Genomic DNA, 144,179 nt, shown 5'->3' with positions numbered 1-144,179 from the left:
AGTCCTGCCTTCCAGGGACCAAGTCTTAGCTTAAACTACTCAACCATGAACCTTCGGAAACTGCAAGCAAAACTCTTCTTTAAGGTAAAGGCTACGTGGAAAACCACCTCAGTGGCCAGCAAGTAGAGATGACACCAACAATGCAACAGGTGGCCACAACACAGACTCACAATCCAACCTCCAAAAGTAAGTCATAGCACATGGAATTATATTTTAAAAAATTGTTCTCAACATGAGTTGCAAGGGGAAAAATCACAGATTATAAAATGATATGCAGAAAATAATCTGATTTTAATAAAAAGGTAATATTTGCAAATGACTGGAGAAATGTCCCTAGTAATGGTTTCTCAGCAGCAGAATTATGAGTCACTTTTTAAAAAATACTTTCTACAAAGGAACAGCTACTTCTTTTTGTGAGAGTAAAGCATTGGGTGAAAAATTGTTCGGCAATAGCATTGGTCCTTATCCTACCTGCAAACACGTTTGAGGCTAATTCTCATAGATCTGAAATTTCTAGCTGCTTCACTCATCAGTGAAGTGAAAATAAAACCTTTGCAATGCCAAGTAGGTTTCCTTCATCCGTGACCTTAGCCAATGCTTCCAGCCTGAGTCCGCAACTCACGTCATCCTCCCACCTCCCAGTCTGCACTTCACTCTCACCTGGTACCTTTGGCACAACCAATGCAAAACCAGGCCCAGATGCCTTGTCCTCCCCACCCAAGGGCTCCCAGGGCCTTTGGGGCCTCTCAGCGCTGACAATACCATCTTGCTTTAGTACAGCCTTCTCTTACAGGAAGTTGGGGTGAGGGATAAGATGGCCGAATGAAGTGAAAATCACTCCCACACACCGAAATTTCCTTAAGCCCAAGACATGGTTCCTTGCAGACCAGGCCCCTTATCTTGGTGACGCTGAGCTTGTGGCTGAAATTCAGGTGTGCCTGACCCAAGCCATAGTATGTCCCGTCGCCTCATCTGCATATGAAAGTTGGGCATTGAATAAAGAAACACCAAAGAGGAATCGATGCATCTGAATTGAGGTGCTGGGGAAGAATATGGAAAATAACATGGACTGCTAAAAAGATAAACAAATCTGTCTTGGCAGAAGTACATCCAGAGAGCGCCTTAGAAGCGAAGATGGCCAGACTGCATCCTCCACACTTGGGATGTGTTGTAAGGAGAGACCAGATCCTTTTAAAAACGTTTGTGGTTCTCAACTTTCCTAATGCCACGGCCCTTTCTTACAGTTCCTCATGTGGTGGTGACCCCCAACCATAAAATTATTTTTATTGCTACTTCATCACTGTCATTTTGCTACTGTTATGAATCGGGCAACCCGTGTGAAAGGGTCATTTGGCCCCCAAAGGGTTCACCATCACAGGTTGAGAACCCCCGTGTTAGACCTTCCTCTCAGAGGCCATGCTCGGTGACAGGGTTGGTGTGAGAGGGCATGTGGCTGAGGGATGGAATGGTTGAGCAGGAAATCAATGGCGACTCTGTGGTCAGTGGGCTATAAATCCAGTGTCTGAGAACGCATCTGTCTCCCTACTGTACTCCTAGCACCGAACACAGTGCCTGCTACCAACTATAAAAGCAGCCAATGGCACGACTAGCATTGTTGTTAGTTTGCTAGTTGCCACCGAGTCAGCGCCAACCACCAGCGGCCCCACGTGTGCACAGGAGAACGGCGGCAGAAGGGTGCCAGCGCCCTGACCTTCCGGAGGCGGACGGCAGGGTTGATGGAGGGTTGATGGCAGGCACCTCTGAGCCAGTTCAAGCCGCAGGCCTTGCAGCTAGCAGTCAAGCAGTTGGCCATCTGGACCCCTCGGGTCCCTTTGATATTGTGATAACAATCGATTATTAGTATACACTTGGTATACTAATAACTACAGATTAGTGACTACATATCTAGTATCTATTAGAATCTAGTAACTACATATCACTACTGAATAGTTATTGATAATTATTAATGAATGAATAAAGAAGTTCAGGTTAAGACCAGTCAAATCAGTGGTGACATAGGCGTTTAGCCCTGATTCCTAACCCCCTTCTGCTTTGTACTTAATATTTGTTTTATTTTAGAAGATGATCTACTTTGATATACACTAAACTTGAAAGGAGGACTATTTTTCTTTCTTTCCCCTTTCCCACCTCCTGTGTGCTCTTCCTTGGCTTCTTACTGGTCTTGAGCTGTTTGTTCAAAACAAACTTTTACTCAATATTCACACAGCTCAACAGTGTCACTCAAGACCCGGGTTGCCTGAGTCCGGGCGGGACTTGACTCATCGGCAGGAGGAGGCTGGGGAGCTTTCCTGAGCGGGGCTTCCCCCTAGTCCCACGAGGCATAAGGGGAGCCCCTCTGCCGGATGAGTCTCCAAGCGCTTTTCTCTATTAGTGAGGTGTACCTCCCCCCACCTCACCCCAACCCCAAAGACAGTTTTCTACAGTTAAATGGGAACAGTCAACCCTGGGTACAGAGGAACTCCTGGAGCTGGAGAAAGGGGGCTCCAGGATCCAAATCCAGGACTCAGGAGAATCAGCTCCAGCTGTTAACACTTCGGAGCAGAATTTCAGCGAAAGGTTTGAGTGTGTCTGTGCCAGCCAACAGACTAATTTGAAAACGTCCCCATGCTCACTAACCTTTTGGAGGTGAGCTGAAATTTCAGGCTGAGAGCTATCTCCCACTCTCTGAGGGAAGAGCTTCAAGAGGGGGCCCTCAGCTCCACAGCCAAAAATAGCCTCACTGTCTTGAGACTATCATAAATCTGAAGCGTTTCATTCTGCTCCTTAAAAAAAAAAAAAAATCAGCCATGGTTGGTTTCCTCTGAAGTACAAACCCCATTTCAGTGTGTTTGATCCGCCCATCCGCGGGGTTCTGGGGGGCCAGGGTTGTCAATAGAAGTCAACAGAGCTCACAGGGTGTTGGGGGGGGTGATGAGTTCACGGGAGGTAACCGTGCAAACACGTCTCCAAAGAGCCGGAGGCCTGGTGGCCATGCGTTGGTCAGCAGCTGTAAGCCACCAGCCACTCTAGGGGGAAAGATGAGGCTTCCTAACGCCCCCGACTCTGCCCCGTGGCAGCGAGCGCTTCCATCACGGTCAGCGTATGGCTGCCACCGCTCCCAGGCCCGATGATGCCCCGACCGCCGCAGAGGTGCAAAGGCCACTGCACAGGCGGCTCCTGAGGAGCAGAGGGGAGCCCTGCCCAGCACATCACTCTCATCTGACACGCGGGGACCCAGGCCAGCAGGCCAGCCTGGCGGCTTGTGTCAACTTGGAAACAGGAAGATGTGGTCTGCGGCACCCACGCGCGGGAGCAAGGAGACCCTAGCGAGAACTGTGGGAACTTGAGCCCCAAAGGAGGAGGGTTGAAATCGCAGGGCCCCATCAGCAAGCAGCAATGAGCTCTTGGCAAGGGTGCGAAGTGTGGGCATGTGCAGACGGCAGCACCCCGTGTTCCTCAGGCCCATGACCCCATTAACCACACGCTTCGACATACCACGAGGGTCTTGAGAAAGGCTTGGTGTGCTTGCGTGTCTTGAAGGAAACGGTGCATCGTGGGCTGATGCAGGTGAAACCAAGAGCACTCAAGAGGCACGCAGGCCAGCCAAGGGGTTCCGACCCTGGGCGGGGCGGGCTGAGGATCCCTGGGGTCCCTGCTGTTTGATGTGAAACTGGGCCCACAAAGGAGACAGAGAGGCCGCAGCTGGTGGCCACCTTCACGTACCTTAAGCGAATACTTCATTGCGTTGTGTCCTTTGAAAGGGCCTGAGGGGAGGCAGAGACGATGGTCTGATCCCTGGGTAATACAAACTGTTAATGCACTCAGCTGCTAGCCAAGGTTGGAGGTTCAAGCCCACACAGGTACCTCGTTAGAAAAGCCTGATGGTCGATTTCCCAGAATCAGCCACTGCAACCCGCCATGGAGGACCGTGCTGCTGACCTCCCTGCCCGCCTCCTCCCCCTCAGGTCATCACGAGTCCCGGAGGATGTGGGTGCACATGGCCCTTTCAGGCAGACCCCGGGGCTCTCAAGATGAGTGATGACCATTGAGTAGCCCACAGGTTCAAAGAAAGGTTGGTAGGTATTGGATTGCCTGGTCTGGCTGACCGCCTTCCCTCCGCTGTGTGTGTGAGAGAGAGAGAGAGAGAGAGAGAGAGAGAGAGAGAGAGAGAGAGAGAGAGAGAGAGAGAGAGAGAGAGAGAGAGAGAGAGAGACACTGTGTGTATCTGTGCATTACTGTGGGGGGAGGTGTATCTGTGTATGGCTTGTGGGGGGTGTATGTGGGAGTGTGTATGTATGTGTGTATCTGTATGAGCATGTGTGTGTGTGTGTAAGAAGGAGTTGAGCAGAGGTTAACAGTCAGACCTTGCCTGAAGGGAATTGGTTGGAGAGGGTCAATTCTGTCTGTGGCGTGGGGTTGACACTGAACCATGTGGCAGCTGGGGACAAGGCTTAGGAAAATGGCTAGGTAGGACTTGTAGGAGTGGCAAGCAGGTTCCACAGGGCACAGAGCTCAGGGGATACTAGGGGGAGCCTGTCGCCAGACCCACAGATGCTGCCCAAGGAACACCACATCTGGATGGACCTTCTCAGGCAGATACCACAAGGAATTTCTCTTTAGAAGAAACTTGGCGAGTTGGTTGTACTTCCTAGAGATGGATGCTTGCCTCCCCCAGTTTATGGGAAGGTGTCTAGCCCGGATGTCATGTTCCTGTGAATACGGAAAGGGGTATGAATAGCAAACGCTCAAAGGGAATTGCTAAAAGAACGAGTGTGCAAGCTCTGCGTGACGCTCACTGGCGAAGGACAGGGTTTCTGGCATGTCCACTTCTTCGGCCTTGATCAAGAAACATCTTTGCTCTGGATCAGCTTCTTCCTTGAAGAAACCCATGCTCAGCATTCCTTACACTGGAAAGAGTCAGCCTGTGTTGCTATATTGAAAGATTCCATGGGCAAAATGCGGGGTGGGACTGGAAGCATCCAAAGAAGAAACGAATTCCAAAAATTGTTGGTCCACATTCCGCCGTCTCAGGGGGACTTGCAGGGTCAATCCCTATTATTTTATGATGACTCAGAGGAAAGAGAGTCATAGTTTGTTGAAACATAACTAGAAATCATCTGTAACTGTGCCTCTAAGCTGAGCCCTCTACCTGGTCTCACAGAACACCCTGCGATGGTATTCAAGGACACTAACTAGCAAAGGCAAAGACTGCATTCTTATCGAGGTGTTATGAATCCTCCCCAGGTTAAGCTAGCCCCTGCTCAGGTGGCCTGTCTCCTCCCTAATGAGATACTCTAACCATGATCTGTGTTCAAACAAAACTTTGGTTTCCTAGTTTATGCCAGTCCTAGTTTCACCCAGCCTGTGTCTATGTCCTGTGAGAACAAAGAGCCACAGGGGTGGAGATTGGAGTCCCTATTCTTCTTTCCCATGTGCATGAAAATAAAACTCAGAAGCTTTAAAATCCACCCGGTTTCTACCATCTGGCAATGGTGACCGGGCCATATGGGCTCTCTTTGAACTGCCCGCCCTGCAACAGTAGCCGATGAACAAGAGCCAATGGTGCTGAAGGGAGACATAAAGGCTGCACTGAAAGCAGCTGCACGGAACGCATCCGCCAAATACAAGCCTCCAGGAATTGATGGAATGCTCATTGAAATGTCTCCACAAGCTGAGAAAGTACAAGAAGCACTTAACTCATCTCTGCCAGGAAATTTGGCCAACTGCCTGGAAGAGATCCATATTTGCACCCATTCCAAACAAAGGTGACCCAACAGAACGCTCAGATGGTACAACAATATCACTCATATCACATGCAAGTAAACTTTTTCTGAACATCATCCAACAACGATTATAGCAGAAGAGGACGTGGACCAGGGATAGCACTGCTAATGTCAGGATCGTGGCTGAACACACAGAATACTAGAAAGATGTCTACTGTGTTTTGTGGATGATGCAAAGGCACTCAACTGTGAGTCCTAACAGATGATGGATAGCCTCAAGAAGAATGGGAATTCTTCCAGAACACTTGCTTGTGCTCATGCGGAACTTGTACATGGATCGAGTGGAAGTTGTGCAAACTGAACAAGGGATGGCTTGAAATCAGGGCAGGTGTACATCATGGTTGTAATTTCTCACCATACATATTCAAGCTGTATGCTGAACAAACAACCAGAGACGCTGGATTATATGAAAAGAATGTGACATCCGGACTGGAGGAAGGCTTAATAGGTTATCTGTAATATGCAGATGACAAAAACTTGCTTGAGGACTTGAAGCACTTGCTGATGAAGATCAAGGATGCCCGCCTTAAATATGGATTATGACGCAAACTAAAGACCCAAATCCCCACAACTAGACCAATGGGTAACGTCTAAATGGAGAACATATTGTAATTGTCAAGGATTTTGTCTTGCTTGGGTCCACAATCAATGCCCAAGGTAGCAACAGCTAAGAGATCAAACAAGGCATTGCACTTGGAAAACCGGCTGCAAAGTTGGACATTGAACAAAAAAGACCAGGGACTGAAGAAAACTCAGTGCATTTGAATTATGGCAGAGATTCTTGAAAGTACCCAAGACTGCCAAAAAGAACAAAAATCCGTCTTGGAGGAAATGCAGTCAGCATCCAGGCCTTGAGGACGATGTTCCTGCTCAGAGCAGCCAGTCCACAGAGAAGACTATATGGTCGGCCCCACTAAGAGACATGATGCCCCTTACTGATCCATAGCCCTACAGGGGACAACACCAGAGACACAGTGTGAGAATTACACCCAATCTGATCCCACCACACTGAGGCAAAACACTAAAGGGGTGCAACAGAACAGCAAGGGAGTGGAGTGGCGAGGTTCCCCAGGGAATGCTGAAGGTGGACTTTGGGGCCAGGGCATGGTGCCCCAACAGACTGTACTGGAAAATACTCCTAAAGGCCAACAAACAATCCTTGAACTAATTATAAGCTTTTCTTTCTTGTTGTGTTGGCTTTTTTGTCATTGGTTTGTTGTTGTTTTGTTGTATATTGTTGCTTGGTTTTGCTCTGCCTTGTTTTTGTGCATATTATTATTTCCGCAGGTCTGTCTAAATAAGATAGGCTGGATGAGCAATCTGGAGGAGAAAACGGGACCGACAGTTCCAGGGGGACTTGGGAGAAGGGGAGTGGGGGGGAAAGAAGTGGTGTTAACAAACCCAGGGACAAGGGAACAACAAGTGATCCAAATTGGTGATGAGGAGGGTGTGGGAAGCCTGGTAGAGCATGATCAAGGGTAATGTAACCAAGAGGAATTGCTGAAACCCAGGTGGGGACTGAGCATGATAGTGAGATAGGAGGAAGGTCAAGGGAAATAGAGGAAATAGCTGGGAGGCAAAGAGCATTTATAGAGGTCTAGATAAAGACATGTACATATTCAAATACATTTATGTATGAAGATGGAGAAGTAGATCTATGTGCATATATTTATAGGTTTACTGTTAAGGTAGCAGAAGGACATTGGGCCTCCACTCAAGTACTCCCTCGATTCAAGAATACTTTCTTTTATTAAATTGGCATTCTATGATGCTCACCTTCCCGACACAACCACTGAAGACAAAGCAGGTGAATAAGCAAATGTGGTGAAGAAAGATGATGGTGCCCGGCTATCAAAAGATATAGCGTCTGGAGTCTTAAAGGATTGAAAGTAAACGCGGCCATCTAGCTCAGAAGCAACAAAGCCCACATGAAAGAAGCACACCAGCCTGTGTAATCACGAGATGTCAAAGGGATCAGGGATCAGGCATCATCAGAACAAAAAAATTTACCATAGTGAATGAGCAGGGGAGTGCAGAGTAGAGACCCAAAGCCCATTTGTAGGCCACTGGAGATCCCCTGGCAGAGGGGTCTCGGGGAGGAGACGAGCCAGTCAGGGTGCGATGTAGGAATGATGAAAAATACAACTTTCCTCTAGTTCCTAAATGCTTCCTTCCCCCACTAGCATGATCCGAATTCTTCCTTGCAAGTCTGGCTAGAACTGAGGATGTACACTGGTACAGATAGGAAATGGAAACACAGGGAATCCAGGGCAGATGATCCCTTCAGGACCAGTGGTGTGAGTGGCTATACTGGGATCATAGAGGAATGGTGGATTGGAAAGGGGGAACCGATTATACGGATCTACATGTGACCTCCTCCCTGGGGGACGGACAACAGAAAAGTGGGTGAAGGGAGACGTCGGACAGGGCAAGATATGACAAAATAATAATTTATAAATTATCAAGGGTTCATGAGGGAGGGGGGAGCAGGGAGGGAGGGGGAAAAATGAGGAGCTGATGCCAGGGGTTTAAGTGGTGAGCAAATGTTTTGAGAATGGTGAGGGCAATGAATGTGCAAATGTGCTTTACACAATTGATAAGAGTTGTATAAACCCCTAATAAAAGGATTAAAAAATGCATTGCAGAAAAAAAAGCAGTGTTGATAAGGATCACAGATTATTCCCGGGGAGAACTCAAAGAAATTAAGGTCAAGCCAGCCCAGAGATGACCAAGGTTGGGCTTCCATCTTAACTCTAGATTCTGCCCTTCTTGTACGTATGTACCTTCCTGTCACGTGTACACCTCCCCGTTTTATTGTGGATACACCCCTAACTCACCCCCTTCTGTTACATGTATGCCTCTCATACAACTCCTTCCTGTTCTGTATGTACTCACGATGGCTTGCACGCCCGAGATTCTATAAGATGGTGGGAGTCTGCATCAGAGCCTCATTCTGGTTCCATGGAAGAGGTGAGCCCTGGTGGACCTCATCTCGTGTCTCTTTAATGTGCCCCTCCCTCAATCCCACAACCGCCCCTCGGACCCATCCAACCGCAGCTCATTGAAATTAGGTTTGAGGACCCAAACCAAATCTTTGCTAAAGCCACTGTGGGTCGTTGCCCTGACTACCAAGGGGGCTTTGCTAGAGGCTGGAGACCCTCCCAGCGGGGCCGGCAGCGGTAGGAGATTGGGTGTGCGGTGAGCTTGTTTTCCCACTCAGGATTTAGCAGCTCCTGGACAGGCGATGGGGCTCTGGGGATTACGGAAGAATTGCCTGCACTGTGGTTTCTTCTCAACAAATCAGTGGAGGAACAGAACTTTCCTCTCAGGCTGGCAGAATTCCCTGGTGCTAATTAGAATGTTAAAAGGGTGATGATGGGTGACAGCCGTGTGAATTTGAGGCTCTTCCGTGACTATTAGAAAGGAGTAGGTAAAGGTTTAATTTCTAATCTTCCGATTTCAGTGGTCTGTGGTAGAACGTGGGCTGCCTTAGATTTTTATTGTCCAAGTAAAGGGGGATCGGTGTGAGGAGGCAAGGTTTGGTGAGGCCCCAATTATCTGAACAAACACTACACCGTGTGATTAAAGTTTTTCCTCAAACTCCTCCAAATGCCTGGCCATTGGTTTCCTTTTTTTTAATTAAAAGATCATTTTATTGGGGGCTATTATAGCTCTTATAACAAAATCCATACATCAATTGTATCGGGCATGTTTGTACACATGTTGCCATCATTCTTTTCCAGACACTTTCTATTGAGCCCTTGGCATCCGCTCCTCTTTTTCCCATCCCTCCCTCCAGACCCCTTGATAAAGTATAAATTATTATTTTCATATCTTACAATGACCTTTCCCCATGGTTTCTGTTGTTGGTCCTCTGGAGGGGGGTGGTGGTGGTTATGTGTCAATCATTGTGATCAGTTCCCCCTTCCTTACTGGACCATCCCCCACTCCCCCTTGACCTCGTCGTGCATGTGTGTTGAGCAAATCTGTAGAGCTGACTCCACTCAAGGCCCAGTTCCCCACGCAGTTGAGAGAAGACAAGTGAGTGGGCCTCTGCCTGGGGAAGGGAAGGAACTCTCATGGCATGAGCATCGCACTGCAGGAAGGCTCCCTGAGAGGAGGGCAACGCTTTCACAGAAGCTCGACTGGCCTCCCAAGTCGACCTAGCCCGTGACCTCTCTCAGGAAGCCATCTCCTGAGGTCTGGGAGCTCCCTAACCAAGACTGCACCCTGATGGCCGTGCTCTATTGACTGATGGAGCTGCTCAGCGGGCTTGTCTGTCAGCCCCTATGAACGCCTCTCCTCTCATCAAGGTTCCCTGGGCCTTCTTCCCCCAGGACCCAGGCAGGGAGGAAGCAGGAGGAAGCATCTGGGTGGGTGTCTGCGTCCATCCTGTGCGATGGGATTCCACCGTGGCGTGAGGGAAATGTGTTCACTGAAGGCCAAGCCGTGTTATTAGGAACGTGAGAAGGGATTCAGTCCTTTTTAATGGATTCAGTCCCCTGACCCCAAACCTAAATGCAATGAACACATAGGTATGTGTGTGCACAGCATGGGATGAACCACAGAACCCCAACCCACTGCCGTCCAGTTGATGTTGACTCACAGAGAGCCCACATGCTGCGCACTAGAAATGTCCCGTAGGCTGGGGCAGGGTGGTGGCTACCACCTTCGAGAGAAGCAGGTCACCAGGTGCTTCCTCCAGGATGCTGCTGAGTGGTTTGAACCCCCAACTCTCAGGTTCATAATAACACTAATAATAAACACCAAACTCACTGCCACCGAGTCAATACTGACTCATTAACAACCCCCTATGGGGTTTCCAAGAATGAATTGTTTCCAGGAGTAGAAAGCCCAGTCTTCCTCCCAACGAGCTGCTGGTGGTTTCGAACTTCTGGCCATATGGATCACTGGCAAACTCATAACCACTGCATCGCCAGGCATAAACCCTCTAAGGCATGCAGGGTCCCTAGCCTATGACCCAAACCCACTGCCATCAAGTGGAATCCCACTCACCACAACCCTATACATGGTCTTGAGGACTAAATCTTTATGCTCTCCTACAGAGCAGATGGTGGGTTTGAATCACCTACCTTGAGGTTAGCAGCTCAAAAGCTAACACATACAGCCACTGGCGCTCCTTAACGAACGGAAGCCTCCTCTTTCCCATGGAGTGGCCAGTGGTTTCACACGCAGACCTTGGGGTTAGCAGTCCAACTTGTAACCACGACACCAGCAGTGCTACCCCGCGTGGCGGCGTGAGTGAAATGGTGAAACGAGGTGCAGCCTTGCTCAGGGTGCTGATGAGGGCACATCATGATTTCCACCCCGGCCCAGCAGCACGGCTGCTGTTCAGCTTGGAGCCCCGTCAGAAAGCAAATTTCCTGCCAAGATGGCAAAGTACAGATCGGCCCGTACAAATAAATTAACATCATACGATGACGCTCCTCCGAAGGAAAGTCCCCGTGGGCATGGAGGGCTGCAGCTTGACTGAACACCGAGATTAAATGGATCAGTTTGTGCCTCCGGTCCTAAATCTGACAGGAGAAAAATTAGTGTCATGTATAGCTTGTACTGGAGTTTAACTGAAGGAGAGAACAGAAAGGCAAGGTTTTTAAAGCATGAACTGTGCTTTGATAGATTCTCCAACGTGGATTTTCAATAGATGTATATACATATATACATATAATATTTAAGACAGAAATAGATTTCTCTCATACTTCACACAGTCTCTTCTTCTTTCCCCCCTTCCCCAATAAAACTTCGCACCTGGCTGGGGTTGCCAGATTAAATACAGGCTCTTCTGTTTAAGCTGAAGCCCAGATAGGCAGCGCATCATCTTTCCAATGGCAGTGTGCCTCCAAGATTGCACGGACACGTAATGTCTTACTTATCTGGAATTCAAACATAAGCATCATGCGTGCGTGCGGGCATGCGCATGCCCGCTTCAGGACTGAATCTGACCACCATCCGTGGGCCCGGCAGCCCCGGGTGACGGCAAACAGTTACTCAAGGGCGGCTGGAAGGTGGGTTCAAGCCCACGCGTAGGGCTGTGGAAGAAAGCCCGGCCAGCTATTTCTGGAAATCAGCTATTGAAAAAGCCCAGGCGTCACCACAACTGGAAATCTACCGAACAATAAATAAACAATAAACTAATCATAAAATATGTTCATGTAATTATGTACCTACTTGTTGTGTTTTTAAGCAATATGTATATAATAATTTATAATATAATTTTAAATTGCTTTTTAAAGAATTTTAACATAGTGATTAAGAAAAGAAGATGCAAATTCAACGATGATCTAAGAAGTGAATTTCCTTTTATTAAAAAACAAAAGTGATTACATGGTAAAATGTGAGAAATGTAATGGTGAATTTTCTATTTCGCATGGCGGGAAGAATGATATTTCAAAGCACTTGAAGACACTGAAACATAAAAGATATTTAAATGCTGCTGCATCTTCCTCCAAAGTACAGGGATTTTTCCGGGAACAACTCATGGAGATGAAAAAAAGACATTAACATTAGCAGAAGGACTGATGTCTTTTCATGCTGTTAATCACAATTATTCCTTCAGATCTATGGACTGTACATCACAAGTTGTCAAAAAGTTATTCAACCAAAAATTTGCCTGTGCTAGAACAAAATCTGAGGCAATTGTGTGTAATGTGCTTTCCCCATATGCATTTTCAGAATTAAACAAAAATCTAGAAAAAATTAATTTTATATCCATGTATTCTGATGCATCTAATCATAAGGATATAAAGTTATTTCCAACCATTATTAGATTTTTTTATTCAGAAACTGGAATAAAAATTAGAATTTTAGATTTCATTTTTGTGCCCGGCAAAACTTCTGAAATAATTTTCAGTTCCATTATTAATATTTTGGAAAAAAACAATTCAAAACATAAAATGATTGCATATTGTGCAGACAACACGAATGCAAATTTTGGAGGAAAAACAAGAAGAGGTTCAAATAATATTTTTTATAAATTAAACAAAAACCTTAATCAAACCATCATTGGTGTTGGTTGTGCAGTGCACATAATACATAACACCATTCAACAGCTGCTGGTTTGTTGCCCGTAGATGTGGAAAATATGGTTATTAAAATAGATTTTTATTTCTATATATACACTGTGCACATTGAAATGCTTAAAGGATTTTGTGAAACTGTGGAAGTTGAATATCAGAAAATACTTGGATACAATAAAACACGCTGGTTAGCTCTTTTGCCAGCTGTCGAAAAAATTTTGAAAATATACCATCCTTTGAAATCCTACTTTCTATCACAGGATAAATGTCCTAGAATTTTAGAAGAGTTTTTTGAAAAAGAATCTTCAAAAATGTGGCTAGAATTTGTACACAATCAAGCAGCTCTTTTTCAATATGCTATAAAACTTACTGAAGGTGACAAAATCTCGGTAATCGAAGTAGCAAATGAAGTTACTAATTTAAAATTTCAGTGTCAAGAGCAGTTAGAAAATAATTTTCTTGCGTTAACTATCCATAATAGTATAAGCCAGCTTGAAGAACAAGGTGCAATAAATCGTGCAGATATCATGAGTCACGTTAAAAAGTTCTATAGTAACTGTATAGATTATTTAGAAGAGTGGACGGTACATTACAATTATATTGAACATTTTCATTGGGTTACATTAAAACAAGAACTTAATTGGAATGACGTGCAAAAATCATTCAATCATATTACTCAAAATTTCCCATATAGTAGTATTTCTGAAAATGATCCTTTTAATGCGGTATCATTATTAAAAAATATATTGATAAGGAAAAGGCATCAGCAAAAATTACAATAGAGAACAAATAGAAATATTTCATCATTTTGAAACTAACCATGTTCCATACAATAATGCACTAAAAATTGTGGAATATGCGCTGTCCTTACCAGGAACTAATGCTGCAACTGAACGCGTTTTTCCTACGGTAAATAAAGTGTGGACATCAGAAAAATCACAATTAAGTGTTGAAACTTTGAAAGCCATTTTATGTGTGAAATATAATTTAACAAATTCTTGTGAAAATTTCATGACTTTTTAAACGACAGCAATGTACTAAAACAAATTCACTCAAATGAGAAATATGCCAAAGAATAAAAGAATACTACATAATTTTAATGTATTATATTTATAAATTGTACTTGTGTCGAAATTTAAAAATATATATTACAACGCTATTTTTGCATTCTATGAAAATTTTTGTTGCTCCATATAGACCCAATTTTTAATCAAGAATTACCCCTCCCCCCACCCCCTTCAATTGTGTCCCGCTTTACCAATGGTAAAATATGGTCACCTTAAGTTAGTGTGGTTGGGGTCACTAGACAGCAGGTGTCCGAGGCCACCCGAGCTCCCCAGGCCAGAGGGGTGGGGCACTGCCGCCGAGCTCCCCCCACGCACGGGGCTGGTCCCAGGGCAGAGGGCTGACTAGCGTGCATCTCCTGCCCTCTGGTGGCCGTGGCAGGACGTGCCGCTCCCGTGCTCTCTACTTTCATCAGGGCACAGAGGTGCACAGCCTGCAAGGAAGGGCAGCAGACTTCCCGGGCACCCGGGTTCCCGGGTTCCCGAGGGAGGGCAGAAGAAAGGGGCCATTTCCACGGCAGACACACTCTCCGGTGTCTTCATAGCTGTGAATCGCCCACAACATCTACCTGGTGGCAGAACTGAGCCCTGGTTGAATGCTCCGCAGGGAATATCCCCACGTGTCCGGAAAACAGCTGTGTCAACGCTCTTCTGCAGACATTAGGTTTCCTACACGACCCTCTCCTTCCAAATAGGACTTTTCAAGCTATAAGAAAGAGAAACGTACGTGAGCATCTTCACTCAGCCATCACCAAAAACTCCTCGCTGCCATCGGGCCAACTCTGACGCATGGCCACCCTACAGGACAGGGTAGAACTGCCCCTGTGGGTTTCCAAGGCTGTAACCCTTTGCAGGAATAGAAAGTCCTCTCTTTCTCCCGTGGAGTGGCTGGTGGTTTCGAACTGCTGACGTTTTGGTTAGCATTCCATCTAGTAACTATTGTGCCACCTCTTCATTCAGTAACCATCACATTCAAAGACTTGGTGGTGATTGAAAAGAAAAAGATCAGCATGTGGGGTCTTGGTTCACACAGTGATCCACACGGGGTTTCATCCTCACGGTTCCATGGGTACCTTCTCTAGACAGGCAGGTGCTCTGAATGAATGGGTGAGTGTGCTCTGGTGTCCCACTTGCCCCTCCCCTGAAAGCTGAGGGCTCCTTGTCCTTAGCTGTCATCCAAGAGACCCCAACCCACGGTGACCCCATGCACTCTGGGACTGGACTGGTTGGCTGATTTCCTTCCCAGTCTGCCTTAGTCTGGAAGCTCCACTGAAACCTGTTGGACAGAATAGCAACACTCAAGCCTCCACGGACCGATTGCCGGTGACCGGGAATCAAACCTTAGTCTCACACGCACGTGGAAGGGAGCATTCTGCCACTGCACGCCACTGCCTCCAAGGTGAGGCTGGTTCCCACTCATCATGACCACAAGTTGAACAGCATTAAACATAGTCCCATCCTACACCACCTCCTCAACTCTCCCTCCGCTTGAAACTATCGTTGCCGCCACCAACGATGGTGTCGACCATCCCACTGGGAGTCCTCCTCGCTCAGCTCACCTCCTCCTTCACTAGGCACAAAGGCCTTCTCCAGAGCCGGGTCTCTCCAAGTGCACGCGAGCAAGTCTCGGCCTCCCAGTCGCTACGCAAAAATCCAGCGGCACTTCTCCAAGACAGACTTGCTCCTTCTTTAGCAGGCCATGGTATATCCCATATTCATCCCCAGGACTCACCGTGATTCAAATGTAGCAACTGCCCAGCGTTGATGGACCCGGGTCTTCAAAGGGACATCTTTGCTCTGTAACACTTTAAAGATTTGCCCGATGCAATATGCGAACTGAATTCTCAAACACTCCTTGGACACTGGTTGTGGATCCCTGTGGAAACAACGCCTTTCACAACCTCAATCTTTGCTCTGCTTACCAACGTGTTGTTTATTGGTCCCAGTTGGGAGGGTTTTTGTTTTCTTACACTGAGCGGCAATCCATACCGAAGTATCAGCTCCAATCTTGGGTCTTCATCAGCAAGTGCTTCAAGTCCTCTTTGCTTTCTGCAAGCAAGGGTGTCTCCTCTGGAGGTTGTTTGATGAGCCTTCCTCTCGTCCTAATGCTGAATTCTTCTTCATGGAGGCCAGCTTCCAGATGAGCTGCTCAGCATAAAGATAGACTAAGTCCGCTGAGAGGAGACAGCCCTGATGCACACTTTTCCTGACTTAAAGTCAGCAGCATCTCCCTGTTCTGTTCAAATGGCTGCCTCTTGGTCTCTGCACAGGCTCCACAGAGCACAATGAAGTGTTCTGGAACTCGCAGTCTTTGCAATGTTAGCCACAGATGTTATGATCCACACAGTCCAACGTTTTTTCATAGTCAATAAAACACAAGTAAACATCTTTCTGTATTCCCTGCTTTTCGTCTAAACCCATCTCACGTCGCCACGAGAATCCACCCTCCTTCCACGCCCTCTGCTTACCCCAGCTTGACTTTCGGTCAGGTCGCCGTGGACTGCTGCAATCACATTTAAAATGTCTTCGGCAAAACTTGACTTTCATGTCATATGAATGATACTGATTGATGATGGGTGCGTTCTGTTGAATCATCTTTCTTGGGAATGTGCACAAATATGGATCTCTTCCAATTGGTTAGTCAGGTAGCTGTTCTCCAAATTGCTTCCCATCGATGAGTGAGTGAGTGCCTCCGGGCTGCATACTTTTGTTGAAACATTTCGATTGGCGTTCCGTCCGTTTCTGGAGCTCTTTTCCTCCGGTGCCTTCCGGGAAGCTTGGACTTTTCCTCGATGCCACTGGGTCTTGGCCAGATGCTACTTCCTGAAACGATGAAAAGTCGACCTATTCTTTCTGCTCAGTGACTCTTCCTTTGGTTTCACTTTCTTTTGGTGCATCTGAATTATTCAATGTGTTGCCCATAAGATGTCAACATTGCAATCCAAGGCATGCATGATTTCTTCCGTGCCGTCAGGTTCAGTCTTCCCTTTGGTTTTCCTGACTCCAGGCCTTTGCACACATCGTTTTAATACCTCCCTTGGTTTGCTCCAGTTGCTCTTTGCAAAGTTCTGCTCAGCTCTCTGCCGTCTTCATCCCTCTCGTCTTCGCTGCAGCAGGTTTCAGAGTCCCTTCGGACATCATTTGGTCTTTTCTGCTTATATTCTTTTGTCAACAACCTTGACATTTGCCGTGATCTATACGCCAAGGTGGATGGAAGCACTCACCTCCACCACAGGCTCCTCTGCAGCCCATGGCCAACCCTTTATCTGCAGAGAGGAGCTGCTCTGGGGGATCCCGTGATTGGCATACAGCAAGCTGGAGAACATCTCCTGATGCCAGCGGGGGCCTGGGCTCCATTGCCTTGACCGCACAGAAAGCAGCAGGCTATCTCGGCCCCTCAGGCAAAGGTCAGGGGCTCGTTGAAGTAGGGCCCTCTTTGCTCCTCCAAGTAAGAGCACTGCCCAGGAAGCTTCTCGCTCTCCAGAGAGGAAGTCCGAGGACCAATTGTGGTGGAGGCCCTGGCCCACCAGTCCCTCACAACAGATGGCGTAGCTGCTCAGGCTGGCGCAATGGAAAAGGCTGGTGGGCAACATCGTGAAGACTCTAACCCTAGAAATATGTATTCTGCTATTTCAAAATACCTGTTCAAATTTCTTTCTTTCTTTTGGTTTTTTGTTTGAAACCAACTTGTGGGCTGGTCCTAATAAGAGCCAAACTTATGGGAGAGCAAATGTTTTGAAAATGATAAGGGCAATGAATGTACAAATGTGCTTTATACAATTGATGTATGTATGGATTGTGATAAGAGTTGTATGAACCCCTTATAAAACGATTTAAAATTTTACCTAGAAAAAAAGACTTGTATGAGCCCCCAATAAAATGATTTTTTTTAAAGTAGAGCCAAACTTATTCCTCCCTGCCTAGAAGTATGTGCTGCAGAGAATAACACTAAACCTACAGGTTGGGGAGAGGGGCCGGCCTGCCATGTCCGTGCAGAAGCAAACCAAGAAGGAACAAGAGAGAGTGAGGGACTAGACCCCTTGCTGACACACCAAGCCCTGAGGATGATGTCCCTGCACGGAGCTGCTAAGACACAGAGAGGACTGTAGGGCCGACGGCAGCTCAAGACATGATGTCCCCTCGCTGGAACATACCTCAACACAGGGCAATACTGGGGACACACAGCAGGAGTATGTCTTGTCTGACCACCCCCCACAGCGGGGCAAACCAAGAACAGAACAGATCAGCAACAAGAGCAAAGCAAAGTCACAAAGCCCCCAAAATAGACTTCAGTATTGGGGGTCAGTTCCAAGAACCCCCAAGACTTAGGAGAGATGGTCATAAAGGTCCACAGACAAAACTGGAATTATGTATGCTTTTGTGGGGTCATGTTTTTTTTTCATTTTTTGCTATTTCCCCCCACTTTTTTGTTTTGTTTTTCATTTTTCATCTTTTTATTCAATCATTTGTTTTCTTTTTGTTTTGTCTCTGTTATTGTTGTTTTGCCTATCAAAATAAGATAAACATGGGAAGCAAGTGTGAGGAGAAGCAATGGGACCAAAGGCTCCAGGTGGACTTGTGGGGAGGAGGCGGCCGGGGAAAGGAGCGGTGAGCAAACAACGCCGCAAATAGGGGAACAACTAGGGAATTAAAAGCAACAACAAGGAAGACGTCAGGATCCCAGTGGCGTTACAGCAACAGCCATCTAGTTAGAGGAATTACTGAGAGGAAGAACATGATGGACGAATGTGACAGTGGGGCAGGAGGAGGTTAAAAGGAAACAGGAAAGATCCAGGAAGCAAAGCTACAGATAGAGGTATAAATATAGGTGTGCACTTATGTAAATATATTAATTCCTAAAAATAGAGGTATCGGCATATATATATGTGTATATATATATATATATATACATATATATATATATATGGCAATACATTGAGGAAGTAGATGGACTTTGGGTCTCTGCTCAAATCCTCCCTCAATGCAAGAACTTTTTGTTCTAATAACCCGGCATTCTGTAATGCTCACCCTCCCGACACAATCACTAAAGACAAATGGGTGCATAAGTAAATGTAAAGAAAGCTGATAGTGCCAGGCTATCAAAAGATAAAGCATCTAGGGTCTTAAAGACTTGAAGTTAAAACAAGCGATCATCTGGCAGAGAAGCAACAAGCTCACATAGAAGAAGCACACGAGCCTGTGTGATCATGAGGTGTCTAAGGAATCAGGTATCAGGCACCAGCAGACCGAAAACAACAACACAAAAACCATTATTGAGAATGAGGGAGGTTGGAGCAGAGACCAAAAGCCCATCTGCAGACAATAGAATATCCCCTCACAGAAGGGTACAAGGAAGGGATGAGTCAACCAGGGTGCAGTATAGCCCCGATGAAACACGCTTCTTCACGCCCCACTATCTTGACCCCTGTCCTGCCTTTTACTTCGGGCTAGACTGGAGCATGTACACTGGTAGAGATAAGAGCTCACAGCACATGGAATTCATGTCAGATAAAACCCTCAGGAGCAGATGGGAGTGGCGATACCAGGAGGGTAGGGAGCAGGTGAGGAGAGGAGGGGAGGAAGGGGGAACCAATTTCAATGATTCATGCATTGCCCTGTATCCTGCCAGGGATGGGGGATGAGCAACAGAAACATAGGTGAAGGGAGACAGTGATCGATGTAAGATATGCAAACAATAATAATTCATAATTTATCAAGGTATCAGGAAGTGGGGAGGGGAGAGAGGGAAAAAGGAGGAGCTGATACCAAGGCTCAAATAGAAAGTAAATGTTTAGAAAATGATGATGGTAACATATGTACAAATATGCTTGATACAATGGATGTGTGCAACCTTGTAAAACCAACTTGTATGTCTCAGAAGAAACAAGCTGGTTTCAGTTTCGCTTCCTCCCTGTATGGCCATTCAGACCAATGTTTAGATCTTATGCGGTGAGGAATTTCAGGGGTTTAAAAATAGCGACCTCTCCCTCCCTCCCTTTAACTTTCATCTTAATTTATAGCATCTGTTTTTAAATTTTCTCCTCTGTTTACAGACTGTACTGCACACGAAGGAAGCATTCTGTTAGTTACACAGGCCGCCTCATCCAGTCAGGGCTGTATCCTACTAGCCCCTATGCATAGTGCTTTTTGTCTTTTTGTTTTCCCACCCTCCCCCACCTTACTGTCCTGTCCCTTTCTCCCGCCATCCCCTCACCTCACTGTAGCCTTTAAAATTGTTTCCTTTGGTGTGAAAATAATTTTGCTTTCCATTATAATCATGGTGTCATAAAATATTTATCTCTGTGACATTGACGACCTTAGCTGAGCATAATGCTCTATCTTCAGGCCGTTAACAGACTTGTCATTGTTTCTTTCAAGGATGTACAATATTCCATTGTATGAATGTACCAGAGGTTTTTTACCCATTCTGCTAGAGACAGAGATTTTATTATTACAGAAATTGTTTCAATAAACATAGTTGTGCATGTGTTCATGTCTTGTTCTTTAATTCTTTAGGGTATCCATCAACTAGAGATTACAGGATCATAGATATTTGTATTTGCATTTATTGAAGGAAGCACCACACTGATTCCCATAGTTGTACAATGCTACAATCCCACTGTCAATATATGAGTGTTCCAACCTCTCCACATCCTCTCCATCATTTATTATCTTGCTTAATTTTATTTTAATTTTGCTAAGAGTGTAGGTATGAGGGGGTATCTCATTGTGTTGATTTGTACTTCCCTTATAAGGAATGAACACAAACATTTCTTCATAAGATTGTTGGCTCCCTGGGTGTCAGCTCTAGATGTCTGTTCATGTCTTGTGTCCATTGTTATTGGCTTGTTTGTATTTTTCTTTTTAAGGTGTTGTAGCTTTCTATAAATTTTTGAAATGCGTCCTTTTGTCTGATATATCATTGCTAAATATCGTCTCCCAAGTTGTGGGTTCTCTTTTCACTCTATTGAAGAAACCCTTTGATGCTCATAGATGCTGTATTTCCCGAAGGTCCCAGCCCTCTACAGTGGGGGTTGCTGCTCTAAGGCAGAGCCGGCTCGCTGGCACCTGAAACATAACGTGGGCATTTTCCACTATGTTCGGTAGTGTATGTGTGCCTGTATGAGATGAGGGGCCTTACATTTTTCCATATTTTTTCACTGATGGTCTTGATGTTTCTGGAGCTTATGTTTAGTCTTTAACTCATCTTGTGTTCCTTTTTGCACACAGGGTGAGGTATGGGTTCTGTTTTTTCTTTTGCACGTGGAGATCCAATTTTTCCAGCAATTTATTAAAGAAACCATTGCCACTCTCCCCCACAATGTGTTTTAGTCCGTTATCAATGGTCAGTTATCTATAGGTACTTGGTTGTCTCTCGGGGTTCTCAATTCTAATCCACTGATCTTCGTGTGTGTCGTTATACCTGTAACCAAGCGTTTTGATGACCAAGGTTTTAAAATCTGGGAGTGAAAAGCCCCTTACCTTATTTTTATTTTTTTTATCCTGGATTTCTTTCATTTCCACATAAAGGTGGTGATCAGTGTTGACCTATTCAAATCTCCATTCGATCAATTTTGTGCAGCAAAGAGCAGGACTTCGGAGCTCCCACTGGTGGGGGCTAGCGGCAACTGCAAGAAATTCAGGCTTCTGAAGCAGTGTCAGGGAGGGCTCATGATCTTATTCATGCTGCCGCTGTCAGGTGGCTGGCTGCAGGAGTGAGTACTGGATGGACACAGGAAAGGGTCAGTAGGAGGAAAACTTTTCTTCTCTTTTTAAAAAATCATCTTATTGGGGGCTCTTACAGCTCTTATCACAATCCAGCCATCCATCCATCCATTGTGTCAAGCACCTTTGTACATGTGTTGCCATCATCATTTTCAAAGAACCTGTGTTAGAGTTCTCTAGAGAAACAAAACCAGGACACTAATAATTTTGTATATATTTATATAGATAGATAGATAACATAAGAAATAAACAGTTAATTAATCTATAAAGCAGTACATATGGCTCAGTGCAACTCACTTCCGTGACAGCTAGTACACTGGCAGTCCTTCAAATCTTGAGGGCCACAGGGTAGTCCTCCATGGAGCAATTCAGGCTATCCGGCCACAAGCAGCAAACAGCAAGCAGGTCACCAATAGTCACCCAGATGACAAGGTCCGACCGTCCCCAGCTCAAGAGATGTACCTTCCAGTAGTGTGGCGGAAGTCCTGAAGAAACCTTAGTTACAGTGGCACATTCCACAGATAGGTGTCCCACACGTAGTGTAGCTTGCAAATAGAGGCACAGAACAAGCAAGGCAGCTGCACACTCGTCAGATGATCAAAGAGCAAGAGTGAGGTGAGACTCACTGAGCCATTTAGCTCTCCGCCCTTCAACCACTCTCACATGTGTTCATTGGCCACAACAAACCTACCTACCACAGAACCCTTAATAGTTTATGAATTATTATTATCTCCCTTCACCCACATTCCTTTTGTTCGTCCCCCTGGGGGTAGGGGTTGGGGTAGGCTATCTGTTGATCGTTGTGATTGGGTCCCCTATCCTCCCACCACCTCCTCCCCACCTTCCTGGTATCTCTATTCTCACTGTTGGGCCTGAGGGGTTTATCTATCCTGGATTCTTTGTTTTGTAAGCTCTTATCTGTACCAGTGTACATCCTCTGGTCTAGCCAGATTTGTAAGGTAGAATTGGGTTCATGATAGAGGAGGGTGAGGAAGCATTGAAGAACTAGAGGGAAGTTGTATGTTTCATCAGTGCTATACTGCACCCTGACTGGCTCATCTCTTCCTCGTGACCCTTCTGTAAGGGGATGTCTAATTGTCTACAGATGGGCTTTGGGTCTCCACTCCACTCTTCCCCTCATTCGCATCGATAAGAGTTTTTGTTCTGGGTCTTTGATGCCTGATACCTGATCCCATCATTACATCATGATCACAAAGGTTGGTGTGCTTCTTCCATATGAGCTTTGTTGATTCCCAGCTAGCTGGCTGCTTGTTGATTTCAACACTTTCAGACCCCAGACGCCTTATCTTTTGATAGCCAAGTACCATCAGCTTTCTTCACATTTGCTTATGCACCCATTTGGTCTTCAGCAATTTTCAGGAAGGTGAGCATCTTGGAATGCCAGGTTAATAGAAAAGAGTGTTCTTGTGTTGAGGAAGTACTTGAGGAGAGGCCCAATGTCCATCTGCTACCTTAATACTTAATATATAAATATATGTACATAGATCTATTTCCCTATCATTATACGTAAATAAATTTACATATGTACATGCCTGTATTTAGACCTCTATAAATGTCTTTTGCCTACTAGTTCTTGAGGAAAGCTTTAGGCTGCTTGAATCCAGGCCTCACAGTAATTTCTAGAACTCTTTTCTGATCCTCACTTCTCCTTCAGCTTGGATCCTTGGCCCTAATGCAGGTCGTATGCATCAGAGAATTTCCCTGAGAAACACACAGACAGGACAGAAGGCTGCTCGGTTGCAGAACAGAAGCCCACACAGGCCCTTGGGAAGCTGTGCTAGCGGGAGTGGGTGCAGCGAGGGCTGCTGGTCCGACATTGAAAAAGGCGGGGCGTGGTCGGGACCGAGGCGCCTCTGCTGCCATCTTGGCCTCCTAAGTCAAAGACTTGACCCCCACAGGTTCAATCTTGGTGGAGGCCAGGGTGGCAGGCAGGTGGGACCACCGGGTTGCTTCCCTCCAGGTGGTCACCTGCAATTGCAAAATGTCTGAGCCTTACACTGGACGGGGTCTGAGACCCTTCCACATGGATTCACCCAGATGCTAAAGCCCCACACACACCCATGAACAAGACTCCATCTCAACCTGGGGCAACAGCCACAAGACAGGGCTCTGAGCAAAGGGGTCTGGCTGGAGTACAGCCACCGGCCCATGGTGCACTCACAGTGGAATGAGGGGCTCTAGAGGACTGAAGGCGGAAGGCACTCAGGCAAGCCTGCTCCAGCTGGCTTCCAGCCTCACAACAGCCTTTGGGTGGGAATGTCTGTGCCAGGGAGAATATGGAGAACTTGCCGGCAGCTTTGCTTGCTGTCTTTTCCTTGACTTCCTGTCCTGGCTGGCACGCTGACGTGGGAAGATAAAGAGGGCTGTGTGATGTGGCCTGGCACACTGCTGCTGACAAGTCACTTGCCTACCCCTTCCCCTCAGGGTCCGTATCCAACCCATCTGTGGGCATGATCTTCCAGGTGCCTCCCAGTCTACTAGGACTCATATCCTCCGGGGGATCAGTGGATCTGCACTCCACAGGCGTTTCAGTGACAGGGCTTCTGAAGGAGGCTTCCAGCTCTGTCTACTGAGGCACCCAAATGGCCAAACTCTGTTAGCGACCAGGCACATTAACCTATGCACCTGGCGTAGTGGGGTGCTAACCACACGGTCAGCAATTTGAAACCACCAGTCACTCTTGGAGACAAAGCTGAGTCTTTTTCCTACAAAGAGTTAGTCTCAGAAACCCAATGGGGCAAGTCTACTCTGTCCAATAGGGGCCTGCTGTGTCTTTATAAGTTGAATTTGAGTCACACCCATGAAGTCACTGTGCGGTCTAAACTTAAAAACCAAACTAACAAGCTCTCTCTCTCTCTCTCTCTCTCTCTCTCTCTCTCTCACACACACACACACACACACACACACACACACACACACACACACACACACACTCTCTCTCTCTCTCTCTCACTCATTTCTGTGGTCTAAACTTAAAAAACCAAACTCTCTCTCTCTCACACTCACTCTCTCACTCACTCACTTCTCACCCCATGGAGGCTAGCCCCAAGACTGAAAATCCCAGGTTTCTGATCCTAAATTCTACTGATTTAGGATTGGGGAGGAACCATGAGACTTAATGTTACCAGATTATAAGGAACCAAGTACAAAGAAAACCGTACAAATTACTGACATGGGTGAAGGAAAAAGCAAACCCAAGCTGGTGGCCCTGGAGTCCCTTGTGCACCATCTCTGTGCGTGTGTGGGACTGTCACTCTTTACCGGAGTGGAGAGCCCTGGCGTTCTCCCCAGGGAAGGCAGGCAGACTTTCTCCCCCTCACCCATAACATTCTCCCTGAAACACGCAGAGCTCAGTTTGAGTAATACCACATCTAACGCCCATGGGAAGACTCCGGAAAGGCCACTCCTGGAGGAATAGCAAGTCATGAAGTCAGCACACTAAGAGTGGGGTTTTCTCAGTGCACCAAGCAAAACCACTGTGGGTCCTAACAATAGTTTCTCCTTCCTCGAAGCACCGTGGTAATCACACTAATCCGCCTCATTTCCATGACAGTGGACCCAGCCAAGAGCAGTGAGCCGGCAAACACCCGTCTTTTGAAAGGGGTGCCTTGATTCCTTTCGACCTGAGGCACCTCTCGCAGCCTTTCTCATTCCTTTCCTCCCCAGAAGAGAAACTGTAGGAATCTGAAAAGTGACAAAAATCACCGTGGGCGATGGAGTCCCAAGACTGTGGCCTAGAACGGAGAGAGAAAAGCTGGAGACGTGGATGCTGCCTCTCGGCCCCTTGCACAGTGGGAGGGCACATTGCCTCATGTGATCCACAGGGCGGGGGAGGGCTGGGGGGGGGTCTCCATTAGTTGATCTTCAGGAGATTGCCAGGCCTTTCTTCCTACCTTGCTTTGTAGAGAAGCTCCGCTGAAACCTGTAAGCCTTTCTAACAGACAGCAGGTCCCCCATACAGAAGTCAAGCCTTCTCTCATCATTAAGAGCCTCTCATTGAATTTTAGTCACGTTATGTTTTTGTTTTTTAATCAAAATACCAGCAAAACAATCAGCAAACTCAACCACCCTCCCTACAGACCTGCGAGGAGCCCTGATGGCATAGTGATTACACGTTGGGCTGCTAACCTCAAGTCAGCAGTTCGAAATCACCAGCCACTCTAAGAGAAAGACAAGGTTTTCTACGGCAGTAAAGAATTGCAGGACAGCTCGCCCCACCCTGCCCTGTAGGGCCACTGTGAGTCAGAATGGGTCAACAGCAGCGAGTGTGAGTCTGCATCATCTCTACAGGGCTATTCATAGTAGAAAACAATCTTTCCCAAGGGTGACAGGATACCAACAAGCCTACTCAGAGAAATGTCATTTCAGAGCTTACTCAATTCTATCAACCAAAGAAAGTCCAACGACTCCCTAGTCATGGGCAGAGTCTTGATTTTTGCCAAGAGAAGGCTAAAAAAACAAAACAAACGAAAAACCTCAAACCAGTGAGTTTATTCCAACTCCTAAGTGACCCACTAGGACAGAGTAGAACTGCCCAGTGGGTTTCCAAGACTGTCTCTCTTTACAGGAGTCGAAGCCCTGTCTTTCTCCCACAGCAGGCCCAGGGCTCCTTTTAAAACGTTAGGTTTCCTAAACTCGGGGTTCCTCACCTGTTGTGCAAAACCCATTGTGTCCAACACCCGGATGGGCTGATCCAGGGCTGTCCCCTCGTGGGACGTCAGGGCGCAGATGGGAGCCTGTAGCTCGTGCACCCACTGTGCCTCTAGCCTGGGACGCTCCCGTCTTCTGCCAATATTTAGGCAGCACAACTGGTTAGCATGTGCGGAGAGTCAAATTCAGTGAATTTCAGTTAACACCAACCATTCCCAAAGAAAAAAACCCAATCTAATTGAATAGGAAAAAGCCTTTCTATAGCCTGCCTAACTACCCACCTCTCTGCAGTCATTCTAGTAACATGAATAAATATGACTTCTAGAGTTCGTGGCAAAGGACCTTAATGTTTGCAGCCAGAAAACCCAGGAGCTTCATGTAAGGAAGATAAAGCCTTGAGAGGAATATAAGATTCACGTTCAAGAAGGCAACTTAAGAAGGTAGAGAAATAAATGGCAATGCAGCCCCTGAATCTGGGTTCTTAGTCTCACACAAAAGGACACCCACATGGATAGCTCTCCACGGGTCTTGAAAGCTCTGGTTAGACCAGTCTTTTATGAAGGAAAATGATGGCCCCGTCACTCTGCTGGAGCCAGTCTAGAAACGACAAAGACAAGTCTAAAGAAGCTCTGTAGGTCATCTACTCACACTGCTGCCACCGTCCAGCATAAACTTCAGCTTTGGGTGGTCAGAAAGGTTAGAGGGGTCACCACGCCCTCTTGAGCGTCCCACATGGAGCACAGGGCACTGCTTCCTGTACAGACTCCTCCCCACAGTGCGGGCAGGGACTGCCTGGCTGCAGGGACTACAAGAAGCAGTAACCTGTGCTCTGAGTCCCAGCCAGCTGGGCCCCTCTGCCCTCCCTGGCCACTTCCATGTCAACAGCAGCTTAGCGTTCTCCTGTCATCTTGAAAAGGCCACCACCAAGCCTACTTGGGTCACCTGAAAAAGGACTGCTTTGCCCCTGGGGGATCTGGTCCGGCCATCACTTCCAACCCCAGCCTTGGTGAGCTTGCTGTCACCAATGTTTGCACGCGCAACCCCCATCAGAAAAACATATATAATGCATCAATAAATGTATTTATTTATAAATTATAGAAGTGTACAAGTGTACAGTGTTTTATGTACAATATAAAACACACAAAAATAGAAATTTAAAAGGATGAGATTAAATACAAATAACCGTTTGAACATTTTCCCGATGGATTGGACACCCACCTGTGTACACCTGGGAAAAATACATCCCCACCCCGGCCCACCCGACCTGAAACCACTGTCCGTAAAGTGGTCAATGAGTATTACTGCATTTGGATTTTAGCTCAGATTACAGAAAAATGTACAAGGTTACAGCTTTTTTCATTTTTTCCCTCCTTTCCATTTTGTGTAACGATACTTGATGCCAACTTGGCCTAATCACTATCCAGCTGGTAGGTACCACTGTGGTTCGTGGACAGCTGTTTACACTTTAAGGCAGACTACCTGGGCGATGTCACGGAGTTGAGGCAAAATACTTAGTGGGTGAGGGGGGTGCTTCATAAAGAAACATTTTAAAACAAAAGATGAAGACTGGCCGATTTTTGAAACTTGTAATAATAGAAGCCAACAAATAGCTAGCAGCGCCTCAAAAGAAGGGGGGGGGTGCTTTTGTCACTACAAAGACAAGGGGTAAAGGCATTCTGAACAATGGCCGCGTTTGTGGTTTCAAGTGGATCGCCACATCTTCCTGCCACAGCGAGTAATTGACAACAGGAAGTCTGATTTTTACAGCCCCACCATCCAGAGAGAGAAGCAGGCAAAGGCTCAGCTCAGTGCCCGATGAGCGCTGAACAAGCCCTCAAAAACCATGGGAAGTGCTGAACTACAGAGAATTCCAATACCTGGTTTTGATTAGCTGAAGCAAATAGTCAGAGAGGCTGGCTGCCTTCTTCCAACAGGGCCCCTCTTCTGACCCACATCAGCCATTTGGGACCCAGCTCCTTCTTCCTCCCCAGAGCCTGAGCTTCCCTCCCCAGGGACTCCGTCTCCACCCTTCAGACATAAAGCAGACACCTGGTATTTTCCTATCCCAAGTGCTCAATTTAAAAGGCAATCTAAAGGACCAGAACATCTGAGGTCGAGAAACGCCTTTGGAAAACACTGAGGCCTCAGCCACCAAGTTTTAGAATGTTCAAGTTTGAAACTGCTCTGCTTCCAGCTGTGGTTAAGGAGGTCTCCTTATCGAAGATAGGGAGGAGTTCCCAATAGGGCTGATCAACTGAGAGGTACAGTCTGACACCATGTTGGGAACTTGGCGTCTCACTCTGTGTACCACAACAGTGAGTGCTGTGAATGACATGCTCGCTCGGATGATGACATTTAGTTTCCTGACGAGCCATGAAACTTCCTGTTACCAAGAAGGGTGTCCATCGGACTCAAAGCAAGCCGGGCAAACTGCTAACTCTCACTGCAGAGGAAAGGCAGAAGGGATCTAGGTTCAGTGACTCCCTAGAGAGGAGACCGTCAAGAGGGGACTGGGTCCCTCGTTTTCACAATCTGGGAGGAAGGAAACCGCAGTTTGTCACCTTTGGCTGGGAGTACACACCCACCCACAAAGGGCAAAGGAAAGCAGGACTGGTGGCGGTGGCGGTGGCACTGGCCTCCTGTCTAGGTGAGCCCAGCTCTTAAGCACTGGGCCTGAGTTATAGGTTGTGAGGTCGTCCTTTCCAGAAACCTGAGAGCCCTACAAGCCTCCCCGTGGTTTGAAAGAATGTGCACAGATTCTTTAAAAACAAAACGCCCACTGAGCAAACAAACGCTCTCCTTGAAAAGCGCCTATCAGGAGAATGCCCGAGTGGCTGTCCCTTTGCATCTTGAAGGGGAGCAGTAAAGACCCTTGCTGACCTCATTTCACTTGAAGCATGGCAGCTGGCTTCTCTTTCCACCACGTATGTGACCACTATCTGCCTTGAGTGGAGCTTCACAGCAAAAGCCTGGTTCTCTAATTAAGCCCCCCTACTTGTGAAATCAAGCAAACAGAACACATCCCCAATGGCACAGCCTCCTGTTTGCCTGGGAAGGCTTCACGCCCAGCGTTAGAAAGACCAGGGGTGAGCGCAAGGCTCCAAGGAAATCATTGCTTTGGACCATTAGATAGGAATCATTGCATCCTCAATTCCAAACCCAGAAAACTGTGTGGGTTTTTGGTAATTCTCACGTTTTATGTCCAGCGAGTGCAGAAACAAAATGCTAGGGGTAACGGATCACTTGGACTGGTAGAACACGCGGTCGCAGATTCACAGCCAGCAGCCCTCTGTGGAGACTCGGCGGGGAGAGGATGATCACCATCAGTCCAATCGTGTTACAGCCTTGGGCTGCCTCGGCACTGGGTGACAGAAATAGCCCTGGTCCCTCGGTGCTTCACCGTGGACACAATGCGTCTAAAGAGGGGACTCCCCCCTCACTGGTTCCTCTAGGTGCGCAGCAGCAGCTGCCGCCTGGCAGGAGCGTACAATGTTACCTCTCGTAGTGAAAACTGAAAGAACGGCCTGTCCTACTAATGTCCTTTCTCTGGGAGGAAAAAGACACACGATTACAAACATAACATGAACCAATCATCTACTTTATTGACAGGAGTCCAAAGTGAATACAAAAAGTGCCTCCTTTGCAGGTTCTTGTTTTTCCTTAAAAGGCTTCTGATAGATTGAAAGCTACGACTGCACTTCAGCCTTTAGAGTGAACCTTTCAGAAAAGGTTTAATAACAGAAGTTGCCAGCATCAGAGAGCATATGGTCCCACATCACTAAGACCCTGAACCGATCTGCTAACACAGAGGCTTAAAAAATGTTTTCAGCCATAAACAGCCATTTTTAAAGATCTGTGTGATAACTCTGGGCAGTCAGAGAAGAAAATACCAAAATGTAGCCGTCCATGATGTGGAATGTGAGAACACAAACTTATGGCCACGATGGGTAGCAAGAAAACGTTTTAAGAGCCATGTATGGAGCTGTGAGGCGTGTGCCACAGTAAAATGTCAATAAATGAATAACAGAGCTTCTCCGGAGGCTATTTAAACCTGTTTGTGGTGTTTATCATACTGCAGTTTGCTCAAACTAATGCCGAACAAAGAGGAGTTGCTTGTTTCTAAGTTGGTTTTCAAGTATCTTTACTTTGGGACCATAAGTTGATCAGATAATGCACAGCCCACACTCTGGACAGTTATAACAAAGGGTTTATTATCATTCGCAGATGAAATAAATGCACCATCCCAAACGTGCCAGCTTTTAACAAGCCTTCAGTGTTTTCAGGTTGTACCAAGACACTGTCACTGCCTACTTAAATTATGCAACCATTTCTAGTAAAGAACTAACACTTTCCTCAACATCCTTCGGCACTGCTCCTGGTTTATTATACACTTCCAAAACATTGCAAATACGATGGTCCACTCATAGTACTGTTCAGTTGTCATCTTCCTCTTCCTCTTCTTCTTCCTCAAAGCTATCTTCAAAGCCTTCGCTGTCTTCCTGGTCTTCCTCCCCCTCGACTGCTGTATCCCACTGTGGGTGATTTTCAGGCACAGGCTTAGCTTCATGAACTTCCAACTATAAAGAAGGATTAAAATGTAGACAGACATCAGAAATTTGGGAAGAGGAATGGCATAAATACCTGGCAAGCAAAGGATCTTCCTTGGCCACCATGGCATTTTCATAGCTGTGGCTCCAACTGAACACCATCGTGTGGGATAGCCATTGCATCCCAGAGACCAACAGGTAAAGAAATCCACTAACATATCAATGTAATCACACTTCTAATAGTTTGATGTTTGATTTTATAGAAGTCATGTTACTTAGGAATATATGTTCTGTGGCACAAAAGCATTAATGTTTGTGATTCTGTGAGATGCCTCCTGCCGAGGAAGAAAACTTCAGCAAGTGATGCATTCTCCAATGCACTAGGTGAGACTTTAGAGGCAGTGAGCAGAACCGAACCGTGCCTCCTCCTGGGAACAAAGACGGGCTTCCTTTCCTCTGGGACTCCAGAGCACTCTGCAGCACAACTGAGAAACTCAGACATCGGTGTCCAAATGAAACGGTACACACTGACAGAAGCGACGCAAAAACACTACAGACAGTACATGCAGTAAGACAGCAAAAAGCTACCAGTCCCCCAGAAATTAATCAATATTCCAACAGAATCTGTTTCTCTAAAGCAACCAGAACTCATTTGTTAAGATCCTGTATATCCACAGCATATTAAAATATACTATTTAGGTAATTACTACTTAAGACTCTAAATCATTATCTCTTAAGCTCTCCCTACCGTCCCCATTGCTCTCTATCTCAAAACTAGAGGCAGTTAGTATAGGAAGCTCTTGTTCAAATAGCTGCATTTCTTAAAGAGTTTCTAGTCTTACCTTCAATGGCTTAATCTGATCCAAACCCATGTAGGAGTCTGACCTCAGAAACACTGTATACTGATAATTGCCAGGCTTGCCCGGTGCAGGGAACTTCAATTCTACCTAGAAGATAAAATCAGTATTGGAGTTCTGTATTTGAAGAAAACACAGCTCACTCATAAAACTCTGAACCCAAATTATTTAATAGCTAAGTGCTTACTCAAATAATAGTCTTAACAAATGTTACAAAACCACCCTCCAAAAAAATGTACACAGAGTATATAAAAATAAAAGTAAATGAAATGTTGGAATTAGTAAAACAAAAGATTTCATGAAACAAGATAATTCTTGCTAAACTTTCTTATCTCTTATCCCCAATGCCTTAGAACAGTTGGTTCTCAACCCTCCCAATACTGCAACCCTTTAATATAGTTCCTCATGTTGTGGTGAACCCCAAACCATAATATTTTCATTGCTACTTTATAACTGTAATTTTGCTACTGTTCTGAATTGGGTGACTCCTGTGAAAGGGTTGTCCGACCCCCAAAGGGGTCTTCTTGATACAATCCCATCTGAACAAAGAATAAATTTAGAGAAATGGCAGTTGGATGTGTCACCAATCTACAAATTCAAATTATGAATTATTTATATTAATATGTGACTTTTAAAAAACACTACAAGTCATGAGTTTGGCCTTTCTACCTTATACAAGACCCAGAAGCCATAAAATAAAGGATTACTACAACATATATAAAACAAACAAGCAAATATTTATATTTCTGACTAGCAAAAGCCATCATAAAAATAGTAAAATAAATTGGGGAGAAATACTGATCATCCCAAAGGTCAGAAAGAAGAAACACTTTTGCCACCAATAAACTCCAGTCACGTGGTCAAGCTGAGCACCAGTGACAGGAGACGGACGGACAGCAAGGACCCCTGGTGTGACACGCTCAGAGAGGCAGCAGCTGGTACTATTCTGGCCAAAACGATTTAAGTTAAACACATCATGAGTAACCACTGAGACAAACCCAAAGGATATACTTGGTCTGGACTCTTAAAGATGATGTCAAGGATAAGAATGATTTTTTTAAAAAGAAAGAAAAGGCCAAAAAAGTGTTCTAGAGGAGGACAGCAACCAATTATATCCCTTGAGTGGATCCTAATTTTTTTTTAATGAAAACATCTATGAGTAGAATGTTTCGGGCAATTTGAAACTGGATCATGTACTAGACAATAAATCATATCCTCAGTATAATAATTACCCTGTGAACGACCATGGATACCTGAAGTAGGTAGGAGTGTACTATCTGAGTCAAAACAGATTGGATGGCAGTGAGGCTTTTTAATGTCACAATGTCTACAAGTAGCTCAAATGGTTCAGGAGGTGGGGAGAAGCATGTATTTATGTGTACACATACAGAAGAGAGAAATAAGACCAAACAAGCCCAAATAATAGCAATTGGTAAATCTCCGTAAAGGGTATATGGATTCATGGTACTGAGCGTTCAATCTTCCTATAGGTTTAAACATTTTTAAAGAAAATGATCAGAGAGAAACTTATACTGTGAAATCATTTTTCACCTTTTGATTAAGAATGAGATTCAACTGTCTGGTAACAGCCTGTGAAGCAACAAGCACAGCTAGACATTCACTTCCTCTATGGAGAAATCTCCCACACACGCACCCTCCAGATCTGTTTGCACACAGGTATCAATGGCATGCTCTACTCGCTTCAGCACAAGACCAGAACCACCTGCCAGTCCACTGACCAGGAGAGTGCTCATGAATTAGGAGTACATTCACACAAAAGCCTGTCAGGAAGCTGTCAAGGCAAGCTGGGAAGTGTTTATGCTCTCCCATTGCTGTGGGGTCCGGTCCCTTGACTCCTAACAACCCTGTGCTACCAGGCAGAACTGTCCCACGGGGTGTCCCAGGCTGTCATCTGAATGGAAATGGACAAGCATGTCTTTCTCCCCGAGTGGCTGGTGGGTTCAAACCTCTAGCCTTTTGGTTAGCAGCCAAGAAGTATTTTATCTTCTGTGCCACCAAGGCTTTTAATGTACTAACACGGAACAAATTCTAAGGGACATGACTGAGAGAAAGCGTTGTGGTGCGCGGCTCTGTGTGCGGTGCTTTCTGTGTAATTAGGAAACATACCCAGACGTCGTCTTTGCAATTTGCGTCCCATAGAAAGTGAAGGCTACATGAAAGATATGGTAGTATTCATGCCCTTCAGAAAGGGGGGTGGTGCCAATTGGCAACAGTTCTCAGGGCACACACACTTTAGCACTGACTAAAACTTCAAACAAGGAGAATGCACAAAACGAACTTCAAAGAAATACTCTTCAGTTTGCTTTAGGTATCAAATAAATAAACACCACTAAAATAAACAAACACTACTAAACCGACTCACATGCTTATCAACATCTTTGATTAAAATTAAGTATCACATAACTATTTTGAAATTCAAAAGCCTTGATTCTATCCAGAAAGTCCTAACAGAACCTCTCTTTAGAAAAGGTAAACACATCTTAAAAAGTCAGAAAACAACCAGCAAGGCGTGGGGAGGTTCATCACAATGGCGCAGCAGTGGTGTCCCCACGCCAGGCCAGCAAAAGCCCTGCTGACAACCATCTCAATCACTACTGCTCAGACAGGTTTCCCAGAGAAACAGTGGGATAGCACTAATTCAAGGAAGAAAAAAACCCTGGAATACCGATGGCTTCTACAGCACAGGAGGGAGAGAGGCATCTGTGTTTCTAGGTGCACTCAAATGAAAATTCCCAAAACGTTACTTTTTGTTTTATTTTAAAGCTGATCGGATCAGTTGTCTTTGACAAACCAATCTGTATAAATTTCTAATGCATTTCTTAATGAGAAAAACAATTACAAAATAACCAAATAAATAAAATGCAATCAGCCAACTATGGGGAGAATTTTCTTTAAAAAAGATTCTATAAAGTCACAGGAATGATGAAATGCTGTACATTTTTAAAAACAGGCCTATTCTTGAATAATTACCTCTTCGGTGTCTTTTAGTGTACACACGTGATATGGCATAGATATTAATGTCTGTTCCTTCCTGTCTGCAATATAGAGCCACCACCATTCTTGTTTTTCCTGTGAAGTTAAAAAAAAAAAAGAGTTTGAACCACAAACACTGTCACATGGGCACATAACTGCTACAAAGTTTCAATAAAAGGTGCTCAGTAAGTACTAACAAGAAACAATTCATTCTTATAATAGTTATAGATCTGCTAAGCAAAGAACTTCTTACAAGTTTAAACTCTTACACAAGTTTAAATGTTTCAATAGACCTGAAAGCTTACTGATGGCCTCCATATTAAAAACCTCCGATTCACCTTAATTGATAAATATAGAGGGGTACCCCACAAAAAAGCAAATTCTCCCCCCGCCCCCCGCAAAGCTATGCATTTAAATATTTTGACAAAACAACCGTATCCCCTTCAAAGTCCTCTCTATTACACTGAATACATTTGTCAGATCTGCGATTCTATTCTTGAAACATTTTCAGACTCATCTGTTTGGATGGCTGACAGCACCTCCCTCCTTGTTTTCTTCACCCCTTCTATGTTGTCAAATTGCTGTCCTTTCATGTCCCTCTTCATTCACGGAAACAAAAAGAAGTCGTACAGAGGGAGGTCAAGTGAGTCAGGTGTGGGGCAAAAAAGGCATGCTGTTTTTCACCAAAAACTGGCACACAGAGATGGCTGCCTGAGTAGGTACATTATCGTGATGGTAAAACCAGTGTCCTGTCTGCCACAAATCAGGCCTTTTTTGTCACTCACTGTGACCCAATCTTTTTGGAACCTCTAAATAGAAAGCTTGATGTAACAGTCTGACCTGATGGAACAAACTCCAAATGCACTATCCCTCTCACATTAAAAAAGCAAATGAGCACATCTTGATCTTTGACTTCACTTGAACTTTTCTTAGACAATGGAGTTTTCCACTGGCTTGGTTGATGTTTGCTTTCAGGGCTGTAAGAATAGCATCATGTCTCCTCACCAGTAAAGGCTTTGGAAAAGTCTTAGTTGCTTCAGAACCGTTCTTTCAAAGCACAGTATGTTTTCAATCAAAGCTCTTTTTCCTGGTCAGTCAGAACCCAAAGCACAAATTTCGCAGCGACCTTTCTCATCCCCAAATCTCCCATTAAAATTCCCTGACCCCAGCTCCAAGACAGTCCAGATAACTTCCCTTTCTCTTCAATGGTCCATTGTTGGTCTTTTAGCACAAATTTTGTCAACATTTTTTTCCTTTCGCAAGGTTGACAGACGTCCAGAAGGAGATTTGTCATCAATTGACATTTCATCTTTTTTGAAACAAGAAAAACCACGTGAGTTTTTCCATAGCACTGGCCTTGGAAGCTGTGTTCAACATCACAAAAGCTTCTGTGGCATTTTTCCCAAGCAGGAAACAAAATTTCATAGCTACACACTGTTCTCTTAAATCGCCATCATGAAAAATGAGGTTCGAGTGAAACTGCGTTAGTGAAAAATTTCACTGTGACCAGAGAGAACATTCCCAGGCGACGCCACTGCTGGGTGCTTGCCTAGTAGGAACAATGTGTACTTTATGAAAGTTCCGCCTAGCAGAGTTTTCCCTTTTTGGTTTGTTTTGTCTTGGGGGTGGGGGCTACCCCTCATATTCTACCAAAGAAACTATATAAACAATCAAAATATAATCTACCAAATAATGTTAGAAACACCCCCTACTAATAAGCAGCGTCAGAAAGTGGGCATGACAGGGACTTGAGCAGCCCAATCAGAGAATTAATAATACATTAATCCCTCCACTCGTTGAAGGCATCTTGGAGACCAAGAGGCATAATTTACACCTTCCACTGCGCATCATGTTAACAAGCTTAACATTTCTCATTTTCGTCCACAGAAGGTTAGAAACAGACAAAGAACTGCTTCCAGCACACAGACTAACAACAAAGAAGAATTAAATAACAAAAGACAAAACACTAGAGAAACTGAAAAATAAACTTTTAAAAGTATTTAGAAAGTCAAGCTGTAGGAAAACACCAAACCAAAAATGTGCTCAGTGTCCAGAGACACTATAGCAATGTGAATTGCTCAGTCCCCTGGTTGAGGTCTTCCTTGTAAGAATGAGCTAGGGAAGTTAGCCTTCTAAAACAGCTTACAGAAAACGGTTTGGAGCTAAAAAGGAACTCTGGGATATTCTAAATGATCATTTAACTAAAATAATTCTAGACTATTCTAAATTCTCTATCCAAATCAACATTAATTTTTCTAACGGAAAATCTTTTTATACTGACAATGTGTTTTAAACCACAATCACTGTACTTTCTATTGTAACCATGAGGCTAAACTTTCTTTTATTATCTTCCTAATGATACTATACCAAATATAACCCAAAGCTCTTGTTTAGGCCTATAAATCAGTGCAAAGAACAGCAGGAAAATGTGAGTGTGAATAGTGCCAAACCAGAAAAGGGCATTCTGATTAAATCTGAAACTCGCCCAAGAGTTAAGACTGCCATAGAGGATGTGTCGGTGTAATGTAGATTTATTTCTGCCTCTCTCTCAAAACTCATTCCCATCGTGTCGATTCCACCTCAGAGACCCTATGGAGGACAGGGTAGAATTGCCCCTGGGGATTTCTGAGACTGGACCCCTTTAAGGGAGGAGAAGCCTCATCTTTGTCCCACAGAGCAACTGGTATTTTTGAACTGCTAACTTTAAAGTTAGCAGCCCAACCATGCCACCAGGGCTCTCTACGTGTGCACATTTATAACTGTATAAAAACGTTATAGACTCATAAGTGAGCATTATAGCATTGGTTAGCAAACATCTTCTGTAAAGGGCCAGAGAATAAATATTTTAGCCTTTGCAGGTTATACTGTCTGTACTTCAACTATTCAATTCTGCCACTTTAGCACAAAGGGGAGTGTGGCTGTGCTTCAATAAAACCTTTTTCGCAAAAGCGGGCAGTGCACCAGATTTAGCCGGCGAGCTGTAACCTGTCACGCTTATTTAAGAGCCAGAGACCTGGGTTATTGCATCTCTCTAAGCCTCGATCTCTTTCTTGGTAACTGATGAGTGCCTACACCACAGACTGGGCTACGAAAATGAAAGACAGCTAAATACACCTGAGAGTGCCTAGCACAGGTAAATGCAATAAAAATTGATAGGAGTGTTAGTGAAAGAAGAAACATCATTAAAAGTGATTCACATAAAAAACATCATCACTGAAACATGTATGTCGTATGTCTGTTCTATAGTACAAATTATGCAGGCTATAGCATCCCGTGCCACTTTTTACACTAACCACTGAGGGAAATTTAGCCCGTTGACTTTTCAATTTGACGATTAGTGGTGACAAACCACCTCTGCTATGGGCAAAATAAAATGCCCCTAACAGATGGGCCAGGGCTCGGGCTCTAGACAGAGCAGAAGATGAGGGGGCATTCCGCTGGAATCCTGGCAGATGTCTATCGAAGTCAAAGCAACAGTCAGTGCAAAGCCACTCATTAACTCCAAAAAGTAAATCAGGAAAGCCCAGTTCTTTGGCAATCTGCCATAAGTAGTCAACGGCAACTCTGAATTAACATTCCAGAGTAGACCGCAAACTTACATAGAACCTCTGCCGCACGGGAGTGGTAAGCGGAAGGTCTGTGACACAGCTGTGAGCCAGTCAATGAAGCTGTTTCCCTGAATAAGGGCAACTGGCTCTTCACCTCTGCTCCCAAACACTCATTCTCAAGAATCCCAAACAAGTTGGGAAAACATACAGCAAACCCACAGCCTATCAAGAGGTCAAAAGCTGAACAGGCCGTGACCACTAAGCAAACAAGGACCAGGGAGAAAGTAGTTCTGTAATGATTATGTCCTGAGCCTGGAAATCAGTCATGCTTTTCATGCTTAATGCATGGGCCCACAGCTACAGGTCTGCCCATTCCCACAGACTAGAGCAATTGCCAGGGCCAGGGCAAGTCTAGCTGGCTCCAGGTCTTATACTGACAGGACCCCTTGAGAACACTTATGGAACAAATTTAAGAATATTTCGTGCTATTTTTAAATGGGTCGGGGTGAGAGCCTCACAGTAGTCAAGCAAAGACCAAAGCCACATTTGTCTACTGAAGAGAAGACTGCTGAACTTCTGATGACCAGTTACCATCCTGAAGTGCACCACTCAGCAATCTGGGCTCAAAAGAAAGAAAACAAACCAAAAACCCACAAGAAACACTTAGAAACTAACAGTAATTTTGAAACATCTCACACTCGATACATGTAATTCATGTCATATATTTCTTAAATGTGGCCTAAGTGAGCTAGCTCATCCCAGAGGTGACTAGGAGAAGAAAAGCACCAGAAACTCACCTCGGGGAAGTACAGACTGTAAACAGGGTGCGTTATCTTTGATTTGGTTTCTAGTAACGCTCTCTCCTTTCGCTGTATGCTCTGTTGTAATTCTTGCCATTCCTAGTGAAGAAAAAAAATCAATCATTTCCAGTTCTCATCTTCTTCAACCGAATATTCCCAACAATGTTAACTAACTAGTAAGGGTTAGAACGAGTTAACTCCCACAGATTGGATAATTTCTCTGCTCAAATTGTCCAGTTTTTACAGATTAGTGTACCCCTTTCAGCACGAACTGCTCAGCCATTCGTGTGCTGACCCGGGCCTACTTCTCCAATCTCCTGTCACTGGCTTTCCACCTGTCACCCTTTAGTCTAGCCATTTCAAACCCCTTCACCTTCTCTGAACTCACCAAGCTGTTTCACTCCTGAGCTCTACCTGAACTTGTGTGTCCCTTTCTCAGCCTGGCAAAGAGAATGGGCTACATTCTGAAGTCTGCAGCCAGATGTGAACTCTGCCGTAATGTCCCTCGACCTCTGGCCTCAGGTGATGGTGCTCCCCTTCCTGTGTGCTCTCACTGCCCTGAGAAGTATGTACACACGAGTGTGGATGACACTGCTTCTTTACAAGATTGCCTGCCCCAAGAGCCTGCAAGGGCAGAGACTATTTCATAGAGCTTACGGCATGACAGAAATTAGTAAGTCTGAAGCAATGTGTCCATTAAACCCTATTGGTTACTTCTACGAATCCTAACATACTCCAACAAGACTATGTCAACATGTTCCCACATTTGTACATACATGGTTATGGAAATAATTTCTCCAAAGCTTTTAATGCCTGAGCAATCAATGCTTGAAACATTAAACAAACAAAACATGGGCCTACCACCTTACCCACTGCTAAAAACAAAGCCATACTTCTCTCTTTTTTTCTCCCATTCCCACCTTTTTGCCTCACCATCTGCCTCAAGGGTTAATTAGAGACTCTCTCTCCCCCAAATCGCAAGGGCTCCTTTCAGATCACAAGTTCAGTCAAAAAGAGGAACACCAACAAACACGAAAACTGCTGATCGGATTACAGATCATTTACAATAAGCCTCTGAGAACTACTATTTGCCTATCAAACACATTTTTCTCTATAGTCTTTCCATAGATCATGTGAGACTTCATGCGACTGCACATGGTTCATTTCTTCTCTCTACACTCTGTTGTTACTGTTCGGTGCTGTTGGGTTGGTTTCTACTCATAGCGACCCGATGAACAACAAACAAAAAACCGCCAGTTCTGCGCAATCCTTACAATTTCTAAGTCTGAGCCCACTCTTTGCAGCCACTGCGTCAATCCATCTCACTGAATCTGATCTTCCCCTTTCCACTGACCCTCTTCTCTACCAAGCATGATGTCCTTTTCTTGAGACTAGTCTCTTCTGATAACATGTCTAAAATACATGAGACAAAGTCCCGTCATCCTTACTTCTAAGGAGCTTTCTGGCTGTACTTCTTCCAAGATTCCCGAGTTCTTTTGGCAGTCCATTGTACCTTCAATAGTTCTGCCAATACCACAACTCAAATGTATCAATTCTTTGTGGTCGTCCTTATTTATTGCCCAACTTTCACATGGATAAGAGGCGAACGAAAATACCATGGTTTGACACCTTAGTCCTCAAAGTGCTCTTCACAACACTTTAAAGAGGGCTTGTGCAGCAGATTTGCCCAAAACAGGTTGTTTGCTCCTGCTACTTCCAGGAGCACTGATGATGGATTCAAACAAGGGAAAATCCTTGACAACCTCAATCTCTTTTCCCTCTATCATGATGTTGTCTATTGGTACAATTGTGAGGATCTGGGTCTTCTTTACATTGACTTGTAATTCATACTGAAGGCTAAAGTCCTTGATCTTCATCAGCAAGTGCTTCCATTTCTCCTCACAGCAAATAAAACTGTTTGCATATCACAGGTTACTCATAAGCCGTCCTCCAATCCTGAGGCCCCACACTTCTTCATATCGCCCAGCTTCTCAGATTTAAAAAATAACGTGAAAGGATATAATCTTGACACACACACCTTACCTGATTTTAAACTATGCACTATTTCCCGTTCTGTTTAAACTGCTGCCTCTTGATCCGTGTACAGGTTCTGCATGTGCACAAGGTAAGCTAACCTGCTTCCCGTTTCATAGTCCACCTATTCTTACTCGTATACACACCAGCATCTCCAACTCTGAAAAACCCCTTAAGAGACCAAACTGATTTCACCTGAGACCAGCAGTTCTCAACCTGTGGTTCGACTCCTTTGGGCGTCAAAAAGCCCTTTCACAGGGGTCGCCCGATTCATAACAGTAGCAAAATTACAGTTATGAGTAGCAACAAAAATAATTTTGTGGTTGGGGGGCTCACCATAATACGAGGAACTGTATTAAAGGGCCATGGCCTTAAGAAGGTTGAGAACCACTGCCTTAAACCCAGTTTCTACTCCAGCTGCCTTTATCTTAGAAAATTAAGATTTCCAGCCCTGGTGGCATAGCGAGTTACACGTGGGGCTGAAAACCAACCACAAGATGTGTAGTTTGAAAGCACTAGTTGCTCCCCGAGAGAAAAATTAAGCCGTCTGGTCCCATATAGAGTTAACAGCCTCGGAAACCCAGAGGGGCAGATATACTCTGTCTTATGGGTTCCTATGAGTCAGAATTAACTCAACAGCACTGAGTTTGAGGCTGGTTTTGAAATTTTTAAAATCCTAATTAGAAACCATTTTTATTTATAGCCCTAGTAATCTTCAAAAACTTTCTATAAATAATACTATAATAAGAAGTATTACAAAACAATCCTGGTAGTGTTTGAGACAAGCCAACAAACAAGCCACAAAACCTAACACAATCATCAGACATTTAATTCAATTATTTAAACCATCTTACTGCTTCATCATCTTTGTTTTGCTTTTCATCTTGCTCTCTGTCGGAGTCTCTGTCACTACCATCATCTTTTTCACTTTGAGAATCTCTATTGGTTTCTTCTTCTTCAGAATCACTGCCTTTGTCAGACATTTCTTCTTCATCTTCTTTTACGACAGCTTCCTACAGGGGAAAAAGAAACCATTAGTATGTTAACTAAGGATAGATCCTTTGAGTCCCATAGATAACTTACTGTGATTTTAACTAAACTGACTTAAGGTTACAATTTCATTATCCATACAGATTCTCTTTCATTATGAAAATTCCTATAGGTGACAATTAAGATATGACTAACGAGGTTAATGTTTGCTCTTTGTCTATTAATAGCTATTTTATTTTCTAAATTATATTTATTTCGATTTTCAAAGTGTACTATACCACAATTGTTAAGATAGCTCATCTTTCCAAAGCAGCAGTTATACAGTATATTTGTCTTTAGGAAGTTTTCAGAAAAATACTCCTTCAAGAGATTAGAATCATCTTCTATCACTGACAGAAAAGAATGCAATAAAGAAAGCCAAGGCATCAAGCAAGACCATCCGCTCCATCTCAGGAAGAAAAAGAATACCAACTGAAGTGTAAAGAAAAATGAGGGGAGCATCATCAACAGCAGAAATCAATGACAAAGAAAAATAAAACCAAAAATTGGGGTTTGAAAAGATTAATAAAATCAATAAACCTCTAGGCAAAAGACTGCTCAAGAGATATAAGTAAACACAAATGATCAATGTTTCAAATAAAAAAGACATCAGTATAGACCTAGCAAGCACTTAAAAAAAGAGGATGTTATGAAAAACTTCATGTCAACAAATTTGGTAGATGAACAAATTCTCTGAAAAGGAATATTTACCAAATTAATGCTTAGAAACAGAAAATCTGAATAGTCATATATGTTAAAGAAACAGAATCCATAATCAAAACTCTTTAGAATTTCAGGACCAAATGGTATCCCTAGAGAATTCTTCCAAATAAATTCAATCACATAAGATAAGGAACACTTCCAAAAAAGTCAAAATAAACCTGGTACAAAGCCTGGAGCCTTGTCAAGCGTGTTCACTGCAGCACTCTCCACAAGAGCCAAAAGGTGGAAACCACCATCAAGGGGTGAACGTAGCAACAAAACACTGACAAACATACAGTGGGACACTACTCAGCCAAGAGAGGTATGAAATCTTAATATATGTTATAAGATCAACAGAGCTGGAAGACATGTTGGGGAAAATAAGCTATCACAAAGAAACAAATATTATATTAATATCATTTATAATAATATAAAGAGACAGAGGCAAATGAACTTTAAAAAAAATTGTTAGTTACCAGTGACTGGCTAATGAAGAAAGGGTGATACAGTGATGGAAATACCACATTAATTAAAGAATGCAGAGTCAAATTTTGTAACTGTCAATAAGTTGTACACCTTCAACAACTTGAACTGGCTCGACCTGTGTGGTAGATACATTTACAACAATAGAGTCACTGCTGAGCATGCTTATCCAACAACTTACTGAATTTGGTTCCTTGGTTTGAAGGCTTTGTGTTATGGTTTCACATGGGCCTTCCCAGTTAATTGAGCTAACAACATGTTTAAGGATTCTGCTCTACCTCCTCGTTGGGTGTGTTGTGCTTGAGTCTTAAAGAGTCACAATTGGTATTCATTGACTTGGAGCACTAAAGGAGACTCAGGAAGAGGAGGGTGGCATGGAGTGTGTGACTAAGAGCCTCGATGAACAACTGCCCCTTTACCATAGAATGTTTGAAAAAATATTCCGTCATGATCGTTTCTGGTCTTCTGCCCCATGTGAAACCATAAGCATGCTCAGCATAACTCAAAGAATATAATCAATGTCACTAAAAGGTAAGGTCCATGCAGAAGCTGTTAAAACTGGCGCTAAGTTTTCCTACGTGTATTCTCAACCAAAACTGCAACAAAAAAAGGGGGGGTAATAACTTTAGGGGGGAAAACAGTTGGTGAACTTATACTAACATATTTCAAGACATAACCTAAAGCTACAGTAGTTCTGATAAGGTGTTATTGGTACAAGAACAAATGTATCAATGAAATATTGGCAGACCTGGACAAACTAGTGTATACGCATACACATCATAGTCTCCTGATTTATGAGGAAGATCCTACTTTGATTGTGATAAAATAAAATTACTTATGGTTCTTTCATTAGTCTTTGGGATCAAGGAAAGAGGGTAAGCAACACTAATGGAGGGTGAGTGGGTATGAGAGTAAGGCATCTCAGAAGCTGGAAGAGGAAATCGTAACACCATGAAGAAAAGACAGCACCGGAACAAGAGCTGTCTGAAGAGGCCAAGGCAGCAGAGGTTACCAGGGGCCCTAGCACTAAAACCATGGCACAGAGCAGAGGAGCAGCAGCAAGACACTGAGGGAGAGGGGTTTGTTTCCAAGTGCAAGGAAGGAGGAAAAGGCCACAGGACCGGTGAGGACTAGAGCACTGTGGCTGCTGGCAGAGCCGGGAAAAGGCACTGCTGTAGACAAGGAGTTTATTTTAAGTATTTTCTGATCCTGACTTGTGATAACCCTATCAGTTCCCTAATAAATCCTCTAATCAAGACTACTGTCTGTTGAATTCTGTGTGGCCATTGCAATGAGTTATCAAATCCAGCAGAAAAGTAAACTGTAGAGGGAAGAACAGTTGGTATCAGAATACAATGAAGAAGAATGCAGATTAGATGCCTGTCTGGCCCCTGCCTGTGGCAACTGGCCAGGGAGTGGTCTGAAGTTGGATTCTCCTCCCTACAAAACTGCAGGTGGTCAGGCATGGAACCCTATGACATTTCCTCGAGGATTTTTTTCAGGAACAGTGCTAAAACAAATAGTCCATATCCCTTACCTCATATTATTCACAAAAATTAATGTAATATGAATCATGTAATTCATCAGAAAAAAATAAACCATTAATACTCTAGAGTAGTTCTCAACCAGTGGGTTGCGGCCCCTTTGGGGGGTCGAATGACCCTTTCACAGGGGTCGCCCAATTCATAACAGTAGCAAAATTACAGTTATGAAGTAGCAAAAAAATAATGTTATGGTTAGGGCTCACCACCACATGAGGAACTGTATGAAAGGGTAGCGGCATTAGGAAGGCTGAGAATCACTGCTCTAAAGAAAAAAGTATCATTATGTCCTTAGAGTAAACAGAAATACCTCAAATGACACAAATAGCACTTAATTATAAAAGAAAAGATTGACAGAACTGATTTCATTGAAATTATGAACTATCAAAAGTCACTGGAATAAAAAATAAGGATACATCTCCAGAGTATGTCAAGGATGGCCACAAATCAGTAAGATAATTCATTAATACAGTATAAAAAGAAGATATCCAAACAGTCAATTAGCAAAAGAAAGTGTTTAACAGCATCGGTAATCAAGATTTTTTTTTTAAGCCACAAAGAGCTACCACAACGACAAAGATGAAGATAGTCTGGTAAAACCAAATGTTGGAGAAAATATGGAACAACTGCACTCGTACTGTGCTGGTCTAAGTCCAACTCTGGAACACCAGCTCTTTGAACAAAGTTAAATCTAACTTACAACCAACAATTTAAAACTAGATAAAACTCCCAAATTTGAATACTTACATCTACAAAATAACAGGTACAACAAAAACCCGAGTCCTTTTATTCATAATAGGCAAAAACTAGAGCCCCAAATATCTGTTAAGTGCAAAATAATTAAATTGTGGCAGTCATACAATAGATTGCTATACACACACACACATACACACACACAAAATGAACGACTGCTGCACAAAGTACGTACTGCTCAGCAAATAAGTCCATCTATATGAAGATTATAAAAATAGGCAAAAATTTTTTTGAATAGGCAAAAGTAATCCATAGTTATGAGTTAGAACAGTGGTTGAGCTTGGATGCAGTTGTTGACTGGGCAGGGGCACACTGTAGCTTCCTTGTGTTAGGAGTGTTTTACATACTGACCTGGGTATTGCAAGTGGGTACATTCATATATATGTAGGACTTTAGGGAAACTGTATACATTATGACTTGAGCATTTTAATGTATGTTATACCTCAATACACATAATAATAAACTTACACTCCCGACGACTCCATTCGCCTGCTTTTGTTTCTGTTGCTTTGACTGTGGTAATGGCACAGGTGTAGGTTTTTTTTTCAAAGGTTTCTTTTTTTTGGATTTAGCTGTTTTCTTGGGTCCTTTACTCTTCTGTTGCCATCCTCCTTTTGTCCTGTTCTTGTTAGCATCCCCCTAATGTCAATCACAACCGTCACACAGTTACGTCAAAAGGCTCATTTGGAAGCCATACATAATTTAAAATTGGAAATGGCTAATCTGGATGTTTTCACACACATAATTACTCCCCTAAAAGGACAAAGGTCAATCGGAGAGCCCCACAGAGCACTGCCTTCACTAAGAAAACACTGGACTTACCCCATCTTCTGCTGGCTGTTCCTCTGCTGCACAGATGGACTGCTCCTTTTCAAACACCTCCTATGGGCACAAGAAGAAAACACGGTCAGTCACCCTATGCGCTCACCTTTCAGACAAGCCAAGTGGCCCTGCAAAACAGCAGCAGCTTGTTAAACACTGGATACAGCTGGCAGGAGGAGAAAACAAGACCTTAAGCAATTATTATCAAAGTAGGTATTATCTGACATAATGAGTTCATATCTGTCTTGAGATATTTTGAAAAGCATAGTCTACTTAAATTTACAAATATACTGCAAAGGTTTCTGATGTGTAAATTCTGATTCTAAGGGCAAATATTTCATGGTTTAAATTTTCACTTTCTTCTAATAATAATCAGCTAAATACACGGAATTAAAATATTAATATATTACAACTCTACCAGTTGATTGGGAGTTTCTGTGTGTGTACATATATATAATATAAAAATGCAAACACATATTATGACACCTGAAAAAGATGCCAATGTAGATGACTATATATATATATATATATATATATACACACACACACACACACATACACACACACACATAACTATACCTATAGACGAAGAGCCCTGGTGGCATAGTGGTTATGCCCTAGGCTACGAACTGCAAAGTCAACAGTTTGAAACCACCAGCCTCTAGGGGAGAAAGATGGGGACTTTCTATTCCTGTAACAAACTCGTCTCGAAACTCACAGGGGCAGCTCTATCCTTTCCTATAGGGTCTCAATGACAGTGAGTGAGTGATACATATGGACAACCTAAGAGCATGAGGAGAGTATGGAAGGTTATACAGAAAACTGCACTCTTGTCATCTGGAGCTGATGAGGGGTTCACTAAGGGAGATGGGTGACAGAAAAGGGTCCATGATAAATATATCATGTAACTCTACATATCAATATGATAAAAACATATGCTTGCAAATATCAATTATCTCAGAGTAGTAGGCATTTGTTTTTAATTTCTTCTTACTTTTCAGCATTGCTATTCTTTACTAGACAGTACGAGAATTTTTCATATATTCAGAGAAATATATTGATATTCTTCATTGAATTTTTTTTTCTTTTTTTACATTTTATTAGGGGCTCACACAACTCATCACAATCCATACATATACATACATCAATTGTATAAAGCACATCCGCACATTCCCTGCCCCAATCATTCTCAAAGCATTTGCTCTCCACTTACATTGAATTTTTTAAAATAAAAATTAAAAGGAATAATCCTCTAAAAGATGGAATTCTCAGTAATCAAAAATTAGTCTCTGTATATAACTATATTGTTAAAGAATTAAGCTCACATGTATCTTGTCTTTTTTTTTCAAGGCCACATTATTTTATTTGCACTTCCAAACAGAAGTTATTTTTACATACATATTTTCTCGAATGATATGCTGTGTAGTTCATTTCCCCCAAGACTCAATATGATGGGACATTTTCCCCCTTTCTTCAAATAGTTCTCAATTTGAAAGTCACACAGAGTCCCCATTTTCCTGATAAATTACGTATTTATAGCACATGGGAGTAGCTGGAATGCAGCATATCTCTTTTTTTTCTTTTTTGTATTTTGTAATTTTTATTAAAGAAACTATTACATAAAGGATTAATCTATTCTCCATGGTGTATGTGCTTTATTGCATGCACATATGCATAAACCATGTTTCATAAAAATTTTAAATTCCAAAAGGGCTGGCAAATTTGGCAAACTTGGATTATATTTCTACCACAGTTTTACTTTTAATAAAGTACTACTTAAAATGAGAAAATAAATACAAAAACCTTCACATGTAACTTTTAAAAGCATGAAAATACAAAGGACTACTTACTGCCATTGTTTGCCTTGTTAATTTAACCAACACTGTAACTAGGGATCCTACTGTGATATTGTTGCTATCTTCATCATCCAATACTAAAGTAAGAAAAAAAAGAGTTGAATATAAAAATCAAGTTAAGTTCTAAATCAAAGTAGAAATTTACCCAAATCATTGTGAAACTTACTATTGCAAACATACTATATTGTAAACTTACACAATAAAAAACAATTAGCTGTCTATTCATTAGGCTCTTAGTAAATTTTTTTCCCCTAAACAATATTTTATTTTTTTAAGCATTTTATCGGGGGCTCACACAATTCTTATCACAATCCGCACATCCATCGTGTCAAGCACATTTGTACATTTGTTGCCATCACCATTCTCAAAACATTTGCTTTCTACTTGAACCCTTGATATCAGCTCATTTTTCCCCCCTCCCTCGCTGCTCCCACCTCCCTCATGAACCCTTGATAATTTATAAATTATTTTGTCATGTCTTACACTGTCCGACACCTCCCTTCACCCATTTTTCTGTTGTCCATCCCCCAGGGAGGTTATATGTAGATCCTTGCAATTGGTTCCCCCTTCTACCCCACCTTCCCTCCACCCTCCCAAGTATCGCCTCTCTCACCACTGGTCCTAAAGGGATCATCTGTCCTGGATTCCCTGTGTTTCCAGTTCTTATCTGTACCAGTGTACATCCTCTGGTGTAGCCAGATTTGTAAGGTAGAATTGGGATCATGACAGTGGGTTAGGATGAAGCATTTAAGAACTAGAGGAAAGTTGTATGTTTCATCATTGCTACCCTGCAACCTGACTGGCTCCTCTGCTCCCCAAGACCCTTCTGTAAGGGAGTGTCCAGTTGCCTACAGATGAGCTTTGGGTCTGGGCTTTGAGTCTCCACTCTACACTCCCCCTCATTTACAATGATATGATTTTTTTGTTCTTTGATACCTGGTACCTGATCCCTTCGACACCTCGTGGTCACACGGGCTGGTGTTCTTCTTCCATGTGGGCATTGTTGCTTCTGAGCTAGATGGCCACTTGTTTACCTACAAGCCTTTAAGACCCCAGATGCTATTATCTTTTGATAGCCAGGCACCATCAGCTTTCTTCACATTTGCTTAAGCACACATTTGTCTTCAGTGACCATATCAGGAAGGTGGGCACCCACTAATATGATTTTTTGTTCTTTGATGCCTGATACCTGGTCCCTTCTACACCTCGTGATCACACAGGCTGGTCTGCTTCTTCCTTGTGGGCTCTGTTGCCTTAGCTAGATGGCCACTTGTTTACCTGCAAGTCTTTAAGACCCCAGATGCTTTATCTTTTGATAGCCAGGCACCATCAGCTTTCTTGACCACATTTGCTTATGCATACATTTGTCTTCAGCGATCGTGTCGGGAAGGTGTGCATCATGGAATGCCAATTTAATAGAACAAAGTGTTCTTGCATTGAGTAAGTACTTGAGTGGAGGTCCAATATCCATCTGCTACCTTAATACTAAACCTATTATGTTAGACAGGGTTCTCTAGAGATAAAACCAGATTGCTGATAATTTTATATATATATAAAGTATACATACATTTATAAAGATATATATAACACAAGAAATGAACTGTTAAAGTATAAACAGATAGATAGATACAAGAAATGAACAGTTTAATTATAAAGCAGTACAAATGGCTCAGTGCAACTCACTCCCCTAAGAGAGTTGTGAGACACTGGCAGTCCTTCAGATCTTGAGGGCCGCCAGGTAGTCCTCTGTAGAGAAAGCTAGGCTATCCCAGCACAGGCAGCAAAACAGCAAGGCAGGTCACCAACTGTCAGTCCCCAGCTCAAGAGATGTAAATTTAAATCATGTGGTCTTAAAGGGACCTCATCTTACAGCGACACAGTCCACAGGTTAGGCGTCCCACAAGTAGTGTACCCTTTAAATTGAGGCACAGAACTAGCAAGGCAGCTGCACACTGGTCCGATGATTAAAGAGCAAGAGACAAGAAAGGGGACGCTCGCCGAGCCATTTATCTCTCCGCCCTTCAATTAATCCCACCTGTGTTTATCAGCCAGGCCGGCACAATTAACTATCGTACCTAAAAATAGATGCACATACATCTATTTCCTCTTTATCATATATATATATATATATATATATATATATATATATATATATACATGTACATGCCTGTATATATACCTCTATAAATGCCCTTTACCTCCTAGTTCTTTCCTCTATTTCCTTTTACTTTCCTCTTGTTCCATCATGCTCAGTCTTTATTTGGGTTTCAGTAATTTCTCTCGGTTACATTACCTTTGCTGAATCTCTACCAGACCTCTCACACCCTCCATGTCTCTAGTTTTAGATCACTTGTTGCTCCCTTGTCCCTGGGTTGGTCACCACCACCTCCCCCTCTCCCATGTCCCCAGAACCATCGGTCCCATTGTTTTCTCCTCCAGACTGTTCATCCAGCCTATCTTATATAGATAGATCTGCAGAGATAATAATATACACCAAAAAACGAGGCATAGCAAGACAAAGCGACAAAAGAGAACACAACGATGACATCAAAAACGAACACCAATGACCCAGAAAAGAGTAAATTAATTTTTTTTAAAAGAAAAAGGAAAAAATTTTAAATTTAAAAAAGAAAAACCTGTAAATAGATCAAGGTCTGATTTTTTTACCTCTAGGCATGCCCTCCAGTCCAGTCCGATGGGGTGCCATGCTCTGACCCCAGAGCCTATCCTTTGCACTCCCTGGGAAACTTCCTGCTCTGCTCCCCTCGTTGCTCTGCTGCATGCCTTTAGTGTTTTGCCTTGGTGTTGTGGGGTCAGACAGGACCAATCCCGACACAGTGTTGTCCCCCATAGGGCCATGGGCCAGCGAGGGACGTCGTCGTGTCTCATAGTGGGATAAGTCATATGTTCTACTCTGTGTATTGGCTGTGCGGAGCGGGGATATCATCCTCCAGGCCTGGTGGTTCAGGATGTGCTCCAATCTCTCTTCCTCCCCATTCATTTGCTCCCATTTGATCTGATCAGACATGTCCCTCTCCCCTAAATGCAGCTTCAGTGCTGTCTTTTAAAGTAAATCCTTCTGGGGAGAGGGACAGTAGTCCATGTAGCTGGTATTAGTAAATGTTTATAACAACTGATTCATTTAATCTGTAAAGTAGCTCTACAAAATATTATTTCTACTTTAAATACGAATCTGAGACTCAAAAATAAATAAAACATTCACATAACTATTAAACTGGCCCTGCTTTCAAATTATGAAATTTTCAAATAAAGTATGAGTGGCAACTTGTCACAGCACTCTCTTATAAAACCAAAATCATGAAGGTGAACAAGCGGCCATCTAGCTCAGAAGCAAAAAAGCCCACATGGAAGAAGCACACCAGCCAGTGCGATCAGGAGGTGCCAAGGGACCAGGTATAAGGCATCATGCAAAAAAAAAAAAGATATAAGTGTATGTGTGTGTATATGTATATATGTATATGTATATATATACCATATTAAATGAAGGGGGAAGTGCAGAGTGGAGACCCAAGGCCCAAGTGTCGGCCAATAGAGATCCCCTCATAGAGGGGTTTAGGAGAGGAGATGGATTAATTAGGGTGCGAGGTAGTACCGATGAAGAACACAGCTTTCCCCCAGATCCTGGATGCTTCCTCCCCCCAACTACCATGATCCGAATTCTACCTTGCAGGGTTGGATAGGGTAGAGGCTGTACACTGGTACATATGAGGGCTGGAGGTACAGGGAATCCAGGGTGGATGATACCTTCAGGACCAAGGGTGTGAGGGACGATGCTGGGAGAGTGGAGGGTGAGTAGGTTGGAAAAGGGGAACTGATTACAAGGATCCATATGTGACCTCTTCCCCGGGAGAGGGACAGCAGAGAAGGGGGGGAAGGGAGACTCCGGATAGGGCAAGATATGACAAAATAACGATGTATAAATTACCAAGGGCACATGAGGGAGGGGGGAAAGGGGAGGGAGGGGAAATAAAAAAAAAAGAGGACCTGATGCAAGGGGCTTAAGTGGAGAGCAAATGCTTTGAGAATGATTGGGGCAGGGAATGTATGGATGTGCTTTATACAATTGATTTATGTATATGTATGGATGGTGATAAGAGTTGTATGAGTCCCTAATAAAATGTAAAAAAAGAAAATAAAAACCAAAATCAAACTCATTGTCATTGAGTTGATTCTGACTCAAAATGACTGTAGGACAGACCACAACTTAGAACTGTTGTGTGGGTTTCTGAAGCTATAACTCTTTGCAGTAACAGAAAATTTGCTTATCTTGCCCCCAAGGTGTGGCTATTGTAGTCAAACTGCTAACCTTGTTAGTTTGCAACCTTAAGTGTAACCCATTGCTCTGGCAGGGATTCTATTAATCTACTATATTTCCCATTACATGTATGCACACTGTTTATCAAAATAAAATAATGAAAACCAATATTCTAAGCCATTGTTTTATTCTTTAAGGCAAGAACATGACAAAATATGGAAACCCCATCACAGAAAGGATGCACGGAAGGGATCACTCATACAGGGTGCTGGGTAGCACCGATGAAGCACACAACACTGCTCTAGTTCTTTAAGTCTTCCTGTCCCCACTGTCATGGCCCCAGTTCAGCCTCACAAATCCTCCTACACTGGAGTATTTACATTGGTACACATAAGAGCTTTCAACACAGGGAATTCACAGGATAGATGAACCCCTCAGAGACAGTAATGGGAGCAATGTTTCCATATGGGGATGGGAAGGAGAGTGGGGGAGACTTGATAGCAATGATGGATGTATAATCCCCCTTGAGAGGGACGAATAACATAACTGTGGGTGAAGGGATACACCAGATGGTGTAAGACATAAAATATGTATATTTTATTAAGGGTTCAAAAGGGTGGTAGGGTGGGGGAGGGAGGGAATAAAGAGGGTCCGACATCAAGGGACTCAAGTAGAAAGACAATGTTTTAAGACAAAACATTTATATGGCAGCATCTATACAGGTTTGCTTGATGTAACTGATTTGTGGATTGTTTTATCTGTAAGAGCCTCCGATAAAAAGAGCAATAAATAAAGAACATGACATCATGGTCTCTGTACATTAAGAAATTTTATGCAATCATAGTATCAAATAAATCAGCTTGCAATTATTTTATTTTCTAATATCTAACATCTTATTTGCCACCACCATCCCCAAGAGGTCTAATAATGAAGAACTATGTTTTCAAATATCTCCTTTACAAGTTTATCAGTCTTCATTTTTTTTTCTTACAGATTTTATCCATTACAGATACACTTCACTTTATGTACTAAAAGCTTTACCAAGTCTGTGCCTACTTTACACAGACTGAGGGTAGTGTCCTCTGTCATAATAAGTACTAATGTATCAGAATTTGGAAGAGAATGGGCCTCCACCAACCTACTAATTTCCGTGAACTAATCTCCATTAGTGCCTATGAGAAGCAGGACCAGCTCGCCAACACAATGTGTGCTATGCCTCCCTTCACCCTGGAAGCCTCCATGACCCCAAATCCAGGTAACACGGCCATCAACACTGCCACATGGTATATGGTGTGCACTGAGTGTAAATTACTCACTGTATCACAATTTGCCTGCTGTCTGACAGAAAATGCCTAGAGGATATTCTCTACAGCCGTTAGCAATGAGGGGCACACCACCTCATGTGGGTGTCCTTCACTGCTTCGGAAATTCTCCTCCCTCCACTCACCACAGCACCCGTGCTAACACACTCAGTCGGCGCTGTTAAACTATGAAACAGACTGCTCAGTCTCAGATGCTATGGAGTGAAACAGACACCAGTGTTCTCAGTGAGCGGAATACTTTTTCCATTGCTTCTTACAAGAAAATGTCCTGTGACACTTTTCCCAGGACTCAGGTACTTTTTACAATCTCTAATCCTACAAAGGGTATCTCCAACTCTGAAACTATACATTTTTTAAAAAAATCAATTTGAGGGTTCTTATAGCTCTTATCACATCCACTATATCAAGCACATTTGTACATATGTTGCCATCATCATTTTCAAAACATTTTCTTTCCACTTGAGCCCTTGGGATCAAGTCATTTTCCCCCTTCCCCACTCTCCCTCCCTCATGATCTCTTAATGAAACTAGATTGCTAAACAGGGAGCTTGGGATTCAATCGTATGGTCCTAAACACAACTGTCAGATAGGTGATATTTAAAGTTTAAAAATCTCACAAACTACAAACTACTACCTCATGTGGTTCCTGCATGTGGCCTATACTCTAATTCCAGCCTAGTTGAAATAGAATCTACTAATTTGCCTTTCTTTCCAACATCTTTTCCAATTTCCATTAGAATGCAAATTCAAAAGGAAAAAACTTTGTCCTCCTACGAACAGTACATGCCATAAAATTTGTATTGGTTGGACATATGGTCCAAAGTCTATCTAGGTCAATCACGTCAAGGTCAGCATATGCTCCCTAGCTTATAATGAATGCTTATGTCCTAGTTCCTCAATGAAAATGTGCCCTCAAATGTCAAGCCTTTCCTGCCTTGTCTCTATTAGCAGTACCCACAGAATATGCTTACAGCAGTAACCAAGTGTGTGTAGCTCAGGACAACGCCACCATGAAAGAATGAAGAGGATCACCAATTCTGTCACCAGGCTAAGAAGCATTCATTATTCAACAATTAGGATGGCAACTTCAGAGCAATTGTGTGAAAGGAAAAGTGATCTGTTTTTTCTATCTTTGCTCTCTTCCTTGTCTCTTGAAGCAGATACAGAGGTGAGGCAAGCTAAACACTTGAAACGTGTGGCACGAAGAGTGATTTTCCCAGGCTCAAATACACTGGGATTTTTGTAATCCATTTTAGATCGGGCAGTTATGTCTAAATATTATTATTGAGAAATTAGAGTATTTGTATTCTTAAGTCCTAGAGTATTTATTTCACACTATTAAAAGCTGTATTTCTAACCACGCATTCTTCTATTATACCTAGAAATCTTTCTACGTTTGAAATGTTAAGAAATTTCTGAAAGGTCAACCGCAAACAAAATTTTAGCATGTGGAAAATAAAAAGCAGCACTAGATCAGCATTCTCAAAACTACTAAACAGACATAATTTTCCATCATAGAGAATCCACAGGTCTGCTAAGTCTAATAACCAGTGATGTTTCTGAATGAAATGTTTTGAGACTATGGAGCCAAATAAATTGGAACCAATGTATCAAAAGGGAAGCACTGTTCCACAGCGAAATCTCCCACTTACCCTGTGATTTTATGTCCATAGTCACATATGGAAAACTCCCGAGTACAGCCATGACCTCTTCATACTTTTCATCTTCAAGGAAGTGCAGAAGATTGTGACGATCGGATTCTTTTAAGCTCACCAAATCTTGGATAGTTTTAATTTTGTACTGAATTTTTTAAAAGAGAGGGAAAAATAAGCTTCTAATTCATAAAACTGCATATGAGGAAAAGTATTAGGATATTCAGTAAAATAAAATTCAGTAAAATCAGTAACTCTTTAGGGCAATTTTGAGATTATAGGCACTTAAAATGGACACAAAATTCCTTTATAATTTCATAATGTAAGTAACCTTTCATAGTGCCGTTGCCATTTATCCTTTTATTACTGTTCTTACTGCTAATACTACTAATAGTGTTAATATTGTTATTATATATACTTTCTATGATCATGGGAGACATTTTTAATGTCTGCATGGTGTCCACTGGGTGACTCACTCTATTGTGGATTAGAAAGCACTGGATTCGTCCCAGAGTTACAGGTCTCCTGCCGTCACATAGCACATCTCTGTGTACACATGTCTCTTTCTCTCTCTCTTTACAAAAAAAGACTTTCTTGGAAAAACTCCCACTACAAGAACTGCTGAGTTAAGGAGTTAGAGCAATTATTTTTATATTGAGGAACACTGTTACCTTGTATTCCCAGACTATCAACTATCAAGCCTTTAAACTTCTAACCCCTATAACCACAAATATATTTGCCAAGATCAGCATATACTCTGATCCTTTTACTTTCTTACTCCCAAGACAAAAATCGAAGGAGTCTTGCAGATGGTATAAAACCTTTCGCTCCCTGAACCATGCTGGTTGTCCTCAACTCTACCTTTCCTAGAGCTAGCGATGCAATCACACTCACTCAGATGTACGTCTTCCTCTCTCTCAAGGATTAAACGTTGCTTCTAGGTGTCAAGAGTCACTTTCTTCTCCTTTGCTATCCATGCTCTCACTTCAAAACTTAAAAATCACCCATTCTACAAAGACTAGGTTAGATAGTACTTCATCATTCTTAATTTTCAGGTTTGCTTGGTTTTGTTTACTGATTATTTTTATTTTTATTTGGAACGGTGGTTAAATTTTAATCGAATGCTTATTTGACACTAATGACAGTTTCTTATTTAACCTAGAACAATCGTATTAATAGTTCTCTTTTAAAATAGAATCATTTTTGCATCTGCTGAAATTAGTCCCAGAGTAGAATAATTTTACTCTAATGCTTAATCTTTATGTAGGATTTCACCATCAATACAAAATGATTTGTCCTAGAAAATGTTTTCTCCAGTGTTCCAAAGGCGTGCTATAATCTGATTTTTCTTCTGAAAGAAGTGGGGTACTTTTTGCTGTTCTCTGTGCTAGAAAATTTATGTCCTCAGAGGGGCATCTCGGAGACTTGACTCTTGCTAATTATTTCATTATCTTCTTCAATTATACATTTTGGCCATTTTCGACTTTATAATATTATACAAGGGGGTCCACAAAGGAAACTGGAAAAAAGCTCTGCGGGTGAAACTTTCATAGAACCCATTTTTCCTGCTAGCAGAGCACCAAGTAACTCACTGAGTCAGTGCACTCAGAGGTGTGGCCCGGAAAGGTTCTCTCTGCTCACAGTGAATTTTTTGGAAAAATATTCGCTAGAACCTCGTTTTTTCGTGATGGCCACTTTAAAAGAACAGCATGCAGCTATAAAATTTTGTTTTTTGCTTTGGAAAAATGGCACAGAAACTGTTGTGATGTTCAACACAGCTTACAAGGACAGGGCTATGGGAAAAAACTCAAATATACAAGTGGTTTTCTCATTTTAAAAAAAGTGAAATGTCGATGGAAGACAAACTTCCTTCTGGACATCCATCAACTTCCCAAACACATTTGTTCCACGATTAATCAAGCTTTCTATTTAGAGCAGCGGTTCTCAACCTGTGGGTCGCGACCCCTTTGGGGGGGGGTGTCGAGCAACCCTTTCACAGGGGCCACCCGATTCATAACAGTAGCAAAATTACAGTGATGAAGTAACAACGAAAATAATTTTATGGTTGGGGGGGGGGGTCACCACAACATGATAAACTGTACGAAAGGGTCATGGCATTAAAAAGGTTGAGAAACAATGATTTAGAGGTTCTGAAAAGATAACAGTGTGCGACAAAAAAAGGCCCAATTTGTGGCCAGTGGAGGACTGGTTTTGCCACCACAAGGCACCTTGCTCATGTAGCCATCTCAGTGCACCAGTTTGGACAAAAAGAAACACACACAAAAACACCATGCCTCCCTTGCCCCAAGCACCTGACCTCGCTCCTTCAACTTCTTTTGTTTCTGCAAAAGCAGAGGGACATGAAAGGTCAACTACTGACATAGAAGAAGAGGTGAAGGAAAACAATGAGGAGGTGCTGTCAGCCATCCAAACAGATGAGTCTGAAAAAACGTTTCTAAGAATGGAACCACAGACTTGACAAATGTTTTAAGTGTAAAGCGTACTTTGAAAGTGATAAGGCTGTCTTATAAAAAAAATTTACATAGCTTTTGGGGCGAAAAAATTCTGGGGTCTTTTTGGTATCCCTCATAGATCAATTTTCTTAGGTTTGGGTTTTATTCCTGTTCTAAGCCATTCACTTTTCCAGAATTAGAACTGTATATAACATTATATATTTGTAAAATCTACTTCTGTCTTAACTTTTAATTTTATCATTTCTGTTCTTGATTACACACACCAAAGATTTATCTCCTTTAGAATTGAAAAACACCTCTAAGTTTAATTCTTAATGCAAATAATGTTTGCTTTTTGCCCAGTCTAAACAGTCTGTCCTCACTATCTCCTCACTGTGTTTTGCTAACTAAAAATGCAGTTAAATGATGAACTGTTGTTCATTTTTTCCATTTTAATAAAAACCTTCAGCATGAATTCATCTCCAAGTGCAGTTATATACTCTCAAGGTTTTCCAAGGCAACATTCTCATTTTTATTGTTTTCTAAATATTTTAGTAATGCTCACCTTGGCTGGATGGTTATTCAGGAGAAAGTTCTCTAATTTCTAAGTGTTTAGTGCTAATTATTTAATTTTTAATTTTCACTTGGATTAGATAAAGCAGCATGTGGAATTCCTATTTTTAAATTTTTAATTTTTGCTTAACATGAGTACATTTACAAGGGTGACATAATTCCTTGAAAGGAAAGAGTATTGTGATAAAAATGTCCAATACGCATTTATTCATTCTACCTTATAATATCAAACTCAGTGTCTGTCTTCTGTCCACCTGGTCTACTGGGTATATTTAAGATTGATCAGACTCGCATTTTCACTTAATTTTTCCTATACTACCTCAAGCATTTCATTTATACATAGTTTTGGCTATGCTTTAAGGTTCATTATCAGGTCTTTGCTAATGATCATGTTTTATATGTCAGAATTATCTTTACCTAATCTATTTATTAATTGAATGTTTCATTTCTTAAACTCATATTCAACCTATAAACCTTTACCCTGTCTTTAAAGCAAGAACGAAATAACAGAAAGTGCACAGTGCAATTTTCACTTAGTGCGCATTTTGGGAAATATTTGGTAAAATCATATATGGCACACAGCATTAATTGTTTATATGTATTGACTCTCAAATTAGTAAAGTACAGCTATGTTATCAAGAATTTTCCATTTCAATGGAAAGCACCAGAGAGCATTTTAGAATGTTTAAGATATTTTAAATCTAAGAATTCTTAATAACCATTTCTAAGAAGTTCATGCTATCTTTCTTACTTGACAAACTGCTAAAAATCAACATTAAAGTCGCAAAGAGACACCTTTTTATGGTTAGAAACCCGTCTAAGATTGTCCTCTTCAATGTGAGGGAGCTGCAGAAGGGGAGACTTGAACTGCTGAAGGCCTTGAACAGCCATCTGAGAGAGCTTCATGCAGTTTTCTAAGGATGCCAAAGTTGGAGCACGAAACTCCCTTTCTTAGAAATAGGAAGAAAAGAAAAAACAGAGCTGGGCTTTTTACATGTTCAGGAGTATGCAGTTTGTCACAAAAACCAAGATTCATGCTAATATTCTTAACAACTCAGACGTTTAAAATCAGTGTTGATTTTCCTTTGAAAGATACTAGAAATGAACATACGTGTTCAAATGCACACTACGCAGTAACAATGATTCAATAGAATAATTACTTGCATCACTTCCAGTAACAGTAAATTACCAGGAATCATCCTAAAAACTAAACCCCAACAAACTAACTGCCACCGAGTCAATTCTGAGTCATACTGATGCCAGAGGACAGGGTAGAACTGCCTCTGTTCATTTCAGAGATTAATTTTTTAGAGGAATAGAAAACCTCGACTTCCTCCTGTGGAACGGCTGGTAGTTTCAAACTGCTGACTCGCCCCATGCATAACTCACTACACCACCAGGGCTCCTTAGGAATCCTCCACTACAGAGGATACACAGCCACCATCCAGAACAATGCATCACCGCCTCCTTTATAAGGGTCTCCCTGTTCCGTTATGGACCACAATCCCCTCATTCTTGCCCTCTCATTAAAAAAAAAAAAAAAGCACTATTACAGCAGTTAAAAGAATTACTTCAAACTCACTGTAATAAAACAGAATAACCTAACTTCAAAAATATTCAGAGGAAGAAAAGGGATGCTTAAAATCTCTACTAAGTAAACAACTAATAACGAAATTCAAAACATGCAGGAACTTCACAGAAGAAAAAATACTGGAAAGAATCCATAAAGCAATAATATAAGGAGCTGATAGGATTGATAGATGAATTTCAGAAAGTATACCCCAAATTTTAAAACTATAAAACCCAATCTGCATATTCTTGCAAGAAAAATACAACATAATAACATTTCCTAACCTTCACGGCTCCGGGCCATAATTATTAGTTGGCAGATTACATTCACCATTTCTTGAAGGAGAGCAGGACACTTTTTCAGCATAAATTGCTGATCTGCAAAATAACGAAAAGCCTGAAACAAATCATTCCGTTTTTATACTTAAGGTTTCTTTATCAATTTAACCCAAGATCACAACATTCACAGATTGAACGGAAGAGTTTCTCCTCAGCATTATTAACTCAAAATTCAGTCAGAAAATTCTAAAACAGATTTGTTGGTTGAAAGGTAAATTTTCAGTATTATGGTTTGGGGCTTCAATATAGTCCAATTCCCAGTATTTTCTAGAACAGTCTTAACTGTTTGAGAACTTTAAAAATTTTATTCTTAGAAAGGGAGAACAGAAGAACTGCAAATTCCCAAAGAATCCAGAACTTCTAGAGCATGGAGGCTGGATGAACCTCCGAAATGACTGTCATAAAAGAATCTTGAAAGCTAGCCTAGGTCAGGCGCATCTCCCAAATTATTCTGAACACCGCGTAAAGAACATCTTGTAGACAGACACTGTGTGTTGTCACAGGAACTATCCATATGGGATCAAACTGTAAATAACAACCACTTGAAAAGTAACAGAGGAAATTTAGTGAGCTTATATCAATAGATGAGAAACAATACAGAAAAGGAGGGTGGCAATGGCCATACAACTTAAAGAATACAAGTAACGTCAAGGAATTGCATGGGTAGAAATTGTTGAATTGCTGTAATGTTCTGCTGTGCAGACACTAAAAAAGTTTTTTTTATAAAAAAAATTTTCTTCTGGGGCAGTTAGATTTCTATAATTATAAGGAAGGGTAGCTCCGAAGCCTAAAACTGAGAACATTAATGTCACCAATGTCAACAATGAACATTAATGTCAATTAAATGCTAGGAGAGAGAAGTGCTTCTTTCATTACTACACAGAGCAACTCTTGTAAGATCATTTACCATTCTTAAAAACCACCTGTTTCCACCACACATCACTGGCAAAAATGGATGTGGGTGTTTATCTATACAGAACAGTTGCAATAAAATTATAGGTTAATTGTTGACTTACAAGTGGGGAGGTAGAGTGGGAGATTTCATTCCACAAGAAAGACTTATTCCCTAAGATAACCACATTCTTTTCAAATTTCAACTAAAATAATGCAGGTGAAGAGAAACTAACACAAATTGATGACATGGTTAGAAACATTACTGTCCTAATTGACTGCTGCTCATTTAAAACAGAATGGTTCAGCCATCCACTGTTCGCAGGGGATGGTGGTGGAAGAACGTTGTAAAACTATTTTATAAACAACTTGTCATTGGGAATTTTTGTACAATCTTCAATTAACTAAACATTTCCCACATAGAACATTCTGTCACCTTGAATTCTTAAATTTTAGCATTTGCCTGAGCATCTGACTTACTTAGACCTTCAAACTGTAAAGCAATTATGTAGCATATAGATTTCTTTTTAAAAGGTCCTTGAGCAATTAAGTATTTGATTGCGCCAAAAAGAAAAGCTACAAAAACACAGTAGTATGAGATCTAATTAAATTCACTGTGCTGGTCCCCTTAAAACCCTGTAGACAGTAGAATCACAAATACCTTCTTCGAGTGTCTCAGGAATTTTCATTCTAGCAAGGTGAGACAGTAAAAGAACTCTGGCCTTCAAGCTGTATGGGCAGGTAAGTGGAGGCTCATTCTTCTTTAAATTAATGCTGCCAATTTCTCTGATTAGCTGAAGTAAATAAAATAATTATTGAAATATATATACTTAACAAAACATTAGCGTTCGTATTTCAGTGCTCACCATGGAATTTGGGAGCCTGGCCTAACCTGTGGTATTAGAATATTATCCGTTGGCCTGCTTGTGGCATCTTTATTATACTGAGGATCAAATTCAGAGGCTCCAGCCAAAACCATGAGCAGACCTATGAAAACACAAGAAATCTGAAGGTAAAGAGATTTACTCATCTATTCATTTATAAATTTCTAAAATAGTTAAAAATTCCCTATCAATGACATATCAATAACTCAATCTGACTGTCACAGTCACCCAAGTTTACTTACGTTTCATGTCCATATTCCGGGTTTTATAAACAAAGTATGTGTAAATCTGTGTTGTGCGTATTAGAATCTGGTCTCCACTATAACGTATTGAGCGATACCACCAAGAGCCCTAAAATGCAAAATTAAATAAGAGTAACACCTGAACACTAAAATGGATTTGAAGCTTGATTCAAAATATGTTTAGTCAAATTTTCTAATAATTCATAAAATAAAGTCAAGCTGTAAAATGTCACTTTGTTACATATTTCAAATTATTTTCTTCTAGATTTATTTACATGAATATTTACAAATCTCTAAAAATGTGCCTATTAGAATCTGTCAATCAGGTCCCAGCCTGCTGGTGCCTCCTTATGGGCATGACCTTCTCATCAAGAGGGTCCTGGGAACCTCCCCATTTCTCTCTGCCTTCACCTTCATGCTGGCAGACCGAATGCTCCCAGAGCCCTGTGATGAACTGCGCCGTTGGTTCTACACGACTTTGTACCCACCAGCCTGTGATCATCCTGCATTCTGCATCACTGCTTGTGACTGTGTGAGTCTGAAGAGGGACTGATGGACTAGTATCAGACTTATGAAATCGAATTGGACTGGACGAGGATGCTTTCTTGATACATCATTAATTCTTGACATAAAGCTCTTTCTTACACATGGGAGTCACTGGATTTGTTTCTCTAGTCAATCCAGCTTAACACAGAAGCCTTCAATACTGTAAAGTGAAGCTTAACTTTTTTTCTTCAATTCTTTCAATTTGAGAAATGATGAATGTGTTCTCCCTTTGGCTTTCTAACTCCAGGTCTTTTGCACATTTCACTACATATTTTACTTTATCAAGCCCCCTCCTGAAATCTATTCAGCTCTTTCCGCTCACTGTCTCTTCCATTCATCTTTGCTTTTCCACATTCAAGAGCAACCTTCGGAGTCCCTCCGGGTATTCATTCCGGTCTTCTATTACCTTATTTTTTCATGATGCTTTGCTTTCTTCATGCCTAATGCCCTTGATGTCATCCCACAATACATCTGTTCTGTGGTCATCAGTGTTCAATGCATCAACTATTCTTTAGCCTCAGGTGGCATACTCAAGGTTGTGGTTTGTCCCCTCTTCGGGGGTCAAAATTTTCCTGTTTTAATTTTCGTCAGTTAGACCTTGAACTTGCATATGAGCAACCGATTCTGTCCTGCAGTTGACTCCTGAAGTTGATGATTTATGACACTGAGCATCGTCATCGTCTCTTTCCACAGATGTAGTTGATTTGATTCCTAAGTATTTGCATCAGTGAAGTACATACATGTAGGCTAGGTTGGTATTTCTAAGAAGTAAATTATTGGTCTTGCAAAATTCTGGCCGCCAATCTCTACAGTCATTTTTATCACTGAGGCCTTATTTCTCATGGCAATGGCTTTGGTTTGGGGTTTCTAACTTTCACTTTCGAAATACCACTAGTTACCAGTGCATCTTGATAAGGTGTTGGATCAATTTCACTCAGAAGCTGAGAAAAAACTTAAATTTCCTCATCTTTTGAATTAATGGTTGGTGTGTAAATTTGAATGACAGTCACATTAACTGCTTTTCCTTAGAGGCACATAGACAGCTTTAATCACCGACAATAATATACTTCAGAAGGGATAATGAAAGGTTCCTTTTGACAGTGAACACAACACCATTCCTCTTCAATCTGGCACTCCCAACACAATAAACTAGATGGTTTTACCTGATTCAGAATGGCCACTAACACTCCATTGCAGCTTATTAATGCCTAGGCTATGTATATGCAAGTGTGGCTTTCATTTTTGAAAACTACAATTTTCTTGATTAATATGTCATACATTCCACATTCTAACTCCTAATGGATGTTTGCAGCTGCTCCTTTTCATTGTAAGTAATGCCATATCAGTAAATAACAACTTGAAAGCCTATTCCATTCATGTCACTGGGGCCTACTTTAATTTGAAGAGGGAGCTCTCCAGATAGTTTGTGTGTTTTCCCATCCCAGGGCCTTATCTCCCAACACTATGCATCATGTTTTAGTGCTGCTACACATAAAAAATGAACAATGTTCCCCTGCTACAGAGAATGTTTCCACTGGCCATCTTTTAAGAAAGATATCACCTTCTTCTAGTCTCGAAGCTCTCTTAAAACTGGCCCACCATGCAGGACCCTGCAATTACTTGAAATAACAATGACATAGCTTCCAGCGGAACACTTCACACGGATTATATTCTATGCAAGTTAGCGATTTACAGTCTAGTGCAAATTATGATGCTCTTGGGGAACTCTAAAACACACCAATAATTCCCTTTCCAAAAGTGTCAATAAAAAGATCTAGAACTTACCACAACAACTGGAAGGATAACCATAAATGCCAATCCATAAACAAGTAACACCTAGAATTGAAAAGAAGAGAAAAAAGTATGGCCTTCATCAGAGAATTTATAACAGCATTTATGAAGACTTATTCTCAGGCTTATAATATAGTAAGCGGTACTCTTCATGTTTACTTATAAGGAATGTCCTGTCAGCAGTCTGTTGGAGACAGGGAACACAAAGAGGCTATGTGACTTGTCCCGGGTCAAGCAGCTAGCAAAGTGGTGGATCCAGAATCTGAACCCATGCGGTACAATACTAAAATCTATGCTCTGACCCATTATACTAAACTACTTTTTAATGCTACTACCAACCTTCTATCTATAACCCCAGCAAAAGAGTTTATAATTAAATCATCTTCCAGTCAGGTCCATAGTCATACCTGCAGGCAGTTCCCCTGCTCCTACTCCCATCTCCCCCGCCCAACATATGCCCCTAAATTCCATTGCCATTCAATGGGTTCCAACTCAGAACAACCTCATAGGGGAGACTAGAACTGATCCATAGGGTTTCTGAGACTGCAAACCTTTACAGGAACAGACTGCCTCTTCTTTCTCTTGTGAAATGGCTGGTGGATGTGATCTTCCAACAGATAGCAATCCAGTGCTTAACCCCCTGGGATATATATATCAGGGCTCCTGGCAAGTAATCAGTGCCTTCAAATTAAATGATAAGAAGCCCTTGGCTAAAATGGTTCCTTTGCCTAAATATCAAGGAGCCACTTCGTAAGATTCTGTTTGCTAGTAACTTGTGTCTGGCGAGCTGATTTTTCTCCTACCACTTCACTCTACTTTTCTCTTATTTCCTTATTACTCTCACCAAATAATCCTTAATATGATAAACATGCTTCTATGAAGCAACTATATACTCATGAAGATAAAATTTAACCTGTAAAAAATAAGACTTAACCAATTTCCAAGCAAATTATAATGAGACTCTGGATCTTTTATCTTAATTACCTCAGAAATGCTTTTAATTATTCTCAACCAAATGAAGTAGGAAGTCACTATTCCTGAACTGTAAAGGTTTAAGATCAATCTTGATGTTTTACAGTTGCAAGCACCTATCCCTGATTGAAGTCTGCTATCCTAGAACCAATTGAAACACCACACGGAATATATACTATTAAACTGCCACACATCAAAATTCATTTAGCCTGGGTTAAGGTAAAAGAAAAGATTAGTAGTTTTCCAAAAGAGTACTCCAAGGATAGGATCCAAACAGGTCCAAAAGAAGTAGTTATGTTCAAAGAGAGAAATTAAAGACACTCACCAAAATTGAATTTTTCTGGTCAACTATCCAAGCTGGCAGAGCAATTCCAAAACTTGTAGCTGAAATAGGAAGAATATTTCTAAATAAGCTATTTTCAGTTTTACTAATATTTATAAACCAAAATTTTACTCCAACAAAAAAACCTTTGAGAAGACCTACTGTATGTGGTTTCCCAGAACACAAAAGTTAAAAACTATGACTTACTATCTGCAACATCAAGTTAAAAGGCCAGGTGGTGTAGTGGACCACGCACACATTTGCTAACCATGAAGTCACTCCCTCCTAACGACCAACCACTGCACAGGAAGAAGATGGGTTTTCTACTACTACAAAGTCACAGCCTTGAAAACCCACAGGGACAGTGCCATTCTACCCGAGAGCAGTGGTTCTCAGCCTGGGGGTCATGACCCCTTTGGAGGTCAAAAGACCCTTTCACAGGGGTCGCCCGATTCATCACAGTAGCAAAATGACAGTGATGAAATAGCAATGAAACTAATTTGATGGTTGGGGGGTCACCACCACATGAGGCACTGTATGAAAAGGTCGCGGCACTAGGAAGGTGGAGAACCACTGCCCGTAGGGTCACTGGGAGTCTGAATCAATGGGAGTGAGGTTTTTGGTGAGTTCCTTCTTCCTAGAAAACTTGAAAATTCTTTTACAGGTCCTGAATTTATATAAACACTATAAATATATGCCAAAAAATGTAGCTAACTTAGGAAAAGAGATCTTCACTCAATTTCTATCAACCACAAACTAGAAATGAACAGTGACTTCTCATCTCTTTAAATCAATCACAGTTCTTATCTTTCAGTTTGAAATAAAAGTTAAAGAGAACCCAATTTGAATATCTGTTGAACACAGTTGAACATGGTTGTAATTGTCCTAAACATGAACGAAAAAATAAAATATACCCCTAATTTACAATGTCATTAACATAACCTAATCAATATAACTTTTTAATCGTTAACACACCTTGAGGTCCATCTGGATTCCCAAATTCTTCCCAATTTTTCCGGGACTCTTCATCAGTTAAACTAGCAGCGAAAGAAAAAAATTTCAAAATTATAAAGATATATCTGAAAAATAAGTACTTACACATAGAAATTCAACTAACTAGGGAGCACAATTCTAAAAGATATTAATGTCAAGGAACCAAGAAAAGCCTCTCTGATAGGGACGGGTTGTGGAGGGGTAGGTGTGCTGAATGGAGCAGGAAAGGTATGACATGCTGCATTCACAGAAAATGTTAACTACTGAGCCTTAACACGGTCCTGTGTGAACCATGTGCACGCAAGTTTAGTCAGTTCCGGTGAGATGAAATGACTACATTTTCTGAGAAAGCAAATAGGGAGTACAACAACAACAACAACAAGATCACTGACATAAAATCAATTCTTGATGTGACATCCTGTAGAACAGAGTATAACTGCCCCTTTAGGTTTCCAAAATTGTTTAAGTCTTTACAGGAGCAGCCAGCCTCATCTTTCTCTCATGGAGTGGTTGATGAGCTCAAACAGCTTACCTTGTAGTGAACAGGCCAACACGTAGCCTACTATACCACCAGTGATCCTTAAGGGGCAGTATAGGTCATTTTAATTTCCTTATACCCAAATTTTCCTCAATGACTACATAATGTCCTTTAATAATGATTTTTTTAAAATATATGAACCAAATAAACAATGGCTGTTCTATTCAATATAATGACACCACATTCTCAAAGAACAAATACCTATAAAGAACTCCTCCGATAGAACGTGTCCTTTGTATTTGTGCTTAGATCTTGATTTCCTGTGAGTCAACTGCTAACAAGGCTAAGGAAATACCTGCTAAAAGGGACTGGGTGATTTTTAAACTTCTAAATATAAATGTATGAACCCGAGACCTAAGCAATGACTGAAGGAACAGAATCAGAAAGGTCTTACCTCAGGCCCCAGAGCAGAGGTTAAAGAACATTAGAAAATGCAAACCGTACAACGTAATTAAGGAGGCAGGGCAGACACACATAGCCAATAATATAAAGAATGCATTCTTGTAGACCAATTGGCGAAGGATTAGGTCCAAGTCTAATTTTTACCATTATTTCTATTTCCCAGAAATAGAAATAGAGAAAGTATTTCCTATTCAACTAAGCCCCAAGCTGAGAGGAGCAATGCAAGAATAACTTTATAAATAAAACAGCAAAAAGTCTACTCATCAATGTATCAATTTAGTCCTTCCTAGGAATAGTTGTCCTAACAGCTTTAGTCCTTGTTTGCCTATAATTTTATTTCCACTATATGACCTAAGAACCCAGTAAAATACAGGCACCAATGAAAAGTAGTAAGCCAACCAAAAACTGAAAATGAAGAATAATACTATGCCGCTTCTCCTAATAAGAAAAGTAGTTACTAACAAGAAATGGCTAGTAAAGCCTGGTGCTAAGATTTCTTTTCTTATTTGAAGGGAGGGACAGGAGTCCTGGTTACCTGTTGGGCTACCAACCTTATGGTCAGCAGTGTGAATCCACCAGCTACTTGGCAGGGGAAAAAAAAGAAGCAGCAGCTGCCTGCTGCCATAATGCTGACAGCTGCGAAAACGGTGGGAGCCACCCTACTCTGTCCCAGGGTGGCTGTGGGCTGGCAATAACTCAACAGTGGTTGTTGTAAGGGAGACAGTTCTCGAAATAATATATGCCCCAATTTCCATGTTCATCCAACCCAAAGTTTCAGCTACTTCTTCTCTCAATACCATTTCTAATCTATTTGTTATCATAAAGATAATGATCACTGCCCCTTGCAGACTTACAGACATCCCATACAGTGCCCTCACAACTCACATCAGAGAGCACTACTGATTCTGCAGCGCACACATGCACGCTTACAGTTCCATTAACCCATTCATTAAATCAGCATGGATTATGCCTGGCAGGCAACCATGCTGGATATACTCAGATTAAAAGAATCGACTTTTTTTCAAAGTCAGTATGAGACGGACCACTGATTCCTTTGTCATGACACCTGGCTACCATACTGAACATTTGTTCAAAGATTCTATGTAAATGAATATTGATCAAACGGGTGGAAATACAGAATAGAATCTCAAATTTCCACGGAATCCCTAATTTCTGGAGTTACAGATGGATAACCCCTGAAAACACTGCTCTGGTTTAATATTTAAATATTAAACTAAAGATATTCCATGAAATTTTCTTCCAAGCAAACAATAATGAAGCTTACCTAGTAAAGAATGCAGTGTTCTGGTAGTACTGTTGGGTAAGCATTACATGGCTACCTGCAAGGGTTGGCATTTCAGACCCACGAGCCACTCCCCTGGAGAAAAATGAGGCTGCCTGCTCCCATAAAGATTTACAGGCTCAGAAACCCTGTAAAGCACTGCTATGAGTTGTAACTGGGTTTAGGGTAGTAGAGAATGTCTTGTCATAAGCACTCGCTCTAGAAGGGGCCAAATTGACCAGAGAAATGACAAGATGAGGAGGAAGCTGTCGGTACCGGGCAGTGAACCGTCAGGTAATGTTAAGGTACGGCTCTGGAAAGGAGGGTGAGAATGGCTGCAGCACACTAAGAAAGTCATCAATGCCACTGAAGTGTAAATGCCGAAACGTGGTCTATTTTCTGCTGAGTATATTCTCAACAAATAAAAATCAATTATTTCTCAATATTATTTCAAAGCAATAAAAGTAAGTATGTGACTACAGCAAGAAGAATAAAGGTTGGATGCAAACATGACTGAGGGTACAGACCCGACTGAAAGGGCTTCCAAAAGTTCTCAGAAAAGTGGGATAATGTAATTTCCCCACAATCTTTGATGCCCCTTCATATACTGTGCTAGAGAGCACTTTGGTGAATAAAAACTAAACCACCTATCCTATCATGCTTTGTTTGGGTTCAGATGATTAGAGTGAAAACCACCTGATTCTTCAATCACTTACATAATGCGTTTACCAAAAAAAGGGAGAAGCAGTTTATTATCTATTACACATTCAGTATATGCAACGCAAGGAGCCCAGTATTGTAAGGGGTTAGTCATTGAGCTGCTAACCACGAGGTCAGTGGTTCAAACCTACCTGCCACTGCACAGAAGATGAGGTGGTTTCCGCCCATAAATATTTAGACTCGGAAACCCATAGCAGCAGTTCCAATGAGTCGGAATTGACTCAATGGCAGAGAGTACGGTATGTGTTGACACTTTAGAACAACCCACTAAGGTAGGTTTAGTAGTAACCTCATTTTCTACTAACCGTTATCCAAGGGGCAAAGGAATGAAGTATTTAATCCAAATAATCTGTCTAGTAAATGGAAGAGAGAGGAGTCAAATCAGGTCTGTTAGATCCCAAAGCCATGTTCTTGACTACTACTCTATATTCTATTTCAAGAAACTTAAGAACCATAGGGAATCTCCAGAAAGTTTGGCTCTTACTACTTGTTAAGAGTTAAAGTGACTAGTAATGATTAAATACGAATACCCTCAAGTACATTCCCTACCTGAAAATACCCCCCTAAGTGGCAGGGACATCTCCCAATTAACGCCATCCCAAGCCTGCGACTTCCAAGGAAAGACAGCACATTCAACCCTGGCACTCTGCCTTCCCTCGCATGTCCACACTGCCTCTCCTCAAATACTGCCAAACGGCACCCAATCAGAGAATCAAATCAAATCACAGGGACAAATTCAGTCATCGGGATAATATCAATTACATTTCGACTTAAGTAGTTAAAACATATACCCAAAATGACAGTAGGAACTGGAGAAAGCAAAGACTGAAATATCACCTCTGCGAATAAGACTACACAATGGCAGCCAAAAGGGCCTTCGGGACTCCTTCAGCACCATATTTTAAATCTCCAACTACCTGAACTGATGAATTCAAAGATCTGCACACAAATGACTACCTTTACGGCAGAGATATTGATACTACCAGCAGCCTTAAAGGCACCAACAGCAAACGAAAACAGCACATACATACAATTATAATCCCAGAAGTAAATATAATTGGAGGGAAAAAATTCAGGTTTAAAAAAAGCAACTGATTTTTTGCTACTTCTTAGTGCTTCAGCATAATACCATCCCTAACACTTAAAAAAGTACTTAAAAGCTATGTACTTTTAGTATGATACGTAAAAAACCCGACTAACACCAATGATGCAATATTTTAAAGCTTAATTACTGTTAAGTTTCCAAACATAATTATAGTCCCTGACTTCTGAGGAGTCATATATTTGGTTGCTAACAAAAAAGGGTGGCAATTTGAGCCTACACAAAGGTACCTGGGCAGAAAGGCCTGGAAATCTACTTCTGAAAAACCAGCCAATGAAAACCTTCTGCTGCACAGTTCTTAGATAAAGGCTCCATGAAACTAGTGGCTGGTTTCACATCCTGTTAAGACTATTGAACTCTATGAGTCCTCTATCCTAGGAAAAAAATGTACACATAAATTCTCTACACAATCCAGGGCTCTCAGATTAGAATCCTGACCTAGAGAATGTTTTTACTATATTTTACGAGTGACACTGTGTCAAGGCTGTGTAAAATTAATTCCTATAATAATGTGTAGGACCATATAAAAATAGAACCTTTCTAAAAATTAATATATCACATAAGGTAGTCTAGAGACAAGTGTCTCAACCATGTTAGCACTATCTGTCCCCAACCAAGAGCTTCAGAGTCCAAAGCCTTCACAAGGGCTGTCCTCACAGGTTGGTTGGTGTCGTGAAGCACTCATCGTTCTGTGGACCTTTCTGGCCTGGCTGGCCTCCAACCAACAGAGAGTCATCTCAAAACTGTTCGGTTATGTGGTCTAGAGACTTTATCAAATACTTAAGATTACAGGAGAAATTCCAAGGTTTTATGGTTTATCTCTCAGGAACCATAGAAAAAAGGCAAGGATCTTTGAGTAAAGTTAGTTTTAAACCCAAAGACAGTACTTCTCAAACATGTATCAGCTACATGCCAGTTAAATAAGATTGCTATTATACTGTTTTTTATTATTTACTTGATGTTTCTAAATTAGCCCATAAAATTATGTATCAAGTCGTCAAAAAACAGAAACTCTTGTGTATGTTATTCTTTACATCAATATAAGGCCTCTGTGGGACTGTAACTATCATGAGTCCGGGGGAAGTCTGCTAACTTTTACCTCTTGTAATAGTAAGACCCAAGGAATTCTCATTTTATATACAGGTAGTATCCAAATTATGATGAGGTTCTGGTATAATAACTCCACGAGAAGTTGGTTCTGACATCAAGTTTAATACCTCATTTTTCACTATTATTGCCTTTTATTATTAATATCTTTACAAATCAATTTTGGGGGTTTGGGGGTTGGCATGAGAATTATAACCAGCAAATTACATGCAACAACACTTTAAAAAGTTTATATTACTATCAAGACACACACACACACACACACACACACACACACACACACACAAAGAAATCCCAGCCATAATGATGGTAACTTTTTTTTTAATCATTTTACTGGGGGCTTGTACAACTCTTACCACAATCCATACAACATCCATTGTGTGTCAAGCACTTTTGTACACTTGTTGCCCTCATCATTGTCAAAACATTCACTTTCTACATGAGGAGGATGATAACTTTAATGCATACTAACTAAGTCAGGGACCGCCTGCTCTCGATATTTTGTTTCTTGAAGAGTGCACAAAACATTCCTGAAAATGTATACATTCACAAATAAATTATGCACATACAACGAATATGCAAATAATATGTGAACAATTTGGAAAGCCCCCTTGACAATGAAACATTGTTTACATCCCAAGACAAGGAACATTGATAAGCTCTGAAAAGACTTTTGTAGCATTAAAAAAGGAGGTCTAAAAACTTCATAGCATCTCAACAAGTGTAAAATGAATACATATAATCTAGTGTGAATTCTAAAGAGTTGAGACATTTTTAGGTATTTAATTTTACTTTTCATTTTACCTTTACCTAAAAACTAAAACTTATCTTTAAATATGAAGAGGTACCCATAAAATAACGGAGCGTTTGGAGCACACATTTTTGCTGTTAGGCAAACAATGAGTAACTCACTAAGTTAGTGCACCCAGTGGCACTTCACCTGGTTCTTTCTGGTCACGGTGAGTTTTTTCATACAAGCAATTTTGCTTAAGCTTCTTTTTTTCTGATGACCACTTTAAGAGAACAGCAATGCAGCTGTGAAATTTTGCTTCCTGCTTGGAAAAAATGCTGCAGACACTGCGCTGATGGTTCAATGCCGCTTACAAGGGCAGTGCTATGGGAAAAACTCAAGTGTACCAGTGGTTTTTCCTTTCAAAAAATGTGAAACGTCAATTGATGACAAACCTTGTTCTGGACTTCCATCAACTTCCCAAATGGAAGGAAGAAAATGTCGACTTGTAGTGCACTTGGAGTTCATTCCACCATGTCAGACTGTTAATCAAGCTTTCTATTCAGAGGCTCTGAAAAGATAGCGTAACAGTGTACATCCCAAAAGACCTGATTTATGGCACATGGGGGACTGGCCACGACAACACAGCTGCTCACGCAGCCATCTCAGTGCACCAGTTTTTGGCAAAAAGCAGCATGCCTCTCTTGCCCCACACACCTGACCTCGATCCTTGAAACGTCTTTTTGTTTCTACAAATGAAGAGGGACATGAAAAGGCAGCAATTTGATGATATAGAGAGGTGAAAAAAGAACGCGGGAGGTGCTGGCAGCCCTCCAAATCGATGAGTTTGAAAATGTTTCCAAGAATGGAGTTGTAGATTTGACAGATGTAATCAGTGTAATGGCGAGAGTACTTTGAAGGTGATAAGGTTGTTTTGTTAAAAAAAAAAAAATTTTAATACATAGCTCTGAAAACAAAATTCAGGGTTTTTTTAATACCCTCTTGTAATTTAAATGCAACAAGCTATACAAAGCATGAGAGAAATGAGTCAACCTTAATAAAAAGCCTAGAAAGGAAAATAAAGTGTAAGTATACCTTCTTCTCATCAGAATGCTTAAAAAATGGTTCAATTAACCTATCACTTACTATTTAGTTTAGCTAAGTTCACATGACAAAAGCCAACTTAAAATTGGAGTGTAATTAAATTATCACTGCAGAGCTGCCAAGTAGTTCCATAAATGAAAGACTCAACATATGAAATAAGGATTTAATAAATGTATGCAACAACTACTTTTATTATTTCATTAAAATAGAAAACTACCCTTACCACTCATTTTTAAAAATATATATGTAATGGGTTCTATCATACTTACGCTGCATAAGCCTTTGCTATCCTCATGAACATAACTTCATCGCCTCCTTTATCTGGATGATATTTAAGTGACAACAAACGATACTGTTTCTTAATTTCTGCTACTGTTGCTCCCTAAAAGGAAAAGCTTTGTCATAATGCAGTAAAGAAATAATCCATTCTTTTGAACTAACATGAACTACTCAGTAAATATTTTCAGAACTGAAATGTTTCATTCTGTATATTTTGTCTCATATTTTAAATGTTTTTAAAGTAACTAATTAGCCGATTCTCCAGGACTCATACATCTTTTATGCTGCTTTCTTAAGGCATAAAATTTCCCTGAAACCTTTTACTCTTAGAAAGTCTCTCTTCATGAACAAGATCACAACAGTAAGAAAAATTAGGTAACAAGCAAACCTCTTTTACAAAGCAGAAAACTGAAAGAAGACAAACATGCTCCTTCCTTTGTAATATGTCAACCTTTGAATACTGAGCAGAGGCTAAACATAAAAGGATAGAATCTCAGAGGGAAAAAATGGAAAGCCTGCTAAATTCTGCTTGAATACTAAGACGCTGTGAAATTCCCAAAAAGACGGTTTCCGGACCTCATTTTATAATCTAAAGAGAAGCTAAATGGTCACTATTATTTATTTCAGCTCTAATATTCTCTGATAGGCCTAAATGACTACCTTTCTATGGGGACCCATCTCAGATGCAACGTCCAAGGTTGTGCTGGATTTTTACGGCACGGACCTCCACCTCAGTACTTTAGGAGACTCAGACAGTGCCCAAGTGTCAGCCAACGTGGCATGAGGCTGCTCTTGTTCAACTACTTAATACTGTCATCTCTCAAAATCCAGGGGTTAGTTGCAAGATTCTAGCCCTACCATACCAAAGTTTACAGATGTTCAAGTGTCCTATAGAAAATTGTATAGTATCTTTGAGGGGTTGGTCTGAACTCAGTTAATTGCTTTCTTTTCTCAGCCAAAGATTTTTGTCCCAGTTGGTTGAATCTGAGATGCAAAACCTACATATACCGAGAGTCAGTTATACAAATGAAGGTGTCGGTTTTATTTTGCATCAAACCGGTTTTACTTATGGCTTTAAAAGATATGCTCACGTCTCATCTTCAAATGTCTTCCAATTCAACAGTTATAGACCAAATCCCTAACAGAATGGTAATCAATAGCTCTAGCTTGAAAACTACATACACATTATAAAAACAACAGATTAGATACTGTAATTTTCAAAAAGTTAGCTGATCAGAGTTGAATTTCTTTAAGCATGACTTTATTTCTTTTAGAATGTAGGCCTATAGTATTTTCAAGAAATCATTAAATCAATGTGCATTAATTTAAAAAATTACTTACGGGATCCAAATTTAATACTTCATAAGGATTGTATTCTTGATATTCTCTGTCTGTTTTTGAAACTTTGTATGCAAGAAATAAAAACAATGCCCATCCTGCAAGCAGAACTATTTTCCTGTTTAGGAAAAATACAAGTGAAGTATAAATTAGTACATCTGTAAGACTTCCTTTTAAAAGTCTACAAACATTAGGGCATAAAACAATCCAACGCAGGTCCTTAACATGAAACTACTGATTTACAGACTCAAATTTTATAAACTGCTACAGCAGGGAGTTTTTTCCCCTTTGAATGTGTCAGAATCCTGTGAGTGCTTTGTACATAACATATCCTCTCATTACTAAATGCAGAATTTTAAGTACAGAAGTTAAATTAACTTACTTATCAGACCCATTAAATCAGATCAAAGTGTTTAAATGCACAGTTTTCAATAAACCATTTACTATAAAAAAGAATTGACCTTTACCTAGTAATTCTACCTATATTTAAACAAAACACAACAAAATCATGTTTTAGCCTTTAAAAGTCTGAACGTGAATCATATACATTTATTGAGGGCTAATATACCATAATACATTGAAAAATGACCCAAAAGCACCTAATTTGAAACACTAACTTCTAATATGTTGTTCAGTAACAATAAGATTGACATTACCTGTATTGTAGCAACTAACAACAGAAAGAGAACTGTAATAAAAATCTACATTCTACATATTAACCAATAAGTATTAAAAGCCTGGAGAATAAATAAATATATAATAATTGTTAAAAATAAAAGCCTGGAGAAGTACATATTCTTTTAACTATTAATACATCACTCTTGAAAAGACTTCGAAGGGAATTAGGGAGATCTAGATGTAAAGGGTAAAAGAGTAGTTACAAATGTATGCAGGGGCTTCAAAAAAGCTTGTGGGAAGATTCTAGTTTTCTTTTAATTCCTTTTCTCACAAATTTTTCTGAAACTCCATCATAAATAATGGCAAAAAAAATAAAAGCAAAGGAGGGAGGAACTCAGTTAATATATTGTCTGTTGCAATGGTTAAAACACTCAAGCTACTAAGTGAAAAGTCGGAGGTTCAAATCTAGTAGCTGCTCCATAGGAGAACCACATGGCAGTATGGTTCTATAAAAAGACTATAGTTTTGAAAGCCCTGTGTGGCAGTTCTACCCTGTGCTAGAGAATCATTATGATTAAGAAGTAATGCAAACACAACAGGTTTTTGTTTTGTTTGCGGTGGGGGCCAAATAATTAATTAATGGCACCTCACTACAGTGAAATACAATACACCTATTTGTCATTTACCTTATTACCCAATATTTCACATTTATGGTAATAGTTTTAAAAGTCTGCTTATTTTGCATCTTAACAACATACATACGGCATTAACACGTCAAGGGAAGGAGAGCAATATTAGCTATGTGTTATGTGTCAGCTTGGTTAAGCCATGATTCTCAGTAGTTTGGCACATTATAAAGCATTTCCACATAATGCCAGTAAGTACATAACAGCATGAAACCTAACCATGTCAATAAGTGAACAGTGGTGTATTATTGCTAAAAATAGTATTTGTTGTGGAATATTGTCCACCTTGTTATTACTGACAGGTAACCAAAAAAAAAGGTTTTCAAAATAAGCTTAATAATAGTTAAAACAATTAGTTACTATCTTCGTGTGATTAAAGGGTTTTTTTTTTAAAACTCTTTGTACCATCAATGTTTGTTGTATTGAGCACAAATTTTATGTTAGAAACATAAACTGAATCATTGACGGTCTGATCAAACAAAATCAGGGAGTGAGAACTCGCCATTTGGTAAAGCTCCTTTAGTAGTAACCCAGCATACATTTATTTATTTGGAGTCCTGGTGGTATTGTGGTTCTGAGTCGGGCTGCTAACCGCAAGGTCGGCAGTTTGAAACCACCAGCCACTCCAAGGGAGAAAGAGCTGTTCTACTCCCATGAAGAGTTAGTCTTGAAAACCCACAGGGGCAGTTCATGTCTGTGACTTGGAATTAACTAGATGGCAGTGAATTTGTTTTGTTTTGTTCCTGAAGAATCCAATTCCACTTCCAGCTTTATCATCCTGCTTTTTCACAAAACCTCTCTTCAACTCAAGGATCCCTAAGCTTTTTCCCCATCATGCTTTTTTTGTTCTCCTAGCCCACTCCAACTAGAAGCCCCCTTCCCCATCTCTGCTTATTCAAACTCCACTCATCCTTCTAGACTCAACTCCATCTGTCCTCTAAGAAGCCACCTGTATCCACTGCGCAGGATGTGGTGACAACAACAAAGCAGGACCCAAGACTTTCAACCTCTACCTCACTGCAAGTTCCCTGAGAGTGTAACAGTTCTCTTACTCAGTTCCAACGAATCCCAGAGTAGGTTTAACACAGCTGGCACAAACGAAATTTTCTTTCCATTTGTTCAAAACACTACCCTAATCTCAACTAAGGGCTAATAACTATTAACTATAATTGAGAACGTAAAAAAAGTATTTTGAGAATAAAATAATGAATTCATATTAGCTACTAGCTGTTCTTACAATTCTTACTGAAATTTCGGTTCTCAGCTTGGAACCTTGGTTCCCATGTACTCAAGGAAGCCTTCTTTGGTTCAAACCATAGTTAGAAATCCTTCTTCTGCTCTGCCATGTTACTCCCCCAACCCACTCCCATACAGTCCTCACTAAACTCTATAGTCATTCCTTATTTACTTGCTCGTGTCCCTCGGGGCAGTAGGTTGTTGAGCTACATCTCTCGTCAATCACAGCACATCCAGCATTTTACTACAAAATCTGACACACAACAGCTGCACACTAATAAGTACTTGTTAAATGAAGGTAATTTAAAATGTAATAGCTGGTACTTTTAAAGCATACTTTAAATGCCATTTTAAAAGCAACTCCCAGAAGTTACTTATCTTTGCTTCAGGGATGCTGTCCAAAGAGTGAGCATTACACAATGACGACTTGATTTTGAGAAGATGCTTCGAGGATAAGCAGCAAAAGTTTTGATGATTTCTGGCTATACTTAAATCATTATTAACCCAAAATACCAAACCCATTTTCATCAAGTTTATTCCAACTCAGAGCAACCCTGTAGGACAGATTAGAACTGTCCCGGAGAGTCTCAAAAGCTGTCAATCTTTACAGAAAGCAGCAGACTGCCACTTCCTTCTCCCAGAACAGCTGATGGATTCAAACCACCAATCTTCCAATAGCAGCTGAGTGCTTTCACCACAGCACCCACCAGGGTTCCTGAAATGGTTACCAGTGTCTGCTTAATTCTTCTTGATCTATGCAGTCTTTAATCTGTACTTTCATTTAGGTAAATCAGTTTCCTAATCACTGAAGGGAACTTCAGTTTCTTTTTGTTTTAAACTGCTGCTGCCGAAAAGCCAAGATGCGTCAGATTCATATTAACCCTATACAACAGAGTAAAATAGTTCCATAGGATTGATTTCCTAGGCTGTAAATCTTTACAGAAGCAGACTGCCACACCTTTAACCCACAGAGCAGTTGGTGAGTTTGAACCATCAACCTTTTAGTTAGCAGCTCAGCATTAACCAAAGCCAAAAGCAGAAGAAATTAGGAGGAAAAAATTTTTTACCTTGCAGCCTTACAAAAAAGTTTAATTTAAAATTCCACAAGCAAAAAGTGAACAAGCAATGAATATAAAACTACACTTGTAAAGGCCAGTTTTGCTTTTGATTTCACATCATTGAAGAACCCCTAACCTAACACCACGGCTAAGCTATCCCTCATACCTGAAAAGAAACTATGCTAAACAAAGGCAAACCTCACACCGATTAAGTACATAAATAGGAAAGTATCAATATTTACACCAAGATTAAAAAATAACTGTTTCTGCTCTAGTTCCTCTGCTATGTCTTGCACTATCAAATGAATAGACATGTGTAATTTACAAGGTACAGTCTGCCCATATTAGCAACTCCTTCACAGACTGTCATTACTTCATCTACTACCTCTGAATTGATGGGCAGGTAGGAAGGTCAAGATCCAAACCCTAGGTTGATAAACAGAACATACCACAGCCGCATACCATCCATCAGGACGGCCAGTGCTAATGAATCATGCTAATGGCTTGCTTCTAACAGTAGGGCTGCCAAAATACAGGGCTTGGATCCCTGCTGCACCACTGCTGGCTGTATGACCACAGTCAAGGGGCCTCATCCTTCTGAGTTTCAGTCTCCTCATCTGAGAAAAAGCAAAACACCTACCTTCAAGGTAAAATAATTCCATGAAAAACCATAAAATCCCAGCACAACATGACACACAGTATGTGCTCAATAAATTTTAATTATCACAATACACACTTTTAAAATTTCTCTAAGAAAAAAAATTAAAATAAAATTCCTCTAAGTCTTTGAGAGAAAATTCAATGATACCTAGTACATAAAGACTTCTACCAAGATTTGACATCCTCCTCTCTTTGGATGTTCAGACACAATTTTCAACCTACAAGATTTTTATCCAATACATCTTCTTTCTTGTACACTTACTTCTCATACCTAACAGATTTAAGCACTATGTATTTTTTTTATAAATCTATTACTTACTTTATTGTAGGAATAATATTTGGCTGAGGTTTTAATAACCGTAAGCGATACCACATACATCTTCCATATACTTTTCGTATATTCTTTAATCGAATTTGCTCTGTCAAGAAAAAAAAAACATAACATATAAACCATTTTTCACAGTGACGTCAAAGCCAGTTAGTATCGTGTTAAAATTACTTTATCAGAACATGAAAATACTGCCTTTTAAATATTTATATTTAAAATTCAGGTTAAAATTTTAACCACTTAGAACAATCAATCCATTTGGGAAACATTATTAAAGTAGCAGATACTCATTTTTCACATAAATATTAAGGATATGCAAAAAAAAAAAAAGAGGGAGAAGGGGGGGGAGAAGTGGGTGTTAACAAACCCAGGGACAAGGGACTAACAAGTGATTCAAAATCGGTGGCGAAGAGGGTGTAGGAGGCCTGGTAGGGCTTGATGTAACCAAGAGGAATAACTGAAACCCAAATGAAGGCTGAGCATGATAGTGGGACAAGAGGAAAGTAAAAGAAAATAGAGGAAAGAACTAGGAAGCAAAGGGCATTTATAGAGATAAATATGTGAAATATATTTATATATGATGGAGAAATAGATCTATGTGCATCTATTTATAGGTTTAGTATTAAGGTAGCAGATGGACATTGGGCCTCCACTCAAATACTCCCCCAATGCAAGAACACTTTGTTCTATTAAACTGGCATTCCATGATGCTCACCTTCCTGATATGATCGCATAAGCAAATGTGGCCAAGAAAGCTGATGGTGCCTGGCTATCAAAAGATACAACGTCTGGGATCCTAAAGGCTTGAAGATAAACAAGCGATCATCTAGCTGAGAAGCAACAAAGCCCACGTGGAAGAAGCACACCAGCCTGTGTGATCATGAGTTGTCAAAGGGATCAGGTATCAATCAGGTCAGGCATCGAATAAAAAATCCTATCATTGTGAATGAGGGTAAGTGCAGAGTGGGGACCCAAAGGCCATTTGAAGGCAATTGGACATCCCCTTACAGAAAGGTCTCGGGGAGGAGAGGAGTCAGTCAGAGTGCAGTGTAGCAACAATGAAATATACAACTCCTCTTGTTCTTTAATGCTTCCTCCTCCCCTATCGTGATCTCAATTCTACTTTACAAATCCAGCTAGACCCAAGGATGTACATTGGTACAACTGAAAACACGGAATCCAGGACAGATGAATTCCTCAGGACCAGTAGTGAGAGTGGCAATACGGGGAGGGTGGAAGGAAGGTGGGATAGAAAGGGGGAACTGATCACAACGATCTACATATAACCCCTGCCCTGGGGGACAGACAACAGAAAAGTGGGTGAAGGGAGACATCAGTCAGTGTAAAACATGATGAAATAATAATAATTTATAAATTATCAAGGGTTCATGGGGGAGGGGGGATGAGCTGATACCAAGGGCTCAAGTAGAAAGAAAATGTTTTGAGAATGATAATGGCAATAAATGTACAAATGTGCTTGACATATGGATGGATGTGTGGATTATGGTAAGAGTCGCACGAGCCCCCAAGAAAATGATTTAAGAAGAAAATGCAAAAAAAAGACTGGATCACAAAATATCCAGTTATAATAACTTTTAAGGAATTTTCTCTACCCTCCTGCTATGTGCTTTACTTAAGAAGCTAGGTAGAAACGTACTGTCTAAACAAGTAACTAATAACTTATTAATTATTTGCTTTCATTCATTTCCTCTATTTAAAGTATAAAAAAGAGGACCTGGAGCTTTATGATAAAGTCAACTTTTGAGTCAAGACAAAGGTAAATCCAATATCCCAAATTCTAATTTTTCTAAAGTTAATTTTAAAATAAAAATCTACAAAAACCAAAGCCTTAAATCAGTTCTGAGATCAAAGAACTCTGCATGTAACAGAAGGCTTTAATATTACGACAGAAGAGGTCCATCTCCCAGTACCACTGTGCTCAGAGAGAGGCACCTACTGAGCTGGGAGAACTACCCAGCAAGAGCTATCTGAGGTAGGATGGTGAAGAGAAATCTGTAGAGGGAGGGTAAATGGCAAAAAAGGAAGCTGGTTATAAATACAAGGGAAACTGATCAGATAAATTATTAATAACAAGTTAGTTTTTTATATAATCATAAAAGGGTATTATATATATATAAATTAGAAAACAAGAATAAACTGTGCTGTTGGATTGGAAGTGAAGCTATCAGTGTGAACTAAGCGTCTTTTATTACAGAAATAAAGATGTAAATGTATATGCATACATATATATTCTCAACTCTTACTTTTATTAAGCAGGTCTACAAGGCAGTGACATCCCAATTAACAGTGAGTGCACCTATATCTTGGCTTCTAAATGGAACCAGTAATCCCTGAATAACTGATTCCCCTACCTAGTAAAAGTACAAGGAAAATTATAGAAAGCAAGAAAGTGCTCAAGAATAGAGGGCTATCTCAAAAGAACACAGAAGTCACTTGCCAAGTGGAAAACAATTTGAGTATCAAAACAAAGATAACAGAGTAAATTATAACTCGTTGAATAGGGAAACTATTCAATATAAGTTTTAAAATGTGAAGGTATATTTCCAAATATCTATCCAAAATATTACAAAGGGATAAAGTATAACTATACAATGAGGAAGAATGATAGCAAATAACTGTTCTTGTAAATGCCCAGGTCATAAACCCCAGAATTTACACAGCAAAAGGCACTCTGCAAATATGCCTACATTAAGGATCTTGAGATGGAAAGATTATCCAGGTGAGCCAATGGAATCACTACATCCTTAACAGAGGACAGGGTAGGAGGGTCAAAGAGAAGACAAGAGTTGGGTGATAAGCTTTGAAGAAAGAAAGGGTGCAGGAACCAAAGAACGCAGGATATTTCTAGAAGCTGGAAAAAGCACAGAAAGACTCCCCCAGGATCCCCAGAAGGAACCAGCTCTCTGCTGTGGTGACTTTAGCCCAAACTGAACAAAATCAGGGACACACTGAAATCATATACATACAGAATGCTGGAGAACAATTAACTAGTTTTGTAAAATCTGTTCCTGGATCTAATCATGAGAAAATATCAGGCAACCCAAATTAAGGTTCATTCCCCCAAAATATTGGTTTGTAATCTTTAAAGATAAGGAAATGCTGAATGAAGAATGGTTCCAAACTGAAAGAGGCTAAAGAAACCTAACAAGTAACATGTTATGTGATTTTAAATGGGATCTTTTGCCCTAAACGACATTATTGAGACAAAGGACAAATCTGAATGGGGTTTGAATGTGACCATAGAAAATTTTCTGGTTTTCATGGTTAAATTATGGGCACTTGAAAATATCACTGGTAGTATTTTAAACCTTAGTCCACTGAATCAAACCTCCATCCATGTAAGAAATCATCAAAATTGTCTCCTATTTTCAAGTGTTAAACTAAGAAAATGCTTAAGGTTGTAAGAATGATGCTGAAATCTGCTTGTGAGCAAGATGGCTTCATACATTTAAGACATTACTTTGTTTTAGATAAAATAACCAAGTACTATAAACTTGCAAACTGGTAAATTACTATGAAAACACTGAGAAATAAATTTTAGAAAACACCCTGCACTATGGATTACTAAAACTAATAAATTTAAACATTGGTTATAATTTATTTCCTTATAAATTAAAAGCTATAGATGTACTACTTTTCTTCTCAAAATTCAATTGATTCCTAAAACTACTCCTCAATCCCTAAGGCATCCAAGAAAATAGTAACAAAAATCAGAAAAGTATTCACCATTCCAATGCCTAAGTCATTAGCATCAGATTTCTAGCTACCCTACTTCTCTATGTATACATCCAAATCAAATCCAAGGCTACAAATCTTAACAGAAGCCCCTGCCTTATCTTTCTATGAAGAGCAGCTGGTGAACTTGAACTGTGTGGGGGGAGGTCAGATGCTCATAGGCATCTTCCCTGGAAGCAGTCCCTGCCAGACTACTGTCTCCCCACACCACAGGAGTGGGCTTGCTCCCTGCTGCTAGAGAGACAATGGATTAATGGTCTCTATCAGTTGAGCCAAGGAACAGGCCAAGCGATCTGTGGCATCCAAGGTTAGGCTGCCATCCTGTACCTAGGATCCTCCCATCTTGTCACATGTATACCCCCAATCCCTCCTCATCCTATTGTGTATATTTCCCTAGACCACCCCCTCATTGTTTTACCTATAGCACAACCCCTTCCTGTGATGTAGGTCCTCACCTGTAATTAGGGGACTTGCATGTCCCCAGAGAACATAAAAAGCCTGGGCTAGCATTAAACTCTCTCTCTTCCTCCACAGGGACCACCAAGCAGGGCTGAGGTGAGCACGCTACTATGAATTTTGTCTGACTCCGTTTATTTCAATACTTCTATCATGCTCTGTATAACTTTACTGTGATCTTTACTTATTATCACTGTACAATTGCGCCTACCGGACCCGTAATGATGTGTTAGGGGCTGGCTTCCCCTGACAGAACTGCTGACCTTAAAATTAGCAGGCCAATGCTTGGTTACCTGACAGTGTCACCTGGATTTCTTCTCTAAAGATATGGTCAAGAATATGAAAGGGAGATTCAAAAAGTCTATAGGAAAATTCCATTATCTTTTAATCCCATTTTCCACAAACTTGAAGCCCTCTCGTATTACTCACGGTGGTGACTGACTCAGTTTGGGCAAATAATGTTCTCCCATTAATTTTAAAACAGGGAAATAATTTTTATTATAATAGTATAGTTCAGTTCCTAGAACTATTCAAAACATAAAAGGCATAATAGCGATCATTTGAAAGTGAAAAATTAGAAGTCACCAAAAATATAGCTCACTCAGTCATCCTAAGCTGAAAGCAAATTAAGAAAGCTTCTATTCTACTAACAACTTGTATCTGAAAAGTTAGCCAGGATGTGTCATTCTAACGCCCAGTTCTAGATTTGGGACAGAAGCTTGATTACCTAAACTGGACGGATTACAGGTAATTCAATTCATCTACCACCTACTCCTGCATACTCTCTGGGAATGGAGAAGGAGTCTGAGGGCAACTGAAAATATTCTTAAATATAAGAAATAATTTAATCAGAACAACACCGGCCCACAGAAATCCATAATCCTCAGGGATAACTGGACAGTATAACTGCAAACTAATCTAAACCAAAGAGCCATACCAAACCAAACCACTCAACCACAGTCTGTCTAAATCCAGTACTTGGCTACATAATAACAAAGAATTACATTATATGTTCACCCATCTCAATTTTGTTTCTTTGAGATACACTGGTATAGAGCAGTTTCTCTACCTTAGCACTACTGACATTTTCAACTGGTCAATCTTTACTGTGGAAAACTCAGGCCTGGTGGTGTGGTGGGAAGCTATACACAAAGGTGGTAATTCAAACCCATCCATCACTCTGTGAAAGAAAGATGAAGTTTTCTGTTCCTGTAAAGATTTACAGCCTCAGAAGCCTAAGAACCGCTGCTATACAAGGTGATTACTAGTAGAAGCAACTCCATGTCAGTGGGGTAGGTCCTGTGCACTAAAAGATGTTAACAGCATCCCTCGTCTCTACCCACTAGATCCCAGTAACACAGAAGTTCTCATCCTGTGGATCGAGACCCCTTTGGGGGTCAAATGACCCTTTCACAGGGGTCGTCCGATTCATAACAGTAGCAAAATTACAGTGATGAAATAGCAACGAAAACAGTTTTATGCTTGGGGGTCACCACAACATGAGGAATTGTATTAAACGGCCGCGGCATTAGGGAGGTTGAGAATCACTGTAGTAGTAGGAGAGGGAATGGAGGTTGAGAATCACTGTAGTAGTAGGAGAGGGAATAAAACACATGTCCCAACCTTATTAAATTTCTCCTGCAAGAGCAAAATCATCCATGATTTAATATACACACACACACACTCATTAAAGCAAAGTTCATATAATCCAGGATAGGTAAATCAGGAGAGGCAGTAACATTAATAATTTCTGGGGAGCTATGGCAGGGGAGGTTGGAGGAGCGGATGGAAGGCAAATAATGAGTTCAAATGACTCAGTGGGAAGATGCAAATAGAGTTTGAGAAACATTAATCGAAGGGATTGGTCACTTTTAGTTGCCAATCCTTGGCTATAAGAATGAACCAGCTCAGAAGTAGTTAGGTTAGAATGTATTATCTGACCATTTGATCTCACTTTTGTTTGAGTTTTTTTTTTAAGTGAAGGGTAAATATGTGGATAAAGTCCCTGGTGAATCTTCTCTGACCACAAAGCAGGGATGGAAATAGCCTTGCTATCATGCAGAATGCATTTGAAAATGCAATGAAGATGCAGTTAGGTTAAAATTTGGTACTTCATTATTTGATCTCCCTTTGACCTATTTTTAATGTGTTCTAGTTTTTAATATTTTCTACTTTCTTTTCGATTGAGCTTTTTTGGTTTTACTATTACTTTAGGGGTTGTTTGTTTGTTTGTTTGTTTGTTTTTCAGTCTATGAAACCCAGGACAAGTACATTTATAGAGGCAGTAACTGGATTAATGGTCCCTTGAGAAACCATTATAACAGGGGAGTTTGGAAGGAGATGGAGAGCTAATAACAATGAATAAAAGAAGGAAGATATTGTGATGATGATTATACAACTCTTCTTAATATGATTAAATTATTGAATTGAATGATTTGTGAATTATATACTAATAAAATTAGGAAGAGGGGAAGGAAGAAGGAAAAGGAGAAAAGAGCCAACTGAGAAACAGGATCAGAAGGAATGAATGTCTGACTAGTAAGGAAGAACTAGCAGTGGAGCACTTTTGTATTCCGTCTCCCGTGGTGGAGGCAGCAGAGGCCAAGACATGAGTAAGGAGGCCCTGAGGCAGAGCACATGAAGTGAGTCAGTGTGAGACAGAGCATCAGGCGGGTTTCTTGGCCTATGGAGACCAGAGGCCAAGAGACCCCCATGGCTGAGAGACTTGGCTTCTGGCTGAAGGGAGGCATTCCTGTACAACAATGACTATCTGTAGTGGAAGAGGTAGCAATACACAGAATAAGAAAACTATATAATGTATTAGCAGGAAGAGAAAATGGTGGGGAAAGTGTGACAGAAGAGATGGTATCTGGGGGAAGTGTTTACGAGGGAAGACATAAAGCGAACCTCAAGAGCAGTGGTTCTCAACCTTCCTAAGGCCGTGACCCTTTAATAGGATTCCTCATGGTGTGGTGACCCCCAACCACAAAGCTATTTTCGCTGCTACTTCTTAACTGTCTTAGTGCTACTGTGATGAATCGGGCAACCCCTGTGAAAGGGCTGTTCGACCCCCAAAGGAGTTGGGACCCACAGGTGGAGAAACGCTGTTCTAGAGGAAAAGGAATGTCCCTCATCTGTGCCAAGAATAGCAAGGAGGCTACTGTGGCTGGACTGGAAAGAGCAGAGGGGAAAGCAGTAAGGAAGGAAGTCAGAGTCTGTGAAGGGCTTTACTGAACACTGCAAGCACATTAGTTGTTCTTCTGTTTAAGGCAGAGTCTTAAAAGGTTCTCAGTAAGAGTCTCATGAGCTCACTTCTGTTCTGAAAGAATCAGTGACTATTTGGAGTCTAGATTATAAGAGCAAGGACAGGAACAAAGCTCACAATTGAATAAACTCTAGCACAGTTACAAAAATCAGCTCTAAAATAAATGTGTAAAAATGATGTTAGGTGCCATTCAGTTGGTTATAACCCGTAGTGACCCTGTGCACAACAGAATAAAGCACTGCAGTCCTGAGCTAGTCTCACAATTGTTCCTATGCCTGAACCCACATAGTGCCAACCAAAAATCATACAAACTTTTCAATGCACATACATACAAGTTTCTACAAATGACTTAAAACTCTTGGGGGAAGGGGGCTTCTTCTAATTCTTCGGCTGCTAACTGAAGGCACATGGTTTAAACTCAACAAACCTCTTCTTGGGAAAGATGTGCCGGTCGGCGTCCACAAAGATCACAGATCTGAAAACATTGTAATGCAGTTCTACTCTGTTCTAAAGGATCACTATTAGTCTGAATTTTTTCAACAGCAATAGGTTTGTTTTGGGGGAAAGGGTTGTTGGGTTTTAGTTTTTGATATTTGTACAATCTTCACACCACCTAGGTTGTAAATCATCAAAACATAACTATAATCCATCCATCTTGTATTGTCAGCTGTACCTTATAAAAACAATGCGTGTTCAATTGGTAGCTATTAAATTTAAACAGGCAAAAATCTAAAACCAAAGATATTTTGAATCTACGAGAGAAATCTTTCATCGATAATGACAAACACGATTCCAAAATGTTGAGTTCCTGTTTAAGACATTGAACAACAAACTAATGTGATCCTGAACAGGTATAATAGCACCACTTCATTAGTAAAGTCTGGCAATAAAAGGAAATTTTTTTAACGGAAATCCTGGTACAATGCTTTTTTAAAAAAATCATTTTATTGGGGACTCATACAAGTCTTATCACAATCCATACATCCATCGATTGTGTCAAGTACTTTTGTTGCCATCATTTTCAAAACATTTTCTTTCTACTTGAGCCTGTCAGTTCATTTTTCCCTTCTTCCCTCCCTCCTTTTTTTCATATTTCTTCACCCACTTTTCTGTTGTCTGTCCCCAGGGAGGGGGTTATATGTAGATCATTGTGATCTGTTTCCTCTTTCTCCCCCCATCTTTCCCTTACCCTCCTGGTATCTCTACTCTCATTGTTGGTCCTGCGGGGTTTACCTGTCCTGGATTCCCTGTGTTTCCAGCTCTTATCAGTATTAGCGTACATCTTCTGGTCTAGCCAGATTTGTAAGGTAGAATTGAAATCATGATTGGGGTGGGGGAGGGAGGAGTAGGAGAGGAGCATTAAATAACTAGAGGAAAGTTGTATGTTCATCATTGCTACACTACACCCTGACTGGCTCTGGCTAGTCTTCTCCCCGCAACCCTTCTGTAAATGGATGTTCAGGTTGTTTACAGATGGGCTTTGGGTCTCCACTCCACACTGCCCCTCATTCACAATAATATTTTGTTGTTCTTTGATGCCTGATACCTGATCCCTTGGACCCCGAGTGATCACACAGGCTGGTATGCTTCTTCCATGTGGGCTTTGTTGCTTCTCAACTAGGTGACCGCTTATTTATCTTCAAGCCTTTGGGACCCCAGACTCTACATCTTTTGATAGCCAGGCACCATCAGCTTTCTTGACCACATTTGCTTATGCACCCGCTTTGTCTTCAGCGATCATATCGGGAAGGTGAGCACTAGTTTAATAGAACAAAGTGTTCTTGTATTGAAGTACTTGAGTGGAGGTCCAATGTCCATCTGCTACCTTAATACGAAACCTATAAATAGATGCACATAGATCTATTTTTCCTTCGTCATATATAAATATATTTACATATGTACATGCCTTTATTTAGACCTCTATAAATGCCCTTTGCCTTCTAGTTCTTTCCTGTATTTCCTTTTACTTTCCTCTTGTCCCACTACCATGCTCAGCCTTCATTTGTGTTTCAGCAATTCCACTGGGTGACACTGCCCTTGATGAAGCTCTACCAGGCATCCTGCACCCTCCTCGCCATCGATTTTTAGATCACTTGTTGCTCCCTTGTCCAGGGTTTGTTAACATCCACTTCCTTTCCCCTGCCTCCTCCTCTCCTATGCCCCCCCCCCAGAACAGCTGAACCCATTGCTTTCTCCTCCAGATTGTTTATCCTGCCTATCTTATCTAGATAAAACTGGAGAGATAATATGCACAAATAAACAAGAGTAAAACAAAGCAAACCAATGACAAAAAAAGGGAAAAGCCTATAAATAGTTCAAGATCTGTTTGTTGACCTTTAGGAATGTTTTCAGGGTGCCACGCCCTGACCTCAAAGTCTAGTTTTGGTATTCCCTGGGGACTTCCTTGCTCTGCTCCCCTTGCAGTCTGTTGCACACCCTTAGTGTTTTGCATTGGTGGGGTAAGGTGAGATTGGGCGCAATTCCCACACCGTGTCTCCAGCGTTGTCCCTCTAGTGCTATGGGTAAGGGACATATTGTCTCATAGTGGGGCCCACCCTATAGTCCTCTCTGCACATTGGCTGCTCTGAGCAGGAATGTCTTCCTCAGGGCTTGGTAGGCCAGAATGTGCTCCACTCTCTCTTCTTCCCCCTTCATTTAATCCTGTGTGCTCTGATCAGACATGTCCCTCTCCCTGAGCTGTAGCTTCAGTGTTGTCCTCTGAAGTGAATTCTGCGAGGATTGGGGGTGGCCCCCCAACAATACTTTTTTTTTAACTGCAAAAGGAAGCTTTATTGTTTCCATTTGGTCCCCAGCTTGGGGTAGGGGCTCCAGGGTGGTGGCACTGCGGCTGGCAAGGGGGCGGGTTCAGGCAGAAGGGCTAGGGCCAGCAGGGGGGAGGCAGAGGGCCCCTCACAAGTGGCTGGACACCACAGGTTCCGAGTTGTGTTTGAGGGTGAGCCTCTCGAAGAGATACTCCCCCAGCCCATCCCGGGGGCTGGCCAGCTGTGAAGGCTGGTCAGGTGGTCGCCCATCTTCTTGGGGAGTTTCACCTCCTTGTCCTGGAGGTGGTTTTCCAGAAAGTCAGAGATGGGGGTCAGCGTGAGTGAACCCCACAGCATGCAGGTCCAGAAGGGTCTAGTTGAGTTTTTTCTCCAGGACCAAGGCAGCTTTCATGGCACCCAGGGTTCTACCCCACTCATCTTGGGCGGCTTCTGCACATCCAGAAGAGGGCGCAGCCGCCACGCTGGTTCTGTAGCTTCCAGGGAAAAAGTGTCCCATACCCTCCAAGGCCACGTCGTCTCTGTCGAAAGAGAACCCCAGAGAGAGGTAGGTGTCAGAGGCCCACAGATGCAGGTTGACCAGACGGTTGACACCAGCCTCAGTGGAATAATTCTGACGGATCTGAGACCTCATGATGAGTCGGTTTGGAGGTCACCGCACACCAAATAAAAGTGTTCGCTGGTCCCAATAAGAGGGGATGGCCAAGAAGATGGTCCCGAAGTTACTTCCAGAAAGGAAACTGTAGCGTGGCGGAAAGTTGGAGGGAGTCCCCGGATCTGTTCCATTCAAATACTGTTGAAGCAAGACACAGATCCACGGGACCACAGGGCGAGCTTAGCCTCCACAATACATTCTAATGACCTTCCTTATATTTAAATTAAAAATGTGATTAAGGAAACAAACATCTAAGAAAAATAAAATAATCCTATCTTCATTTTTCAGATTCTCCAAGATCAAGTATGCAGTGTGACCTTTAAATATCAAGAATTTTGCATAGCCTAATGTTTGTCACTCTATCTACAGAGCCTGAGTATATTATAATTCATGTCATCAAGTTCCTAGCTGGTTTCTTGTATTATGCAGGACTTCATGCATAAATGTCACAGGTCTTATACTTCTCTCATCAGAAGAGAACACAAAGAGAATAGCTTCTTCCTTTTTTTGGGGGGGGGGGGAACTACTCAAACTTTTCAGGAATCTCTATTTCCTGCCAAGATCAAAAGTCAGAGGAAGACTGTATGTCATAAAGGAAACATGAATGTCATACATGCCCCTTTGAACACAAGCCTGTTGCTGGAAGTGACTCGATAGCAATAAGTGAATGAGTGAACGTTAAAAAACATCCACTTCAACAAAAGATTGAGATATCCAATGCTGCTGTAATTAAAAATCAGAAATAAATGAAAGCAATATACAGTGCTTAATTTGAAACAGAAATGTTCCTCTTCATTCTTTACCCAGTCCTCAATCCCACAACTAATGAATGTTAATGATTAGGTCAAACAACTTTCTAGAAGGTGAGAGTAAGTAAAGGTGGGAATAAATGAAAACTATCAAAAGCTGGACCTTACTCTCTTTTCCCCTTCATAGGGCTTATAGCCAAGAGCCCAAGTAAACTACTATGGAGTTCTGTTTCTAATCTGGCCATTCCTCTACATTCCAACTGACTCCAAGAATCTCTGAAAGGGATTCCCATTCCTGAACCCATGAGTCACAGGCAACTGGATAGCAACTAACAACTCTAAGTCTTTCTTACCCAGACTGCCACCACTTTCCACTCCACAAAAGCAAAACTGACCATGACATACTCTAAAACAAAGGGTTTACAGGATAAAGTATAAGCATTTTGATAAAATGACTAACCCCATCCCAGTAATCGGAGCAATAAAACAAACCAGTTACAGCTGAATCAATTCCAAATCATAGTGACCACTATACATGTCAGAGTAAAACTGTGTGATCCATAGGGTTTATAGGGGTTCATGCTTCAGAAGTACAGGATAGATACGTCTAAACAGCTACAAAAGCACTAAAATTCTTATTACATAAAAACATCAAAAACATGAAGCTATTGTTTCTAGCACATCCTCCCATCTAGGTCGATATACTTCTGAAGGAGGTATTTCTAGTCTTCTGTTGCTTCCCTAAAGAATTTTGTGTTCTCTAAACTACCACGTCAAAAACCACAGTTTGGGTATCCTCAGGGGTCTAGAAGCCTGAGTCTGTCACCTGGGAGGTGAGAGAGCTGCCAATGACCCATGACAACAAGAAAACTACATGGCGTCTAGTTCAAAGTGCTGTTGTAACTGATAAAGAGGACCAGTACAGGTCTCAAACTAGAGCTACATCTCATTTCACCGAGTTCTTAAATGCTTCCTCACCCCTCCACCCCCACTATCATGATCCCCATTCTACCTTACAAATCTGGCTAGACCAGCGGATGTACACTGGTACAGATAATAACTGGAAACACAGGGAATCCAGGACAGATGACCCCTTCAGGACCAGTGGTGAGAGTGGCAATACCTGGAGGGTAGAGGGAAGGTGGGGGGAAAAGGGGGAACCGATTACAAGATCTATATAAAACCTCCTCCCTGGGGGATGGACAACAGAAAAGTGGGAGAAGGGAGATGTTAGACAGTGTAAGATATGACAAAATAGGATTGTGATAAAAGTTGCATGAGTCCCTAATAAAATGTTTTTTTAAAAAAAGATATGACAAAATAATAATAATTTATAAATTATCAAGGGTTCATGAGGAAGGGGGAGCAGGGGGCATGGAAATGCAGGACTAATATCAAGGGCTCAAGTAGAAAGCAAATGTTTTGAGAATGGTAACAAATGTACAAATATGCTTGACACAATGGAAGTATGTATGGATTGTGATCAAAGTTGCACAAGCCCCCAAGAAAATGATTTTTTTTTAAATCAATAGCCTTAGAAAATAAGGCTGGGAGCTCAACGGTAACTAAAAGGCCAGGCTGTAAGTGAAAGCCAGAACTTCTCACTTCCAATTCAGAGTTCTTCCTACTACACTCACTCACTGCCATTGAATCGCTGCCAACTCAGAGTGCCCTAGGCAGTGGCAAAAGGGGACCCCTCTCTGGCCCCATCCCAGTCTGAGCTAACTCAGTTGTACACTGCTTGAGAGAGAGAAAGTACAGTAGAAATGTAACTGTTTAAGTTTCATTAGTCTCTTCAAACACTGAAACAAAACAATAACCCTTGTCTATCTACCAAATCAAACTGTTCTAGAAAGCCTTCATAACCAGCAAGAAACAGGTAAGTGCGCCTCTTATTCACTATGTACAAATCAGACACTGTTCTAAACCTCACTCCATTTAATTGTTTAATCCAAAAAATTCACCAGATAATACTGTCTCTATTGTGCAGATGAGCTCACTGCAGCACACATACATGAAATAATTGGCCTAGGACCAATCTGTAAACGCCAGGTTTCAAAACCAGACATTTTTAAAAAATCATTTTATTGAGGACTCTTACAACTCATATTACAATCGGTACATCAATTGTATCAAGCATGTGTTGCCATCATTATTTTTTTTGGTTTTTTTTTTTTTACATTTTATTAGGAGCTCCTACAACTCTTATCACAATCCATACATATACATCCATCAATTGTATAAAGCACATCCGTACATTCTTTGCCCTAATCATTTTCAAAGCACTTGCTCTCCACTTAAGCCCTTTGCATCAGGTCCTCTTTTTTTTTCCCCTCCCTCTCCGCTTCCCCCTCCCTCATGAGCCCTTGATAATTTATAGATTGTTATTTTGTCATATCTTGCCCTATCCGGAGTCTCCCTTTCCCCCCTTCTCTGCCGTCCGTCTCCCAGGGAGGAGGTCACATGTGGATCCTTTTAATCAGTTCCCCCTTTCCAACCCACTCACCCTCCACTCTCCCAGTATGGCCCTTCACACCCCTGGTTCTGAAGGTATCATCCACGTTGGATTCCCTGTGCCTCCAGCTCCCATATGCACCAGTGTACAACCTCTGCCCTATCCAGTCCTGCAAGGTAGAATTCGGATCATGCTAGTTGGAGGGAGGAAGCATCTAGGATCTGGGGGAAAGCTGTGTTCTTCATCGGTACTACATCGCACCCTGACTGACCCATCTCCTCTCCTAAACCCCTCTATGAGGGGATCTGCAGTGGCCGACAAATGGGCTTTGGGTCTCCACTCTGCACTTCCCCCTTCATTCACTATGGTATATATATGTATTTTTGCATGATGCCTTATACCTGGTCCCTTTGGCACCTCGTGATCGCACAGGCTGGTGTGCTTCTTCCACGTGGGCTTTGTTGCTTCTGAGCTAGATGACCACTTGTTCACCTTCAAGCCTTTAAGACCCCAGACACTATCTCTTTTGATAGCCAGGCACCATCAGCTTTCTTCGCCACATTTGCATATGCACCCGTTTGTCTTCAGCGATCATATCATGGAGGTGTGCAGCCAATGACAAGATTTTTTGTTCTTTGATGCTTGATAACTGATCCCTTCGGGACCACGTGATCACACAGGCTGGTGTGTTCTTCCATGTGGGCTTTGTTGCTTCTGAGCTAGATGGCCCAAAACCAAACATTTTGAAACCAACCAAGATTTATAAAATCGAGTTAAAAAAATGAAAATAGGGAAATAAGTAACAATATATTTTCTCAATATCAAAAGAATCTGTAATCCCTTAGCTATGGAAAGAATTAAAAACATGCTTTTGAATAGTTTATTAGTAATGCAAATAATCAATCAGTTTTTGTTTTTATGGGGGTGATCAAATATCCTACTGAGAACTTAATTCCTAATGAACACCTATTGATGAACAACTTTAGAATATGGCTTTTCTATTGTAAATAAACTATGCACTTAAGTGATACTTAAGCAGTCAGATTTAAATTACATCTAGCCATTAAGAAGACATTTAACCAGTTTAATGGTGTCTTCCTGAACAGTACAATATTAACATATTAAATATATTTAAGAGTTGTACAGTCATCACCAACTTTTAATCATTTTGTTCATTCTTGTATCCATTATTATTAGCTCCCCATTTCCCCTCAAATTCCCCTGTCAAAACACTTTAAAAGCACAAGGCAAGACAAATATTAATAGCCACCAGGAAAGAATATAGGTCAGGTACATAAAAGGTCACAATATAATATTGTTGGCAAAGTCCCAAATGGGAAGTGCTAAGATGTGCAATAATTTTTTAATGTTAAAGGCTATTCAAAATACATAAGGTTCCATTCACAGCACAATGACAAATACTTAGGACGTCATTAATAGCTGACTATGATAAATTGGTTATAAGTTCTATTAAAGGTGTGGTGACAAAAATATTGTGATTTCAACTACAAGGATTTAATAGCATTATTCAACAGAAAGTGCTTCTTAGTTTTTTGTTTTTACCAATGAGTACCCATCAGACCAAAACCACCACCACCCAGTGAAGCTTGCAACTCCAGCAAATGGCCATTACTAAGGAAGTGCTCTTAGCAACAGTTCTCAAATGTACTACATCTTAGATAGGAATCACTTCCAAAACCCAAATCCAAACTCACTGCCATTAGTTGAGGTCTTCCTATAAGATAGGACAGAACTGCCCCTTAATTTCTGAGACTGTATCTCTTTACAATCAAAAGCCCTTTCTCCTGAAAAGGAGCTGGTGGTTTTGAACTGTTGACCTTGCAGTTAGCAGCCCAATGTGTAATCACTATGCCACCAGAGCTTGTAGAATCTTGGAGACTTTTTAAAATATCAATACTTAGAACCCATCTCAGATAAAATCAGGCTATCTGGAGATGAAGTGTCCTGGGTAAGTGTTTATTTTAAGACAACTAGAGTCATTCCCATGTGTATGGAAAACTGAAGTTCAAAAGGAGTTCAAAACCTGTTTCATTATTTCATACAGAGCCTGTTCCTTGTCTGTAATTGTCTGGAAAAGTGTAAAGCTATCTTATTCAGCCACTTTATGAACAACTCAGAGAAGACACATAGGACCCGTCACTACTAAAAGGGGTATTCATCTGAGTGCATTTAGTACAAGAGATTAAACAAATATCCAGACAGGATTCTGTTAATAATGCTTTGGACAATAAAACAAATTCAATTAACATGACAAACATGTCAATGAGCCAACTATTTCTAATTTTCAAATTCTACATTTTGCAAACTGTGAAAAGGGCAATGCTTTCAAGTACACTACAGCACATAATTCAAAAAAAGCCACAAGTAATAATCTTGAAATGGGAAGCCAAAAATGAGCCTTTTTTTCTTTAAACACTAAATACAGATTACTTAAACTGCATCCTAAGATTGTACCACGGCTGGCAGAGCAAACCTCTTCCTGCTTTCACCAGATCATCCCTGGAAAGTCAAGTGTCAGAATTCTGAAAGTCCGTTATATACCTTGACAACTCAGACCTCTACCTACATTTGGCTACTTTCAGTTTTGCAAATAAAAAAATTATAAAATAAACTTGAAATTTAAATATTAGAATACACTGTGTTATTCAAAATCACTACGATAGGTACACATCTTTTATTCAGAGCCCAAGTAGAGCAATTCTTCCTACTGGCCAGTAAATAGCACCTGGCATCTTACAAGCTTGCAAGCAACCTCCCAAAACAAAAGGATTGATCTCTTATTCACCTGAAACAGTAGAAGACCCAGGAATTGAAGAAGGAAATGGACTGCAAGTCTAATCACTTTCTGAAACAACGTACTTACTACCTCTTGTGCCAAAAGGCTGAAAAAAATGGATGGTACTTGTTATCATTACTGATTTTCCATGCAGGACCCAGTGGTTGGATCCTGATAGGAATAAAGAGGAGGAATATGGACCAGAACATCAATTCTTATGAAAACCAGAGAACCCCCAAATTTATTGTCTGGAAATAACCTTTGAACCTTGAACCAAACCTGCCCCATGAAGTGCTGGTTAGAGGTGGTGAAACGCCGAGGGAGATGTGAAGAACATCGCCAATGACACGGCTCTACACAGCTAGAAATGGTTGTGTCGGTATACGTTTTCCTACTGATATTTTCACCAAAATTAAAGCAGCACATCCTTTAGAGCAGATTTGTTTAATAGTTCAGATTTTAGAAAAATTCTAGAAGGCTACCAATAATTCGTGGAAAAAAACTCCATCATCTCCATTTCATTTTTTGGAAACTTTTTGAAGCCCTCTTGTACTGTGTTTAATCAAACACACTGATATTCCAACAGTAAAAGGTATAACTATTTTCTAAATGAAACTAATATCATAACTACAAATCAGCCACCATTTTGCTGTCGACATCTAAAAAGTGTGGTTCTTAGAGGTGTGGGTGAACTTCTAATTCAAAATAATGCAATTCAACTGTGGAAAGCAAATCATTATTAAGAAAATATGCTTTTAATACTATTGTAATTATAAAGTGATAATCTTTGAGAACAACACAGGACGGACCAGCATTTGACAGAACCTGGTAGCACAGAGGTTACAAGTTGGGCAGTCAGTTCAAAACCACTATCCTCCTCAGGAAAAAGATGAGGCTTTCGACTCCCATAAAGATTTAGTCTCAAATGGGTGCATAAGCAAATGTGAAGAAAGCTGATGGTGCCCAGCTATCAAAAGATACAGCGTCTGGAGTCTTAAAGGCTTGAAGATAAACAAGCATGCAATCTAGCTCAGAAGCAACAAAGCCCATATGAAAGAAGCACACCAGCCTGTATGATCATGAAGTGCCGAAGGGTCAGGTTATCAGGCATCAAAGAACAAAAAATCTATCATTGTAAATGAGGGGGAGTGCAGAGTGGAGACCCAAAGCCCATCTGTAGGCAACTGGACACCTCCTTACAGAAGGGTCATGGGGAGGAGAGGAGCCAGTCAGGTTGTAGGGTAGCAACAATGAAACATACAACTTTCCTCTAGTTCTTAAATGCTTCCTTGCTCCCCACACCCACTATCATGATCCCAATTCTATTTTACAAATCTGGCTAGACCAGAGGATGTACACTGGTACAGATAGGAACTGGAAACACAGGGAATCCAGGACAGATGACCCCTTCAGGACCAGTGGTGAGAGTGGCGATACCTGGAGGATAGAGGGAAGGGGGGGGAGGGGGAACCAATTACAAGATCTACATATAACCTCCTCCCTGGGGGATGGACTACAGAAAAGTGGGTAATGTCAGACAGTGTAAAACATGACAAAATAATAATTTACAAATTTTCAAGGGTCCATGAGGGAGGGGGCAGGGGGTCGGGAGGGGGAAAATGAGGAGCTGATATTAAGGGCTCAAGTAGAAAGCAAATGTTTTGAGAATAAGGATGGCAACAAATGTACAAATATGCTTGACACAATGGATGTATGTATGCATTGTGAATAAGAACTGTACGAGCCCCCAATAAAATGATTTTAAAAAAGATTTAGTCTCAGAAACCCACAGGGGCAGTTCTATCCTGTCCCACAGGATCGCTATGAGTCAGAAATGCTTCTATGACAGTAAGTTTGAGATTTTGTTTAATAATTGTAAAACAATAACTCAAGTGATTGTAGAGTACCAGTCATTTCTAACTCATAGGGGAGAGCACCTCCCATCAAGTTTTCTGGTATTCTTCACTGGTTTTTACAGGAGGTTACCAGTTAGCCACCACACCCTTACAACTGAGCCACGAAGCATCTATAGAAATTACTGTACAACTACAAATATATACACACACATACACACACACCAGATGGTGGCCACCAATTGTTTTAATAATTAGAACTGCATGTGTCCTCTCTACTTTTCATAATGCAATGTTGAGCAAGAGCCAACAGACACGTCAACATAACACACTAAGTACTCTAAAGCAAGTCGAAAGGACAAACCGGCACCCACAGTACACCTAACTTTCTACTTAGCAGTATAGAAACAATAGAGGGCTTTGAAACTAAGCACAGCTTCAAATCACAGCAATGTTTTAATTCAGGCACCACTAGGCAGCAAAGTTATTTAAATTCTCTAACCTTCAATTCTTCATGTGCAAAGTAATTTTGTGCCTCACTGTACTTTTTAAGAATAAACATATTAGCATTTGACATTCCTGATTTACAAATGGTCAATATTACTTCCCTTCCCCCTAAGACCACTAGAGAGAGCTGGGGCTCAACTCTGGCTTGCCAGTGACATGGTATCTAGCAAATTTTATAATACCAAACCCACCATGAATAATTACTTGCAAATTCCAAAAACTGAGTGTAGATTAAAACGATTGGGAACTGCTGAGATCAGGGTACTTCTGGAAACTTTTTGCCCAAACCTGCCCAATGCTCTTTTCTTTACACAGCAAGGGCACACACAAATAAGGATCTTTGAAAATAAACCACTCTACTGACAAAAGCATCCTTTTAATAACTCTAAGTCACCTGATGAATAGCCCAGGTTTGTGACCATAAATAAATGACTGAGATAAGAGTTCATCACTGACACACACCCACTGCCCAAAGAACCACTGCCAAAAGAACCGGCTTAAATTGAAATGCATTCAGTGAAAAAACAAAACAAAAAAAACACAACTTTAATAAACTATTCACTGAAGAAAAGATTGGTGACTTTGGACAACTAGTGGATTTCTCTTTTTGCAAGTAATAAATATGTAAATTGTTTTAAAAATGGCATTCCTTGTTACTATTTTCCTAAAGTTCATTTATTTTAGTTCTATTAGGTAGTTCAAAGTTTCGCGGGGCATGGACTCAGTCTTAGTGCAAAACAAGTTCTGAGCTGTGTCACTGGTAACAATTTCCCCCAAAATACAGGCTATAACCTGGACAGCCTAGACTTCCACCACTCCAAATTGAAATGGTTTAAGCAAGTTCAGCTGACGTGGGTCTTGGCAGAATAGAAAATCTTCTCTAAATGTTAATACTCAAAGCCTAGCAGTCACTGCTAATGCTACCACAAATAACTCCAGGCCCTCGCAGTTCCACCAGCTTCAAGAATACCACCTGCCATATGTCTTCGTACAGAGCAACAAATGGAATCCAAACCTACATGGTCTTGGAAATCGCCTACAGTATCCTGGGCCCTAATCTGATATTGCTTAACATGAAAAGATTTAGAAATAAAAGCAAATAGGGCAGCGCTTTCACAACTTGCGACAAGGAGAATTTAAATGAACCTTATTCCTTCGTGCTTGCACTTTTTCCGTCATAAACAGGAAACTCCAGGAGAGGAAAGAAGAAAATCCTATTTTGGCTAAGAAGAATGGCACTGCTTGCAAGCCCCGCCGGCTGTGGGAACAAATGAAAATGCACCCGGGGCTGGGGGTGGGGGCTGCGAGCAGCGGCTGGGGCGCTCGGTTCAAGTCTTAAGCATGCCACCCAGCTCGAAGGGAAACCAAAACATCTTTACCACCCGCAACCGGGAAACAGGGGCGCGGAGAAAGAGACCGCGGCCCGGGGGTGCTGAGTGGCGCTCGCTTCTTTCCTCCTTCTGCCAACTCTTCTCTCACCTTTCCAATCCCACCCTCCCCTATCACTCCACTTCCTCCAAAAGGAAAAAAAATCCCCAATAAACCCGAGACCGAAGACAAAGAAGCAGCAGGCTGGCAAGGAGCGTCCAGAACAATGGGGGAGAAGGTGCGAAGGGAAACTCCGGAGGAAGACAATGAAGGGGAGTGGAGCGGCGCCCGGCGGCGGCGAGGGGAAGGCCGCCTGGACCCGCGGCCCGGGCGGCGTCGCCCTCGACGCGGCTGGATGGACTGGGCCGGGCGGGCGCGGCGGGGCCTGCGCTGGTGTGCGGAGGCCGTCGGCGGGACTCACCGGCATTCTGGTCCCGGGGCCAGAGGTAGTATGTGGCTGGGATCACGATAAGCCCCACGAAGGAGGTGAGGAAGTAGAAGAAGGTGTTCCCGCTGTCATCGTACTGGAACTGCTGCCCCGCCATGGCACCCCCTCCTCCTCCTCCTTCTCCTCACCGCCGCCGCCACGACCCCGCTCGGGCTCCGGCTCCCAGCGCCCCGGCCCCGTGTGGCGTAGCTCCGACGCCGTCGCCGCCTCTCGCCCCCGCCCCCACGCTACTCTCACAGACACGCCGCCGCCACGGCCGCTGCTGTCGCCAGCTCTCGCGAGAGAAAATGGTTCCCGCCCCTCTCGGTCCTTCCCTCCCCTCGTCTTTCTCCTACTTTCTCGCTAAGAGAGACGTGGCGCGCGCAGCCGTGAAACTCCAACAGGCCCCGCCTACAGCCCGCCTGTCGCTCCGCCCACTAAGCGATAGTCCCGCCCATCCTCCGTGTAGGCCCGCCCCCTCTGGCCCGCCTTTAACTCCAGAGTCCCTCCTCCTGCCTCCCCGGGCTTGCTTTCTCCGCGCTCCAGGCGGGTCCCGCAGGCCGCCCCCCGGGAGTCCTGAAGGGGCGTCTGCACCCCGCGGCGGACGCTGGAGGTTGTGCCGGCCCTCGGCTGGGCTGGGAGCGTTTACAGTAGACTTCAGTCTCCCGCGCCTGCCTCTCCCAACCTGGCCTGCCCCCCGGACTTCGAATTTCCCTCGCTGATCAATATTGTTTCCGCGCTGTGGAAACGGGAGTCTAACTGTCCCGGGCGGCGGAGGATGCGGAGTGTTTTCGTTATTTTAAGTGCACAGTAACGTTTACTAACGAAAGCCTGCGATCGCCTCGGCGCCTTTTTTCTACCAATGGAGACTCGTCAAGCTCCTCGAAACCGTGCCCGGGCACGTCCCGTAACTTGATGGCCGTCACATCAGCCAGGTGGGAGGCTGAACCTCTGTCGCTCTCGAGCATTACTCGTCAGTAAACCCCACGGGATGAAGCAACGATGCCCTCCTGGACGATGTGGAGACGAGGCTCCTGATACAATAGGAGGAGGCCTGGGGATTCAAACCTAGATCACTGACGCCACAAAGCCGGCGCCCTGGACAACCGCTACCACGCGGACCTTCCCGGGAGCAGCCCGTCCTCCCTTCCGGGTGTGCTCGGCAATTTGTGCTTCCCGGGAGGTCGTTCCCCGGGGTCCCGCCTTCCCTTTCAATCCACTGAGTCAGGGGAAAGGCTGTGACCCCAACCTTGGCCTCGGGGTGACCCTGCTTCTAGTGTCAGCCCCGGCTGCAACCTGTAGGTCAAGAATACCCCTTCCACAGGGTAGTGCCGCGGAGTAATTGTGAAAATGGCTCTCAAGGAAAAACTAGGCAATAAGCAATTACTAGTTACTGTATTTTTAAAGCTATTCTTTGAACATTGTATGAAAGTATTAATATTAGCAGTTAATATTGATTAACAGTACTGTCAACAGATATTAAATCTCAGGGGAAAACAAAGCAACTTGCTTAAAAGCAAATAATTTAGGTAATACTGTAGTTGAAAGAGAAATCTAAAAATAGAGAAATCTGTCTAAAATTGAATATGGTGATAATTATACAACTCTTCTTGATATGATTGAATTACTGGATGACGTGGGTGAAGTGCTAATAAAACAAATAAAATTTTAAGAAGAAATCTTATGATATGTCCTCAAAACTAGAATTTTTCCCAATCAGTGGTGCTTCCCTTCATAATGTTTGCATGTAGTCTCTCTACCTTTTCAATTTGGAAGGAAATTCATGAAAATAATTCACTGTGCATTTTCCTCCTCATTTTTTTAATATAAAATTTTCAAGAGCTGTATCAGAGGTGAGAAACTGAAAAAGGGAACGAGGGTTGAAATTTTTTTAAATCATTTTTATTGGGCACTCATACATACATCCATTGTATGTCAAGCACATTTGTACATTTGTTGCCATCATTCTCAAAACATTTGCTTTCTGCTTGAGCCCTTGGTATCAGCTCCTCATTTTCCCTTCCCTCCTGTCCCCCTCCCTCATGAACCCTTGATAATTTATAAATGATTATTTTGTCATGTCTTACTCTGTTCGAAATCTCCCTTCACCCATTTTTCTGTTGTCCATACCCCAGGGAGGAGGTTATATGTACATCCTTGTCATCGGTTCCCCCTTTCTATCCCACCTTCCCTCCACCCTCCCAGTACCGCCACTCTCACCACTGGTCCTGAGGGGTTCATCTGTCCTGGATTCCCTCTGTTTCCAGTTCCTATCTGTACCACTGTACATCCTCTGGTCTAGTCAGACTTGTAAGATAGAATTGGGATCATGATAGTGCGGTTGGGGAGGAAGCATTTAAGCACTAGGAAAGTTGTATGTTTCATGGTTACTACCCTGCACCCTAACTGGCTCGTCTCCTCCCCAAGACCCTTCAGTAAAGGGATGTCCAGTTGCCTACACATGGGCTTTGGGTCCCCACTCTGCACTCCCCCTCATTAACAATAAGATTTTTTGTTCTTTGATGCCTGATACCTAATCCCATTGACACCTCATGATCACACACTGGCTGGTGCACTTCTTTCATGTGGGCTTTGTTGTCTCAGCTAGGGTTGAATTTTGAAGTCAACACAGCATGATGATTACCCAACCCTGATACAGCCAAAATGAACAAATTCATCTTGTTTCAGAAAAAAACTTAATCATAAACTTGGCTCAACCCAAGTGGGTAGGATTCTGATGTTCCTTTTTTTATCAGTTGGGTTTGTTATTAACGCTTTGTATCTTTTAATGTTGAACTGGTTTTGTTTTATTTTCTCATTACTCCCATAAACTTTTACTCAGTATTTGTGTAGAGATAATACATAAATTTTATAACCTTGTGGCAATATAAATCATTGATGATAAATACTTCCCCCCTGGCATTTTTCCTGCAGGAATAATCTTTCACTGCCGTTTGGGGGTTATACCTAAAAAGGGTGTGAACCAAACCAACCCATAAAACAATCTGAACAAATTACACTAATTTGCTGACCTCCAAACCACTCTAAAACATGATTTTACCAAGGCAGATTAAAGATTTGAAAATGCACCCACGGTTTTCTTCTAGAAATTAACACTACTGAACAAAGATAAATTTAGACCACCCGATTAGTTTCTAAAGAAACGCTTAGTCGTTCCTTTAATTCCTTTTCTCAAAATGTCTGACTCCATGATATTTTTAAACCTGTTTCTTTGAAGAAATCATCTTAATGGTAGCACACGAATGTGATAGGACCCAAACTGTGCACATTTTTGCGGTCCTCAGTTTACGCACATTTTAAAGGCGTTTTTGTATTCTCTTTTTACGTGTCAATAGATGAATAGTTTAATCAATTTCATTTTAATTGCTAGGTGGATACACCTCTAATAGAGAAAGTCTAACTCTTTATAGGTTCTTCATAACCTGCAATTTCCCTGGAGTGAATTGTCCAATCATTGTACATCATGTGTGTACTACTGGTTGACTTACATTGATATATACTAAATACATTTGTGTGGCCATACACATTATTTAATCTACTGCTTATGAAGTTAGCTGTTAGTAGACTGGGAGGAACAGAATTATTAAGTAGATAGCTATAATTATTTCCAGTCTTCTTTCCCTTCCCCTACCATACTAGAGACCAGTGGTTCTCAACCTGTGGGTTACAACCCCTTTGGGTGTCGAACAACCCTTTCACAGGAGTCGCCTAAGACCATCGTAAAACACATATTTCTGATAGTCTTAGGAACCCAGATACCGTTCCTCTATAGTCTCCAGGCGTGTCTGCCCACATGCAGATACGCCCACATAGGAGGAGTACCTGGCGTGAAGATTGTTACACATGCTTCAAGACAAATTTTCATTTATTTGTCATTAGAAATAAATATTTCACAATATATAATTACTTATTGTTTTGTGATTAATCACTATGTTTTAATTATGTTCAATTTGTAACAATGAAAATACATCCTGCATATCAGATATTTACATGACCATAACACTAGCAAAATTACATTTATGAAGTAGCAACGAAAATAATTTTGTGGTTGGGGGTCACCACAACCATGAGAAACTGTATTAAAGGGTCGTGGCATTAGGAAAGTTGAGAACCACTGCTCTAGACCAGAGCCTCCACTGCCAACGCCTATCAAATCATCTTCAGAAATCAAATCATCTTGTATTTGTTTCAGAGTCTGGATTTTCTTCCATGGAGAATCTAAATGTCTTCAAATAAAAGTCAGCCAAGTCTTTCTTTTCCTTTTGTACCTCATAGAGATGAAAAGTTACCAATCACATTGACAACAGTGATGCCAACAAAGCAACATTTGTGCAACAGTTATTTCAGAAAGCTTCCTCACACTTGAGCTTTCAAGTGCTCCATGTTCAAATGCAGATGAGGGAAAAGGTAGATCATTGCAATTTTTCATTCACTAAATCTGTAATTCCTTAGCAAAACCAAGACACACCCACTACCATCGCGTCCATTCCAACTCACGGCATTGGATTCATTGCCACCCTATGTGCACCAGAATGATCCACCTCCCTGTCCTCTGCCATCCTCACAATTATGGTTCAGCCCATTGTTTGCAGCCACTGTCGACCCAGCTCGTTGAGGGCCTTCCTCTTTTTTGCTGCCCTTCCACTTTACCAACATGATGTCCTCCTCTAGGTGTTGATCTCGCCTGACAACTGTCAAAAGTACAGGACACAAAGTCTCACCCTCCTTGTCTCCTCTACGGTGCTGTACTTCTTCCAAGACAGAGCTGTTTGTCCTTTTGGCAGTCTAGGGTACTTTCAGTATTCGTTGCCAACATCAGAATTTAAATGCATGGATTCTTCTTCAGTCTTCCTTATTTAATGTCCAACTTCCACATGCATCGGAGGCACTTGAAAATACCATGGCTTGGATCGGACACAACGTAATCCACAAAGTAACAGCCTTGTTTCTCAGCACTTTCAAGAGATCACGTGCACCAGATATACCCAATGCACTTGGTTTTTTGATCTCTTGACAGCTGCTTCCATGAGCAATGATTGTGGATACAAGAAAGATGAAAACCTTGACCTCAATCATTTCTCTGATTAGCATAGTGTTACCTATTGGTCCACTTGTGAGGTTTTTATTGTCTTTGTTTTGAGTTCTAATCCATAATGAAGGCGGCAATCCTTGATCTTCATGCTCAAGTCCTTCAAGTCCTCCTCACTTTCAGCAAACCAGGTTGTGTCATCTGCATATCACAGGTTGTTAATAAGCCTTGCTCCAATCTTGATGCAGCATTCTTCATATGATCCTGTGCTGATTTTAGACCATGCAATATGCCCTTGTTCTGTTCCTACAATTGCCTCTTGATCCATGTTCAAGTTCTGCATGAGCACAGTGTAGTGTTCAGGAATTCCCATTCTTCTCAAGGCCATCCGTAGTGTGTTATGGTTCACATAGCCTTTGTATAGTCAAGGAAATACAAACTCTCTTTCTGGAAGTCTCTGCTTTCAGACAAGATCCAGCTGACATCAGCAATGATATCCCTTGTTCCACGTTCTCTTCTGAATCCTGCCTGCCCCTTCCGGGGATGGGGTTGGGGGTGAGCACCTAGGGTTTGAGCTCGTAGGGTTACCAAGACTGTGAAGCCAGAGGGCTTCATCTTTCTCTGGAGGAGCTAGGTGACAGGTTTAAAGCACCTACCTGTGGTTGGTAGTCTAGCATTTACCCAGCAGTACCACCAGGGCTCCGAAACCAGCCTGACATCTGAAGAGGACCTACAGGGAGCTGTGGTTTGGAAAGACCAGGTTATGCTCAACTCTAAAACCATGAAAACAGCTCTATAAGAGGCACTGAGAGATACTGAGTTCTGTAGTCTTGAGAACAGGTCTGTACTTTGACTCCTCTTGTCATGAGCATACTGGCTTTGTTAGTATTATTGTGCTCTATTGGTTTGTGAGAATTGTGTGCTGAAGTCAGTTTGCAAGGATATATCCAAAAAACCTGGGCCAGTCCTTTACCAACTCATTTTATGAATTACCAGCATGCCTTACTTGCTTAAGGAAAAATAATGATTGACATTGCATAATAAGCTGTAAAACAGCACTGAAGCTCAAAAACCACCCAGATCAAAATATAACCTAGAAGATTGACCATAAATAAATAGAAGCATTTGCAATGGGCAGTTTTGAAGGCATATATTTGAAGAGTAAGAGACAAATATTCTCAACAGATTAAATTTCAGGGGGGCAGGGCAGACATAAATCACGTTGCTTAAAAACAAATATTTGAAAGTCCTGAGGCTTAAAGAATGGCAACAGCCTCATTCAAAAAATATACGATAAAATTTCGCACAGACGTTAATAATTTAGTGATCATGTATGTCTTTTAACTACTAAGGGTTTGTACTTAAAGACAAAAGGATTCTAATCAATTCTATTTTGTATAATTTCCATCAGAAAAACAATTTTGACATCTGATGAATGGAAGGATTTTCCCCAGAGTAGCTTCTGACTCTGTATATTTTCAAAGCTGTTTCTTTTCCACTACCCCTGTCCTTTTGGTGCTGGGCCCCATGGGACATGCTCATATTATAAATCAAGTTATGTCATCCATTCATGTTAGATTTCTCAGTAAATTTTCCAAGTGAATGAAAGAAGCCTTCCTGGAAGGAATCATTTCAGTATACATGGAAGTACCTGTGAACCACATAGCTCTCATGCATTACCTAACGTTTAAGCAAGGAGCATTATAAAGAAATTCAGTCAGCCAATGTTCACATTTATTGATCCCACACACAATTAGCCAATGTGGTTTAAGACAGGATGTCTCAGATGGTACCTGGCTTCAGGAAACTCTCCTTCAATCTAGCAGGAGAACATAATATTTTATTAAGTAACGAACAAAGCAAACAAACAAAGCAAGCAAACAAAGCTACTGCCACCTCATTGATGCTGACTCATAAATAAAGTTCTCCAGGTCTGTAAACCCGGGAGGAACAGACAGCCTCATCTGGCTACCCCAGAGTGATCGGAGGTGTTGACCCTTACCTTGAGACTAGCAGTCCTGAGTTGACCTGACACTGCCACCCAAGGTAGGCATCGTTAAATGTTACAACAAAGGGCTCGAATAGACCAAAAGTCAAGACGGCATCAGACCGGGCAATGCTGTGTCATTCTCTTATACATAAGTTGCCACGAATTGGAGCCAACATCTCACAACATACAAGATAAAGTTGTTTACATGTCTATAGGAGAGGGATTTCATTTGACATTCTGTCTGGAGACTTCAAGGAAGAGGTAGCAATTGAGCTAGGCCTTGAACCGAATAGAATTTGAAGGGAAAAAAATCAGTGGAGGACCAATCTAAAGAATAGTGGGAAATGAAGCCTGATTTTAACGGGAGTACCCAACTGTGTAAATGGCGTGAGGCTGGCCCATATCTGGCTTCCCTATTGCCATGAGGCAGGGATCAGGCATGCCTCCAATTTCCATCCCATCTTGACCCTATTCTAATACCAACTGTTCCTCCCATGGCGTTCTACTTCTATGCTGGGTTTGAAAATCCATTGGGCCACAAAACTCACAGACAATACTCACAACAAAGGGGGCTTTTTAGGGAGCTTAACTGATCACCACAAGCCAGAATTAGTCAACAATAAGGATACAGGCATTGGTCCACAGCAGCATCTTTCCTCAGCCAGCAGACAGGTGGCAGACAGCCTCTCAGCCATGTGGTCCCTTGACTTCTGACTGCATGGGCCAAGAAGCCTGCCCGATGCTCTTTCTCACCGTCTCATAGTCACCTCACTGCTCCTCCGCTCTGTCTCAGTCTCTGTGCCAGAGGCTCTGCTGCCTCTAGCCTCAGCCTCTTACACTTCAGACGGAGATCTCGAATGTGCTCTTCTTCCGATGGTCCTGGGATTTCTCTCTCTCTCTCTGCTCCTGTTCAGAGATCCGCATAGCCAGAGCAGTGGGAACCAAAACTGGCCAACTCCCTCCATTCATGTCACACATGTCCTCTTTGCATAGTCCCAGCCAGTCATTTGGCAGGAGTTAACAGAGACATGGACAGGGAGCCAAAATAAGAAATTTCACTCTACTACCTCAACCAAAAATAAAAATAAAGGAAAAAGAAAAAATAACACACCAGGTTGGCAAAATACATTTAAGCCTGGCTTGTGGGTTATAGATGAAATAGTAGCAAATATGACCTTGATGATGAACATTGTGAAAAGCTGCATAGTTGGGAGATACTGGGATCTCGCTCTCTTTTAAACAAAGAAGAAAACGTGGTTTTTTAACTGGTGTGTCTTAAGTGACCCTACAGGAAACAAGAGAATGGATGAGGTCTACTGTTTCCTACTGTTCGTCCTTTCCTCTTTACCCAGAGCATACTTTAATTCTTTGAGATCAAGCAAACCTTCTTAAAATATAACACGGTGATGGAGAACGATGTAAGATATGAAGATAATAATCTATAACTTATCAAGGGTTCCTGAGGGAGGGTGGGTAGGCAGGGAAGGGAGGGAAAAGAAATGGGGAGCTGATATCAGGGGCTCCAGTGGGAAGAGAATGCTTTGAAAATGATGATGGTGGCATATGTGCAAATGTGCTTGACACACTGGATAAAAGTATGGATTGTGATAAGAGATGTAATAGCCCCCAATAAAAGTAAGAAAAAAAAAATATATATATATATATATAATAGTGATTATGTCTTTGGCACACCTCACGTGGCTTTTCTGGTGCCTCTTGTCCACATCTACTCCACTCTCTGCTTCCACTCTGCTTGCCTTCCACTATTTAAAATAATTATAAATTCACCAAAATTAGTACAGAAAGACCCCCATGTAGTCTTCAATCAGTGTTGCCCAATGGTAGCATTCTGTAATATCAAAATTAGAGAAAATTCACCAATAATCCACATACCTTCCTCAGCCCTCAACAGTTTACATACACACATCCTCAGCCTTCCTTATTCAATGTCCAACTTTCACATGCACAGGAGGTGCTTGGAAACACTATGGCTTGGGTCAGGTGCAACTTAGTCCTCAAAGTAACATCTTTGTATTTCAACACTTTCAAGAGATCTTGTGTAGCAGATTGACCCAAGGCAATAAGTGGGTCTTTTGATCTCTTGACTGCTGCTTCCATGAGCATTGACTGTGAATCCAGGAAAGATGAAACCCTTCGCAACTTCAATCTCTGCTTACCTTGATGTTGGTCTAGTTGTGAGGATTTTCGTTTTCTCTGCGTTGAGCTGTAATCCCCACTGAAGGCTGCAGTCCTTGATCTTCATCGGCAAGGGCTTCAAGGCCTCCTCACTTTCAGCGAGCAGGGTTATGTTATCTGCATATCGCAGGTTGTTAATAAACCTTCTTCCAAGCCTGATGCAGCATTCTTTTTCATAGAATCTAGTTTATCTCATTATTTGCTCAGCATACAGATTAAATAAGTATGGTGAGAGGAGACAACCCTGACACATACCTTTTCTGATTTGAACCCATGTAGTATTCCCTTGTTCTGTTTGCACAACTGCCTCCCGATCCACGTACAGGTTCTTCATGAGCACAATCAAGTGTTGTGTAATTCCCATTCTTCTCATAATTTATTATGGTCCACACAATCTAATGCTTTTGCATCTTCAATGAAACAAAAGTAAACATCTTTATGTGTTTGCTTCAAGCCAAGATCCATCTAATATCATCAATGATATCTTTTGTTCAGCCTTCTTTTGAATCAGACCTGAATTTTTGGCAGCTGCAACCATTGCTGGATGATCTTCAGCAAAACTTTACTTGCATGTGATATCAATGACACTGTTCTATAACTTGAGAATTCTGTTGGGTCACCTTTGCTTGGTACAAATATGGAACTCTTCCAGTCTTCCACATTTCTTGGTACAGCAAGGGAGTGCTTCCAGTACTTCATCAGCTTGTTGAACTATTTCAACTGGTGTTCCATCAATTCCTGGCATTTGGGTTTGGGTTAATGCTTTCGGTGAAGCTTTGACTTCTTCCTTCAGCACCATTGGCTCTTGCTCATAGACTACCTCTTGAAATGGTTGAAGGTCGACTAGCTCTCTTTGATACAGTGAATCTGTGTATTCTTTCCATCTACTGTTGATGCTTTCTGCATCATTCAATATTGCCCATAGAATTTTTCAATCTTGCAACTTGATGCTAGAATTTTTACTTCAGTTCTTTCCATTTAAGATACACCAAATGTGTTTGTCTGTTTTGGTTTTCAAACTAGGTCTTTGCACATTTCTATATTTAACTTTGTATCCTTGAGCTGCCCTTTGATACTTTCTTTTCAGATCTTTGACTTCTTCATTTTCCATTTGCCTTAGCTACTGGAAGATTAAGAGCAAGTTTCAGAGTCTCTTCTGATCTTTTCTTTGATCATCTTTTCTTTATCCTCTGATCTTCTCTTTGATAGTTTCTTTATCCTCTGTTTTTTTAAATTCTCTTTTGTTTTCTTCATGTATGATGTTCTTGATGTCATCCCAAAGCTCAGCAAGCCTTTTTTCATTAATGTTTAATGCATCAAATATGCTCTTCAAATGCAGGTGGCATAGATTCAAGGTCGTATTTTGGCTCTCATGGACTTGATTTAATTTTCATCAGTTTCAACCTGAACTTGCATGTAAGCAATTTTATGCTGCCCACAATCATGTGTTCCACAATCAGCCCTCAACATGGTTTTAGCTACTGATATTGAGCTTCTCTATCATCTCTTCCCACAAATGTAGTTGATTTGATTTCTCTATATTCCATCGGTAGAAATCCATGTATATAGTTGCCTTTTATGCTGCTGAAAAAGTAATTTCTATGAACAAGTCGTTGGCCTAGCAAAACACTATCATGTGATCTCCAGCTTGGTTTCTATCACCAAGTCCATATTTTCCAATTATTGTTCCTTCCTCTTTGTTTCCGACTTTTGTATTCCAGGAGCCAAAAATTATGAGTGCATCTTGATTACATGCTTGATCAACTTCTGACTGAAGACATCAGTATGACTCTCTACATCATCACTAGCTTCAGTGTTTGGTGCATAAATCTGCATCATAGTTGTATGAACTGGATTTCCTTGAAGGTGGATAGGTATAATCCTATCACAGACTGCACAAAATAGATCTTGAAATGTCCTTTTTGACTATGAAAGCAAAACCATTCCTCTTGATTGTATCATTTCCAGCATAGTAAACCCTATGACTTTTTTCCCTTTTAGCTCACTAATGCCCAGGTTATGACTCTTTATGGTCCCATCTAATTTTTTAGGACCTCTGATTTTCCTAGATTCATACTTCATGCATTCCTAGTTTCAATCCTTAGAATTTTATAGCTGTTTCTTCTCATTTTGAGCCATGGCCCATTAGCAAGGGAAGAACCCAAAGGCTCCCCTGCCACAGGGCCTACTCCATTCCTGCCACCATGCTCGACTCTGCCATGAGAAAGCAGCTCCTCCTCAGGCACGGTTTGAGTACCTTCAGACCCGAGGGGCCCATCCTCCAGCACTACTTCTCATAATATTCGGCTTCCATGCATCAGGTCTTTAGAATCTGACACTATTTCGATTCTGTGCATCAGGTTTCCGGCAGCCACTTCCTCCAAATGGGCAGCCGAGTCCTTTTGTATGGTTTGTTCTTAGTCTGGAAGCTCGGCTGAAACCTGTTCTCTTTGGATGACCCTGTTGGCATTTCAAGTACCAGTGACACAGCTTGCAGAAAAGTTCATTGTGTTCATGCAGAACTTGCACATAGATCAAGAGGCAGTTGTGCGAACAGAAGAGGAGAATGTGGCATGATTTAGAATCTTTAAGAGGTGTGTGTCGGTGTTGTACCCCTTGACCACACTTGTTCAGTCTATGTGCTGAGGATAGCACCGGAGAAGATGGATTACATGAAGGAGAATGCGGCATCAGGATTGGAGAAAGACTTATCGACAGTTCATGACATGCAGATGACACAATATTGCTTGCTAAAAGTGAGGAGGACTTATTGATGAAGATCAAGGCTTCAGTATGGATTACAACTCAGTGTAAAGAACACCAAAATCCTCACAGCAGAATCATTGGGTAACATCATGATAAACAGAGAAAAGACGTTGTGAAAGATTTCATCTTTCTTTTTTCTTTTCTTTTTAAATCATTTTCTTGGGGGCTCTTACAGCTCTTAAAACATTCCCTACATCAATTGTATCAAGCATATTTGCATATATGTTGCCATCATCATTTCCAAAACATTATCTACTTGAGCCCTTGTATAAGCTCCTTTTCCCCCTCACCCTTGAGCCTCCCTGACCATTCCCTACCCTCGTGTGCCTGAGGGGTTTATCTTCCCTCAATTCCATGTGTCGAGAGCTCTCATCTGTACCAATGTGTGTTCTCTGGTCTAGCCAGATTTGTAAGTTAGAACGGGGTCATGGTAGTGGGGGGAAGGAAGTTTTCAGAAACTAGAGGAATGATGTCTGATTCGTCGGTGTTATACTCCACCTTGGTTGAATCATCCCTTTCTTATACCACTTCTGTGGGGGGATATCTAATCATTTACAGATGGGCCTTGGGTCTCCACTCCAACCCCTCTCTTGGTTGCTTGTTTTGGATCTTTTGATACCTGGTGCCTGATCTCATTGACACCTCTTAATCATACAGGCTGGTGTGCTTCTTTAATGTGGGCTTATTTGCTTCCCTGCTAGATGGCCACCTGTTTGACTTCAAGCCTTTAAGACCCCAGATGCGACATCCTTTGATAGATGGGCACCATCTGCTCTCTTCACCACATTTGTTTATGCACCTGTTTTGTCTTCAGCAATCGTGTCGGGAAGGTGAGTATCAAAGAGTGCCAGGTTATCAGAACAGTGTCTTTGTGTTAAGGGAGCCCTTAAGTAGAGGTCCGAAGTCTGTCTGCTAACTTAATACTTATATAAATATATGTACATTGACCTCTATCACATTCATTATAAATTAATATATTTACATATATACATGCCTATAGCTATACCTCTATAAATAGCTTTTGCCTCTTATTTCTTTCCTCTGTTTCCTTTCATCTTCCTCCTGTCCCACTACACATGCTCACGCTCCATTTGGCTCTCAGTATTTCCTCTCAGATACATTGCTCTTGATCAGTCCTCACCCGGCATTAGACGCCCTCCTCCTCATCAATTTTAGATCACTTGTTGTTCCCTTATGTCTGCGTTTGTTGGCTCCCCAGACCCCTCCCTTTCTTGGATCCACACTCAATGCTCATGAGCAGCAGTCAAGAGATCAAAAGGCCCATTGCATTAGGTAAACCTGCTACACAAGACCTCTTTAGGGGGTAGAAAAGCAAGGATGTTACTTTAGAACTAAGATCCACCTATTGCCCCGTATGCATGTGAGAGTTGGACACTGACTAAGGAAGACTGGAGAAGAATAGGTGCTTTTGAATTGTGATGCTGGGAGAGAATATGGAAAGTACCGTGGGCTGCCAAAAGGAGAAAACAGTCTGTATTGGAAGTCCAGTCAAGTGCTCCTTGGATGAAAGAATGGTGAGACTTTGTCGTACATACTGTAGATATGTTGTCATGGGAGACTAGTCCCTGGAGAAGGACATCATACTTGGTAAACTAGAGAAGTGAAAAAGACAATGACCTTCAATGAGATAGATTGACACAATGACTGCAAGCATGTAACAATTGTGAGGATGGCACAGGACCAGGCAGTGTTTTGTCGTGTTGTGCACGGGGTTGCTATGGGTAGGAACCAACTTGGTGGCACCCAACAACAGCAACAACATAGGAGGTTATAGGTTCTGCCTCATAAGTTGAAAAAAAAATTTAACTGGGATGGTTAGGTTGTCTGGTAACTTATTTCAATGAGTTTTCTCAGTGGTTTGACACTTGAGGCCTCTCCTCATGATGAGATCTAATATAATATAATCAATTCCACAGTGGAATCTGCTGTGAACTGTCAAGCAGGGTGGAGTGAAACTTAAAGGTTGTTTCCCTGGATGTGTTCCCTATTCCTCTGTAAGCCGACTCTGTGGAAAGATTTGGCCCATCTTGTTGGTCTTGACCTTGCATCTGGGGCATTGACCTGCTATAATACCTGTCGACCCTGGAAACTATCAATGTCCTGCTATATTGCCTGTTGACCTTCGATTCATTTGTGTCTACCTCCACCGGCCTGTGGCTTTCTTGCTTCCTGGGTTGTCAGCTGTACAAGTTAGGAGAAGCCTCCAGCTTAACGCACAGACATGAACCAGATGAGACTTAACCACTTCTACAACTTTGTGAGCCACCTTCTTGATATAAACATGTCTTTATGTGTGTATGTGTCATTAATTTTGCTTCTCTACAGAACCCAGCCTTGCATACATTTTAGGAGGGGTTCGATGCCACAAAAAACTGACAATGACCCATGGTAACTACAATGAACCAATAAGATTCCCTAATCATTATTTCTGGCTGAATCTTTTACTTGAAAAGGAGACTATTAGAAGGTGGACTTCTCCAAGCTCCTGGGGTTGCAACAGCTCTCTCCGCAGGAGAGACTGCGGTTGAGTCGCTTCAGAAAGATGCTGCAGTGTCCACAGCCCCTTAGACCCAAGCGAAGAGTTGGGTGATAGCCCTGCTTTGTAGTTGGGCTTCAAGGAAATGAGTAGACAGGGTCTCTGTGGAACCGCCCAACTCTCCTGGCTCACATTAACTTAGCTCAGGCTCAGAATACCCACCCCAGAGCTGTTTGATTACCAACAAAGAAGTCTTGGTATCAGTGGGCATTTCCAGTCCACCAAAACCACGGTGGTGCCTTCCCAGCCTCACCAACCAAAACTTACCTACAAGCTGACTAGATTCAACTCTCAGTTAAATTTGTGATTCACTGTGCAAGTCATCAAGAGATAATACACATTAAATAAGTAAATTTGCCCTGTAGGTTAAGTAAGCACCCTGGTGGTACAACGGTTAAAGTGCTCCACTATAAAACAGAAGGTCAAACTCACCAGCCATTCTGCAGGAGAAAGAAGTGTCAGTCCTCTTCCATAACAATGTCCAGCCTTGGAAACCCTGTGGGACAGTTATCTCTGTCCCGTAGAGTCACTGTGAGTCAGAATCAACTCAACTGCAAGAGATTTGGTCTCATTTGGTTAGCACATTAGGTTTTTGCCTTGCTTCAAATGCCCAGACCATATGTGATGGTAAAACTGACCCACAACCTCAAACAACCAGCCTGGAAGCCAAACCACAAACTCTGCAGCAATCAGTTCAAGTCAAGATATGGTTAACAACTGCCAGATTCCCAAAAGTCTGCCCCTGCTTCCAACTCAGGATGCACCAGGCAATTATGCTCCCTAAACCAATCACAGAGGAGCTCTACTGCTAGTTACCCTGCCTCCAATTCTCCAGGACAGATGTCATCTTTCTTTCTTTTTTTCCTCCCACTAGCAAGTTCCCTCCCTCCCCTGCCCACCTCTGAGTCTCCACCGAAGGGCTGATTCTCTTTTTATGTAGAAAGCTTCTGAAAAAAGAACATTGTTTTCATTCAGTTGGTCTTCAGTTCCACAGTAGATACGTGCTAAGGGTGTTTCTTTGCACAGTAGTTGGGTATGGTATTGCATCGATGCCAGGGGACTAGCATTGGTATCTTAGTAATCTGCCAACCACCTTCATCTCCACCCAAACCAAGTCATGCTAGAGGGGATGCCAACAACTGCCCACTCGGAAATCAAGTTCACTGACTGAATCCAAGATGGGACCACAGAAATTAAAAGCCTTTTAGAACCTAAGGAATGTTCTTCCTTAGCAAAAAGAGAAGCAGATTCATTGCCGTCTAGTTGATTCTCACTCGTTGTGACCCTGTGTGGCAGTAGAACTGCCCCTGTGGGTTTCTGAGGCTGTAAATCCTTACTTTAGCAGAAAGCCTCATCTTTCTCCCAGGGAGAACGATAGCGGTTTTGAACTGCTGACCTTGCAGTCCACCACCGAGGTTTTGTCTTAGCGGGGATTACAAATCTGACACATATTCTGTGGGGGAAGGCCAGCCCCCACTACTAATCGTGGGTTCGATAGGCGCAATTGTATGGTTAAAATAGATAGATAGATAGATAGATAGATAGATAGATAGATAGATAGATAGATAATAAAGTCATAGAGAATAAGCACAGATAGAGGAGAGATTGAAATAATGGATTCAGACACATTTCATGGTACCATGCTCACTTCCTGGATGGCCATGATCTCAACAGCCAAGTCCACGCACAGAGCGGACAGAGAGGGCAAGAGAGGGAGGACAAGGAAGGACATGGGGAGAGGGGACAGGGGGCAGGGGAGGGGGTGGGGGGAGAGTGCCAGGGAGAGAGGAAGCTCTTTATTTCTACCCAAGGCTTATGTATCTTTGGGGGGGCGTGCAAGCCCCTAATTACAAGTAAAGACATATGTCACAGGAAGGGGTTGTACTATAGGTAATACAGTAATGAGAGGGGGATGATCTAGGGGTATACATGCAATAGGAAGGGGAAGGATTGGGGGTAAACATGTGACAAGATGGGAGGATCATAGATTCAGAATAGCAGCCCAACTTGGAATGTCACTGAACAGGTTTGACCTGTTCTCTGGATCTCTATGGAAACAATGGCTCTCCTTATCAGTAGGGTGTTAGCCCCACCTACAGTGGACCAGATGCTTTCAGCGACACAATCTCTAAGCCATGTGTTGGCCAGCAGCCTCTAATGTTTGTCATATCTTTGGGGGAGACAAAACCGGGAGAAATCTTTCTGTTTCTCACAATATTTGACAAATCTTCCTCACTTATAGACTAAACATGATCAGATTTAGATAGACTAAATCATTTCATATTTAAAATAGTAAAACAAACCCGCTACCCAACTATTTAGCACATCAGTGATGTACATCGGTCAGTAACAAATGCCAAGTGCCAGGAGGAGAGTAATACCAGCTGTGATAGGTAGGGTTGCGTCTCAGATGGACTGGGCCACGATTCTAAGTGGTTTGACAGTTAAGCAAGAATAGAAAGGATGTACAGGAACCCACGTGACACAGCAGTTAAGCACTTGACTGCTGACTCAGAGATTGGCTGTTCAAACCCTCCAACAGCTCCATGGGAGAAAAAGGTGACAGTCGGCTTCCTTAAAGATTTACAGCCTTGGAAACCCTATGGGGAAGCTCTACTCTGTCCTATGACTCAGAATTGACTCCTTGGCAGTGTGTGCGCCTTTGGTAATGATGCGATTGTGCTCCATTTGTGATCTGATGTGGTCTCCCTCCATGTTTGCAAAACTCTGATTCTTGCATACTAACCTGGTCTTTAATAAGGGAAGAGTAGATATAGTTAGTCCTTGTTTACAATCATTTACCAGTCACTTCCTGTTTGTCTGGATGAGGAACCTGTATCAAACATAAAACCATATTCATCTGTGCCTTGCCAACTTTTTGGTCATCAAGTCAATTTTCCCTCGTAGCAATCCTATGGGGCAGGGTAGATTGCCCCTACAGGTTTCCAAGACTGTATACCTTTAAGGGAGTAAAAAGCTTCATCTGTCTCCTGTGGATCAGTTGGTGGGTTTGAACTCCTTACCTTGGGGTTAGCAGTCCAGTTCATAATCTACTATGCCACCAGGGCTCCCTTTTGACTTTTACACATAGTAAGAAATATATATTAGATTATAGCTCAGTTGATTACTAAACAGAAGTTGCATTAAAAGAGTGCCTCACTCTCAGTATGTGCGATATACTGTGATATTTTTTCTCTTACTCTATACAGTTACTTATATAAATGCATACTTTATCTAAAAATCACACAATCACACACACACTCAACAACAGCTTGGAAGGTTCATGAGGATGTGTAAGGGTATTCAGTCATAGAATACAGGTAAGGTAAGGTGGCTTTCGACAGAAAGGGTATTCTTGAGCACTGTTTATATTTCCAGGCAAGGAGCTCACTGCTTAAAGAACTCCTCTGGTGCAGGAGTTCTTTAGTGGTACCAGAATCACCAGGCAGATTTGCTAAACGGTGGATGGCAGGGTCCCACCTCCCACCATCATTTCTCATTCACCATTTCTGGGTAGCCTTGATCATTTGCATTTCTGACAAATTCCCAGGTGCTGCTGCTAGCCTGGAAACCACACTCAGAGAACCATTGCTCTCATGACTCATTTTAATAAATCAAATAATCCTTTTAAAGCGCCACAAGCAACCGCTTCCCAGTACATCTGCTTTTCACATGAAGCAAATGATAGCGCCCTGCTTGGGCGTCTGGGGATGTAATTTATGGCTGTGCAGCATGCTGGGAGGTCAAAGGGAAGCAATTCAGAGAGATAACCTGCTTGTCCGTTCCTCTGCCAGTCACTCTGGCGCTCCTGCCAGCGTTCTTGGATTGTTTGTGCATTTCGTTAACAAACATTTGGAATCATGCACCAAGATGTGTCTGAGCCTCTAGGTTCCAGTCTGAGCATTTGATAGGAAAATATTCCCCTTCAGAGAGCTGCAGGATGATGCTGAGACCGCTTCTCTGTGATTTTAGAACCATTTTGTTCCTGATGGATGGGGACCAGTGCCCTTCTCGAAACTGGGGGAGTCAACGATAGCAGGTAGCTGCCGCCGATTCTAGAGCTACACTTTATGAATTTCTGCCTTTGAGAACAATGTCCCCAAGCTTCCTCAGGAGGAGTAAGTTCCTTTGTGCTGGTTAAATGACCACTGTTTCCGTGGGGGTTTCGGGACTGTAGACCTTTGTGGGAGCAGATAGTCTTATCTCTCTCCTTGAGAACAGCTAGTTGGTTTGAACCAGTGACCTCGTGTTTATCAACACAATGCTTGACACACTGTGCCACCAGGGTACTTTCTGAATTATATGCAATATCTGCACCTATTTTTCCTGTGAGAAAAATGAGGTTTAGAAAGATTAAGAAACATACCATGGTCACACAGGTGATAGGCAGGGGAGGCCAGGTTTGAATCCAGGGCAGAAACGTTGATTTCCGCGTCCAAATGCTCCCCCTGCTCCAGGATCTTCTCGCTGCTTTACTCTGCCCAACACCTGCCTTCTCCCCTCCGTGCCCATCAGACAAGCCTGGCTGTAATTTTACTCCATTTGTGAGCAGCGACCAAGTAGTTCACACAGATAGCTCCTCCCCACTGATGCAAATCAGCAGCTGGCAATAGCTACCTGGCCAAAGGGGGCACCTGGCTGCCATCTGCAGCACTTTCCGACTCTGAGCTCCAGCCTAGCAAAGTCACCAGGGTGGGATGGGGACAATGGTGGACCATCCTGCGAGTGTTTTTGAAGATCAGAGAATGAAAGCGGGACTTCAAATTAGAGACAAAGGGAAGCAAAGGGTTTGCTTTATTTTGCTTTTATTTTTCTCACTCAGGCTGTCAGGGCCTGTGAATGTGGGATCCGACACTGCTGATGAGGTCGACTCCAGCTACTCCAGCTACCAGACCACGGCCAGCAGATGAAGACAAGAAGCGAGTGAGCAGGAGCACGTGGGAGAGGCGCCTTCAGGCTATCCAGAGGGCCACGCAGACCCTATTATAGCTCCTGGAGGACAGAGCACACACCCTAATGTGCACAACTGCAACTCCCACTCCACCAGCACCTGCAGGGTCAGCCGAAGCAGCCCTAAATCCGAACCCGGCGAAGAGAGGGAACTGAAGTGTGCCAGAATCTTACTATGTGGATTGGCATGTAACCCTTTAAGATGAAAGGATGGGAGGCTGGGTCTCCCCGATGATTTGATCACTGCCCCTCTTAAAAAACAAAACAAAAACCTGATCATGAGGGTCTAGTGTGCTGCTGAAATGCATGATGGGAATTGCTGATGTCCTATTTTTGGAAAATATGTGTCACTGCTGACATTATCAAGATTCCTTTCAGGAGACAGAGAACGGTGTAAAATATGAAAATAAAAATAATTTCTAAATTATCAAGGGTTCACATGGGTGGGAGAGAAGGGGAGGGAGGAAAAAGAGGAGCTGATACCAAGGGCTCAAGTAGAAAGAAAATGTTTTGGAAATGATTATGGCAACCTATGTACAAATGTGCTTGATACAGTTGATGTATATATTATTATAAGAGCTGTAAGAGCCCTCAATAAAATGATTTATTAAATTTCAAAAATAAAGAAAACGGTCTAGGAAAAAAAAGATCCGTTTCAGTCGAGTTGTTGGGGGTGGGGGACTCGTCGTTTCCAGGGACTGGCAGGGTTAGAAGGAGCTCTGGTGACTTAGTGGTGACTTGCTGGGCTGCTACCTGCAGGGCCAGCAGCTTGAAACCCCCAGCTACTCCTTGGAAGAAAGGCTTCTACCCCTTAAGGAATTACTGTCTCGGGGCCCTCACACAGGCAGAGCTGCCCTGGCCCGTGGGGGACTGTGAGTTGGCTTTGGCTGGGTGGCGGTGAATCTGGAGTTGGAGTGAATCTGGATGGCGGTGAATGCCCCACATTCACCAATGGTGGTGGCAAATGGGACCTCACTGGTCCTAGTTTAGTTAGTCTTCCTGCAACCTCTCTACTTAACTGGGGCCGAGTCTGTCTCTGAATCATAGTGCCCCACATGCTCTACTTGGCTGCAAAGCTGGGGGTGCTCAAACTGCCAACCTTGATGCAACTTGCCGCCCCCAAACCACGTGCACCACCGAGGCTCCTTCTGGGAGGTTTCAGAAGCCATTTAGGGGGAAAGGTTCAGAAAAGACGTCTAGGAGCATGCTTTCATGGGACTAAGGCCACTAGCCGGTCATTTTGCGCACAACTACACTGACTGCGAGTGCCCACTGTCAGGGTTTCCGATCTTTTGCACACCTTACAGACTCAGGTGTTGGCCCTTGAAGGAGAGAAAGGACCCGGAGCTCTCATCCCACAGGTGAAGGGCAGGAGGAAGGCGGGCCCCTAGGAGATGTAAATGGTTACTCCACCCAGACGTACCGAAAGCAGAAGCCTGGCACCTTCAGAAAATCAGCTACGAAATCCCTGTGAGGCACAGCTCGACTCTGCCCTGCATGGGGCCCCAGGAGTCACTGGGGCTGGATGGCAACTAGAAGTGCACATTGGAGCCTGTTGCCAATCTCCTCTGTCCTGACGGTGGTGGTGCCATCAGGTTGGTTCCAACTCACAGTGACCCTATGCCCAGTAAAAGAAGCACTGCTCGGTCCTGCCCAGCTTCATAATCATTCCATCACGGCAGTCAGTGTCGACCATCTTGTTCAAGGTCTCCCCCTTTTTTGTTGACCCTCTACTTTACACCAATGGCAATGCTCTTCTCCTGGGTCCCTTCTGATGAGCATCCGAAATAAAGCACATCAAGGAGCACCTTTCCCCCCACTGCATGATGACTTGATGCGTCATGATGAAGGCATGGGCTGCTCTCATTCTGATCAGGGGCCTCAGTCCCATGCGTATGTTACCTAAGAGGAACGGGACGCTGAATGGCTCTTCTTGTGCCTGTGAGTGTGCATGAGAGGATGTGCGAGTGTGTGAGAGCACTCGGGAGTCCAGGACGGACAAGGAGGAGAAGGAAGGAGGCCAGGGAGTGAGTAGAATCAAAGATCTAGAAGAGACCATTTGAAAATGTATTTCTGAACTCTAAAATGTTTTCTAAACTAATAATTAAGGTCATTACAATAAGCTTGTAAAGCAAAAACATTAGAATTCATCACCCTCCCCCCCGACATAAACAAAAGTACAAAACGTTAAAATAACGTTCTGTAGAAGCTAGTATTAGTTCTGAATGTGCCATTAACTGTGTGGCCTTGGGCAAGTCCCTTTGCTTTGAACTTCAGGTTGTGCGTGTTTGTTTTTGTCTATAAACTGGAAAAATACTGAATGCCCTATCTCCTTCACAGGGATGCTATGAAGGTCAAATCAGATGATACTGAAATGGTTATAATTGCTTACATTTGCATAGTGCTTTATCATGACAAAGAACTTCTGCGTATGTTATTCTATTTGAGTGAAAGAGCTCTGAAAAGTTATTAAGTGCTGTGGAAGGACAGCACCGACATTTGAATACCCAGCTCTCTCGCTTATCTCAATTTTCCCATCAGAAAAATGGGAGTTATAGCAGTGTTGACCTCAGAAGTTATTGAGAGCAGTAAGTAATATGTTATATATGAAATTCTCACCTCAGAGCCTGCATCAGGTAAATACTCAATAAAATTCACTTTGTGGGTTTTCAGGCTTCTCTATCTAAAACGTTGTCCCCCTGCCACTCATCTGTCAGTCTGTCCTGCTGTGAGGGCTTGGAGGTTGCTGTGAGACGGGGAGCTCTGCTGCTGTGTTTCAAATCTCAGCGGTCCCCCGGGGGAAGCGGTTTGAACAGAACTTCAGATGAAGAACCACGAGGGGAGCCACTTCTGAGCTGTTTCCCTGAGCCTCTCAGGTTGGAAGGCTCTCAGTACACAAGCAGGAAAGCCTGCCTCCACACAGTAGGTGGTTGTTGCTGTTGCTAAGTGCCCTAGAGTGGGCTAGGAGCCATAGCATGGTCCTGCCTGGTGCTGCGCCTTCCTTACGACGGGTCCTCTACCTGAGCCCATTGTTGCAGCCATGGTGTCAGTCTCTCTCAGTGAGAACCTTCCTCTCATTCGCTGCCCCTCTACTTTAACCAGGGACTGCTCTCTCCTGACTGGAGGTCCAAAGCATGGAAGACGAAGTCTTGCCATCCTTGCCCTACGGAGCACTCTGGCCGTACTTCTACAACGGACTGGTTTGTCCTCTTAGCAGTCCATGATCCTTTCAGCATTCTTCTCCAGCATCACCATTCCAATGCGTCAGTCCTTCCTCAGTCTTCCTATTCAACGTCTAACTTTCCCATGCATATGCGGCGATGGGAAATACCATGGCATGGTCAGGTGAGCCATAGTGCTTCACAAAGTGTAGGCCACCAGAATGGGGTGGACGGAGCCAAGCTTTCAGAGCTTTCACGTACTGGTGGGGCACTACTGAAAGTGAGAGAAACAGCTACAAGAATCCATTATTAATCAGAACCTGGAATGTATGAAGTATGAGTATAGTCAAATTGGGACAATCATCAAAAATGAAATGGAATGCATATATATATTAATATCTTGGGCATTCATGAGCTAAAACAAATACACTGCTATTTCTCATTGTGAATCAGACAACCATATGATTTCCTAAGGTGGAAATGACAAGTTCAAGGCATGGCATCACATTCGTCATCAAAAAATACAAAGGTATATGTGATAGACTAATATCTATATGCCTACACGGGAGTCTAGTCAATACAACCATTATCCAAATTTCCTCTAAAATCAATGGTGAAGAAATTGAAGAATCAAAGCAGTTTCTTCAGTCTGAAATGTATCAAACACCCAATCAAGATACATTGATAATTTTTGGTGATTGGAATGTGACAGTTGGAATAGAGAGGATCCAAGAAACAAACAAAACCCTCACTGCCATTGAGTCGAAGTTCACTCAGAGCAACTCTACAAACAGGGTAAAGCTGCCTTTTGAGTTTCCAAGGTGGTCCCTCTCTATGGGAGTAGAAAACCCTTTCTTTCTCCAGAGGAGCAGCTCATGGTTTTGAATAGCTGACCTTGGAGATTGCAGCCCAATAAGTAAACACTACCCCACCAGGACTCCTCGGTAGATAGAAAATCTGGCCTTTGTGAAGCTGGAAATAGCAAGATAGGTTTTTGCAAGATCAGGGACCTCTTCATTGCAAATTCCTTTTTACAATAATATAAACAGCCACTATACATAGGAACCTCACAAGATGACTGCATTTGTGGCGAAAGACAATAGAGAGAAGCTCAATATTGTTAGGTAAGGCAAGGCCACAGACCAACTCTGAAACCAATGCTCAATTGCTCATATGAAAGATCATGTTGAAATTGAAGAAAATTAAAACAAGTCCACCAAGAGAGCCAAACACAACCTTGAGTATATTTCATCTGAATTTAGAGAACACCTCAAAAAAAAAAAAAAAAGATGTGATGCCCAGCCTGTGTGACCACCAGGTGTCCAAGGGATCAGGTATCAGGCATCAAAGAACAAAAAAATCATATCATTGTAAATGAGGGGGAGTGCAGAGTGGAGACCCAAAGCCCATCTGTAGACAACTGGACATCCCCTTACTGAAGGGTAGCGGGGAGGAGATGAGCCAGTCAGGGTGCAGTATAGCAATGATGAAACATATAACTTTCCTCTAGTTCTTAAATGCTTCCTCCCCCCACTATCATGATCCCAATTCTACCTTACAAATACGGCTAGACCAGAGGATGTACATTGGTACAAATAGGAACTGGAAACACAGAGAATCCAGGGTGAATGATCCCCTCAGAACCAGTGGTGAGAGTGGTGATACCTGGACGGTGCAGGCAAGGTGGGGTAGAAAGGGGGAACCAATTACAAGATCTACATATAACCTCCTCCCTGGGGATGGACAAGAGAAAAGTGGGGGAAAGGAGACGTCAGACAGTGTAAGATATGACAAAATAATAATTTATAAATTATCAAGAGTTCATGAGGAAGGGAGGGGGAAATGAGGAGCAGATATTAAAGACTCAAGTAGAAAGCAAATATTTTGAGAATGATGATGGCAACAAATGTACAAATGTTCTTGACACAGTGGATGGATATATGGATTGTGATAAGAATTGTATGAGCCCCCAATAAAATGGTTAAAATTAAAAAGATATGATGCATTGAACACTAATGACCAAAGGTCAGATGAGTTGTGGAATGACATGAAGAACATCATAGACAAACATCCTTTAAAAAAAAGTGCAAGAATGGAAAGACAACAGTGTATGTCAGAAGACTTTGAAACTTGCTCTTGAACATAGAGTAGCCAAATCAAATGAGGGAAATGATTAAATAAAAAGAGTTGAACAGAAAGTTTTAAAGAAGGTTTGAAAAAAGCAAATGAAAGAATTATAATAAAATGGGGAAAGACCTGGAGTTAGAAAACCAAAAGAGAAGACGAAGCCTAACTTTAGTATGGATCGAAACTCAGTGTGAAAAAAGAAACTCTAAAATCTTCTCCACTGGACCAATAGAGAGTATCCTAACATGCAGAGAAAAGATTGAAGTTGTCAAGAGTTCCCTTGTATTCGGATCTACCATCAGCACTCACGGAAGCAGCAGTCAAGACATCGAATGAAACAAGACTGGCTAGACTTTCTCTTTCATATGTTGGACATGGTAGGAGGAGATCCCAGGCCCTGGACAAGAACATCGTGCTTGCGGAAGTGGAAGGTCAGTGAAAAAGGAGACTGTCCGCGAGATGGGTTGCCACAGCCGCTGCAGCAATGGGCTCAGATGTAGCAGTTAGAACATGTCAGAGAACCAGGCAGCGTTTTGTTCTGTTGTGCACAGGGTCTAGATGAGTCAGACCGACTTGATGGCACCAAGTCTCTCCTTGACTTTGCCTGTTCGGATGCAGCTGCAGGCCTTAGGGGAACTCTACTGCAAGAGTGATTTCTCCTGGTTTGGTTTGGTTTTTACTACAACCGTTCTATTGAGCTGTAATTCACGTGCAATACACCCACCCTTAAAAGCATACAACTTGGTGGCTTTTAGCTATTCACAGAGATGTGAAAGCATCGCCATTTCAGACCATTCCGTCACCCCCGAAGGAAACCCTCTACAGTCGGCCTCATTCTTCCTGCTCTTCCTCCAGTCTTTGGCAACTACTCATTTGCTTTCTGTCTTTATGCATTGGCCTTTTCTAGACATTTGAAATGAATGGAAAATTTAAAAATTTTTGTTGACTGAGAATGATGCTTCTATTTAGAATGATGTTTCAAGGTTCCCCCAAGTCCCCCATGTTGTTGCTTCTGTTCTTGGCTAGGTGTCATCAAGATGGTTAGAGCTGTATCGGGACACTATTCCTTGTTCTGAGTGGATGCTGTTCCCTCGCCTGGACAGACCACATTCCGCCTAGTCATTTGTCAGCTAATGGGCATCTGATTGTTTCTAACATTTGGCTAAACCATCAATGTTGATGTACAAATATATTTGGATAGCGAAGTCTGAGAGGCCTACATTTGAACTTCAGCCCCTGATTAACTCCAAGAAGTTGGGCATCATAATATCTCTGAGCTTTAGTCATTTTTATAAAACAAAACATAGCTTCTAGCCCGAAGGTGGCGGTAAGATTAGGACGGCACTAATAAGTAAAATTGCTCAGACGGTGGAATGGCAATAACCCAGAGCACCCCATACATCAAGTGAATTCTGATGTGTAGCTACCCTACTGGACAGAGTAGAACCGCCTCCTCAGGTTTCCAAGATTGTAAATCTTTACAGGAAAAGGCAGCTTCATCTTTCACCCACAGAGTGGCTGGTGGGTTTGAACAGCCAACCTTGTGGATAGCAGACCCACTGTGCCATCAGGGCCCTTGGAGTCTCAGTAGAGCCATATTGTAACTGAGCATTGTGTTTTGTTTTGTTTTTAATGTAGAAGCTATCTGAAAATATGTGGCTCATGCTAAGCTCTGTGAATTTTCTGATTTTCAAAGTCTAACTCTAGTAACGGATGCCCTGTGTTACAAGCCTCCTGTGTGGGCACGTCAGCTACACTCCTCTGAGTTTCCAGGGAGCAGTGCTCCTTGAGCCGATGAAGAAGACAATGACTATCCCCCCACCCCAAGGAACTACACAGCCCTCAGCAGTTTGTATATGGTGGTAGGCACTTCCTGAAGACTCCAGCCCACACCCAGTGGCCTGGAATTGCACAAACTTCTCAAATCCAGGCCCTGGCCGCCTTCCTGGGAATGTTTAGCTTCTAGTATGGAGGACCACCAGCAGATGGCAATCAAGGAATATAAAACCACCATTTCCTACTGAAGTGGTCCCTAGTTGTAAGGCAGGTCAGTTGATGGGTTTAAGACAAGCAGACAATGTCACTAGGTCTCTTGAGCCCTATTTTCTCCCAGAGGCACAATTTCTTTTGCTCCAAACGAACACAAAAAATCTTTTCCCACCAGAGCTGGGAAAAACATCTCCCCACAGAAAAGAGACACAGCGTTGGCTTTTGGGGTAATCAAACAGTGGTCACTCTGGGTGAAAATGAATCAGCAGCGTCCGTTGCATTTATTTGAGCATTCTTTCATCACTTACATTGTCTCAGAAACCCGAAGGCGCAGCTCTCCCCTGTCCTCTGGGGTTGCTGAGTTGTCAGTGAGTTTGGTTCTGTTTACATAGTGAGCGAGGGTCAGCATTCTTCGGTGTGTAAAACTGACCCCTTGTGTGAATGCGTTTCCAGTGTAGAGACCATTCAATTCTAAAGTCACGAAGAAGGGAACACATTTCTATTGCCCAGAACAATCCAGCGTGTGAACGTGGGGGCAAGGTGTGGGTGGGGAGAGGTTCGTAACAGGGTCTACAGCTGTTCTTCACGCTCTTCTTCTTTCTTCCTTTTGGCTGCTTGCTTCTGGAGATGTGCTGGAAAGCTGCTGTTGGGGGCCATGGACTTGCTCCAACTCAGAGAGACCCTGTGCACAACAGAAGGAAACACGGCCAGACCTGCGTCTCCCTCGCCGGCTTTGCTCTGTTTGAGCCCATTACTGTAGCCAGTGTGCCAACCCGCCTTCCCTGAGGTCTTACTCTTCTCCCTGCCCTGATACTTGACCAAATACGATGGACGTTTCCAAGGACTGGTCTCTCCTGATAACATGTCGAAAGTACACAAGACGAAGTCTAACCATCCTGAATGCTAAGAAGCGTTCTGGTTGTACTTCTTCCAAGATAGATTTCTTTGTTCTTCTGGCAGTCCATGGTATCTGCAATATTCGTGGCCAACACCGTAACTCAAATGCATCGATTCTTCTTTGGTCGTTATTCATTGTCCAGCTTTCACACGGCTAGGGGGCAATAGGAAACACCATAACTCGGATCGGGTGCAGTTGAGTCTTCAGAGTGGTGCTCTTGGTCTTCAGCACTTCAAAGAGGTCTCATGCAGCAAGGTGGTCTAATGTAATACATTGCTTGACCTCTGAACTGCTGCTTTCATGAGCATTGACTGTGGCCCCAAGTAAAATGGGATCCTTGACAACTTTGATCTTTTCTCCCTTTATCATGATGCTGTATATTAGTTCAGTGGTGAGGCTTTGGGATTTCTTTACATGGAGTTGTAATCCATCCTGAAGACTGCAGTTCTTACTCTTCATCAGCAAGTGCTCCCTGCTTTCATCATGCAAAGGTGAGTCATCTGCATATCACAGATTGTCAATAAGCCTTCCTCCACTCCTGAGCCTGTGCTTCTCAGCACACAGATTGAATAAAAATGGTGAAAGGATACAGCTCTGATCTGCATTTTCTAATCTTAGACCTTGCAGTACTCCTTTGTTCTGTTCATTCATCTGCCTCTTGTTACATGCACAGGTTCTACATGAGAACAATGACGTGTTCGAAAATTCAAGCACAAATTATTGAGAGCTTAGGTGCTAAATGAGAGGTCAGTGGTTCAAACACACCCAGCTACTCCCTGAGAGAAAGAGCGGTGATCTGCATCCATGAAGAGTGCGATCAAGTACACCTTACCAGGCTGTCCTGCTCTGTTATGTGCAGTCACTGTGAGTGGCATTGACTTGACAGTACTAGCAACAACAGCAGCATAGCTAGCAAGGAGGGCAGCTGGGATTTAAACCCAGGCCTAGTAAATATACTATCATTCTCAATTTCATTCTAACAGGTAGTATTAAATATTTCAAACTTCCAACTCTCTTAGGAACTTGGTTTAAAAATTAAGAGTCAGGAGCCAGACTCCTAGAGACCCCAATTTTGTAGATCTTGGGTAGGGCCCAAGAATCTGAGTTGACTCAGTGATTCTGATGCAGACCACCTTCTGACGTCACTTGGAGAGGCACAGTCCAGTAGTGGATCTTTACCTTTCATGAGCACAGAGCTCTTTGAGAGTGTGATTAAAGTTCAAGGTTTTTCCTTCCCCACAAAATGCATGTTTCACACGTCACCTTTGGGGCACATTTTAAGGGGTTCACAGACATGCTGAAACCCTGGGTGCTGGATCTTCCTCCGGTCCCAGTCAAAGCTGCCTGGTAAGGAGTCCCTTCCATCCCTCCACCAAGAGACGTCACTTCAGCCTCATACAGACTCAGAGTCCAGTTCTTTCTTCCCTTTTCTCTCCAACTACAAAGCAAATGATTTTCCAGGAAAATGTGATGACTGTGTAACAGGAACTTGTAAATAGAGCAGACTTTGGTGCTATGCTTCCCAAAAAATCAGCTGAAACAGACTAATAACACTCGCTGTAATAATAGTGAACATCTATCCGGAAATGAAGAGTTGTGATTAAAGCCAACAATAGGAACAAAAACTACCATGGACACAATCAGAATGAAGAAACATTACATTTGTTTTCTCAAAAGACCCTCTTCTAATCTCTTTGTGATTTCTCGACTTTCCTTCATGAGGTGTCGTCGGGAATGGGTATCAAAAGATCCCAAACAAACAACTACATTGACGAGAACAAGGGGGTTGGAGTGGAGACCCAAAGCCCATCTGTAGAAAATTGGATATCCTCCCCCATAGGAGGGTTATAAGGAAGTGATGATTCAACCAAGGTGCAGTATAGCACTGAGGAGAAACACAGCATTCCTCTAGTTCCTGAATGCTTCCTCCTCCCCTCCCCCACTACCATGACCCATGACCCAATCCAATTCTACTTTACAAATCTGGCTAGACTGGAGAACACATATTCGCACAGATAAGAGCTCTCGACACATAGAATTCAGGACAGATCACCCCCTCAGGAACAGTAGTGGGAGTAGTGATGTTATGAGGGTAGGGGTATGGTCACGGAGAGGGAAGGTGAGAAAGGGAGAATGCATCACAAGATTGGATATATATAGCCCCCTCAAAGCAACAAATAGCAGAAACATGGGTGAAGGGAGACAACGAACAGAGTAAGATATGAAATAATAATAACAATATAGAGTTGATCAAGGATTCATAAGGGTGGGCAGGTGGGGGAGGGAGGAGTAAAAAGAGGAGCTTATACCAAGGGCTCAAGTAGAAAATGCTTTGGAAATGATGGTGGTGACATATGTACAAATATACTTGATAAATTGATGTATGAATGTTATAAAAGCTGTAAGAGCCCCCAATAAAATGATTTTTTAATGTTCTAAAACATTGTGGTGATGACTGAACAACAGGTTCTTGATGTGACTGGACTGCTGAATTATCTATGTGAACTATATGCCAATAAAACTGTTGTTTCTCAAGTGCATGGGTCGAGGTAAAGGGTATGGTGTTATATTTTTTGTTTAATAAAGGTGTACGTGATTTTGTAGTGACACTTTTTGACTTACACTCTTGCTTGGTACATATATAAGTCATATCAGCAGAGTTTTCAGACTTTTTCTTCTAATAAATTCTGGATTCCTTATAGGCTTAGAGAGAACTCTAGGTGAGCCTCTAGACAAACCTGCCATGCACTGATGGGACACATGGCTGTAAACCAGCTTCTCAACCTCCCTAATGCAGTTCCTCGTGTAGTGATGACGCCCCCCCCAACCAGAAAATTATTTTCCTTGCTACTTCATAATTGTCATTTTGCTTGTTATGAATCAGGCAACCCCTGTGAAAGGGTCGTTCGACCCCCCAAAGGGGTCGCGACCCACAGGCTGAGATCAGCTGCAAACACTCTGCTTTTCTACAGAAATTTCATGTGAAAAAAAAGTTTTCTCCCCAGTGAATTTTAAGACTTTCCTCAAAGAAAGCTTTGACTGAAAGTAGAAGGCCGAACTTTAGAAGAAGAGTCTGGTCTAACAGTCAGAGGAGCAGTCGCTGCGGGCACCGCAGCAGGTCACTGTCAGAGAGCACCACTGTTCTCATCTTGGCTGAGAGGTGGAGCGCCCGACCTGAAAGGCTCACCCTCCTGAAACGGGTATTCTCTGCTGTGAGAGCGCACATACGTCCTTCAGAGCCGTGTATCAGTGACAAGAGCAGGTTCGCTAATATTCCTATCCCCTGATGTCCTTATAAATAGAAAATGGTACTTCCTCGTAGAATTGGTTGTAAGCTTTCGACGGAATAACATCTAAAGCTCCGAGCAGTGTCTGGCGCATGGTAGACACTCAAGAAATGTTTTTCTACCCTTCTTCCTTCCCCCATGATGAGAATGCTAAGAACAAACTTTCAACTGCTCAGCTGGGCCTGGAAGCAGGCAGGCTGAATGGAAGCCTCTTTAGGGAAACCTAAAGGAAGACAGTTTTTCCTTGAGGAATGTCCACATTTCAGCAACCCATCCACCTTTGTTGGAAAGGAAGTCAAGTGTCTCAGGAAGAGGGTGCACCTGAGAATCACTGGGATGAAACGATGTTCTCGCTGCCCTTGGAGTGGCTGGATCTAATCAGACCAAAAAGATAGCAGAGCCACAGTGCAGGGGACCCCAGCAACACACGTACAAACACATATGGTTTACACATCTGTGAACAGGCAAGGTCACAAGAAGGATTAAAAAAAAAGGACACAGCCACATGAAGTTGATTTAGGAGCAGCCATGGGAAAAATGTTTTTGGACAATGTTTTTGTTTGCTTTTTAGCAACTAAAGATTCTTTTAATTAAATCATTTTATTGGGGGCTGTACAACTCTTATCACAATCCATACATACATCCATGTGTCAAGTGCATTTGTACATTTGTTGCCTCATCATTCTCTAAACATTTGCTTTCTACTTGAGCCCTTGGTATCAGCTCCTCATTTCTTCCCCTCCCTCTGCCACCCTCCCTCCTTCACGAACCCTTGATAATTTATAAATTATTATTATTTTGTCATATCTTACACTGTCTGATGTCTTCCTTCACCCACTTTTCTGTTGTCTGTCTCCCAGAGAGGGGGTTATATGTAGATCATTATGATCAGTTTCCCTTTCTCCCCCACCTTCTTTCCTTCCTGGTATCTATACTCTCATTATTGGTCCTGAGGGGTTTATCAGTCCTGGATTCCCTGTGTTTCCAGCTATTATCTTTACCAGCGCACATCCTCTGGTCTAGTTAGATTTGTAAGGTAGAACTGGGATCATGATAGTGGGGGGAGGAAGCATTAAAAACTAGAGGAAAACTGTATGTTTCAGCGTTGCTACCCTGCATCCTGACTGGTTCGTCTCCTCTCCACGACCCTTCTATAAGAGGATGTCCAGTTGCCTACAGACGAGCTTTGGTTCCCCACTCTGCACTCCCCCGCATTCACAATGATATGGTTTTTTGTTCTTTGATGCCTGATACCTGATCCTATTGATACCTCATGATTGCACAATCTAGTGTGCTTCTTCCATGTGGGCTTTGTTGCTTCTCAGCTAGAGGGCTCCTTGTTTTTCTTCAAGCCTTTAAGACCCCAGACACTATATCTTTTGATAGCCGGGCATCATCAGCCTTCTTGACTATGTTTGCTTATGCACCCACTTTGTATTCATCAGTCATGTCGGGAAGATGAGCATCATGGAATGCCAGTTTAATAGAAAACAAGTGTTCTTGCATTGAGGGTTGGACAATGTTTTGAAAGTGGGAGAAGGGGCATGACTTAGGAGAGAGCAAGAAGAGAGGAGAAAACCAAAAGAGAAGCAGGGTGCAGGGAGGCAGGTTAAGGAAGGAGGGGAGTGGCAGCAGGTTTGCAGGGCTGCAGGGAATACTATGCAGGAAGGCCTGTGAAAGATGGTGGCAATTATGTGGGGAGGAAGGGAGGCAGCTAATTGATAGAGACTCTAGAAGCCCATGTTTAGGAGTTTTAAATTAATTCCAGAGGCAATTGGAGCTATCATGAGCTTCTCAGAAGGGGAGCAGCATAGCCAGCTGACGCTTGAAGACAAGGGTACTTGCTGCTGTGAGCAGGTGGGTGAGATTGATAAAGGAGGCCCCGGCAGAGAGGCTGACCCAAGACTCCTTTAGGGATCCAGAGGTGAACAGGCATGGCCTAGAACAGGGCTCTGGGGAGGGGGTGGAAGAAGCAGAGTTGGCATACGTTGCTGAGGATAAGCATTCATTCATTCCTTTTAGAATCAGGTCCTGGGTTAAGTGCCTGGATAGAACAGGGACTAGACAATTAAGCACAAAGAATAAACGAGATGGTGCTGTGCTCACGGAGTCGGAGATAGGAGGGCACGTAGCTGGAGACGCGGCTGAGTCATGAAGAGGGGCGCAGGTGGTCAGAGAACTCTCCCTGAGGACGTGGTGTCCACACTGAGCACTTAATGATGAGTCAGAAATGAACCTAGTGGAAAGCCTCAAGGGAGATGTTCCAGGCAAGAAGCTCGGAGAGAAGCAGGCAGAAGTGGAGGCATAGGAGAGGGAAAGCCATGGGGCCCAGACGCCGAAGGGCCTTTTCTGCAGTATGCACTGTGGTCTTTGTCCTATGGCTACAATGGCCTGAGAGAGAGCATGATTCATTTCTCATCCTTATTAACAACTTGAAATATGCAGCTGGCACAACCTCACTTGCTGAAGGTGAGGAGGACTTGAATCATTTTAAGATAAAGATCAAGGATTGTGGCATTCAGTCTGCATTATGACTCAAGTTAAAAAAAAAAAAAAGACCCAAATCCTCACAACTGGACCAATAGGTTGCGTCATGATAAATGGAGAAAAGGTTGAAGTTGGCAAGGTTTGCATTTTGCTTGGATCCACAATCAATGCTCATGGAAGCAGCAGTCAAGAGATCAAAAGACAGATTTTCTGATGCATAAGTCCTCCATGGAGTATTGAAAAGCAACGATGTTTGCTTTGAGGATTAAGGTATTGTGTTGGTCTGGGTAAACTAGGGAAACAACTCCAAAGAAACTCCTATGTATAAGAGAGAGTTTTATATAAAGGGTAAGTGGACATTAAGAAAGCATCCCAACCCAGTGCTGTCCAAGTCCATAAGTCTAACATTAGCCCATATGTCTGACGCAAATCTACAAAGTCCTCTTCAAACTCACAGAACACATGCAATGACACCAACTGCAGGAGGAAAGCCGAATCAGTGAGCCTGTAAGCATCTCAGCGCTGGCAGGGGTCTCCACACAGCTGCTCCAGCACCCAGGGCTGAATCGGGGTAGGTCCATGTGGCTTCTCCTCAGGGATGTCTTGCAGGAAGTGAGCCTTGCCAGCTAAAGCAGGGAACTGGCTAAAGCAGCTGCACCCTGGTCCGCTTTTCAGAAAGCAAGAGACCCGAGAACTAGAAAGGCGAGGCTCACTGAGCCATTTATCTCTCTGCCCTTCAATTAACTCCACATGTGCTTATCAGCCAGGTTAGCACAATAAACTTTAACTCACTCACTCTTTAAGAACAAGGGACAAAAGGAGCCAGATGCATGTAAGTATGTAAGTGAAGAGTCAGGCACGTGTAGGAGACAGCTTTACATCAGCATTTATGGGCAGGGAGTAGACATGATGGGGAGAAGCATCCTTTCTGGAATGTGTGCACTGCAGTGCTTTGCCCATATTTCGGACTGCAGAGGCGTGCCTCACCATAGGGCTGGCGTGTTGAGCCCTGTAGTCTTAAGTGCTGGAAGCACGCCATGTACATTTCCTTCATGTCCTCAGTTTCCCACAATCTCTGACAATGTGCTGCTTCTATCCATGAGTTTTTCCGTACCTGACAATGTTTCCACTCTGTCCATAAAGTTTCCAGTGACTAATTCTTCTGAAGTAGACAGCTTATTCCTTCTTCTCAGTCTGGAAGCCCTGCTGGAACCTGCTCACTTTGGGTGACCTGCTATATTTGAAATACCAGGGGCCACAGCAATGCACAAGCCACCACAGTGTGGTATGACAAACAGATGAACAAGCGGTGCCTTTTTTGAATGAAAATTGTTTGAAATGTGTGAAGGTTTACAGAGCAAGTCACCTCTCTATTCATCAAGATATATTTTATTTTATCCCGTGTCATTGACTGACATCCCCACCACATCACCACCCCACGCCCTCTCTGTTTCTTGGTTTCATTTCTCCTTCTTTCTTAACCCCTTTGGACTTTATCCTTGCTAAAGGCTGCCCCGTTAGGCTCAAGCAGTTGATTATGCTACGGCCGGCTGCCTCGCTAGGATTACTGTGCCCTTATAGACTTGTCTGCTTTGGGGTTGAAATTTGAGCCATGAGGGTAAGGTCAGTTCCAGCTCTGTAAGAAGGCTCTACTCTCTCTTCACCCACATTTCTGTTATTCGTCCCTTTTGGGGGGTACAATATATAATTGACCAAGGATTCACAAGCAAGGGAGGACAATGGAAAGAGGTGGGGAAAGAGGAGCTGATACCAAGGACTCAAGTAGAAAATGTTTAGGAAATAATGATGGCAACATATGCACAAATATGCTTGATACAATTCATGTATGTATGGATTGTGATGAGTTGTATGAGCCCCTAATAAAATGATTAAAAAGCAAACAAACAAAATAGTCACAGACACATTCATTTTTCCATGGATTTAGTCAGACTCTAAAGCGTCCATCTTAGCTTCTGCTTTTCCAGCTACGGGAAGATGCTTCCTGCTAAAAGCAAGCGCTGAGCGCCAGAATTCACCTCAGCAGTATTGACTAGGATTGGAATGCAAACACGTACAGTAAGAAGGGATGTTACTAGCCTGGCAGTAATGCCAGGACACTTCGTGTGTCCCCTAAATTTGGGGGGTTAGATGCAGAGGTTGAGAATTTTAAGACCAAGCATCCTTCATCTGCATATACCCTTGTTTGGGGGCAAATACCTTTTTGAGCTTATATACCTAAAAGGTTCTCACTGCCATCGAGTCAATGCTGGTCAGTGAACTCCCGTGGCTTTCTGAGACTGTTTATGGGAGTAGAGATCCTGCCTTTCTCCCACAGAGCTGGTGGTGGTTTTGAACTGCCGACCTTGTAGATCACAGTCCCATGCAGAACCACCACACCACCAAGGCTCCATACTTGAAGGTTCTATTGATGCCTGCTCCATCTTCTAGTAATGCTTCCTGTTTTGCTCATTATTTTGCCCATGAAATCTTTAATATTGCACCTCAGGCTTAATCTTTTCATTGAATTATTTCAACTTGAGATATGTTGAGTGTGTGTGTTTTTGCGTTGATGTTTATGTCCATTAGCATAACAAAAGAAAACTGTTATCAAGCAGGATTACAGTCATACGTATAGGGTTAGGAGTTTATATCTTTGAGGGAATGAGTTGGGGGGCAGGGAACACAATCCATTAATGAAAAAGAGAGCATACAATTACCTAAAAGTAGATTTCTTGGAGCCTTTTTTGCTGGAGAAAAAAAGAAATGTGGGGATATAATAAAAATGTCCTATATCTGGACTGGTGGTGACATTCATATGTGTGCAAACATTTGTCCAAAACCAGTGAGCTGCACACCTAAATTGGGTGCATTTTATTGCATGCAAGTATATGGTATATATGGGAGTATAGGCCGGCCCAAATGTCAGCCAAGGCACCTAATTTTACCACAGAAACTGCATCAAAACTGTGGTGAAAAACTTGGTCTATGGTTGGGCATGACCAAGGGCAACGTAACTAAGAGGAATTGCTGAAACCCTGGTGGGGACTGAGCACGATAGTGGGACAGGAGGGAAGTCAAAGAAAATAGAGGAAAGAGAGGGGGGGCGGAGGGCATTTATAGAGGTCTAGATAAAGATATGTACATATGCAAATATATTTATACATGAGGATGGGGAAATAGATCTATGTGCATATATTTATAAGGTTAGTATTAAGGCAGCAGAGGGACATTGGACCTCCACACAAGTACTCCCTCAATGCAAGAATACTTTCTTCTATTAAATTGGCATTCTATGATGCTCACCTTCCCAACACAACCACTGAAAACAAAGTGGGTGAACAACTAAATGTGGTGAAGAAAGCTGATGGTGCCTGGCTATCAAAAGAGATAGCGTCCAGGGTCTTAAAGGCTTGAAGGTAAACAAGCAGCCATCTAGCTCAGAAGCAACAAAGCCCACATGGAGGAAGCACACCAGCCTGTGCGATCACGAGGTGTCAAGGGATCAGGTATCAGGCATCATCAGAACAAAAATCTTACCATAGTGAATGAGCGGGGGAGTGAGGAGAGGAGACCCAAAACCTATTTGTAGGCCACTGTACATCCCCTTACAGAAGGGACTTGGGGAGGAGATGAGACAGTCAGGGTGCAACGTAGCAACGATCAAAAATACAACTTTCCTCTAGTTCCTAAATGCTTCCTTCCCCACCCCACCCCCACCTCCCACTGTCATGATCTAAATCCTACCTTGCAAGCCTGACTAGACCAGAGGATGTACATTGGCACAGATGGGAACTGGAAACACAGGGAAGCCAGGGTGGATGATCCCCTCAGGACCAGTGGAGTGAGTAGTGATACTGGGAGGGGATAGGGAGGGTGGGTTGGAAAGGGAGAACCTATTTCAAGGACCTGCATTTGACCTCCTCCCTGGGGGACATACAACAGAAAAGTGGGGGAAGGGAGACATGGGACAGAGCCAGATATGACAAAATAATAATTTATAAATTATCAGGTGTTCATGAGGGAGGGGGAAGTGGGGAGGGAGGGGGAAAAATGAGGACCTGATTCCAGGGGCTTGGGTGGAGAGCAAAAGTTTTGAGAATGATGAGGGCAACGAATGTACAAATGTGCTTTACACAATTGATGTATGTATGGATCAAGATGGGTGGTGTATGAGTTCCTAATAAAATGATTTAAAAAAAAAAGTTGGGGAAAGTGGGAAGATGCCATTATATTTTAATTCATTTTTCCTACACTTTAAAAAAATCCCCTCATATTATACTTAACCTTAAATAATATATTGTTTAATGGTATTTTAAAATATTATATGCCATCTATGTAAAAAAAAAGAAAAAATGTTTAGAAACCCACTATGGTAGCAATTGTACAATACTGTTTTATTGTTTGATGGAATGTTATGATATATGTAAGAGCTCCCAATAAAATACTAAAAGAAATAAAAAAGAAAAACTCAGCTTATACTTGAGTATATAGGTACCTCACAAGTTTTAGTTTTGGAAGTAATTTATATGGTTAAAAAATTTTTGAGTGACTAAAAAAAATGATAACTGGCGTGGAATTCCCTCTTTCAGCTGAGCAATGCTTTTTTAGGTAGGTTAAAACTTGCAGAAAGTATGCAGCGGGGGAGGCGGGAATTCAAGTTAATAGAATGATTGGAAACAAAATGTTCCAATTAACAGTTACGATTACTAACCAGCCAGCATGAGTTTACGTAATTAATGACCTAAGAGGTTTTCATAACTCATTTTTCACTTGCCTATAAGCGGATTCTTCAATAAGCCAGTAATGGGAAAGCACGGTGGGTGGTGAAAGCATAAACTGCTGAGTGTAATTACCTCCCTCAATATTGCATTAGAGCAGAGAAACTGAAACTGACATTTTATTTTTATTTCTGTGTTTTATTATTTTTTAATTGTTTTATAAGGGGCTCATACAACTCGTATCACAATCCATACATGCATCGATTGTGTAAAGCACATGGGTACATTCATTTCCCTCATTATTCTCACAACATTTGCTCTCCACTTAAGCCCCTGGCATCAGCTCCTTATTTTTCCCCTCCCTCCCAGCTCCCCCATCCCTCATGGACCCTTGATAATTTATAAATTACTATTTTGTCAGATCTTGGCCCTGTCTGACGTCTCCCTTCACTCACTTTTCTGTTGTCCGTCCCCCAGTAGGAGATCACATGTAGATCCTTGTAATCTGTTCCTCCTTTCCAACCCACCCTCTCTCCAGCCTCCCAGTATTACCATTCACACCACTGGCCCTCAAGGGATCATCTGCCCTGGATTCCCTGTGTTTCCAGTTCCTATCTGTACCAGTGTACATCTTCTGGTCTAGCCAGATTTGTAAGGTAGAATTGGGTTCATGATAGTGGGTTAGGAGGAAGCATTTAGGAACTAGAGGAAAGTTGTATGTTTCATCGTTGCTATATTGCACCCTGACTGGTTCATCTCCTCCCTGAGACCCTTCTGTAAGGGGATGTCCAGTGGCCTACAAATGGGCTTTGGGTCTCCACTCCGCACTCTGCCCTCCTCTTTCACTTTGATATGATTTTTTGTTCTGATGATGCCTGGTGCCTGATCCCTTTGACACCTTGTGATCGCACAGGCAGGTGTGCTTCGCACAGGCTTGTGTCCTTCTTCCATGTGGGCTTTGTTGCTTCTGAGCTAGATGGGTGCTTGTTTACCTTCAAACCTTTAAGACCCCAGATGCTGTATCTTTTGATAGCCGGGCACCATCAGCTTTCTTTGCCACATTTGCTTATGCATCCATTTGTCTTCAGTGATTGTATCGTGGAGGTGAGCACACAATGATATGATTTTTTGTTCTTTGATGCCTGATAACTGATCCCCTTGACACCTCATGATCACACAGGCTGGTGTGCTTCTTCCATGTGGGCTTTGCTGCTTCTGAGCTAGATGGCTGCTTGTTTAAGCCATTAAGACCCCAGATGCTAAATCTTCAAGCCATTAAGACCCCAGACGCTATATCTTTTGATAGCGGGGCACCATCAGTTTTCTTCACCACATTTGCTTATGCATTCGCTTTGTCTTCAGCGGTTGTGTCAGGAAGGTGAGCATCATAGAATACCAAATTAATAGAACAAAGTATTCTTGCATTGAGGGAATACTTGAGTGGAGGCCCAATGTCCTTCTGGTACCTTAATACTAAACCTAAAAGTATATGCACATAGATCAATTTCCCCATCCTCATATATATATATTTGCATATGTAATGCCTTTATTTAGACCTCTATAAATGCCCTTTGCCTGCTAGCTCTTTCCTCTATTTCCTTTGACTTTCCTCTTGTCCCATTATCATGTGAAACTGACATTTTAGAACCACCATTTCTGTGACTGTAAGTGCTTGCAGTGTTATTTAAGAACATCCCACTCTTCTATAGAAGAAAACCACAAAAGGTAATCAAACGCATGAGAAATGCTAACACTGATAGAAAATAAACTAGTGATTTGTAAGACATAAAACTTATAAGCTCTGCTAAGATAAGGAGTAAGCAAATAATTTATGAAACTTAGAATTTATTCACTATATTACGTATTAGTAAGTAAGTTGTCATAGTAAATCAAGTAAATTAGCAACTTGTAAAACATGTTACATGTTTTAAAAGATGGAGCAACAAGAATGTTACTTAGAGCAAAAAGGATGAAAAGTCTAAGTCGTAAGGTGCAGTGTACGCTACCTCTCGGCTGATAGCTATGCCTTATTCAAATCAGCCATCATCCAGTGAACTCAGTGTGACCTTATGTTAGGCAGGGTTCTCTAGAGAAACAAAACCAGGATACTTATGATTTTACATATGAATGAGAATAGGTTTATACAGCGAGAAGGAATGTAACAGCCAATTAGTCCACACAGCAGGACAGAGGGCTCAATTCAACTCACTTTCATGGAACAGTTAATATACTAGAAATCCTTTGACAGTGGGCTGCCTAGTCCAAGGCCAGGGAAGCAGAAAGTGGAGTCTTCCTTCAGGCAAGGCAGGCAGAGTCTGCCAGAAGGCAGCAGGCAGCAGACAGCAGGGTGGATCAGCCACAGTCAGTAGCTTGGGAGCTTAATGAAGCAGACCCTGATGGGATCTTGAACTCAAGCACGGATCCACCAGCCTCAAGCTCTAGCAACAGGATCCATGAGTTAGCTTGGCCCACAGGTCGTGTAGCACACAGGTTGAGTTAGAGAACTAGCTAACGCAGCAGCATGCTGGTCCGGTCACCAGGGAGCAAGAGGGAGATAGGATGCCAGCTGTCTTTATTTATTTCGGTTGTCTTCCAATCAAGCTTGACCTGATTAAACTCTACTCACATGTTCCTACTGGCCTAGCTGACACAATAAACCTGACTATCACAGACCCTATATATGCTCTGCCCCAGAAAAGCAGATAAAGCCCAGCGTTTTTAGAAGACTAATTGGCAAACTACAACTGGGGGCAGGCATACTTGCCCCTAACTGTGATAGGGTTGCAGTGGCAAATGAGGCAGTCACATCCTCAGGTTATCTGCTTTCCCAGGGAGGTCCTAGATACATGGCATCTGAACAAGAAGGGGAGATGTTTATAAATGGCCATTGGAAAGACAGATGGGGGCAGATGCGTGTGTGTGTGTGAGAGAGAGAGAGAGAGAGAGAGAGAGAGAGAGAGAGCACACTGGACAGGATGTGCCATGTCAGAAGTCTTGAGGAAGAAGAGTTGCCTGACGTACAGATGCCCACACTTTTGCATTCCAGCAGCAGGAGAATTATGGGCAGAGGGCTAGTTGTGTGAAAGAATTTGAGTGTAGAACTCGGAAAGGCTGAATGTGAACACAGCATAGACTACAAAAAGGAAGACAGAAGATATGGAAAAGGCGATCCACCTACAGTCCATAGACTTTATCTGGGAAATAAATCTTCTAATTGCTCGATTAAATAACTGGAAGTATTTTAAATGCAGTTAGACTTCTCTTTCTCTCTCTCATTTCCCCCTCCTCCCCATATAATGAACACTCATCCCAGTAGCAAATTCTATTGACTCTACCTTAACAAAAAAAAGCAGGCAGAATTGAGCCACTGATACCGCCTGCATTTCTCCTCACCTGTCCATTCCACCTGGGCCCATGTGTTTGTTGGGTTGCTACAGCAGCCTCTGAACAAGTCTCCCTACTTCTATTCTCACCCACCCTCTATTGAATAGAGCATTCTCAGCACAATAACCAAAAATATGTCTTAAAAACTGAAGCTAGCGAGTGTATGGTGTGGGGGCAACAGGGCACTAACCCACCCGGGGGAGAGTATTGGTTGTGTCCCCCAGAACTGGAACATGCATACAGACCCCACCATGACACACCCAACCAGGAGGGCAACGTAAAGTGTGGAGGAATCCACAAAGAGACTGGACCATATGCCAGCCCCAACCAGAATTACCCTGACCCCCACAATTGAAGGGAGTACCACAGAAAATGAAAATAGATCGTCTGGTGTGGGAAAGGAACTGACCTAACACACCACACCCAGAAGGAAGCTGAAGCAAAGGAAGGAGGAAGAACAGAGCAGAGCATACCTGGGTCCACCAAGCTCAGAGGACGACAGCCCGGCTCAGAGGGCCCATTGTACAGAGAGGACCATACAGCCAGCTCCAGGGCGAGATGTGACATCCTGCATGGCCCTACACGGGACAGCACCTGATAAACAGTGGGGGGGGTGCGACTGAGCTGACCCCACCACATTGAGGCAAACACTGGGGGCGTGCAATGGGGTCGCAGGGGAAGCAGAGCAAAGAGATTCTGAGGGAGTATAAAGGATGGACTTTGGGGCCAGGACATGGCACCCCACCAGACTCATCCAGAAAACACTCCTAAAGGCCACAAACAGACCTCGAACTACTAACAGATTTTTTTCCTGCTGTCTTTTTGTTTAGTTTTTTCTTTTTTTTCTCTCTCTTTTAAATTTTTTATGTCAGTGGCTTTTTTGTTTCTCAGCATGTCGGTGTTGCTGATGTCGATGCCATGTTCTTCTGTGCCACGTGGGTTTTGTCAAAGCCATCTGCATTTGTATGCACATATTACCATATCTGCAGGTCCACTTAGAAAAGATAGGCTGGACAAACAATGGGAGAAGAAAATAACAGGACCAACGGTTCCGGAGGGACATGAGAGCGTGGAAGGTAGGGGAAGGGAGGAGGTGTTGGCCAACCCAGGGATGAGGGGAAAATGAGTGGTTCAAAACCAGTGGAGGGACCGGATGGGAGGACTGGTAGGGAGTGACCAAGGGCAAGGTAACTGAGAGGAATTACTGAAACCAGAATGAAAGCTGAACATGGTAGTGGGACAGGAGGAAAGTGTAAGGAAATAGAGGAAAGGAGTAGGAGGCAAAAGGCATA

At 42.3% G+C, this 144,179-nt stretch overlaps 1 protein-coding gene across 1 annotated transcript; it reads right to left on the bottom strand.

Moving 5' to 3' along the window:
- Nucleotides 1-29,857: 29,857 nt before the first annotated feature.
- On the bottom strand, nucleotides 29,858-101,502 carry SEC63 (SEC63 protein translocation regulator). Its single transcript, XM_075554699.1, has 21 exons — nucleotides 101,322-101,502; nucleotides 80,251-80,350; nucleotides 75,677-75,791; nucleotides 74,326-74,438; nucleotides 67,054-67,115; nucleotides 66,082-66,140; nucleotides 64,779-64,829; nucleotides 62,448-62,556; nucleotides 62,214-62,308; nucleotides 61,983-62,115; nucleotides 60,377-60,469; nucleotides 59,318-59,472; nucleotides 55,497-55,644; nucleotides 48,241-48,323; nucleotides 46,391-46,450; nucleotides 46,037-46,207; nucleotides 41,915-42,073; nucleotides 39,024-39,125; nucleotides 34,676-34,774; nucleotides 31,670-31,774; nucleotides 29,858-30,857 (listed from the first exon to the last, which is right to left on the bottom strand). The coding sequence occupies exons 1-21, from the start codon at nucleotides 101,443-101,445 to the stop codon at nucleotides 30,714-30,716; spliced, it is 2,280 nt and encodes a 759-aa protein (XP_075410814.1). The 5' UTR covers nucleotides 101,446-101,502; the 3' UTR covers nucleotides 29,858-30,713.
- Nucleotides 101,503-144,179: the final 42,677 nt, after the last annotated feature.

This window comes from Tenrec ecaudatus, chromosome 7 (genome assembly GCF_050624435.1).
Source record: "Tenrec ecaudatus isolate mTenEca1 chromosome 7, mTenEca1.hap1, whole genome shotgun sequence".
Classification (NCBI taxonomy): Eukaryota; Metazoa; Chordata; class Mammalia; order Afrosoricida; family Tenrecidae; genus Tenrec; species Tenrec ecaudatus.
This window is presented reverse-complemented; position numbering and strand designations above follow the sequence as displayed.

Bases quoted from the DNA above. Each gene is read 5' to 3' on its own strand.
- SEC63 (XM_075554699.1), bottom strand. From the start codon at position 101,445: ATGGCGGGGCAGCAGTTCCAGTACGATGACAGCGGGAACACCTTCTTC. The intron at 67,116-74,325 runs GTAAGTATGATA...TTTCGCTGCTAG, and splicing joins ATAGCAAAGGCTTATGCAGC to TTTAACTGATGAAGAGTCCC. The intron at 66,141-67,053 runs GTGTGTTAACGA...TTCCTATTTCAG, and splicing joins GAATCCAGATGGACCTCAAG to CTACAAGTTTTGGAATTGCT.